This window comes from Mustela nivalis (genome assembly GCF_964662115.1).
Source record: "Mustela nivalis genome assembly, chromosome: 17".
Taxonomy (NCBI): Eukaryota; Metazoa; Chordata; class Mammalia; order Carnivora; family Mustelidae; genus Mustela; species Mustela nivalis.
The window spans coordinates 40,849,804-40,985,504 of record NC_139036.1 but is presented as its reverse complement, the minus strand read 5'-3'; the positions used below and the strand labels follow the sequence as shown (position 1 = coordinate 40,985,504).

At 52.4% G+C, this 135,701-nt stretch overlaps 8 protein-coding genes and 1 long non-coding RNA gene across 32 annotated transcripts in view; 3 read left to right on the top strand and 6 right to left on the bottom strand.

Moving 5' to 3' along the window:
• The window catches only part of THRA (thyroid hormone receptor alpha), a 24,569-nt gene extending 1,641 nt beyond the window's left edge, over positions 1-22,928 (bottom strand). Inside the window, exons 1-9 of the mRNA XM_082704964.1 lie at positions 22,703-22,928; positions 11,993-12,352; positions 9,527-9,594; positions 8,822-8,922; positions 6,577-6,724; positions 5,725-5,930; positions 4,621-4,767; positions 3,761-4,019; positions 1-3,133 (exon numbers count right to left, since the gene is read on the bottom strand). The exon at positions 1-3,133 is cut by the window's left edge and continues 1,641 nt beyond it. Of these exons, the coding sequence (XP_082561090.1) occupies positions 2,883-3,133; positions 3,761-4,019; positions 4,621-4,767; positions 5,725-5,930; positions 6,577-6,724; positions 8,822-8,922; positions 9,527-9,594; positions 11,993-12,045 (1,233 nt within the window). The 5' untranslated portion in view covers positions 12,046-12,352; positions 22,703-22,928 and the 3' untranslated portion in view covers positions 1-2,882. The remainder of the gene's footprint in view (positions 3,134-3,760; positions 4,020-4,620; positions 4,768-5,724; positions 5,931-6,576; positions 6,725-8,821; positions 8,923-9,526; positions 9,595-11,992; positions 12,353-22,702) is intronic.
• Positions 22,361-56,027, top strand: MED24 (mediator complex subunit 24). 18 transcript variants are annotated; one of them, XM_082704910.1, is made up of 27 exons: positions 22,376-22,521; positions 26,793-26,881; positions 30,942-31,127; positions 31,216-31,298; positions 42,096-42,134; positions 42,486-42,559; positions 42,915-43,147; positions 44,775-44,886; positions 45,044-45,194; positions 45,506-45,619; positions 46,169-46,216; positions 46,615-46,697; positions 46,964-47,050; positions 47,501-47,612; positions 48,097-48,239; positions 48,890-48,927; positions 49,367-49,449; positions 49,778-49,956; positions 50,073-50,172; positions 50,491-50,666; positions 52,559-52,823; positions 53,069-53,250; positions 53,407-53,497; positions 53,826-53,925; positions 54,802-54,882; positions 55,219-55,367; positions 55,525-56,027. In XM_082704910.1, the coding sequence occupies exons 3-27, from the start codon at positions 30,998-31,000 to the stop codon at positions 55,639-55,641; spliced, it is 2,970 nt and encodes a 989-aa protein (XP_082561036.1). In that variant the 5' UTR covers positions 22,376-22,521; positions 26,793-26,881; positions 30,942-30,997; the 3' UTR covers positions 55,642-56,027. The 18 variants fall into 18 exon arrangements, with proteins under 18 accessions (XP_082561052.1, XP_082561036.1, XP_082561046.1 ...); XM_082704920.1 differs by lacking the exon at positions 26,793-26,881 and adding an exon at positions 43,293-43,349 and having other exon boundaries at positions 22,395-22,521; XM_082704921.1 differs by lacking the exon at positions 22,376-22,521 and adding an exon at positions 43,293-43,349 and having other exon boundaries at positions 26,860-26,881.
• LOC309850720 lies at positions 47,980-49,436 on the bottom strand. Its single transcript, XR_014304418.1, has 2 exons — positions 49,274-49,436; positions 47,980-48,280 (listed from the first exon to the last, which is right to left on the bottom strand). It is a non-coding gene; the product is annotated as an uncharacterized lncRNA (long non-coding RNA).
• A 1,400-nt stretch (positions 56,028-57,427) lies between the features above and the next one.
• CSF3 (colony stimulating factor 3) lies at positions 57,428-60,164 on the bottom strand. Its single transcript, XM_082704993.1, has 5 exons — positions 59,874-60,164; positions 59,601-59,755; positions 59,088-59,195; positions 58,815-58,961; positions 57,428-58,491 (listed from the first exon to the last, which is right to left on the bottom strand). The coding sequence occupies exons 1-5, from the start codon at positions 59,884-59,886 to the stop codon at positions 58,327-58,329; spliced, it is 588 nt and encodes a 195-aa protein (XP_082561119.1). The 5' UTR covers positions 59,887-60,164; the 3' UTR covers positions 57,428-58,326.
• Positions 60,165-65,363: 5,199 nt separating this feature from the next.
• On the bottom strand, positions 65,364-78,784 carry PSMD3 (proteasome 26S subunit, non-ATPase 3). Its single transcript, XM_082704937.1, has 12 exons — positions 78,130-78,784; positions 75,302-75,492; positions 73,811-73,948; positions 71,753-71,889; positions 70,855-71,045; positions 70,584-70,687; positions 67,978-68,092; positions 67,754-67,873; positions 67,522-67,625; positions 67,107-67,262; positions 66,030-66,080; positions 65,364-65,823 (listed from the first exon to the last, which is right to left on the bottom strand). The coding sequence occupies exons 1-12, from the start codon at positions 78,353-78,355 to the stop codon at positions 65,746-65,748; spliced, it is 1,611 nt and encodes a 536-aa protein (XP_082561063.1). The 5' UTR covers positions 78,356-78,784; the 3' UTR covers positions 65,364-65,745.
• A 2,268-nt stretch (positions 78,785-81,052) lies between these two features.
• Positions 81,053-92,750, bottom strand: GSDMA (gasdermin A; the record flags this gene model as incomplete). 2 transcript variants are annotated; one of them, XM_082704958.1, is made up of 11 exons in its annotated part: positions 81,053-82,001; positions 82,674-82,747; positions 83,899-84,013; positions 84,486-84,640; positions 85,238-85,261; positions 85,978-86,001; positions 86,407-86,454; positions 86,953-87,049; positions 87,853-88,018; positions 92,175-92,355; positions 92,537-92,750. In XM_082704958.1, the coding sequence occupies 11 exons, from the start codon at positions 92,748-92,750 to the stop codon at positions 81,759-81,761; spliced, it is 1,341 nt and encodes a 446-aa protein (XP_082561084.1). In that variant the 3' UTR covers positions 81,053-81,758. The 2 variants fall into 2 exon arrangements, with proteins under 2 accessions (XP_082561084.1, XP_082561085.1); XM_082704959.1 differs by lacking the exons at positions 85,238-85,261; positions 85,978-86,001 and having other exon boundaries at positions 84,486-84,688.
• Positions 92,751-104,439: 11,689 nt separating this feature from the next.
• Positions 104,440-105,264, bottom strand: LRRC3C (leucine rich repeat containing 3C; the record flags this gene model as incomplete). Its single annotated transcript, XM_082706787.1, has 1 exon — positions 104,440-105,264. One exon carries the CDS (start codon positions 105,262-105,264, stop codon positions 104,440-104,442), a length of 825 nt encoding a protein of 274 aa, XP_082562913.1.
• A 10,296-nt stretch (positions 105,265-115,560) lies between these two features.
• ORMDL3 (ORMDL sphingolipid biosynthesis regulator 3) lies at positions 115,561-121,981 on the top strand. Of its 5 annotated transcripts, none has more exons than XM_082705001.1 (4): positions 115,561-115,707; positions 118,914-119,108; positions 119,787-119,938; positions 120,344-120,767. In XM_082705001.1, the coding sequence occupies exons 2-4, from the start codon at positions 118,935-118,937 to the stop codon at positions 120,477-120,479; spliced, it is 462 nt and encodes a 153-aa protein (XP_082561127.1). In that variant the 5' UTR covers positions 115,561-115,707; positions 118,914-118,934; the 3' UTR covers positions 120,480-120,767. The 5 variants fall into 5 exon arrangements, 4 of the variants coding, with proteins under 4 accessions (XP_082561127.1, XP_082561124.1, XP_082561126.1 ...); XM_082704998.1 differs by having other exon boundaries at positions 115,569-115,707; positions 118,909-119,108; XM_082705000.1 differs by lacking the exon at positions 115,561-115,707 and adding an exon at positions 116,110-116,127 and having other exon boundaries at positions 118,909-119,108.
• Positions 121,982-122,788: 807 nt separating this feature from the next.
• Positions 122,789-134,800, top strand: GSDMB (gasdermin B). Of its 2 annotated transcripts, none has more exons than XM_082705007.1 (5): positions 122,789-123,225; positions 123,397-123,587; positions 125,058-125,270; positions 130,325-130,470; positions 134,349-134,800. In XM_082705007.1, the coding sequence occupies exons 2-5, from the start codon at positions 123,581-123,583 to the stop codon at positions 134,373-134,375; spliced, it is 393 nt and encodes a 130-aa protein (XP_082561133.1). In that variant the 5' UTR covers positions 122,789-123,225; positions 123,397-123,580; the 3' UTR covers positions 134,376-134,800. The 2 variants fall into 2 exon arrangements, with proteins under 2 accessions (XP_082561133.1, XP_082561132.1); XM_082705006.1 differs by lacking the exon at positions 134,349-134,800 and adding an exon at positions 133,830-133,942.
• Positions 134,801-135,701: the final 901 nt, after the last annotated feature.

Here is a 135,701-nt window from a genome sequence, read left to right as displayed (position 1 = left end):
CCACCCAGGAGTTCCTGGGGCAGGAATTACTGTCCCCCTTATGGACGGTGTCTGTGTCACACGCCCTGCCCTCTCCCAGCCCTGTAGACCCGCCACCAGGGGAAGGGGTAGGGGCTCCTCCACCCCCACCCTCCCCAAGGCTGAGCAGGGAGGAGGCTGGATGAGGTATGTGTGTTCTGAGTGATGGGGGGGATACTGAGATGGAGAGGTGGGTGGTGGGCACGGGGGAGTGGTCATGGCTCTGGCACCCCCTTGTCCTGGCCTGGCCCATTCCCAGCAGTCCCTCCTCCCACCAATACTGCACCTGCTGCCCCGCCCCGCCTGCCCTAGTGCCCTGGGCCAATACTGGGGGAGGCATGCTGAGCACCCACATCAAGGCCATCCCCCTCATTAGCACCAATGGCCCCCAGGAGAGGGCCCTGTCCCCCACTTCCAAAGCAGGGACTGGGACAGCTGCCTCTCTAGAGCAGGTGCGTGGCGCTCCTGAGTCCCCTGGCTCCTGCCCCACCACGTGTACTTGCTCACACATTCACGCAGAGAAACGCACACATACGCCCCACATCACCTAGAGTGAGGGGGGAGGGGTCAGAGATGGGGGAGGAGTAGGGGATCACAGCTCATATGATTGGGGGTGGGAAGGGATTCCCAAGTGCCGGGAAGAGGCCAAGCCCCTTCAAGGCCTTTTCTCCACCATGTCCATGGCTGAGAATGGGGATGGGGGTGCAGGGTGGAGGTGGGGATGGAAGGATGGGGGAGACAGCAGACAGGTCAGGAATTCCACTGGGCCCCTAGGGGTGGTGTACCCCCAGAGGAGGGTACGAGAGGGCTAACCCATGGGACTGGAGTAATACAGGAATCAGTACCCCAGGAGAGAGAGAGGATAGAGACAGACAAAGACAGCAGGGGCAGCCCACGAGCCCAAGGGCAGGGCAGGCACATGCACAGGTGACAGCAGATACCCTTCCAGGCCCTCCACCCCCGTCAGAACACCTGGACAGCAGGGGCAGGACACGCCCTGATGGGCAGCATAGCATTGCCTTCCCGTGTGTGTGTATGTGTGTGTGTCTCTGTGTGTGTGTGTCGGGGGCTGTGGCAGGCTGAGGGTCAGGGTGGGGTGGCAGGTTCCCCACTGCTTAAGACATTTTTGCCCCAATAGTGCAAAGCGCAGGAAGCCCTGGCACCCTCCCCCCTGCCCCTGCCCCATTCCCCATGGCTTCCGGGGGCATCTGTGTCCACCCATCCATCCCTGCCGACATGCAGCCCTGAGCCCAGGGCTCTCTGGTCTGCTCTGTCCCTCCCCGCCCTCCTCCCCCAACCCATGGGAGGGCTACCTCCTCCCTCCCTCTCTCCCCTGTGGAGTGGGCAGTGGGCAATCGCCAAAAGGAAGAGGAGGAGAGCAGCTCACCCAAGTGCAGACCAACAGAGCACTCCTCCCCAGGAGGGTGGGAGGTGGCTCAAGCCAAAGTCCCTGAATTAGAGAAAAGAAGAGGGGAAAGGGGTCCTAGGGGCAGAGGGGCGGCTGGCCTAAAGAGCTTCAAAGAAAAAAGGAGGAGCACCAACCGCCCCCTCCCCTGGGGCCCCAACTAAGTGCCATTTGTCTAGGCACCCCCCATTCTGGTGCCTGCCTGCCCAGAGTCTGGGTTAGTGCATTGAGTGGGAGTGGGGAAGAAAGAGGGCAGAGGTTAGAGAGAGCCCAGAAGACAGATGGGGACAGGGTCCTAAGGGGGTGGAGGCTCTGGGAGAAGCTCACGCACACGGCCCCCCACCGCCCCCCCAGGGCAGCAGCATCTGGATTGTAGCTAATACTGCAGGTATGAGGAGGGCAGGAGGGGGAGCCACAGTTTTTCCTGTGTGGGTGCCAAGGTGTGGAAGGGGTTGGGGGACAGGAAGAGGTCCCTGGGACTGGGCACTTGAAAGGGGGGCTGTGTGGGCAGCAGGGCAGGCTGGTGAGGGGCCGGCTGGCATCCAGCGTGAGAGGTAGATGGAACTCAGCGGGCACGAGTGGTAGAGAGCAGAGGGGGCACTGGGCAGGGGGTGCCAAAGGGGCACAGAGGGAGGGGCAAGGCAAGGAGGGATGGCCAGGACCCTGTTGTGTTAACTCACAGCTCTGATCGGCAGCCCTACCCTCGGGGACCTGGTATGGGGGGCAGTTCTCTCTGATTTGGGGGGAGGAGGGGCAGCTCTCAAAGTGCTTAGGGGTGGGAGGGGGCCAGCCTCGGTTAATAACTTAATATCATCTCTCTCTCTCTCTCTATCAGTCGCTCACTCTTTTTTTTTCTTTTTCTCTCTGTCTAGTTTTTCTTCATTTATCTTCTCCCCTTGCCTGGTTTCCAAAGTGCAGTTAGAATGACTAATTTTTAACCTCCAGTGGGGGAGGAGCCAAGCCAAGCCTTTCTTTGCACCCAGGCATCTGGGGAAGCAGAGAGGCCCTTAGCCTGGAGGGGGAACCTCGGTCAAGGAACTGGGCAGGGGGGTGGGGGGGCTCTCTCTTGTATGTGTGTGTAGGGGCTGAGTAGAGGGCATCTTCCCCCACCCCACATTCCTCCATCCCCTACGGTCAAGATGGCTTGTCCCCTCTTAGTTCTCCCTCCCTTCCCCTACCTTCTTAGAGGACGGGGTCCTGGGAACTGTAGGACACGGTCCCCCAGCCTCCCACACTGTCCTTTTCATAGCAAGTTCGTGTGTTTGCCCTGTCCCAGGGCTGGAGGTTCTGAGGAGGGACGGGCAGTGCGGGGGTGGGGGGGGTGTGTGGGAGCTGAATCTATCCGAGGATGAGAGGAAGGAGAGAAGAGGGGTGGGGGGCCTCCCTCAGCCCCCAGCTCTGCCCCTTCTCTCCAGGCTCCTCCCCACCAGCTCCGCACACCCTCTGGCCGCCTGAGGCTTTAGACTTCCTGATCCTCAAAGACCTCCAGGAAGAGTGGGGGGAACAGTTCGGTGGGGCACTCGACTTTCATGTGGAGGAAGCGGCTGGCGTGGCAGGCCCCGATCATGCGGAGGTCAGTCACCTTCATCAGCAGCTTGGGCCAGAAGTGCGGAATGTTGTGTTTGCGGTGGTTGACGTAGTGCTCGAACGCCAGCAGGTACGCCTCCTGACTCTTCTCGATCTTGTCCACACACAGCAGGCCCGAGCGGTCTGCAGGGGAGAGGAGGCAGAGCGTGAGGGTAAGTGAAGGAAGGGAGGCAGAGGCAGCGGGGCGCCGGCGGGGGGAGAAAGCGAGGGGAACACAGCGCAGTGCAGGCGCAGGAGCAAGGGCAGGGCTGAGGAGGAGACTGGGGTGCTGGGGGTTTGGAGAGGTAAAGGGACTGAGAGGGTGAAGAGCTGGGGAAACCTGGAGACAGGGCACGACTAGGGGGGGCGCAAAGAGAAGGTTTGGTGGGAAGAGGGGCAGGGGGCAGAGCGCGGGGACGGAGGACAGAGGAGGGATGGGGGTCAGAAGCTACCGGGCAGGTAGGGGAACAAAGGCAAATGCAGGCAACAGAGAGCAGATGGGGGGTGGTGAGAGAAAGAATGGGGTGAAGATGGGACAAGGAGCAGAGGGGGCATGGGGATGCAACAGATGGGCCTGGACATCAGAACCAAGGAGCGGATGGGTGACAGAGCAGGGGTTAGGGGGCAGAGAATGGGCCTGGTGACAGAGGTAAGCATGGGAGACAGAGAAAGACTGTAGGATTCAAGGAAGAGGACAGTGATAGGCCCAGGGCCCAGCCGAGCTCTGGGCCCCTGGAAGCTTCCGAGCCCTCCCAGCCAGAAGGCAGGTACCTGTTGACATTAGCAGCACAGCCTGCAGCAGAGCCACTTCCGTATCATCCAGGTTAAAGGCAGAGAGTGACTTGCCCAGTTCAAAGATGGCGTCAGAGACCACGCCCAGGCCGCCATTCTTGAGCTGCTCCCGCTTGACGGCCATCTCCCCGCTCAGCGTCAGGGTGTCGCTCTCGGGGTCATAGCGGACAGCCGCCCGCAGGGACATGATCTCCATGCAGCACCCCTTCAGGAGGATGATCTGGTCTTCGCAAGGCAGCTGTAGAGCGGCAGGGCCACAGGAACACTCAGCATGCCCCCCACCTCCAGCATCTCTTGTGGAGTGTCCTCTGCGAGCTGTGAGGTCACCACTGGCCTCAGCCAGGACGGTGTACTCTGAACAGCTAACCCTGCTCTGGGCCACGGGCATGACCCATGTCATTAAACCTCACAATTATGCCTCTGAGTTAGCTCCCGTCATTATCTCCCGCCCTACTGCAGAAGGGGAACGTGAGGTGTGCAGTTAGGTAGGACGGCCAAGGTCACACAGCCAGTAGGAGAGCTGGGGTCCAGAGTTAGCGCTCTTTGAAATGAGAACATTCAAGCTGCTAGAGCCAGAGTGGCTAGGTAGGGGTGGGGTGGGGAGAAGGGCAGGGAGGGTTTGGGGAGACTGGGCACTTGCAACCTCTTAGTTCCTTAGGCATTGTTCAGCCGTGTGCGTGTGTGTGTACGTGCTGGATGTGTGTTCACTGTGTGTTGACCAGGAATTGTTCCCTGTCCAGGGAACCTCAGATGAGCACGTGCTGACACCGGGGGAGCCAGGGAGCAGCCCCTGGTTCCCCTCCAGTGTGGCACCACGCCTCTTCCCATTTGCCACTCACCTCGGAGAACATGGGCAGTTTTTTGGCAAAGTCCACCACACGGGTGATGGCCGGGGTGATGATCTTCGTAAACTCGCTGAAGGCCTCTAGGTCCACCTTGTCTCCATCCGGCATGGAGACGATGGGTGACTGGCCGATGTCATCCGGCTGAAGGATGAGACAGGGGTCAGCTGGGGCTGCAGCCCCCTTTCAACCTCTCACTGAGGCTCCCTGCCCACCAGGGGGAGCTCCAAGGCAGGTTGGGGAAGTGGGGCTACCAGTACCCGGGACAGCTGTGTCCTGGGCCTAAGGCTTCTCCTTCACCTTGGGGCAGACAAAAGATCAGAGCCAGAGCTCCAAGTTGGCTAATAATAACAATGACCATAACAGTAGTAGAAGTAATATCATAATAATAGAAGCTATAGTTATTGAATATTTAATAGCTAGGCACAAGGCAACTTGTTTTATATATCTCATTTAACCTTACAAGGAGGATGTTCTACTTACCACCGTTTGGCAGATGAGGAAACTGAGGCATAGGGCAGCTAAGTAATAAGCCCAATGTCACACGACTAGTAAGTGATAGAACCAGGATCAGAACCCAGGCAGTCTGACTCCTGATCATTATATACACACATGTGCTTGGTTGGAGCCTGTGCTCTTGCCAGTCTACTGGCACACTCCCCCAGGAAGCAGACACCAGTTCTCTGCCTTCACTTGCCACATACAACCAACCATCCATCTCTACCCCAGCTGACCATTCACTTAGCACTCAGTTTTGCCTAACACAATGCCTGGCACCCATCAGGTGCCCCCAAGTGCTGTTACATAACTGTCCTCACCCTCTCCTCTCAGTCACTATGGGCAGGAAAAAGAAGAGAGATGGCCCCTGCTCTCTGGAAATTCAATGAGGAAGGCCCGGCCCTGTATTCCTGGAGCCCCCAGTCAGATGGAACAGGCAGCAACCCACACACAGGAGCATGATTCAGGATCGCCAAGTTGCAGAGAGCATTATCTTCAGATCGGATTAAACTGAGAAGGCTTCCTGAAGGAGGCAAGGCTCTAAGCTCCCTCTGCCTCCCGGGCACTTGACCACCGCCCTCCCTGAGGCCCCTCTCTCCTTACCAGGAATTTCCGCCTCTGCTTCCAGTGGCTGCCCTGGGCATTCGTGCTGCGATGGGCCTCTGTGGCAACATGGATCAGGTCCCACTCTTCGGGAGTGGGCTCTGGTCGCTGCTGCAGGGAGCGGATCATCTCCTCCTTCCGTCGCCGCTCCCGGTTCTGCTCGATCAGCTTGCGCTTGGCCACCCGCTTAGAGTCATCTAGAACCACTGTCAACGGCAAAGAGACACGATGCCCTTTGCATGGCATCCTCCACGGCCTGCTCTGAAACTACTCTTCCCAATATACAAGTTGGGAGACTGAAGGCCAGAAAGCTTAAGTGACCTCCCAAATCACCTAGATGTTGGGGGGCACAACTTGTGCCCCTCAACTTCTGGATCAGGATAATTGACTGGGATTGTCAACTCCAATTTGAGCGGATCTGGATGACTATCACGTCCTGGGCTAAAGGGTGACGACAGCAGTGGTTACTAGAAGAACCTGCTACCCCCGATCCCTAGCAGATCCAAGTTGCCTTCTCTCACCCAAAAGTGGGGTGGCTTCTCTTACAGTCAACAACACTGTGCTAGGCTGGGGTACTCAGGACTTCTTTCTGCCCAACAACTCTAAGGCCCTGGTGTGCAGAAGGGCAGGTGGGCACTGGGACCCACGTGTAGGGCTCATAGAGGGATCTTCTGTTTCCTCTTTCCCAGGGGGGTTAGGGGCAGCAGGGACTAAATTCCACCATCAGCCTGACCCGGATTGTCACTCTGCCATTCTAGGTGTGGGCCCTGAAGATCCCCTGGCAGGAAACAGTCAGATCCGAACTCTCCCACCCGCAGCCACCTGGCTCAACCTGCCCCCCAATCCCCTTACAGTCCATGGCCATGCCCACGGCGATGCACTTCTTGAAGCGACACAGCTGGCACTGGTTGCGGGTGATCTTGTCGATGACACAGCAGCTGTCATATTTGCAGGAGTAGGTGGGATGGAGGTTCTTCTGGATTGTGCGGCGAAAGAAGCCCTGGGGTGGAGGGAGAGGGAGCATGGAGTGATCGGGACCTCCCCTTCTCTGACCGACCATGCAGTTCACTGGGGCGTGGGGGATGAGTGAGGGAAGCTGGCCTCCTCCTGACACCAGCAAGTCCAGGATCCCTTGGCTGGGCCAAAGGACCTTAGAAATATGTCCCCTCAGCTCTTAGGCTGCGGAGGGGCAGGGGTGCATGGGTGGTGGTGGTGGCAGGGGTAAGATGAGGACCACAGTACAGAGTCATGAGCCTGGGATGGTGTCATGTGCTAGGACGCCTGAAGGAAGAGCAGCTCTGGAAGTCCAACGGATACCTCATTTTCCATCTTGCTAAACAATTCAGAAAATAAAACTCCTCCTCCCTGAAACCGTCCTTATACATGCTGTCTGCTGCTCACACAGGTGGAATTCTTGAAATCTGGGGTGTAAAAAAAATTTCAGGAAAAGGCATTGTGTATGGATGCTAGGAGCTTTAAGAGAAACTGTTTAAGTCTAGACATTGGGTTTCATCTTTGCTTTAAAGGAAAAACCTCAAGAATCAAGATGGCAGGAGCGCCTGCGTGGCTCAGTGGGTTAAAGCCTCTGCCTTCAGCTCAGGTCATGATCCCAGGGTCCTGGGATCAAGCCCCGAATTGGGCTCTCTGCTCAGCAGGGAGCCTGCTTCTCCCTCTCTCTCTGCCTGCCTCTCTGCCTCCTTGTGATCTCTGTTTGTCAAATAAATAAATAAAATCTTAAAAAAAAAAAAAAAGCAAGAGGGCAGGAACAATACCAAGAGCTAATATGTGCAGACCACTCACTGTGGGGCACACATAAGCCTCTTTTTTTCTCTCTCTCTCTTTTTTTTTTTTTTTTTTTGGTGCATCATCACATTTGATGCTGTGTCAGCCCCTTGAGGTAGGAACCCATTTTGACACTAGGAATCTGAAGTTTGGAGAGATTAAGCGATCCGCCCAAAGGGGCAAGAGAGCCAGAATGACCCGAGTGAGGTACGGGCCAAAGGGCTGAGCTCACTGATTCTGCAGGGCATTGAAATCATCTAATGCATTTACGAAAAATACCAACTCCTGGGTCTCACTCTAGACCTGCAGCATCAGACTCTGGGGGGTGGGGCATTTCTGTCTTTCTGGGCTGCTCTTCTGGAACTCAGCTGTTGTGGAGAGTGAGGGTCCTTGCTCTATGTTACACCTGCTTGAATTGCTTCCAGGAATCCTGCTGTGGGAACCTAAATCCCTGGGGCTCTTGTTGAGGTTGATACTGAGAGAGAGAGGAACTTGAAGCCTTAACATATTTTTAAATACTTTTGTTTCTTGGAATGTCTTACATTTTCACGAGGTGATGATCCTGGAAAACCCTCACAGGTTAAGATGAACAAAGTGAGACCTAATTAAGGCTCCCCAAGCCCGTGACCTTGTCCCGTCTGCCCAGGGGCAGCTGGGCATCCTCTCCTGCTCTGGGCCCCACCATGCCCCCCTCAAACACTGGTTCTCCCTCTTCTAGGTGCAGGGGAAGCAACTGGGAACCTGTTTCAAGGCAGAGTCCACAAAGGCTTCACCACGAAAAGTTCTGAATGAGTACGATGGGAACAGAGCCCAAGACTCAGCACTGAACTAGCACTACCAGTGGCCCCTGAACCACATTTTGAAAAACAATGCTTGTTTCTAGCGTGCCTTTCTCTGGTAGGCTGTGAGCAGCTGGAGGGTCAAGTGCGTACTACATCTCTCATACCTGATACACCAAATGAATGGACGATAGCTGGGGTCTCCTGAGAGCTTCTGACGTGCCTGGCACTGTTCTAAATACTCTATATGAATTAGCTCATTTAATTCTCCCGACAGCTCTCTGAAGTAGGTAGCAGGATTATCCCCATTGTATAGATGAAGAAACTGAAGCCCAGAGAAATTAGGTATCGTATGTATGAGTGGCAGAGCAGAGACTGTGAATGAACAAATGGATGAAAGAGAGCAATGGGGGTGCAACAGGTGGGCTTCAGGTGACATGTTTAGAGGGCTGTCCTTGCTGGGTGGGGAGGGCCTTAAGGCGGGTGAGATGGGGGCTTAGGTGGTGGGGGAGGGGCAGGAGCTGGCTGGTCCATACCTTGCAGCCCTCACAAGTGATGCAGCGGTAGTGATAACCGGTTGCCTTGTCCCCACACACGACACACTGCTCGTCTTTGTCCAGGTAACTAGGGATATACCCTGGGAGGGAGGAAGGGAGGCAGGCAGGCAGGCATGGCTTGGGCCCCCAGCAGAGAGGCTTCTACACTTTCTTCATCCCCCAGCTTTTCCTTCCTGGCCCATCCCCTAGCCCAGCCTCCTGGACGGGTTTTTGTGTCCAGGTAGAATCCTGGAGACAAATCAGAGGTCACCTTGTCCATCCCCTTCCCTAAGAACATAGAGAATCCCAGTTCTTCCGACTGCCCATTCAAGGATTTTCTCTTGCTGCATCTGAGGGGCGGGGAATGTAGGAGAAGGAGAAGCGCAGGTCAGCAGCTCATCTCAGGGGAATACAGTTCCTTGGCCCTTTAGCCCAGACCCTGATCTGGGGGCATGGGGCGGGGCTACCTCAGGCAAGGGGGTTAGCGGAGGAGGGAAGAGACCCTTCTTGACCTGATCCATCTTCAAAGGTTGGGGCATGCCCTTATCACCCCTCTCACCTCCAGAAAAGTCCATCCCAAACCCTCTAGGAGGTTCTCCCCAAGGGACACAGAAGCTGTTGGTCCACGCCCAGGCCCCAAAAGATCCCAGAGCTGGTTTGATGGGATTGAGGGCGGGGAAAGAGGGAACACACAGCCAGGCTCACCTGACATGCTGGTTTTCAGGGAACATTGGCCGTTCTTTCTTTTTCGCTTTCCATCTGGTGACCTGGCACTGGATGGGGGCAAAGTGGGCAGAATCACAGAGCAGTCTTGGGGCAGCCCCCTTCTCAGCCAATAGGTTTACATAATCCCCAAGCCCGACTCCCTTCATCTTGTGTCCTCATCCTACCTCTACCCCTAGGTCAGCTGACAACACTGACGAGGGTCCAGCTATCTACAAGCTTTGGGGAGAGAGATAAAGGGCTTGGCTGGGACACAGGCACGTTCTAGGGCCCAAATGCGCACACACACATGCATGCATTTGAGAACCTTAAACACCCACAGTCTACAAGAAATCCACATGGTTAAGCCTTCAATACATGACACAATGCAAAAAGAATCTTCAGGACATGCTTAGAGCTATAGAACCTTTAGAGCACACACAAATTCCTAACATAAGACCAGTGCACGTGAATGACCACACAGCCTTCAAAATAAACCTAAGAAGAATAAATAAACACCAGAATCTATGTATCCATGAAACTCTCAGGGCATTCTCAAGTGCATTATATGACCTCTAGATAGGCCATGTGTTATACAACCCCCTGGACAGACTCCTACCAATACCACCCCTCCCCCCAGGAAACATGTTGCCTGATTTCCTGGTCATGAATAACCACAGTGATTGAAAACATATAGTGCTGAGCCACTAGAGCCTGGAACCTGGAATATGAGAATAAGAAGACACTTCCAGCGTCACCCTGTTCGTGGCCTCCATTTAGCAGAGCAAGAAACCAGAGGTCCACCTGCACCTGGTGAGGCTGCACCTTGGCGTCAGAGCCAGGACAAGCCCTCTGAGCTCCTCCATGCAAGGTGTTAGCACCCCTCAGCCACTGCACATGTATGTCACCAGCTTCTGCCCATACGTGTTACATAACCTCAGCACACACAGGTTACATAAGCCTCTACATGCGTGCATGGATTGTATAACCTCCCACACCCACCCTGCGTTTGCCATGTTGCAGGGCTCCGCCCCCTGGAGCCTGATGCAGCTCCCAACACACTGACACAGTGACCTTGGCCAGGGTCACAGTCCCGGACAAGTCTGCGCTGTGGGACCCTTGGGGATTACCCCTGTCTGATTTCTACAACCACTGGAGACTCAGATCTCCCTCCTCCCACCAGCAGGAGTGGGTATGGGAGAACTCCAAGCCAGCTAGGCGCCCCCCAACACCTCCCGTTGAGCAGGCGGTTTTCAGCAGTGACGACTCACAGCCTCTGGGTGCAGTTCCAGGGAGAGCCACAAGGTGGTGCAGGGACTTGGGGGAGGGGAGGATGATGGGGGAGGGCAAGAAGCTCTGGGGGACCAGGAACCTGCATTCCTGCTTCTCTCGGAATTAGGAGCAGACTCGCCCAGACTCACAGAAGTCTGGGCAGGAAGGATACAGAAGGCTGCAAGTGAGAGCCATGCAGTGACAGGCCAGATCTTTTTCAGAGCCCCCCTGGGTTTGGGGAGGGTTTTGAGGAGGGATACCTAGGGTGCCCTACCCAAGTGCCAGCTTCATCCACTTCCTCCATCCCTCTGGGGACCTAGACTCGAGCCCCAAGGCTTTGCCTGGCCAAGCCTCTGACCTCTTGGCTCAAGATCTGGTCTCCAAGGCAACAGCCACACTCCTCCCCAGAGCACCCCCACCCCCACCCTCTCCCTGGCCATAGGCACAGGCTGTACCCAGCTCTTGGGACTTCATGCCAACTGGGACAGAGCTCTGTGCCACTTGGGGCCGATGGGGGAAGCAGAGACCCTCCGGGCTCCTCAAGAGCCACGCAGCTCCCAGGTAACGCATCCCTAGTTGTGTGAGCAGGGCTGAGTCCTCCTCCACGTGTGAGTAAACCTTCAGAGCTGGCATTCACTTCCACTTCCTGGGAGGAGCGCCACGGCAGTGCCCGCTCTTGCTCATGAACAAGGAAGAGCTTGTGGGGCTCCCAAAAGGTTCCGAATATAAGCATGGGCTGGGACCAACAGTCACGGGTGCGTGTGCCCTAAATGTCATGTCCCAGGCACCACAGCTTCTGGGCCACACACTAGTCTGGTAGGCAGAGGGGGAAAACGGCAAGACTGCCTGCCTTCCACATGCTCAGGTGAGGGGGGTTGAGGGACGCTGGGAGGGCATGCCAGGTTTCCCAGCACTGTCAAGAGACGAGCCACGTGCCTGCCCCTGTAATTGGTCTTTGTCACCTCCCCCCCTCCAAAACGGACATCTCTCAATCCAAGTGCCTAATTCTCTGTCACATGTGGCCATGACCTCATCTCCTGGGCAAAGGTAGGTGGCAGGCTTGCTGGTTTCATGCCCATCCCTCCAGAGGTGCTCAAAAGGCCCGAGCTCAGCTCTCATTTCCCAGCCAAGTGATGAGCCAAGTGATGAGCACGTCATGCCCAGGAATTGGCACAACCCGGCTGCGGGACCCATTACCTGTTCTCCTCTGGGTCTGACCCACACTCCACCTTGCTTGGCTTCTGTTCCATTCACTTCAATTCCATCCAGGATGCCCTCCAGCACGCCAAGAGACTGGGGTGGGCACAACGGCCCCCCCGGCACACCCACAGGCCACCCACCCCCTGCCACCCAGGTCCTAGGGCACAGCACCCATGGTGCCCGCCTCAGCACTTGGCCTTTCACACCATGCCCTGTGCCCCAAGGGGGGCGGGCGGTGAGAGTGGCCAGGGAGTGGCAGGTGGTAGGACTGAGGGCAAGCTGGGTCCGAGGCGGGACTGGGGGTGTGTGTCTTGGACTGGGAGAGTAGCTTTAGAGTCTTGTCCTGTCCAGAAGTCCCTGCAAAGACAGGAGAGAGGTGGGGATAAGGCAGCGCTGTGGTGGGAGTGCATAGACAGGATTCCTTTGGTGGCAATAGTCTGGGTTCTTGGGGGCTTCTAACAAGATGGTGGCGGGCATGGAGGGCAAGCATGGAGAGGGGGTTAGCACAACCCGTCAGATCAACAGGTGCAGCAGGCAAGACTGGAGCCCCCGACCTGGGAAGGTCTGGAGGAAAAGAATGAGGAAATCATGTACCAGGTCATGAATGTCAAGCCTGACATTCAGTCAAGGGTCTGGCCCTTGATAAGTATCCATTAATCGTTGGCTGTTGTTACTAGCCCTCTAGCAGAGTTTTTGTAAGATGTATTGGTAATATAGGGAAAGAGCGGACCCAAGATGAGCAGTTTCCAGCACACACGTGAGGGGTACCTGAGAAGGAAGGGTGGGGCGTGGGGGCGGCACGCAGGGCTCCAGAATGCCCACCTGAGTGCCTTCATGGAGACAGGTGCTAGAAACAGTGGGGAGCCAGGCTACCCCCTGCTGCTGACCAGATTATGACTCCCTCCCCCCGCCGGGGTGGAGGGGATACTCCAGAACTTCCTATATAAGGTCCCCAAGCACAGTTCCCAGTTTGAGGGCCAGACTTCCCAGTTGGTTTGGCTGGGTTGCCACCCACCGGGACAGCAGGGAAAGGGAAAAGGAAACTACCATGCCACCAGAAGCGGGCATCAGAACCCCAGAGATGAAGATCCAGGCTCCGACAGCTGGATCGCTCATTTCCATTCACACAGCTAGCAAGCTGGTGGCTCAGGGAGTAGACCCTCATGGCCTGTTTCGGAGGCCAGCCTTGGCCCCCTCGCTGCGGTCCAGGATAGTGTCAGCCCGGGTCTCCCCTCCTCCCCGCTGCCCCTCTGACCACAGACTATAGACCGGAGGCAGACGGTTGGCACACACTGGCAGGTGTGGGCCTGGGAGAGGGGGACAAAGGGTGATGTTCCCCACACACAGCCTCCATCACGTGGCTGCTGTACCAGAGACCTCGCCCCTGGGCCCCCTGCCCCACCCCCAGGAACTGATAAGGAGCCAGGGTGGGAACTGAGACAGAGATAAGTCAGGTCATTGGGCAGGGCAGGGCGACAGGATAGGGCTTCTGCACCCAGGCGAGCCCCCACCACGAGGAACCTGGCGGGAGTGCAGGAAGGTGGCCCGTGGTGCCCCTGCTACCCCCTTAGACCAGGACTGGGCACCGGGGGCTGGACAAGAGACTGGGGTTGGTGGGGGGGCAATGAGCGGGGAGCCTTAGCCCAGGGAGCCGTCAAGAAAGTAGGTCAAGTTTTTCTTGGCTTGTGAAGAAATTCCTGTTATAAATTTATAATGGCGTAGCCAGCCCTAAGGGGTGGAGGTAGGGGGAGGAGAGGGAGTGGGTGGGGATGCCCAGGGCCTGGGCACTAGGGCCTCCACTCTTAGCCAGGGCACTGAGGGGTAGGGGCCAGGGAAGTCGTGGGGGTTGGGCTGGACAACCGAGGGCTATTTTCTGTTGCCTCTGTTTCCATGTCTATGTGCACCCAGAGAGGCTTCCTTTGGTCCGTCTGTCTGTATCTGAATGTCTCTGTCTCTCTGGGTCTGGGTGTCTCCTTGTCTCCCCCCGGAGGCTGTGCCTCGGTGCTTGGCACACCCTGGCCGCGGTGCTGCCCCCGCCTGTCTCCTGCCCACCTGGCACACTGCCACCACTTGTTTACAGAAGCTGGAAAAATCCACTCGCCAGCCGGAGGCCCAAGTGCCCCCAGGGATGGGAGGAGGCGAGCACAGGAGTGGGCATGCTGAAAGAGGGGCAGCCCTGGGGAGTGGGCCCTGGGGGCAGGCAAAGAGGGCCAGGGTACATGGGCACCGGTATGAGCCACTGGGGGCCGGGCCAGGCAGGGCACACCAGCAGCACCCACATGGCAGGGCAGCTCCCGCCCCAGGGCCATCGCCCTAGAGGACCCCCTCCTCCTGCACCCTGCCGCTGCCAGTTGCTACAGGGCACACCTGGGGGAGCGCCAACCTAAGCCACCATGTTTATTTTCCCCTCCCCCTCCCCGGCCCGGCCTTAACTCCAAATGTGTCTGGGCACTGCCAAGGGCTTGCACATGCCTGCTGGGGGGAGGGGCGCGCTCCCTCTCTGCCCCACCTCTGTGCCCAGCTGAATGGCGCCCCGGTGCCCGTGGGTGCAACCAGGCTCCCCCGACCCCTGGCAATGGGCAGAGGAGCCAGGTGCTGCCCTCATGCTCAGGGCACCCTTATGTGGCACCAAGCAAGAGCTTGGAGACCCCTAGGGACCCTTGGTCTCTAGGGCCATACCTGAGCCTCTGAGGCCACACAGAGCAAGTGGAAGGCCCAGCACCCAGGAAGGTGTAGATCCTGTGAGCCTATGTTAGGGGTGGGCGGGAGAAGGGCAGTGGGGGACGGGGGAAGGTGAGGTAGGAATGCCCACCCCAAAGAGCAGCCTTTCTGCCCACTTTCTGGAGTCCAGCTTACTTCCCCAAGCTCCCTCCTGGTGCATGCCGGCAGGGGTGCAGGCTCAGCCTGAAGGAGGAGAGGTGGAGCTACGGGGTTCTGAGACTAGACTGGACAGCGGGATGGCAAGACCCACCTGTCGGGTGGGCTGGCCACCTACTCCCTCTTTGTCAGATAAGAGCTGTTGGGTGACAGTATGGGCAAGGTGCCCACAGAGGGAGAAGCATTTCATTAAGCTTAAGTGCTTCTGCGACTGGGCGGGGGGGGGGGGGGGGGGGGGGGGACAGAGACAAGAAGCCAATGCGGCATCCGTGGGCATTATGCCAGGTTCCCACTGCTGGACTGCCCCACTCCGCTGTCCTGCAGGCCCAAGGGGACTTTCGGCCCCCAGAATCTAGCTCCCAATTCTACACACACTCCTCTGAGTGTCTGCTCTTGGCTTTTGGCCCCATCTGTCTGGGGCCCCTGGACTTTGTCCTTAAGGCTCTGAAGAAAGCCCAGCCCTCCTCCTTGCCAACCACAGAGGAAAAGACATACACTTATAGAGGGGGCCCGAAAAAGTGGAGGAAGAGGAGGAGGAGGAGAGGGGCAAAAGGGATGGTGGAGGAAGAGGGGGAGAAAGATGAGGAGGGGCAAGAACAAAGAGATGGGCAGGGATGGGGGGCTAGAGCTGGGATGACAATGAAGTAGAGGAAAAGGCAGCCAGGAGATGGGGGATGGGGGACAGAAGGGGTGAGGTAGGGAGGAGAGACAAATGAAGGAGAGGGGAGACAAAGAGAGAAAGGTAACAAAGAAAGATGGGTGGGGGGTGCTTCACGCCCCGCCTAAGTCCACCCCATGGAGGCTGGGGGAGGGGGAGCAGAAATGGTTTCCACGGTGACAGCTGGTTCTTGGTGGCCTGGCATGTGGGCTATTAATAGTGCTGTGGGTAGGTTCACGCCTCCCTTTCCCCTTCCCCTTTGCTTGATGCTAGGGTGTGTGTGGGGGAATATCCCCCCCCCATAACCTGGCTATAACGCCCTGGCTCCACACCACCGGCAACAACAGGGTGATGATGAGGGGCCCGGGTGTACACTGTAGCCCAAATATACACAGGGGCACACACATGCAAACAGGCATCTGTGTGCACACTGGCACCGGGGCCCACGTGTACTCCCACGGGTGGCCGCAAACACCAACAGCCCCTGGGAGCCTGGTGAGAGTGAAGGCTACAGCACAACACCGGCCTCAAGGGGTAGGTCCCCTGCTCTGGGCCCAGGTCACCCCATTCTATTCTCAGGTAGGGACTGAGTAGGCCGGCCCCACCCAACTCACTGTTACCCTGGTGCCAGGAAAGAAGGGAGTGAAGGCGGGAAGGAAGGTACTATTTGGCAGGTATGAGATGGCAGAGGAATACACAGACGCAGCACCAGCTTGGCAAGCAGGAGGGAGAAGAGGGAGGCAGCACTGCTTGGTGGGCTCTCATAGGGCTCCCAGTGAGATGGGATTCTGGAGCTTAAGGGCAGTGACCCTTAGGTCTGATCTCCTGGCTCACCAAGGGGCCTTGGAGGCTAGAGAATGGGAGATGGGGGTGGGGGATATGACATGGGGGCGAATGGTTCCTTAAACAAAAGATCCTCTCCCCCCAAAGAATATAACAGGAAACTCTCCCCTGCAGATCAGAGACAGAAAGACATAAACAGCAGCCTTGACTTGGGCCAGATGCCCAGTATTAACATCAAAGACTGGAAAGACTGTGCATCCCACCCCCCCCAACCCCATAACCTTAACCACCTGCTGCTCTCCTCTCCCTCTTCCCATCCCAAGACAGCTCCAATCACCATCAAGGTGGGTGTCCAGGTCCAAAGGTCAGCTCTATCCCCACAAGCCCACACCCACGATCAAGAGTTCAGCCCCTTCCCTGCCAACCCACAGAACTTCTTGCCTCTGCCCCAGTTCCCCTCAGGAACGGAAGGAGGAGATCCAAGTAGCCAAGAAGGCAGCTAGGAGCACCCCCAAGCTGGGCATGGCCCATTTCCCCCACCCTCCCCCCAGCAGCCAGCCAGGGGCAGGGTAATCGGAGCTGGGAGCTAGGGCAGCTGAACGCTGGAGGCATGAATGTCACGGGGCCAAGGCACTCGTTGCAGATGGCACCATGGGCACAGGGCTTGGGGTCCTCCCTTCCCTGCTCCCTTCTTCCCAGGAGATCAGAGAAAGGAGCTGTCTGCAAGCCCTGGGGAGCATCGCCGAGGAGGGAAGGGAATGGTAGAGGCAAAAAGAAAGGCAGGGATGTTTCTCCCAGGCACCCCAGGGACGCGGGAGTTAGCCCCAACCCAAGCAGAACTGGCAGAGGCAGAGAGAGGGGGCGGGGAGAGGGAGAGAGAGGGAGGGAAAGAGAGAGGGAGAAGAGGGAGAGAGGGAGAGAGGGAGGGAGGGAGGGAGTGGGAGGGAGGAAGGGAGAGGGGGAGAGAGACAGAGCGCGAGTGCTAGAGAAGAGGGAGAGGGGGAGGGAGGGAATGGGGAGAGAGAAATTGAAAATTCTGTGTGTGTATGTGTGTGTGTGTGTGTGTGTGTGTGAGAGAGAGAGAGAGAGAGAGAGAGAGTACGTGTGCGCGCGAAAGAGACAGCAGGCGAGGGCGAGAGAGAGAGCGCGCGCGAGGAATCGCGCGCGTGTGTGTGCGCGCGCGCGCGCTCGAACAAGTAAATGCAGCTGAGTCTCCGGCACACACACGGACACGTGCAGACACACACACTCACCCCGCATGCGCAGAGCCGCTGGCTCCCGGTGCCAGGTTCCAGCAGATATTCAGAGCCCTCCCCAGCCCACACATGCATAAAACACGCACACATGGATGCGCGCACAACACACCCACTCGCTGATGTGTACAAAAATGCCGATAGCCACCAATAGCCGATAGCCTCGCTCCGCGTTCCCTATCCCCCGCCCACGCGCCTGGGTAAAAGAGAAAATGAAACAGCTCAGAGACAGACTGGGAGTCAAGATCTTGTCTCTTCCTTAGAAGAGGAAGACAGGAGGAAGAAGGGGAGGTGGGCTGGGGCTGTTCTTTGCCACTGCTGAGGGTGAGGCTGTGCCTTTGCCCCTAACCTTTAACCCCAGCCCCTAGTCCCCAGACTAAAGGCTCATCCTCAAAGCAGGGGGGCAACCATAGCATTTCCTGGGCACCAGAAAGTTCCACCTTGCTTTCCTTGTCTACCCAGAGGACTTCTGACCCCTCCCTCTGGACCACCTCTTACAAGGAAGTCCCCTTTGTTACCCCAACCTTGGCCTGCCAGGGAGAAGAGTAGACAACTCTGAATGCCTGAAAATCATATTGCAAACCCCCGCCTCCCTGCCCCAGACATCAGCACACACCAGCCCCAGACGCCTCTGAGAGAGATGGGGAACGGTCTCTGGTTCCAGGGGGACATGTGAATCCCCACCCTGGAGCATGCTAGGCCCTGGAAGAACAGGAGGATCCACAGGCATTGCTTATCAAGCCTGGCTGCAACCCGGATTGAACACACGTGTCAGGCCACATCATGTTATTTACTTTCAACTCAGAGTGAGGTGGGCATCACTGTCTCCAGATGAGGAAAACCCAGGCCAAAATCAGCAACCAATGAATGGCAAAAACCCAGTCTCTAGCTTCACTACAGGCATGCTTGCCTCCCACCCCAAGAGGCACAATTCCCCTTTGCAACCGTGAGAACTCAAGTTAAGACTAGCTTCCCACTCCCGAGGCTCCCCAGTGGCCCACCACAGGCCATCCCTCCACTGTCCTTGCTGCACCTTGAAGAGGAGGGGTCGAAGAAAAGGGATTTGGAGGAGAGAGGAGTCTTACCACCAGACTCACAGGGTTAGAGAGGCAACCCAGGAGAGACCCTGGCCCTCAAGGTGCCACACCCACCCATTGGTCCTTACTCAGTGCCTTTCACACCACCACTCCCCCTCAGTGCAGGGATGGGGAATTTGTTATCTATCGGCCACGACTAGGTCCTGGGTGACCGGCTGATGATGGGCGTCTGGGATGCTGGGTCACTGGCAGACAGGTAGTGTGCTGTACTCTACAGGGCAAGAGGCAGGAGGGTTTCAGGTTGCAAAAACTTGTAGGGAGAGGGATGTGACAGGAAGGGTGAGGGGGCTGGAGATTAGGAACCCACTGTCTTCCCCAACCCCCATCCCATTCCTGGGACATCTGGCGATCCAATTCTCTGCCCAGCTTCTCCAAAAAATCCAGAGGACCCCAGACCCACAGGCTTCCTCTGTGTAACAGCTAACACATTCGGTGCTTCTTATGCAGGAAGCACTGGTAAAAGCAGTTTATATATTCTAACTCCTCTAATCCTCAAAAAACTGAATGAGATATTCTCATCCTCAATTTCTTGAAAAGGCAAGGGAAAGGTTAAATCGATTGCCCAGTGTTATACAAGCAGCAAGTGGCAGAGCTGGGATTCAAACCCAGGCACTACAGCTCAAAAAACAAAACAAAACAAAAAAAAAAAACTTCTCTTAACCATGAGAGTGTATTATTTGCTAAAAGAATCATACCTTGTTCTTTGACCCAGCTATGTCTCCCCTGTGACTGAGCCCCAACTTCCCCTCTATAGCAGCCTATATATTATCTAGGGTAGAATCAGTACCAAATGCCTCCTCATCCAAACAAGTCATGGCTAGTGGGGAGCATGAGAAATGCTGGATGCCCCCCTGGGCTCTGGGCCCCCTACCCCCACTACCCCCTGCTCAAATTCCCACTCTGGGCTGGAGCCTACACTCAGAGGAGACAGGGCCTCACTCAGCCTTCCACATAATCTGGGCAGCTGTACCTCTAGAACCCAGCTCTGGAGGCTTGGGCAGAGGGCACAGCTGTTGGGCATCTCTGAGGTGGACCTCAGCTGCCAGGGGTGTGGAGAAAGGCCATTGTGAGTCCTGCCGCTGACCCTGCTCAGTGGCGCCCTGCCAGCTCCCGCTACTGCCCATGGGGGCGACTATTTTCCAGTGGGTCAGCGTGGTGGGGTGGCTCCTTGCGGGCTTGCTTAGGAGCTAGCTGGCTGTAGCCCGCAGACCCAGGGCTTCTACCCAGCAGGTTTGCCACCCCAAGAGGTCAGCATGAGTGGTCGCCTGACCGTGCCCCACCCCCACCCCCGCCCATCCCTTCCCCCCCACCGTTCTCGGCCCCCAAAACTTGCTGCTGCAGCTGAGCGGATGTCCTGAGCAGCCAGCTGAGCCCCCCACCCCTCCCACCTCAACCTTTTGTTGACCCCAGAGGCAGGGCAGGCAGACCAAGGGGCGGGGTGTGAGTATTAACAACTGGAAAAGTATGAAGCTCATTACTGCCAGTTCCCAGCTCTGAGAAAGGAGGCTGTGGCAGAGACTGGAGACAAGAGCAGGGGTAGACAGGGGCAGCGGCCCCGGGGGAGAGTTCCAGACTGTCAGAGAAACGAGGAGAGAGACAATCAGACACAGCAAGACAGAGCAAAAGGGAGACAGCGTTAGAGAGAAATTCCAAGTCAAAAATACACATCACTCACCCAGACACTCACCAGCATACGGCCTCCTAAGGAAGGCTTCCAAGTTTAGACAGGAGGGCAGAGGTGGGAAAAGGGGCCAGACTCATGGTGGGAGGCAGGAACTCCTCTGGCAGGGGGCAAGTCAATGGCCCCCAGGGAAAGGCTCAGACAAACGACCCTGGCAGGAGCACCTAGATCCCGCATTTGCCTTCAAGGTGGCTAGAGGGGCCCCTCCCCAACTCCCCACCCCCACCCCCCAGCAGCTAGGATAATCTCAGCTGCTGGAAGCACTGGACATTGCTTCAGCCCCATGACTCGGCCCTCTGGAACCCCCCTGCCCCTGCTCTCTTTGCTCTTGTTTCTCTGTCCCTCCAAAAAAAAAAAAAAAAAAAAAGAAGAAGAAGAAGAAAGAAAAAGAAGGCTGAGCCTAGAGGAAGACAGGAGGAAGCTTGAGAGAAAAAAATCTACAACTGTGTGTGCATCTAGGGGTGCGCCTGACTGTACAGCCACAGTGTGCACATCTGGGGATGTCTGGACACAGCTGTTGGCGTGCCCCTGTGACTGCATGGACCTGAGCCTTGTGAATGCCTTCTGTACCTGAGTCCCTGGGACCATGTGCAAATGAGTACACCTGTGTCTGGAGTTCACCGTCAATCAATTAACATTTACAGGGCACTTCCTGTGCTAGGCTCTGGGTGGGATCCAGAGCTCTTGGAGTGATTCTCCCAGGTCTCAAGGAGCTCACCATCAAGGAGGGGGGCGGGGGATGACAAGCCGATAGAGCCTGAGAGACGGAGAATATTATCATGAATGCATGTTTTGCACCACTATGCAGGAAAGTCTTTTCACGGAGATGAATTTGATTTTCCTCAGAGTAGAGATTTTGTTGTACACAGAACCTTGGAGATCCACAGTATGAGTCCAGGAAAATACTTGTTGCTAAGTTGTGTATACATGTGTTGATGTTTAACTGCATTTGCATTTGACTGACAGTCACTGTCAAGGCAGGCGATGATGCCTGTGTGACTGGGCTCATGCTAGCACGTGTGTGCCTGTGAGTGACAGGGTCTTTTGTAATGTGCGACTGTGTGCAATTGCTCTGTGTTCATGCATGCGTTCGATAGTGACTTTTTCTGTGTGGGTGACAGCGACTCCTCCTTGCCCGTGTGTGACAGCATCTCCGTGTGACCCTGTGCGTGGGTATGTGCATGGATTGGTCTCTTCGCTCTTGGTCTCCCGTGGGTGTGTCCCACCCCTTTGAGCTCCCCGGTGCAGCGGCAGCCTGCTTCTTCCCTTGTCCCCATGTGGGTGTGTCCAGCAGCTCCTGTCCTTGAGTCTGCCTGGGTGTCCCTGGGTGTGCATGGATGTGGCTGTATGTGTTGGAATATCTCTATCTGCATGTCACATTTGCTTCCCCTCCCTCATCGGGGACAACAGCCCCCTTCATCTCTTCCCCTTCCTGGGGCCAGAGCCAGCATTGAGGGGCAGGCTCCTATCCCACCAGCTTTCCTTCTGCGACCTCCACCCCTGTAAATGGTGGCCCTCTCCGTTGGCCTTATCATCCCTGCCCCCCCGCCGCAGGCCTTTCTTTCACACCGGACAAGGGAGGGCCCCAGGCACTGAAGGGGCACCAGAGACACGTTGCAAAGGGAGGGAAACAAGGGGGGGCACTCCACACAGGTCCCTTCCTCCCTCTCTTCCCCAACCGCACCAGCTTGCAACTCTCTGGATTATCTAGGGACCCTCATATACACTCCCTGCTACACACACACACACTCCCTCCCCTCCAAACCGCGTTTTTTGCAATTAGGAGTGTTGCAACCAAAGAGCCATGCTCAATTGGGGAGGCGGGTGGAATGGTGGGGGGAGACGTCCCTCTCCCGCGGCCAGTGCAAGCCCACCCCCCACCCCACTCATACAACCCTCCGCAGCTGGAGGCGGCTTTGCAAAGGCCACTCGGCCTCGGCCTCAGCCTCGGAGGCTAGGGGTGGGGGGTGGGGGGGGGCAGGCCTCCGGCGCACCGTAAACAAACCGCGGCGGGCGGGGGAGCTCCGGCGGCCGGCAGCGGGGCCGGGCCCGGGAGTGCGCAGCAGACGGGCCGGACAGAGGCCGGGCGGGCCCTCGAGGGGGAGGCCTGGACGCCATCTCTGCCGGCGAACCCCGGGGCCCACCGACCTCCTAGCAACACCTCCCTTTCCCAGGGCGTAAGTTGCGAGCTCCCGGACTGTGACAGGGTGACCGGGGAGCCGGGGAAAGCCGAGGCTGGCAGCGGGTACCCCCGGCGCCCCCCAGTCCGCCAGGGAGCTGGACCTAGAGCCCCACGGCTTTGCATAATCAATCGCGAGGCATTTGCATATTAATGCCCCCTCGCTCCCTCCCCCTTACCTCGGCGTGGCGCGCTGGACAGGGCTGGGCAGCGACGCGGGGTCTCAGCGCCCCGTGCCGGGGGCGTCCATGGGGGGCCGGTGGGGCCCGGGCCGCCCGCCTCCAGCGCCCGGGTGTGAGTGCGAGTGAGCGCGGGGGGGGCGGGGGGCGAGTGTGGCGGCCCCGCGGCTCCTCCGGCAGAGGCGGCGGCCGCTCTTGGCTCCTCCCTCCCCCGCCCCGCTCCGGCTGGGGCTCGGGCTCGGCGCGCCCGGCCGGCTCGCGGCTGCTCCCTGCAGGCCGCCTCGCCGCCGCCGCCGGCGGCCCCCGCCCCCCGCCCCCCGCCCCCCGCCGCGCCCCGGGACCCCTGCCAGCCGCCCGGCCGCCCCTCGGCCGCCGCTGCCCCCGCCCCGCTTGCGCTCGCCCGCCCCACTCCAGGCGCCGGCGGCAGGAGGGGTGCTCGGTGACATATTTTAAAAAGATAGCTTTGGCTTGCTGGAAGAATTGGAGGTTTTTGGTTTGCACCATGGGGATGGAGAAGGGAGTATCAACGGGCCGTCTGCGCCTTATAAGTCGGCGAGAAAGTCTAAATTCCAAACCCTAAGGAGCTTTAGCATTTGTTTCTGAGTTCGGGGCCCTTCTTCGCCAGTAACTCACTGTGTGACCTTGAGCAAATCACCACCGCTCTCGGGGACAGAGCTTCCTCAACCTTAAAACGTGAGGGTTGGGCAAGTGAGCTCTGGGGTCCTTTTTACCTCAATCATCCCACGTTCTTAATCCCGTTGGAAGGTTTACTCCCCTTACCTCCCTTCCCCTCTCATTTCTAACATTATTACCTGATCCACTGCCTCCTCTTTCAAATGTCACCCTCTTCCAATGTAGGCTTTCTAGTCACTCTCATCAGTTATTTCCTCAACAATCTGGTCCCTTTGGAGAGCTGAGGAGGGGTCAAATCTTGCTCCTACCTCCTCACCTCTCACTTTGCAGTGGTGATATTTCCTCCTGTGTTTGCCCCCACCAAAATCCAAATGGTACTGGGGCCAGTCTCTGGAGGAGGGCAGGCTGCATAAAAATGGATCTCCTTCCCCAAAGGAGAGGCCCTGCCAGCCCCATCCCCCACGTACACACACACACACACACACACACACCTGCATTCATGGACATTAAAACCATCTCAGTGACGCCAGAGCCCCTTTCATCTCGGGATCTCCCAGCGCCAGGCAGAACCCTAATTACCCCAGCACCCCCCTGGCCCCGCCGGTTCCCCCACTGTCATTAGCCCAGTTTTACCAGCGGGGGCCACAGCCTTTCCTTGGCTCCCAGGGCGGGGCCCTGTCTCCAAAGTCTGCTCTTGGGGTGGTGTGTGTGTGTGTGTGTGTGTGTGTCTGTGTTAAGGGGAACTGCTCTACCAATTGCCTGGTTTATACTGGGCAGAATCCCTTGCTATGTGTGGAGTTCTAAGTCTGTCTGAGTAGGGCTGCCCTTGCTCATGTCCCTCTCCAGCTCTTGGAGCCTCATCTCTGTTGGAGACATTTCTCTTGGGATGGGGGTGGGGTGGGTGGAGCACCATTGGGGTCTGCAAGGCACAGGGGAGGGGAAGGCCTCTCTTGGGACCCCCTGGGAATCATGGGGATAACAAGGGTGGCTGGGATGAAATCTGCAGGCTGCAGAGTGGGTGGTGATGAGGGAGAAGGGAGCCTGCAGTGCTCAATGGCAGCTGCACTGGGGATTTGAGTCTACTGTGTGCAGAGTCAGCATGCAGTCCGTGAACCTGTGGGTTCAGCCTGGGCTTGCAGTGGACATGCAACAGCGGCAGTGTGGGGCAGAAGGCTGCATTGTGGAGAGTCAGGGCAGTGTGCAGTGCGAGGTGCACTGAGGCTGGCTGTCTGCCAGTTAATGCTATGTCTCGGTGATCACGTTTGTTTGATACCCCCGGGGGAGCAAGGCTGTGATGTGCACTGCTTAGGGTGCGTGCTCTACCCTGGATAGGAATAGTCTCTTGAGATTGTACTGCCCAGGGAATTGAGCTAGAAGCCCCATGCATGGGATACCTTTATGAGATGAGCTACATTTATACTCTGCATCCATCAGGCAGAACCAGGAGGCCATGGGATCTAGCACTAATCTGGATCAGGACAGGGTGATGCAGTCCAGAGGGGGAACACAAAAGTGCTATGGGTTTGTCTCCCTTCTACTTCAGCTTCCTCCACATTTGTTTCTCTGACAAAAGGCCCTAAAGATATCTGGTGAGGGAGACTTTTTGAAATCTAGACCCAAAGCCACAGAAAATGAAGTGCCTCCTGATCTACCCCCCCACCCCCAGGGGCAGAGTGGGGCACCTGGAACTCAAAAATAAGAGTTTACCACTCCCATCTTCTCCTTACCTCTCTGCCTTGGCTCCCAATATGGGCTAGTAACAGACCTGGGCAAGGGCAAAGTGAAGGGCACACAGCCTCTAAAGCAGGCATACAGCCAGATGCTGGGATCCAGCCCAGGTCTGGGCTTATAGCCCCTGCCTGGTGTTGCATCAGCCCCCTTTCTGCCCCACTCATCCTGCCTACCCCCATTTCTTGACGCTTCTAGCTCCTCTCAGAGTCATTTCAGCCCCAGCTTCTGTTGTGTCCTTGCCAGGAAACCCCCACTCAGGCTGTCTCCTCCCATCCCCCCCACCTCTGCTTCAGGGCTAAATCCCTGGGGAGGGGGGGAGGGCACAAGTGAGGATGGTTAGATACCCTCCAAGGGGATCTGCCTGATGGTCCCCTCCCTCTCAGATTTTGGTTGCCAAGGAGGCAGCAGGAACAGCCTGTTCTCTGGGCTCCCATCGGAGCAGCTATGCTTGGGCCCCGCCCTCTCTCCCTTCCTCCTTCCTTCCTTCCTTCCCAGACTGTTGCTAGGAAGCACCCCAAGATTTCTCAGGGTCCCACCCCTAGAAACCAGGGGATCCAGATATCTTTCTGAAGAGCTTACCCCCAAACCTGGAAGCCAAGACCCCACACAGCATCCTCCACCCCTGCCAAGAAGCCACAAACAGTTGCGGGGGGGGGGGGGTGGAAACAGGGGACAGACCCTCTCCCAGCCTGCCCTGGAATTACCTGGAGACCTGGGCCTCAGTAATCCCACCTCTCCCCCATCTGGAGCTCCTAGGCTCTGGGTGATGTCAGCAAGTGGTGAAGTACCCAGCAGATACCCCCTGACTCTGCAGACACAGCCCCATTTATTGAGGAGTTCTGGAAAGACAGCAGGGGAAACCAGCTAAGAAAAGCTAAACCTCAGGTGTTTCTCCCTCTCAGTGATCTATCAATCAAGAAAGATAGTGAAAATGGAGAAAAGAAAGGGGGGACAGCTTATGGGAGTTGGGGATCAGTTGGCTGGCAGACAAGAGACTGGGAAATTCACCAATGAAAGACCTGCTGAAGGCAAATGGGCCACTTAATGTCCCCCTCCCAATCATCTTTGTCCCATCAGGTGCCCTGGGTATGGGTCATAAAGCCAGGGAAGGGACTCAGGCCTGGCTGAACCTTGCTCTTGGTAACTGAGGGATGAAGTGGAAAAAGAAGCTGACACCTTCTCCAGGTTGCCTTTCAGGGGTTCTTCTACTTTTATTCATTCTTTTGATACTTTTTTTTTTTTTTTAAGCATTTAATATGTGCCAGATATTGGACCCCCTAAATTTTCCAGCTTTTGGTTTCACACTTTTTTTCTTCAAAGATTTTATTTATTTATTTCACAGACAGAGATCACAAGTAGGCAGAGAGGCAGGCAGAGAGAGAGAGAGCGGGAAGCAGGCTCCCAGCGGAGCAGAGAGCCAGATGTGGGGCTTGAGCTGAAGGCAGAGGCTCAACTCACTGAGCCACCCAGGTGTCCCTGGTTTCACACTCTTGCATAGAGCCTCCTCATCCTGCCTTTACCAGGAGAGAGGGGAGGAGGGTAGGGGCAGAGTGTCCTTTACCATAGAGTTTGAGCCTTCCCAGAATGCAGCCCTCCCCCCCTCCAATGAAAGGAGATGGGACAAGCTGGTATGGAGGCCAAGAGTGTAGAGTGGTTCTCAGGGCCTGGAAGGAGGAGTGGTGCAAAGGAAATGACAGGCTGGCTTCCTTTCCCTGCCACTGTCCAGGCCTGGGGATCACAGGACGTCTCTTCTCTGAGCTGAGTGTGAAGACGGAAGACATCCTTCAGGGAGTTGGAGAGGAAACTACTCCAATGGTTAGTTCAAATCTGCCTTTCATTGTCCTGGCTGGCTTCTCTCTGGACCTCTGTGGGGCAGTGGGAAGACAGACATGGGGAACTGTGGGGGATCCAGGAACTGTCCTGAGGTGGGTCCACATCGTAGGCTTCTCCCCTCCCCTCCCCCTCTCCCCCAGAGAGATAGAAAGTGGGGATTTTGATGTGGGACTGCTCGGGGAAGGGGACTGGTTTGGAACCAGCTGGATATGAGTGTGTGAGAACAAGTCTTTCTCCATGCATCTGCTGCCAATTAACTCCCCAGAGTGGGGGGACCCAGGCAAGCATCCAAAGAAAATTTTCCAGCTAGGAGAGGGGAATGACTCAGTTTCCCTGTGTAGCGAAGGGATGCTGAAACCCTTTGTGCCTTGTACGCTTACCAAGCATTTCAGTGTTTCTGGGTCTAGACTCGTGCCACTTTACCTTACACTTTTTTCTAGCCCTGATAAGGAATGTACCCATCCCTTTGGGTACCAAAAAGCCCTATTCTCCACAGCCCCTTACCCAGCCCCAAGCCCCCCCGGTGACCTACCAGCTCCTTTCCTGCCACTGCTCCAATGTTGCCATGTCATTCCTCCTGGGTGTCTTCCATCTGCCCCACTTTTCCAGGCAGACCCTTTCCCCTGCCAGACCAGCCAACAAGATGAAGAGGTTGGGGCTTGGAACTAAGGGAGCAGAGGTGGAAGCTTAGCCTTTATCAGTGCTGAGGGGGAAGAAATGGACAGCAGAAGAAAGTGGGGTAAGAAGGGCATTTGAGAGGGGCTGTGTGGAGGGATGGTTTCCTTTCTATCCAGAGGGGATGCTGGTACCTCTTCTCTTACCCACAGGAGGATTTTCAGAGATCCCCATCCTTGGGGACAGAGGATCCAGCCAAGGAGCCAGTGGGTCCTGGGAAGCTAACATGGTGTGGAGGGAAGAGGTCGTGTATGGAAGGGCTGTCTCTGATATTGATAGACCAGAAAGGCAGGACAGTCAAAGTAGAGAAATTGAAGATGGCCCATGTCCAGAGCTAAGGGAGTCCTCATAGTCCCTTAGGAGTCCAGTCCTTGGGGGAACCCTGCCAAGCCTAGAAAGGGAGCTGCTGGTAAGAGGTGGGGGGACAGGGAAGGCAGATGGCCTGACTACAAACGCCGCCTCCCTGCCACTGTGAAGTGGGAAGGAGGTACCCCTCCATCCCCCAGAGATCTGCCAGGCTTTCTGCCAGAGAGGGATGGTTTAAGCTCAGAATATCACTATCCTCAGGGCCCAGATATTCCCACAAATGTACCAACACCCACTAACTCAGTCAGGAGCAGTCCCAAAGTTGACAACTTCTCTCTAAGAGGGACAGTTTAGGCTATGAGGGATGGGAAAGGAGCTATAGGACCCAAGGATGGCTCAAAGGAGGGGATGCTGGGGTGCTGTCACCAGAAAGGAATGGGTGGAGGGAGCGGGCAAAGGCCGAGTTGGGGCCTGGGAGAAGGGAGGCCAGGTACATGTGAGGCTGCAGAAGAACAGGGTTTGTGGTTGTGTCAAGGGCGAGTGAGTGTGGGATTTGTGGTTGTCTCAAGTATAGCTGGGGGCAGGTTGGAAGTTAAGTGTGAGGAGTCTGGGTTCTCCCTCCTTCCTGTTTGGAAGTTTGGCTCCACATATTTGGTAGCTGTTTTGCAGAAATACTATTTCCCAGTGGTGTCACTTAGGTAGGCACAAAGGGGAGCAGAATGGAGGCAGTGTGGATGGGTGCATGCGGAAGGAGAAGCCATAGGCAGTAATGACTTCAGCGGGCTGTGATCTGGTCCTCCTTCAGCTGCACTCTACCCCTGAGAATAGGGGTCCTTGTCTCCCTGTTGTGATTTTGCTCCCATACCCAGAATCCTGTTATTCTCTGCCCCAGGGCCAACAAGTTTGCTTCTAGAGTCTGAGTGCGCTGTGCTTCCAGATTCGTCCCCCTGACGACTGATTTTGCAAAAGTGTGGCCAAAGAATGGTTGCTGGAGAATAGGGATGGGACTCGGCCTCAAGGACTGGGATATCAGCCTTAGGGTATGGGATGGGGGAGCTGAAAGTAGAGGGTGACAGAATGCTGGTTGTGGCCTCCATGTTTACTCTTGTCCTTGGTTATAAATGTTAAGGACGATCTGTCCCCAGGACAGGGCAGGGATAAGGGCCATATATAGAGAAGGCTCAGACACTGGAGCCAGAGGTGAATAGCATGCGTTTCTGAGCTTCTCACTGAAGGGGGAAAAGAAGGCTAATGTCTAAAGCCCTGAATATAATTATGCATGATTTTGTTCCCTAGGATAAGCAAGACATTGTATTGTTTTTAATAAACTTAAAAAAAAGGGGTAGTTTTAGACTTATAGGAAAAGATTTGAACATAGTAGGGGCTCCATACATGCCATAGCCAATTTCTCCTTTTATTAGCCTCTTACATTAGTATGGTATTTTTTTTTTTAAAGATTTTTATTTATTTATTTGACAGACAGAGATCCCAAGTAGGCAGAGAGGCAGGCAGAGAGAGGAGGAAGCAGGCTTCCCGCTGAGCAGAGAGCCCGATGTGGGGCTCGATCCCAGGACCCTGGGACCATGACCCGAGCCGAAGGCAGAGGCTTTAACCCACTGAGCCACCCAGGTGCCCCTAGTATGGTATTTTTAAAAAACATTTGTTTATTTATTTACTTATTTATTTGACAGACAGAGATCACAAGTAGGCAGAGAGGCAGGCAGGGTGGGGGCGAAGCAGGTTCCCCACCGAGCAGAGAGCCCGATGTGGGGCTCAATCCCAGGACCCCGAGATCACAACCTGAGCCAAAGGCAGAGGCCTCAACCCACTGAGCCACCCAGGCGCCCCTTGATATGTCACTATTAACTAATGTCTATGCTTTACTCACAGTCCTTAAGTTTTCACCCAGTGTTGTTCTGTTCCAGGATGACATCCAGGATGCCAGCTTATATTTAATAATTATGTCTCCTTAAGCCCTCTTGGCTATGACAGTTTCTTAGATTCCCCTTATTTTTGATAACCTTAACCTCAGTTTCCTCTTTACTTCTCCCCATATTCAAGCAGTATGCAGGGCCAGGAGATTCTGGGAGGACTGCCTAATTTGGGGGTTAAATGGTGATGTGTGTACAACTGATCAAGCCCCAGTGTCATCTCTGCAATACAGGTGTGGAAATAAGGATTCTGGTACACCCAGGGGTGTAAGAGCACCCCCCCCCCCCAAAAAAAAACAGTCTAGAAAGAGTAAGAAGTATTGCTGAACGAACGCCACACCCCTGCTGTGCATAGTAAGTAGATTGTAAAGGAAGGGGGTCAGAATATCATTTAAATGCCTGGTCAATAGTGACGTCTTTGGGCGACGCTTGCTTGAGAACGGTCTTTCAAGAGCTCTCCGCTCCCTCCGCCCCCTGAGTCTCTGATGCTTCAGTTTATACATGTCCTTCTCTAAAGCAGAAAAACAATGTGGGCTGGATACCTTAGTCCCTTAGCGCCCTCGCTAGCCCCGTCCAAGGAACTACAATTCCCAGAAGACATCGCGGAGCGACCTATCTCTTGCTGCATTATTATTGGCTCGTGATTTTTACTCCCATCCAATAGAAGTTAAGCTCTTTGAAAAGTGCCAAGATGGCGATACCTAGGCTCTAGGAACCTATCTTGTACGGTAGGCTTTGAAATTGGGGAGGTGGTGGATGAAAAGGAAATAGGGGATTATACTTTCAAGGTTGGGGTAGGTGGAAGAACTAGAGAAAAAAACTCTCGATTTGGGGTGGTATGGTCTGAGGACGCAGCCAGAGCTAAGGGCGTAATTAGACAATCGGAATGGGCTTAACCCCTTGCCATCCTCTGTCTTCACTCTTTAAGCCCCATGGACACCCTTTTCTTAGTGCTCCAGGTGAAGGAAGGATGATTCAGGAGGAAGGAACCTGACAGAATTTCTTCCTTATCCTCTTTCCCATTTTTTCTTTCTAATTACTCTACCTCCCTTAAATCCTCCTATATCCGTTTGATTCAGCTCGGCCCTCCCCAGTTCTTTAATTCAGAATCCCCTCTCTCCTTCTCTTAGCTCAGTTTCTTCCAACGCAGAGCTGACTGCCACCGGCCCCTTCTCAGCGTGAAATCATGAAGGTAGTGAACTTGAAGCAAGCCATTTTGCAAGCCTGGAAGGAGCGATGGAGTGACTACCAGTGGGCAATCAACATGAAGAAATTCTTTCCTAAAGGAGCCACCTGGGACATTCTCAACCTAGCAGGTCTCAACTGAAGTAGGAAGGAAGGATGGGAGGGCTAAACCCAGAAAAGCTGTAACCACTCAGTCTTGCTTTGTTATTCCCTTTGCAGAAGCACTACTGGAGCAGGCCATGATTGGACCTTCCCCCAATCCTCTCATCCTGTCCTACCTGAAGTATGCCATTAGTTCCCAGGTAAACTGCCCCATCTATTCCAGAGAGTGAGGATTTCAAGGTAAAAGACTTGGAGTACACTTGTCAGCTTACACTTTCTAGGTGAATTTGTTTGAACACATCACTTCTCTGAGCTTCAGTTGTCTTGTGAAAATAATAATATTTCATTGGTTGTGATGAATGTTACATTAACTTAAATATTCATGAACGTGTCAGTGGTGTAGGCCCTTGGGGAACAAGACCTGATCCCAGTCCACAAGGAATTTAGTGGGGAAAAACAGACATGAAAATAAGCAATCAGTCACAGGATGGGTTTATGATGTAGGGTAGGACAGTATTAGGAGAGTATGTGAGAGAGGCATGGAATTCAGTGAGCAATCAGGGAAGGCTTTCTGGAGAAAGTGTTGTTTAAACTAAGAACTTATGGTTAATAGGAATTAGCCAAGCAGATTGGTGAAAAGCAGAAAGAAAAGCTTATGTAAAGTCTGGGAGGCAAAAATCGCATGTTGTTTAGGAACCGAAAATTTATATGGCTAGAGCAGTAGTTTTGGTCTCAGCATCCTTTTATGCTCTTAAAAACTATTGAGACTCCCACAAAGCTTTTGTTTATATGTATTTCATGTATCCATATTTACTATTTTAGAAATGAAAACTGAGAAATTTAAAAAATATTTATGAACTTACTTAAAAGTAACAAAAAGCAAAGTCTATTAAATAAAGCCTGTTATATTACATGTTAATATAAATAGCCTTTTAGTGAAAACCATATTTTCCAAAACAAAAAAGCTAGTGAGGAAAGTAGCATCGTTTTACGTTTTTGCTAATCTCTTTAATGGTTTAATAGAAGACAGCTGAATTCTCCTATCACTTCTGCATTCAATTGTTGCAGTAGGTTATTTTGGCTAAATTGTATGAAGAAAAATCTGTCCTCAGATATCAGATATTTAGTTTGAAAAGGGCAGTTTTTGTTTTTTTTTTTAAGATTTTATTTATTTATTTGACTGACAGAGATCACAAGCAGGCAGAGAGGTAGGCAGAGAGAGAGGAAGGGAAGCAGGCTCCCTGTTGAGCAGAGAGCCGGATGCGGGGCTCAATCCCAGGACCTTGAGATCATGACCTGAGCTGAAGGCAGAGGCTTTAACCCAGTGAGCCACCCAGGTGCCCCAGGGGCAGAGAATGTTAATAAGCTTTTCAAAATAAATGGATATTCGTTGACACACTAAATTCAACAGGTGATGTGAAACCATATCAATGAACTTAAAAAAATTAATTAATTGATTTTTAAGTAAGCTCTACATCCAACATGGGGCTTGAACTCACGACCCTGAGATCAGGAGTCACATGCTCTAACAACTGAGCCAGCCAGGCTCCACTCAATGAACTTCTTATACTCTGTTACATTAAAATCCATTGGTCTCTTTCTTGCACCTTGAACAGATCTTTTACTTATGTGTAATTTTATAATGTCATGAATTGGTCATGTGGAACATATCTGTTACTGAGTAACACAGATATTCCAATTGTTGACGCATTTAATTATATGATTCACATGTCATGGAGCCTCTGGGACATTCCACATACTGTTGTGGGAGAATGAGAGTAGAAAAGGCAAACGAGGGATGCCTGGGTGGCCTAATCGGTTAAGCCACTGTCTTTGGCTCAGGTCATGATCCCAGGGTCCTGGGATCGAGTCCCACATTGGGCTTCTTGCTCGGCAGGGAGCCTGCTTCTCTCTCCACCTCTGCCTGATGCTCTGCCTGCTTGTGGGCTCACTTGCCCTCTCTCTCTATGACAAATAAATTAAAAAAATAATAATAATTTATTTATTTAAGATTTTATTTATTTATTTGACAGAGAAAGAGAGATCACAAGTAGACAGAGAGGCAGGCAGAGAGAGGGGGAAGCAGGCTCCCTGCTGAGCAGAGAGCCTGATGCAGGGCTCGATCCCAGGACCCTCAGACCATGACCTGAGCCAAAGGCAGAGGCTTAACCCACTGAGCCACCCAGGCACCCCACATCTTAGCAGTATTTAAAAAATAGTTTTAACTTCATAGATTCCAGGGGTTCCTGGACCATATTTTAAGAACTGCTGGGCTAGCACTTCAAGAAGGAGATGGTTTATAGAGAGATAGGGAGGCTTGTGGGTGATAAAGGACCTATGGGTGATGCTATAGAGTTTGGACTTTATCCTAGGGTGACGAGTAATCATTTAAAGAGTTGTAAGTGGAGGAATGGTGTGGTAGCATTTGTGTGTGTGTATGTGTGTGTGTGTGTGTGTGTATAGCTGTTTAACATGTAACAAAAATGCAGAGGCGCCTGGGTGGCTCAGTGGGCTAAAGCCTCTGCCTTCAGCTCAGGTCATGATCCCGGGGTCCTGGGATTGAGCCTTGCATCGGGCTCTCTGCTCAGCGGGGAGCCTGCTTCCTCCTCTCTCTCTCTGCCTGCCTCTCTGCCTACTTGTGATCTCTGTCTGTCAAATAAATAAATAAAATCTTTTAAAAAAAAATGCAGATCTTAAGACGAATTCACTGAGTTTTAGCAATTGTATATACCCATGTCACTAACATTCAAAATAAGATACAGAACATTTCTGTTTTCCCAGAAAGTTCTCATGTGCCCTTTTCTATCCCATCCTCCTACAACCACTAAATGTTTTCTGTCACTGTAGATTAGTCTTGTTTATATTTGGAATTCACTGAAATGGAACTGTATAGCAAACACTCTATACTCTGTCTTCTTTTGTTTTCCATAAATGTCTTTGAGGGGCACCTGGGTGGCGCAGTCGGTTGGGCATCTGACTCTTGGTTTTGGCCCAGGTCATGGTCTCAGGGTTGTGAGATGGAGCCCCGCGTCAGGCTCTCTGTTCAGTGCAGAGTCTGCTTGGGACCATCTCTCCTTCAGCCCCTCCCCTCTGTGCTTTCATTCTCTCTCGCTCAAATAAATAAATAAATAAATACGTCTTAAAAAAAAATTTTTTTTTAATATTTCGTTTATGTATTTGACAGAGAGATCACGAGTAGGCAGAGAGGTGGGCAGAGAGGGAGGGGGAAGCAGGTTCCCTGCTGAACAGAGAGCCCGATGTGGGGCCCGATCCCAGGATCCTGAGATCATGACCTGAGCCGAAGGCAGTGACTTAAACGCCTGAGCCACCCAGGCGTCCCAAAAAATAAACGTTTTATCTGTGTGGCTGTGCATGTCATCAGTTCATTCTTTTTAGATTGCTGAGTAGTAACCCTCAGGCAGCATGTAGTTCTTGTACTTCCTTTTTCCTCTTAGCTTATGTATGCTTTCCATGTGAGCACATACTCATCTACATTATTCTTTTACTGCTGCATAATGTTTTGTGTGTACTGTAATACAGGTTTTTAATATTTTACTGTTATACTCATTGTTTCATTGAACTTTCTTTTTTTAAAAAATATTTTATTTATTTATTTGAGAGAGGGGGAGAGAGAGAGCATGAGTGAGGGTGGGGAGGGGCAGAGAGACAGACTTCCTGCTTGAGCGGGGATTCCTGATTTGGAATTCAGTCCCAGGACCCTGAGAACATGACCTGAGCCCAAATCAGACATTTAACTGACCTAACCACCCAGGCACCCCTCATTGAACATTCTTATACTTACTTGTCTACACTTCTGGGACTGTTTCCCTAGGATAGAAATGGAATTGCTAGTTTAAAGAATTCCCACATATTCAGGGTGCCTGGGTGGCTTAGTCAGTTAAGCATCTGATTCAGTTTTGGCCCACGTCATGATCTCAGGTTTGTGAGATTGTGCCCTGAGCCAGGCTCCATGCTGGGTGTGGAGCCTGCTTAAGATTCTCTCTCCTTCTCCCTCTGCCCTTCCCTCCTCCCTTCTTCCTTCTCTAAAAAGAAAGGAAGGAAGGAAGGAAAAGAAAAAAAATCCCCCATATTCAATTATAGTACATCCTGCAATTTGTCCTCTAGGAAGGATGGTATTAGTTTATACCCCATCCATAGTGGGTTTTTTTTGTTTTTTTAAAGATTTTATTTATTTATTTGACACACCGAGAGAGAGCACAAGTAGGCAGAGAGGCAGGCAGAGGGAGAGAGAGAAACAGGCTCACCATCGAGCAGGGAGCCCGATGCAGAACTCGATCCCAGGACTCTGGGATCATGACCTGAGCCAAAGGCAGACACTTAACCGACTGAGCCACCCAGGCATCCCCCGTCCATGGTGTTTGACAGTGTTTCTCAACACCTTTCTAATGTTGGATAGAATTTTTTAAAATTCCTTTCCAGAAAGCAAAAAATTACATCACATTATAATTTGTATTTCCATAACTGTGATGTTGAGCATTTTTTTAATATGTTTATTGGCTCTCTGTATATCTCTGGGAATTGCTTACACGTATCAGTTGCCCATTTTTCTTTCTTTTTTTTTTATTGTAAAAGCTTTATTGAGATATAAATCACATACTATACAATTTACCCATTTAAAGTATACAATTTACTGATTTGTAGTATTTTCAGAGTTATGCAACTACTACCATAGGCAATTGAGAACATTTTTATCACCCCAAGAAGAATTCTTACTGACTTTTAAGTGTCTTAATATAATTGATCTTGTAATCCTTATCTGTGAAATTTTCTCACTTTTTTTTTAACTTTTTGGTTTTCTTTTTTTTTCTTTTGTTTTTAAAAAGATTTAATTCATTTGACAGAGAGAGAGAGAGCGAGAGTGCACACACACAAGCAGGGGAAGTGGCAGGCAGAGGGAGAGGGAGAAGCAGACTCCCTGCTGAGCCTGACACTCAGGGTTGGATCCCAGGACCCTGTGATCATGACCTGAGCCAAACGCAGACGCTTAACCTACTGAGCCACCCAGGCACACCTGCTTTTACTTTCTTAGCAGGCAGAAATTTTAAATATTTTTGTTGTCAGTTTTAACCATTTTGCCTATATGGCTTTCTCTTGCTTAAAGGCTTCCCTGTTCCAAGGATCAAAATATGTTCTTCTCCTATTTCTGCCAACACTTCACTTTTATTTTGTGTATTTATTTTGTTTGATCCACTTAGAATTTATTGTGGTGTGAGGAAGAGATCCAAATTTATTTATTTCTCCAAACAGATGGACAGTTGGCTCAACTGCCTTTATTGAATAGGCCATTCATCCATATCCTAAATTCTCTTACAGACAAAGGTCTATTTCTTGATATTTTAGTTTAGTTCATTGATATATTTGTCTCTGCTTGCACTAGTACTTTATTGTTTTATTACTAAACCTTTACAGTATGTTTGATGTCTGGTTAGGTAAGTCTTCGCTTAGTTGTTTTATTTTTCAAAAATGTCTTGACTGTTTTCACACATTTTCTTTTCCAAATTTTAAAATCAACTTGTTAAATTATTTTTAAAAAATCCAATTGTATTTTTTTTTAAACATTTTATTTATTTATTTATTTGACAGACAGAGATCACAAGTAGGCAGAGAGGCAGGCAGAGAGAGAAGAGGAAGCAGGCTCCCTACAGAGCAGAGAGCCCGACATGGGACTCCATCCCAGGACGCTGGGATCATGACCTGAGCTGAAGACAGATTTAACCACTGAGCCACCCAGGCGCCCCAATTGTATTTTTTTTAAGATCACTTATTTATTTACTTATTTGACAGAGATTACAAGTAGGCAGAGAAGCAGGCAGAGAGAGAGGAAGGGAAGCAGGCTCCCTGCTGAGCAGAGAGCCTGATTCGGGGCTCGATCCCAGGACTCTGGGACCCTGACCTGAGCTGAAGGCAGAGGCTTTAACCCACTGAGCCACCCAGGCGCCCCTCCAATTGTATTTTGATAGAGATTTCCTTGACTCTATGGATTTGGGAAATTTGGGATTAATTTTAGAAAGATCACTTTGGTGATCACTCTGGTGGTAGTTTTAAGAACGAGTTGGAGAGGGGCTCGTGGGATCCTGGGATCAAGCCCTGCATCAGGCTCTTTGCTCTGTGGGGAGCCTGCTTCCTCCTCTTTCTCTCTGCCTGCCTCTTCACCTACTTGTGATCTCTGTCTGTCAAATAAATAAAATCTTAAAAAAAAAAAGATTCTTTATAAAGAAATAAAAAAAGTAATGAGTTGGAGGTGAGACAGAAGGTAGGGAGACCATTTCACCAGGCATATGTATATTTTTTATTTTTTGCTGCACTTACTATTTTTTTTTTAAAGATTTTATTTATTATTTATTTGACAGACAGAGATCACAAGTAGGCAGAGAGGCAGGCAGAGAGAGGGGGGAAGCAGGCTCCCTGCTGAGCAGAGACACCCCCCCCCCATGCGGGGCTCCATCCCAGGACCCTGAGATCATGACCTGAGCCGAACGCAGAGGCTTAACCCACTGAGCCACCCAGACGCCCCAGCATATGTATATTTTTTAAGTTTATTTATTTGTTTAAGTCATCTCTACACCATCCTGGGGCTCAGACTCATGACTCTGAGATGAAGAGTCACATGCTCTTCTACTGAGCCAGCCTCGAACCCCAGGCTTTTTTTTTCCCTTCTTTTTTTTGCCAAGGATTAGATAGTAAATACTTTCCACTTTGCAGGCCATGTGGTTTCTGTCACTATTATTCTGTCATTATAGTTTGAAAGCAGTTATAGATAGTATATAAGTAAATGGACATGCCTGTGTTCTGATGAAACTTTATTATTTTTTTTAAAGATTTTTATTTATTTGAGAGATTGAAAGTAAGTGAGAGAAAGAGAGAGAGAGAGAGAAGCAGGGGGAGGGGAAGAAGGAGGGGAGAAGCAGACTGCTCACTAAGCAAGGAGTCCAACATGGGCCTCAGTCCTAGGACCTGAGTGGAAGGCAGATGCTTAACGGACTGAGCCACCCAGGCATCCCCCGATGAAACTTTATTTACAAAAAAGATAATGGGTCCAGTTTGGCTTGTGAGCCATGGTTTTCCAATCCCTGATTTAGGCTGTTGCAGTAATTCAGGTAAAAGATGATATTAGCACAAGCACAGGAAGTGGCAGCAAAGAAGAAGATGAATTCAAGAACCATCCAGGAGGTGGCAAACGAGAGGGTTTGGTGATGAGGGGCATGAGAGAGAGGATGAGATCATGGCTGATGGGATCATAAGGACACAGTAGAAGAGTAGGGCCATTGTTAGAGTTGGGGTACAGCTGACGGGTGGAGAGGACATTGATTTTGGCTGTTTGGTTTTTTTTTTTTTTAAGATTTATTTATGTATTTGAGAGAGTGAGCAAGCATGGTGGGGAGGAGCAGAGAGAGAGAGGGAGAGAAAGTTCCAAACTGACTCCACACTCAGTGTGGAGCCTGACACAGGGCTGAGATCATGATCTGAGCTGAAACCAAGAGTCAGACACTCAACCAGCTGCACCACCCAGGTGCCCCTGGCCTTTTTTTTTTCTTTTAAATAGTGTTCTTTTTTTTTTAAACATGTATTTTTAAAGATTTATTTATTTTAGAGAGAGAGCTAGAACACGAGCAGGGGGAGGGGCAGAGGGAGAAGTAGAGAGAATCTCAAGCAGACTCGCAGCTGAGCATGGAGCCCAGTGAGGGCCAGGTCCCATGGCCGTGAGATCATGATCTGAACTGAAATCAAGAGTCGGACACACAACCAACTGAGCCACCCAGGTGCCCCTGATTTTGGCCTTATTAAATAAGGTGCCTGTGTGAGCTACCAAAGAGAAGACACGTGGTAGGTAGTTGAACATACATATCCGGAACTTAGAAGAAGAGGCCTAGACTGGCATTGTTAATTTCAGAGTTGTCAACTGCAGATGGTGATTGAAGCTGTGGGCGTGGACGAGAGTCCCCAGAGAGGGTGGGGAGTGAGCAAAAAATAAAAGACCCAAACCAAATCCCCGAGGAACCAGTCACATGCAGGGAAAGGATTCCTCATACATGTCTGCAAAGAAGAGGGCATTGAGGTGGGAAGAAGAGTAAGAGAGAGTAGTATCGAGGGTAGCCAAGGGAGGAGAGGACTGAAGAAGGCGGAAGTGTTCCCTGGTGTTGGGTGCTGCGGAGAGGTCGATGAGATCGGAACTGAGAAGTACCAGTGGGGCTTAACAAGCAGTTTGTTGATGAGCTTCCTGAGGAGATGCCTGCAGGGGTAGGGACACAAGTGACTGGAGTGGGCAGAGTTGTGAACAGAAGGCAGGAAGATAGAGACCAGTGCTCAGAATGCATGTCTCTGAGAGCAGCAGAGAGAGCGTGGTGGTTAATTGGAAGTGGGGGGGTGTCTTGTGGGAAGTTCTTTAAAAGGTGGAAGACTCTTGAGATGTGTAAACACCCATGGGAAGGCAAGAGGGAGAGAGCAAGGCGGAAGAACGGAAATAAATGCCCATGCAGGAGCTTCCATACTTGTAAAATGCTATGCAGAATTAGGCACTGCTTCTTCCTTCAGAGTTAAGAGGCTCTTTGGTCCATTGCTGTGCACATGGAGGGCACTTAGGAGTAGTTGGGGGTGTAGAATATCGAGCAGAGGAGAGGAGGGAGCCCCAGGTCCGTCTGGGCTAGCCAGGTGCACAGTGGGCCACACAGGGGCTCTAACCTCAGGGGCTGATGGTAGCTGAGAACTCCTATGTTGATAGATATATTAAGCGTGAAATAGGTTCAGTCCTGCTGTGGGAAACAGTTTAGAGTTCACCGTGTGGAAAGGATTTTTAGGTCTCAAGAGTAGCTGTGCTTTATTGATACTGTTAGCACAAACTTACGGGACGAAATTCTGAATTTGGAGACCATAAATACATTAGAAAATACAGCGTCCCTCAGAACATACAGAATTGGGATAGGGGGTGGTTCTCTTGTAGTTTGGGGTCAGTTTCAGAGGGAACATCCAGCTCCCCCTTCAGGTTGGTATCCAACAAGGTTCAGTTCCCTGCCAAGCTCTTGCTATGGGGACATCAGTTATAAATAAACAAACACTCTGCCTGGAACGTTATGGTCATCCTGCCCAGGCAGGCTCCCAACTTTCTTGATCACCATCAGACACCAGCTATGGCTTCACAGAACATCTTACTAAGAGCGGCGCTGAACACTAATTGTGTATTTAAGTCCTGTGTGTGTTTTGTTCTTGTTTGTTCGAGAATAGTAGTTAAAGGTGTCTGAACAGAGAGCACTCTGTTCATATGATGGAGAAATTGTACACAGAAGGCATTGCCATGCATGCGAAATTCACCATACTAAGGCCATTGAGGCTGACTTCACTTTCTCCTTAAATTTTTGGAAATCTCTATTCCTCTAGGGAAGACAACCCACGAGGCTGGTGATTTTCCTGACAGTTTCTATCATTGTATTCTGCTTTTTTATTTTGGTGTATTTTGCCACTGATGTTGAGTATATAAATGTAACTACTTTCTAAAGTATTATTCCTATTTTATCAGCATGCTGTAGCTATTTTTTAAAAAGTGGCACAAGACTTTCTGTAGGTTTTATTTCATTCAGGACACATTAGTTATTTCTTTTGAACTACATCTCCATTCTTATGATGGTGATGAAGAGGTTTTAATAAAAGAGATTTATTTTTAAAGTACAATTTTTTTCAGAATGCTAGTTCTGAGAATTCATCAATCTAATTCATCAATCCATCAAAGCAATAAAGACTTGCTGAAGACCTACTATGTGCTAGGCCCAGGCTAGGTTCTAGAGAAACAGATACAAATTCACCTCTATTTCTGTTCCCAGGGAGCTCGCAGTTCAGGTAGGATTTCGTTGGTCAAATAAGCTTGGGAAGTATTGCTTACTTTGCCTCCGTTTATCTTAGAGATTCTCACTGTATACATTCGTATTATGATTTAGAGATACCCTATAGTAAAGAAAACTTTATTTATTTTACGGTTTCTCAGAATTCATATCACACAGAAGCTGTGTGTGTGTGTGTGTGTGTGTTAAGATTTTGTAATATCTTGGGGAATCTTCAGAATACCATCACGCAGTAGAAGTTGATACAATCACAGAAACAGTCCATATCTTGCCGGCCAGTCCAGTCACCACGAGCCACATGTACCTGTTGAGCACTGGTGATGTGGCTAATCTGACTAAGGAACTGCATTTTCAGTTTTATTTAATTTAAATTTAAACAGCCACATGTGGCTAATGGCTTCCCTATCGAACAGTGCAACCTTGGAAGCTACTTCGAGAAATGCTGATCCGGGATGTGTCTTTCCTTACTCATTCTACAGACATTTTCAGCAAGTCCATCGTGGTCACTGAGTAAAAGCATCCTTGTCCTCAAGGAGCTCCTAGTTTGGTGGGTGCCATAGGTACCTACTGTGGCATAATGGGTATAAGGGGGTTACTTGGAGCACACGGGAGAGAATTTCAGCTTTGGGTGGGGGGTTGGGATTGATCAGAGAAGGTGTCCTGGAGGAGTCCTGGACAATAAGTCCTAGAGAACCAGTTAAGAGTGTGTAGAATGAAATTCCCTTTTTCAGGGTCTAGGTGCTACCTGTTCATTGCAGGGGATGTTTGTTCGTCTCCATTTCTTGTCCAAATAAAAGTATCATTTATAGAACTTGTAGGAGTAAAATAACATAACAGCATTCTTGTCCGTTCTTCTGCTTACTAGCAGTCACTTGAACCTTCTATATAGTGGACAGTTAGTGGCCTGGGAACATGGAACTTGGCACCTTTGAGTGCCCACCCTCATTTTCTCAGTGGGCGTAGGCTGATGATGTGAATCTGATAGAAGCAGGAATAGGGACAGTGCCTCTTTTTCGGTGGGTTGAGGAAGGCCTCTTGAAGGAGTTGAGGTTTTTGAGAGCTGCAGAAACTTTAATAAGTGTCAGTATTCGATCCTGTCAGCTGTGTGACCGTAGTCTGAACTTTATCTTTCTTCTTTCCCTCTAGATGGTGTCCTACTCCTCTGTCCTCACAGCTATCAGTAAGGTATGACCGCAGCCACTCACGAGCTAGGTGGAGGGCAGGAGGCGGAGAGATGGTAGTCCCAGAAGGGACCCCGCCTCCTTGACTGGACTGGCAGCACATGGTGCGAGCTCAGACTGGACTGGCAGCACATGGTGCCTCTAGCTGGCATTGCCGCGTTCCATTGGAGGGAGGGGGATCCCGGGAAGTGGGGGCTGGCAATTAGGAGTCGCTTTCTGATGTTGAAAGAATGCTGAGTCTGAAACCTGAGGTTGGAGGATAGAGGAGCAGGCATTCTGAATATGCCATCTGCCTCATGTGTGAGACCAGGGTTGACTGAGATGTTCTGTAGCATTGTTGCTGTTCTTTCCACAGTTTGATGACTTTTCCCGGGACTTGTGTGTCCAGGCTTTGCTGGATATCATGGACATGTTTTGTGACCGACTGAGGTAACGGCCGGGCTCAGAATCTTCCAGCATTATCTTAGTGTCAGGGAGAAGTTCCTAGCCCACAGACTGACACCAGCTTGATGGGGTCTCGCACTTCTTCCCACTTGCCCGTCCGCACCCACCCATCCTGCTCCTTTTCTACTTAATGCCCTAGGACAAAAGGCCTTTTCTTTCTTTGGAGCGGCTCATTTGAAATCTTGTCCAGTGGATGCCTACAGGGCTGTCTTCCCTAGAACTTTGCTAGCTTCCCAGCTCTCTTCCCTAGTAGGGGTGTGCCAGGCACTCTGGGGAACATTGGTGTGGGTCATATTTCAGCCTTTGGAGCCAAGACAGATTTTGCATCCTTTCCCGGTAGCTGTCATGGCAAAGCCGAGGAGTGCATCGGGCTGTGCCGGGCCCTTCTCAGCGCCCTCCACTGGCTGCTGCGCTGCACTGCAGCCTCTGCGGAGCGGCTCCGAGAGGGGCTGGAGGCTGGCACTCCAGCAGCGGGGGAGAAGCAGCTTGCCATGTGCCTGCTGCGCCTGGAGAAGACCCTCAGCAGCACCAAGAATCGGGCCCTGCTCCACATCGCCAAACTAGAGGAGGCCTGTATGTCCCCTTGGTTCCCCTGAGCCCCACCTGCCACTGTTCCCATAGCTGGTTCTTTAATTGAGAGGGGAGAGGCAGGATGCCATCCCACTTCTTTCCAGGAGGATCTGAAATCATCCCACTTCCTTTTTTTTCTCCCCATAAGCATTGCATACATCCCAGGGACTTGGGCAGGGTGGCACCCGAGCCAATCAACCAACAGGTATTTACTGAGCATTATTGTATGCCCAGCACTGTGCCAGGTGCTGGGGACGGGGGGTGGGGGGCTACCAAAGGAGCATGTGGCAGGGTCCCTGCCCTCAACAAGCATACATGCTAGTGGGGAGCAAGGCCAGTATGTAATATACGGAAGAAATTAGAGGACGAGAGAAGCACACCATCCATCCTTGTGTTTGTCTCCACACTACTCATCTGAAAGCACATGACTCTTGTGTTCGAGTGTTGCCTAACATGGCCCTTTAAACACGGTACCTGTCTGCTCTCAGGCCTGTTGGGTCATGCACCTCTTGACTCAAGCGCAGATGTGAAATAATGGAACCCTCCAGAGCCTGAGAGGAGACAGATCACCTGGTGGGAGGGGAGACTTTGGTGTTTCTGGATGTGGGGCCCAAGGCCACAGTTTTGTAGTGGCTTGAGACCACCTAAGGATCTCTTATTCTCCAGTAACAAGAATGCTAGAGTGGGTCACACCCAGATCTTCAGGACCCGTTTAGAGAATTTATTATTAGGATTCATATATTTGTTGGTTCTCAAAGTGTGTTTTGTTGCCTGTCAGAAAGTTCAGGGAGATGACCCCTCCATGAAAACGGGCTGTGTTGACAGTGTCTTACCTATCTTGAGCCCTTGATAAATGTTTAGTGGCTTGAAAAGTGAATGAATATTTAACTTAATTTTAATGGATCTCAGGTCTTATCTTTTTGTTTCCCCATGCCACATGGAGGCTAACGGGCTAGTTGGTGCCAGTATCCATCATTTGACCCTCTGGAGTTGTAACTAGGACAAGTGACACATAATTAAGTGTGAATTAATGTGGTATAGACCATGAGCTCAAGCATTTGGGAGGAGAGGTCAGTGGGTTTGACCAGCTGGGTGAGTTGTCAGAAGGATCTGGGCTTGACCAAAGGCTTGAGGAGAGTGTGTTTGAGAGGTGGTGCTGGCCCAGGCGGGGGCACCTGCAGAGGGGCTGGGCAGTGAGAGCAGAGGCCTCGGCAGAACGAGGCAGGGGGTAGCCCAGGAGGGCTGGTGAGGGATCTAGCTCAACGGCAGTAGAAAGTGGGGCCCACTTGCGAGGGTGGCCACCCCTGATGCGATTTGGGGCCACCTCCTTTTCCAGCCACTGGAACCCCACTGTGCCTCTCTCTGCCACTGCCTATGTTAGGCCGTACCTAGGCTCTCAGTTCGGCTGCTTGCATCCGCCTGGGGATGGTTTCTAGGGTATTCACTGTTGGTGCTCACCCCCCTTCTAGAAACAGTGCATGCTGCCCTCAGGCCCCTGGCCTCCATGTCATCCTCAGGGGACGCCTCCGTATGTGGTTTTGAGGGCCCAGTGGGGCCAAAGTGGAAGAGCTCAGGGTCAGTGTCTTCCTCTCCTCTGTTTCCCATCGTGGGTCTGCCTTTCCTCCACCAGCCTCCTGGACTGCCATTGAGCATTCTCTCTTGAAGCTTGGGGAGATCCTGGCCAGTCTCAGCAACCCCCAGCTCCGGAGCCAGGCTGAGCAGTGTGGCACGCTTATTAGGAGGTACCGGGCTTCCAGGCTCTTCAGCGTGGAGGGAGAGAGGAAAGGCCCAGGGTGTGGGTGGAGAGTTGTGGCCCCTGGCCTCCACCCCTCTGCTCTCACCTACCCTCTGTCTCTTCCTGGCTCCTTACACGGTGCCCTGTGTATCTGTTCCCTTCAGCATCCCCACGATGCTGGCTGTACACTCGGAGCAGCTGCACAAGACGGGCTACCCCACAGTCCATGCGGTGGTCCTGCTCGAGGGCACCATGAACCTGACAGGCGAGACACAGCCCCTGGTGGAACAGCTGATGATGGTGAAGCGCATGCAGGTGGGCGGCCCAGAGCTGCTGCTCTGTCCACATGGTGGGCTGGCTACATGGGGCTGTGGAGAGGAGTCTTCTGGTACTTCCTAGGAGAAAGGGGGTTTCTCCTGACTCACGGTGGAAGGCACATCCCTGTTGTGCATGTTGCTGGCATTTCACATGACATCCTTACTCCTCACCCTGGAGTGGGGCAGCACCTGTCCTGCATGGCCTCTGAGCTCGCCTGACCAGCCCCCACCTTGCCCCCACTCTGGGGCCTTCAGAAGATGAAGGGGGATGGGCGCCCTCTTAGGCTTCACTCTCGCATCATCCCACAGCATATTCCCACCCCACTTTTTGTCCTGGAAATCTGGAAGGCTTGCTTCGTGGGGCTCATCGAGTCTCCCGAGGGTACAGAGGAGCTCAAGTGGACAGCTTTCACCTTCCTCAAGGTACCTGGGACGTGGGAGCAACAGAGCGCCCAGTCTAGAAATGGTTCTCAGGAAAAGCAGCGACACCCAGGATCTTTGTCCTGCATTTCTCCCCACTGGCATTGTCTGCCACCTGCCAGGTCCCCAGCGCAAGTTCCCATCGAGTCTTTTCTCTGAAAGTCCCAGAGCTATATTTAGCCGACTTGGCAGGCGCCTGCCATCTCTGAGCACACAGGTGCCGTTTAGCTCTGTCATCAGCCAGAGTGGCACAGGGCAGTTATGGGCCAAGAGAAGTGGCCCCGGTCCTTGAATCAGGGTTCCCAGGGCTTATGGCGATTGCTTGTGGAACCAGCAGAAGTGAGGGGTCCCTGTTGCCTGTAGGCATCAGGCACCGGACACTTGGAGGCCTGCCAGCTTTCTGATTTGGCCCCCAGAGTGCTGTCCTTTCTGGGGTGGAAGGGTTCCTTCCTGTCTTTGCTCAGAGCAGGGAGATGGAGGGGATGCCTTCAGTTCTGGGGGAAAGAGAAGAAATCGATCTTCCTGTGTTTCTTCTCTTGCCTCACTCTCTAGATCCCACAGGTGTTGGTGAAGTTAAAGAAATACTGTCACGGGGACAAGGTAAGTTGGAGAAATGAGATGAGGGGGGCGTGGGAGTTGGTGAATCCTTCTTTCCACGAGGGCACGGGAGAAACGGGGTCAAGGGAAGGGTCTGATTGGTGTCTTGCACCCAGGGGCAGGCTGGAGGCATGAGCGTGCCTGAGCATCTGCGTGCGTCCATACGCGCCCCCGCTCTCCACATGGAGGCCACACGGGGTGTGAGGTGCCCTGGGTGCCCAGGGCCAGCGTAGAGCACTGGTCCTCTACACTCCTCCCCGTCCTGTCACTGCAAGCTGGTGGTGGCTGTGACCGGCTTGTCGCACTTTATATCCAGCGGGGTGTCCCCGTGAGCCTGCATCACAAGCTGTGGGTGGAGCGGAGGGCCTAGAAGCCAGATGGTCGCTCCTGGCTCTTTGCAGGACTTTACCGAGGACGTCAGCTGTGCTTTTGAATTCCTACTGAAGCTCACACCCTTGCTGGACAAAGCTGACCAGCGCTGCAAGTATGACTCCCCTGCTCACCCGCTCCTACTGGAAGGTGCTCTGGGCTCTCCCCCTGCTCCTCTGTGCTAGACGGCCCTCAGCGGACGGGCCCCTGGTTCATTCCCCTTGGCAGGGGCAGGAGGCAGCAGCCCGTCTCCCATCCCTCAGGCACTCAAAGCATTCTTCTGTCCTGAAGGAGGGAGGACACCATGTAGGGGCCTATTGTCCCACTCCTCAGGAATCCCTGCCGTGTGCCCTGACCCCTCATTATCTTTTTCCCTCACAGCTGTGACTGTACAAAATTCCTACTCCAAGAATGTAGCAAGCAGGGGCTTCTGTCTGAAGCCAGTGTGACCAACCTCATGGCCAAGCGGTAAGCGTGAGCTCCCTTGGGCTGGCCGAGGCACCGCTTGCCCTCCTTTTCTCGCGTCCGGTGTGGACCACTGGGTGCCTTCCCCCCTGTCCAGGTGCCTGGGGCCAGGCCTAGGGTTACCAGGAGCAGCAGACACTGGTTTCTGCCCACCAGGGTTCTACACCCTTGGGTGCTACCCTTGAATTCCCACCCTCTTTTGTGAGCAAAGTAAAAATCCTAAATCTTCTTTTAATCTCAAGTGGACTTTCAAAATTGAGGTAATGATCAGTGACAGACTGAAGCAGTTGGAAGAGTGGGTGTGCTTTCATAAACATCACCCCAACCCTGAGGTTCTGCCGTGTGCCCCACCCTTCCTCCCTGGCCTCTGCTTCTGGAGCTGGACCAGGGAGCACGTCAGGAACTAATCTCTGTGTCTTTTCTCTTCTCTTGGCCAATGGCTCGTGGCCACAGCGCAGCAGACCGGGAGCATGCACCCCAACTGAAATCAGGAGAAAATGCCAACATCCAGCCCAATCCTGGGCTCATCCTCCGGGCAGAGCCCACTGTCACAAATATCCTCAAGGTGCGTGTGCCCTTCCCTTGCCTCCAGGCTTATCTCTTCCTTTTTTCCTCTTTTGGCTCTACTTCCAGAGAAATAAATTGAGGCCATAGAGCTCTTTGTCTTCTGGCTTTTATATGAAGTTACTTTGGAAGTAGAGAAACAGGCAAGGCAAGGAAGCCGCCATTGAAAACTCATATTTGTTGAGCATTACTTGGAAGGCAGGTCCTGTGGTAGGGCCTTTCACGTGCTCCCGCAGAAGCAGTGGAGACTCTCACCCTCCCCACTCTCACTGCCGCGATCACAGTTTAATTAAGAAGGATGGATCAGAGAGCGAGGATAGATTGATGGAATTGTTTTCCAGATTGGAGTCAGAAAGATGTAGAATGAATTGCAGGTTGTGGTATGCCATTTAATGGAGACGTGCAGAGAGGGAAGCTGCGGTTAGGCTGTATCTGGGGAGGTCTTCAGTTGCTCTTCAGGACTTGATTTCCTGTCGTGTCCCCAGACGATGGATGCAGACCACTCCAAGTCCCCAGAGGGCCTGCTAGGAGTCCTGGGCCACATGCTGTCCGGGAAGAGTCTGGATCTGCTGCTGGCCGCTGCCGCCGCCACTGGGAAGCTTAAATCCTTCGCCCGGAAATTCATCAAGTAAGGAAGTCTGAGCCCTGGCCAGCGTCAGGGAGGCAGGCCTGAAGGAGGAGGTAGCAGAATGGGGCAAAGCATTGAGGTCTGGGTCTCCCTGGAGATGCCCAGACCAAACCAGAGGATCCCACTTGGAGACGCTGGGGGAAGGGCCAGGTTCCTGGATGTCAAGCCCTTTTTTCTTTGCAGCTGAGCATGAAGTGGAGGTGTTTGATGAGATGAGAGGCATTGAATGGTGGATATGGAGGGATTTGGGTGCGCCCAGTTGTTAATAAGGGGCTCTTAAACACTGTTGACTTTTTTGTTTGACCTGGAATTTGATATAAAGAACTTTGTTCCATCCAGTGAGCCTTTCTCTGGGTCTTGGAATATGTGTGTGTGTATATATATATGTTTTTTAAAGATTTTAAAGTAATATCTACAACCATCATGGGGCTCAAACTCATAGCCCTGAGACCAAGAGTAATATACTTTACTGACCGAGCCAGCCAGGCGCCCTGCCTTGGAAATCTTTTAAAAACAGTGTTTTTTTCTGTGTAGCGGTGGTGTGCTTTTTAAGTTTAACCTTTAATTCAGACTCTAGTGACTGCCTTTCTGGACAGGTATAGCCCCCTGACCTCTTGCCCTGCTAGCTGTGACCTCTTTTCTTTCCCCAGTTTGAATGAATTCACAACACATGGCAATGAAGAACTCGGTAAGTCAGCTCTGTGCACCCCTAGACTCAGCACTGTGGGAGGGGTGGTGGGGAGAGAGAACAGGGGAGGGCAGAAGGGCCATTGCTTCTCCTGGGAGGCTGTTTTCTCTCCCAGGTAATGACTGACTGAAGCTTTTGGGGAGCCTTGAAAGAGGGGAATGCTAGGAAAAGGATTCTTCCCAAACCACCTCTGTCTCTTGCCCTCCCCCTTTATGATTTGGTTGGCTACCGGGAAGAAGTTGTGTATCAGGAGTCTTTGATTCCAAGGAAGGGATGATGTTCTAATTGCAACTCAAGAAAAGGATTCTGAGCTTCAGAGCTTTGAAGGAGCCACTTGGTCACTGACCTTCCTTGAGGCAAATCCTGATCCCCTCCCGATTCAGACCAGGGCTCTGGGCCCTGTTCGGGGCTGTGGGGTCAGCCTTCTTGTTCTCCATAGCCAAAGCAGCCTCTGTTCGCGCCTTGCTCTTCGACATCTCCTTCCTCATGTTGTGCCACGTGGCTCAGACCTATGGTTCAGAGGTGAGTGAGAGGAGACCACTCAGGTTTAGGGGTACCAGGATTAGGGGTGGGAAGAAGGGGAAGGAAATGACCAATAACTTGATGCACACACCCCCACCGCGGTCTCCCAAGCTACTTAGTCTGGCTGTAGAACGCAGGTGCCCCCACCGCCGGCAGGTCCATGGGTGCCCCATGGGTCACATCCACACTCACCACTAGGTGGCAGCATAGCCCCTGTCTTTCTCCCTTTGACCAGTTTGTCTTTAGTTCTTCAAGCTGGAAAGTAAAGGCAATGGGACAGGAAACTGAGGCACAGGGCATTGGCTGCTGACGCTCCTTCCTTTCCTAGGTGATTCTGTCCGAGTCAAGCACAGGAGCACAGGTGCCCTTCTTTGAGACGTGGATGCAGACTTGCATGCCCGAGGAGGGCAAAATCCTGAACCCTGATCACCCCTGCTTCTGGCCTGACTCCACCAAAGTGGAGTCCTTGGTGGCCTTGCTCAACAACTCCTCGGAGATGAAGTTGGTGTCAGTGGCCCGGTGCCCGCTCCAAGGGTGGTGGTGGGGGCAGGCTAAGACCTTCTCCCTCAGCCCATCCCACACTCCCCCATGGTGAACTTTCTCCCACTCCCACCCCCTCATAGGCAGATGAAGTGGCACGAAGCCTGTCTCAGCATTTCAGCAGCTATCTTGGAGATCCTCAATGCCTGGGAGAATGGGGTGCTGGCCTTCGAATCCATCCAGGTAGCCCCACCTTTCCAGCAGCCTTCTCTCTTCCCTGAAACACAGAGCCAGTGTTCGGTAGCTTGGTACACTTTATAAGAACAAGAAGACCCTTTAATCTAGGAGCTCATGCTTGGATGTTGATCTTCCTTGTAATCATAGGCTTAGCTACTCCCTCCCACCCAGGTAACTTGGGGAAGAGCATATTTGTGGTGAGAATGGGTGGGGGATGTGGTCCAGGACTCCACCTGCTAAACTTAGCTGCCCACGGAGGCCAGGGAAAGTGATGGGTCAGGGAGGGGGCGATAGTGGCCTCAGTCACCCCTTCCCCTCCCCCAGAAAATCACAGATAACATCAAGGGGAAGGTGTGCAGTCTGGCAGTGTGTGCTGTGGCTTGGCTTGTGGCCCACGTGCGGATGCTGGGGCTGGATGAGCGCGAGAAGTCGCTGCAGATGATCCGCCAGCTGGCAGGGCCGCTGTACAGTGAGAACACGCTGCAGTTCTACAATGAGAGGTCAGTAGCCCCTCGTGCCCTCCCTCCTGGACCATTGTCGATCTGCCATGAGAAGGCAGCACCTCCAGTAGCCAGTATCTCCCTCTGTTCTTAATGTCCCCAAACGGGCCTCTTGCTCACTCACTCGCAGTCTCATTTCCATGTTTGTGCACTGACTCGGCGACACTGAGTGTGTGTCTCTGTGCCAGGAATGTTTATGACCCAACACCTGCTATGTCCCAGAAGCACAGACCCCGAATTGCTATGATTCCGGTCTTCAGAGAGCCCAAGTTCCAAAGAATTAGCTTACCAGGAGAACAAAGTGGTTGTCTCCGCTGTGGCTTGGTCTAGGCACTAGGAGCCCATCCGTAGAGCTATGACCCAGGGGCCTAATCACCACCCCCGCCCCCGGTCATCCTCCCACCTGCCTCTCCTTTGTGACATTTTGCTGCCTTGGCTTTTCAGAGGCTTGGCAGACCTCCCTGGCAGCTTCATCTATGTTGAGTTCAATGGTATTGGTTCGTTCCCCCATCCATTAATTTTCTTTTTTAAATTCTGGGAAAAAAAAAAAAATACATAGCATTTACTATCTTAGTTCAGTATATAGTTCAGCGGCATGAGGTGTTCACTTCATTGTGAAACAGATCTCCAGAACCTTTTCATCTTGTAAATCTGAGACTTTGTACCTATTAAGTAACAACTCACCCGTTTTTTCCCCCTCCCTTAGCTTCTGGTAACCACCATTCTGCTTTCTGCTTCTGTGAATTTGATTGCTTTAGGTAGCCCACACAAGTGGAATCCTATAGTGTTTGTCTTGCTGTGCCTGGTGTGTTTCACTTCTAGTGATGTTCCCAGGATTCATCCATGTCGTAACCTGGGTCAGAATCCCCTTCAGAATAATACTCCATTGTACATATGCGCCACATTATCCATTCCTCGGTGGATGGACACTTGGGTGGTTTCTCCCTCTCGGCTGCTGTGAATAGCGCTGCCATGCAGTGGGCATGCGCGTGACCAGTGAGCTAGGCCAGAGGACGCACTGGGTAGCCATCGAGGTGCCTTAGAGGGGAGAAGGGGGCCCATTGTGCTGAGATATGGTTGGAGAGGGTCTGTGAGGCTGTGACCTTTTTCCTCACCTCCTTCTCCCTTCTTCCCTCAAATCCTTCTTCCCACAAGTAATGGAGGGTTGGCTATGACAGAACCCGTGCTAAGCTCCCTGACTCCTCCCGGGATGAGGAATAGTGGGGAATCTGGGGGTACTCGTGCAGGTGGAAAAACTGGCACTGAAAGTCACAGCAGCTTTCCCAGAGCCACCCAGCGTTCCAGGAACAGTGAGCACTCACACCCGGATCTGAGTGCTAACTCCGTCAAAGACTGCTCATGAGAAAATTCCTGGATATACGCTTTATATTTGCCCAGCTATCAAAGGCCGGGAAGAGTCTTGTGGGGCAGCCCTTGGGCCCCTGTCCTGGAAGTAACAGTTTACTTTGGGAAGAGGCCAGGGCTGGGCGGGGACCCCCCCTAGCACTCAGCCCAGAGGGAAGTGATTATATTTATTTACGTCCAGGGATTGGCAGGGCTCAGGTCTGGGGAATGGGGGGAAGTTGGAGACAGTGAGAGAGAAAATATGAACATATCGTTGAAGTAACCTAGGGGAGGAGAGCAAATTGCTACCTCGGCTTAGGCTTTGTGCCCAGCAGGTGAGAGGCCTACCAGAAGCAGGACTGGTAGGGTCACGTCTGCTAGGGTCTTGTGACTTCCTTTTGTTTCCTCCCTCTGTGAAGAATGGGGTTAATTCCCCAGGAAAATTTCCGTAACTCGAGTCCTGGGAAAGGTCTGACCTGGGTGTTTGCTGCACTCTTGAACCTGATGGGGCCTGAACCCGAACAGCAGGTCCTGTCCCCATCCCCTAGGGTGGTGATCATGAGCTCGATTCTGGAGCACATGTGTGCCGACGTGCTACAGCAGACGGCCACCCAGATCAAGTTCCCGTCCACGGGTGTGGACACAATGCCCTACTGGAACCTGCTGCCCCCCAAGCGACCCATCAAGGAGGTGCTGACGGACATATTCGCCAAGGTGCTGGAGAAGGGGTGGGTGGACAGCCGCTCCATCCACATCTTTGACACCCTGCTGCACATGGGAGGCGTCTACTGGTTCTGCAACAACCTCATTAAGGTACCTGGGGGCCAGACCCCCGCCCGGACCCAGGCTGGGGGAGTGGATCTCCTCAGACTCAGGGAGACAACTGAGAAAATACCTCTAGCCTGGTCCGCGGGGCTCGGTCTCGGAGCTCCTGGACTCTGAGGGGAGCCGCCTGCTCTGGGAGCGCTGGCCAGAGGCTGTTCAGAGTGAGGGATGGAGCCCCGGGAAGCCCGTGGCAGGAGCCCTCAGCTCCTGAATCGCCCCGCCCTGCCGTCCAGGAGCTGCTGAAGGAGACGCGGAAGGAGCACACGCTGCGGGCGGTGGAGCTGCTCTACTCTATCTTCTGTCTGGACATGCAGCAGGTGACCCTGGTCCTGCTGGGCCACATCCTGCCGGGGCTGCTCACCGATTCCTCCAAGTGGCACAGCCTCATGGACCCCCCCGGCACTGCGCTGGCCAAGTAGGGTTCTCTCGGAGCCTTGGGTCCCCACGGCGCACGGCTGGCTGCCCCTCACCTTGGGCCGCCCAGGGAGGCTGGGCTGTGGGGACGCCCTGTCTGCCAGGGCCTCTCTGGGGCCCTCTGACTTGACCCTCTTTCCCTGGAACCCTTTGCCAGGCTAGCCGTCTGGTGTGCCCTGAGTTCCTATTCCTCCCATAAGGGACAGGCGTCCTCCCGCCAAAAGAAGAGACACCGTGAAGACATCGAGGTAGGAGACCCCTTCGTTCACTTGTTCATGTGCTCAACAGACATTTCCTGAGGCTTCTGGGGTCAGAGACTCCTTCCCAGGCAGCGGCCCCGCCCCTGGATGGCTGTGTTGGGGCTCCCCTGGCTGAGCATCTCCAGGGGTGACTGTGTGAGGGGGTCTCTCACTGGGGTTGTGGGTGGGTGGGGGAAGCTGGGCTTACTGGAGATGCCCACTGAGGCCTGTGGGGAGCTGACTCTTCCCCACTTCCGTCTGAGCTCCAGCTCTCTTCCCTGATAATGGGAGATTTGGGGGCGCAGGCGTCAATAATAGTGCCTCTCTTGCTCTCCAGGATTATATCAGTCTCTTCCCCTTGGATGACATGCAGCCCTCAAAGCTGATGCGACTGCTGAGCTCCAATGAGGAAGATGCCAACATCCTCTCGAGTCCCAGTGAGCATGCAGACTGGGCTGGGTGGGCTCCTCCTTTCCTGAGAACTCACTCCCGCCTGGGAGAGCTGCTTGGTATAGAACCTGGCTGCCGGCATCTTTGCTGGTTGGAGAGAGTGCGCTGGGAGTTTGTCCCGTCCCCCCCCCCACCACCACTGCTGCTCTGTTTTCTGCCTGCGGAGAGGCTAGAGAGGTTGCTGAGGACCTCCCCCCAAAGACCGAAGCTCCGTCCAGACCACAGCCCAACCCTGGACACACCATTGTCCCTTCCCTCCCCTTTACTCACCACAAGTGAGTTCACTACCTCGGGCACAGTCTGTGCTTTTGACTCACCAGCTCTGGCCTTCCTTCCACTGAAACAGGCCCTGAGGCTGGGGGCTGGAACTGCTTCCCACTCTTCCTGCTTGAAGAGCACCTCTGGCCTCCTCTTGCTGTCATTACCTCTCCCTGCCAAGGGCTTCTTCTGTGGCATTTAATTTTTCCTGTTTCCAGAAATTTCTCTTGATTCTAGAAGTTTCTCTGAGGCCTTTTAGGCATTAAAGTGCCAGCTGTGCAGTTGAATAGAGGAGAGATGCTATGTCTGGCACCCACAGACCTTATGACCTTTGGCTGATTACTCAGCAAATCCGAGTCTCGGTTTCTTTGTCCATGAAGTTGGGGTGTAAGGGTTGCACGGCCTGATCTGTGTGTAGCCCACAGATTGGCGCCTGGCAGTGCTCACCAAGTGTTCTCTCTCATCTCCCACTGAGATCTGTGACTCTGGATCCGGGACCTTCCCTGGGCTGACCCTCCACACCTGACGGGTGAGGGCGTCCCCTGGGAAGTGGGTTTTGAAGGTAGGGGACCTTTGCCTCAGGCTCCCTCCATTTGACCCCACAGCCGACCGCTCCATGAGCAGCTCCCTGTCAGCCTCCCAGCTGCATACGGTTAACATGAGAGACCCGCTGAACCGAGTCCTGGGTGAGTCCCCTACTGCCCACCGGCCCCCGGGGGCTGAGGCCTTGCCAGCCAGAGGAGGACCTCCTGGTGCCCCTTCACCCGTTAGTGTCCCTGTCTCTTCCTCCATCTCTCCAGCCACTGGCCTTCCTGTCGCCCCCAGGCTCCAGTTGGTTCCCTCTCCCCACCCCTGCTTGCTTTCCTTTCACACTTCCTCTTTTTGACCCCCCACCCCCAATTTGAGGGGCACTCTAAGGGCTTCTTTCTTTTCACTTTTTGGTGCCACCACCTCCCAGCCTAACGTCTTCTCAGACTCTTCTCACGGAGTGCTCCCTCTCCCCCCATTCTGCTTCTGCGCAGCCAACCTCTTCCTGCTCATCTCGTCCATCCTGGGCTCACGGACTGCGGGCCCGCACACTCAGTTTGTGCAGTGGTTCATGGAGGAGTGTGTGGATTGCCTGGAGCAGGGCAGCCGAGGCAGCATCCTGCAGTTCATGCCCTTCACCACCGTGAGTGCTTCGCCCCCAGGCTTAGGTGGGGGCGGCAGGACTTAGCGGGGCCTGGGTGCGGGGGCAGCCCTCAGAGTAGGAGGGCCTCCTTCCTCGCGGGACCTGGTGGCCCCCAGCAGGCAGCCCCTGCAAGCGGCCATTTGTCTGTCTGCGGCAGGTATCGGAACTGGTGAAGGTGTCAGCCATGTCCAGCCCCAAGGTGGTTCTGGCCATCACGGACCTCAGTCTGTCTCTGGGCCGCCAGGTGGCTGCCAAGGCCATTGCTGCACTCTGACAGGCTGGGGGGTGGCCACAAGGGCCTTGTGGGGGACCACAGCCCCAGGCACCTCACGAGGGAGGAAAGATGAGACAGCATTGCTCATATCCACGTGATGTAAGAGCCCTATGTCATTTCCAGATTATTCCCCTATCCTGACATCTGACCTCTAAGACGTCTCCCAGTTTCTTTCATAATTTCCTCTGCCCGCTGCCAGCACTAAGGACTGTGTGCAGCCTGGCTGTTAGCCCAGGGCCCTCAGCACTCCACACCCCTCCCCCTTCCGACAGTAGATGTACCTCTGGGAACTTTGCAGGTGCAGAGTGTGTATATTTATATTTTTGTAACACATGAGGGAAGTTTCTCTCAGCTCATTTGTAAATAAAGATCTTTGTGGGTCCCTGTGTGAGTCCCAAGTGGTGTGAGTGCCTGAGTCCCATGGAGGCAGGGAACATCTTCTCTTTGGAAGGCCGTGTGCTTGGCCGAGGAAGAGGCTCGGTCCTGTGGCTGAGGAGGGCTGGGCTCAGGTTCCTGTGTCTGTCCACTCAGCAGGGAAAGCACTTCCCCTCCTCAGACCCGCACCAGACAGTAAGGGCTCAACACTGCACGTGCCGCCAACCCCCACCCCCCAAAGTCAGACTTGACTCCCAAGAAGGGAGGGAGAGGTTTTGGCAAAAGGCCCTGCTGGTGCTGGGGTAGGGTAGGCTGTCCTGACACTGTCCCACTAGACCCAACCCCACTCAGAGCCTGACTGGCCCAGTCTGACCTGTCTCCAGAAGAGGACTGGGCGATGAGGGGCAGGATCGGTTTAACCCTTGCTTGTCTTCACACATCTTCAAGCCCCAGCTTCTTCAGAACCATGGGGCGGGGGGCGGGGGGTAGGGGGGGTGGGCAGCTCTGAGCCACGCAGCTGGGGATTCTGGTCCTCTCAGCCAGACCTTCCTCTCTAAGGAACCAGATGGAGGGGGAAAGTGGGAGGGCCTGAGGAGCTCAGGGGAAGCCTTGAGAGCTGGACTGGGGACCGGCAGGCCATCTGGACTTTCCTGGGTCTGGTGGAGGCACCCTGGAGCTACTGGTGCATCTTAGGCTGAGGACAAGGAGAGGAATACTTCTGGCCTGTGGTGTGAAGCAGCTCTCCGCGCTCTGCTTCTCTCTCGCCCACACCTGTCTGCCGGCCCTGGGAGCTCAGGCTCGGCCCCTGAGGCCAGACCAGCGGGAGAGCGGCGGGCCTGAGCTTGCTGTTGCTCCCCGCCCCATCAGAGGCAGAGCTTGAGGGAGACAAGTGCAGGGCTGGGAATTTGAGTGCTGACCTAAGTTGGCATCTTGAACTCAGCTCCTGATCTGTAAAGGGCACTTCTCATTCTATCTCCATGGGCAAGTGTGAGTGCAGATGGGCTGGAGTTTATGGGAGGTGGAAGATACTAAATCCCCCTCGCTTCAGTGTCTGTCTGCGTCTGGACTCCTAAGACACCCCCACCCCCACCCCCAACCCTACGTTCTCCTCTCCCAGTATGGTGGCCCATCCGCCTCCGTCTTCCCACTAGGCTGTGTCTCGGGGAGGGCAGGGACCTCGCCTGCCTTGTCCACTTCAGTGTCCCTAGCACTTAGCCCAGTGCCTGCAGAGTAGATACAAGAGAGACCCGTGCTAAGGGCATGAGTGTTGACGAGCTAGAGGACTGCCCCCTTCCTCCCCCTTCCTCCCTGCACCTCCTCTTTCTGTCCCTCTGGCCTCATTCACCACTTGACTTCCCACTCCCCCCACCCCGGGCTGGGCACCAGCTGGACTCAAGAAGGAGGAAAGGCATTTATTGGAGACAAATAAGATATTTTATTATCAGAGTTTGGCTACAGTGAGAAAGTAGGGGCAGAGGTGGAGGGTGAGGAGCTGAGCATTCCTCTCACATACCCCGTCACATAACCTTCCACGTCTTCCCCTCCAACACTCCCAGTCCCACCACCCCCTCCAGCAAGGCCAATACAGGAGCCTCTGCCCAGCCCTTGAAGGGTCAGAATCCTGACCCTGGTGAGGGTGGGGCAGGTGTCAGGAGCGTGTCATTGTCGCTCTAGGGCATCCAGAAAGCTGAGGAACGGTAACAATGCCCAGGTTCCCCATACAGGAAGTCAAAATATGACCAAAAACATCTTAAAAACTAGATTCCCCAGCAAATTCGTGGGACCCCAGGGTCAAACCTCCCCGCTCTGGCCACCTCCTGGGAGGCCTAATGCCCGTGGGGAAGGGGACAGACAGGAGGAGAAGCAAGACCTAGCCCACCGGGCATGTGCAAGCCGAGCTGGTGAGGCCAGAGCGAGGGGGAACCCAGGAGGGGAACACTGCTGTTTAAATATTAAACAGGGTTTTCTTGTCTCCCACATGGGAGACTTCCTGATGCTCCCGGGGGTCTTAAGGTGGGTACCCTTGGGGTAAGGAGTTCACTGGGGTTCTTCCCAGTGCCCACCGCAGAGCCAGGCCGGGGAGCAGTCACAGGAGTCAATACGTGGTATTTACCTAGCTACCTCCCTGTCCAGGGGACAGGAAGACAGGGGCTTTTCTCCCTGCTACAAGCAGGAGAATGGAACTCAGAGATGGCAGGAAGGACCCAAGGGTCCGGGGCTCTTTCCTGCTTTTTCTTGTCTTTAAATATTAGATTTAAATAAGCATAAATATTAAATAAAGATAAATACACTGGTTGGGGAGGGTTTTGCTCAGGGTTTGGCAAAGGAGCGCAGAGCACGGTAGGCCAGCTCCAGGAAGCTCTGCAGGTTGGAGGCCACCAGGACCCCTCCGGCCCGGCGCTGGAAGGCCGAGGTGAAGGCTGGCATGGCGCCCTGGGTGGGTGGCACTGCCGGGGCCACCCCGAGCTCTTCCATCTGTTGGGGGAGAAGAGGAGATCAGCTAAGTGGGCATGATTAGCTAAGGAAATGCGAAGGGCTGGGGGGTGTGCAGGATCAGACCACACGGTTGATGGGTGAATGGTGGAGGCTGGCCTTGAACCGAGGTCTACATCAGGGTCTGGCTCCCGCCCTCATCTAGGGCGAGTGGAAGGGCTGGCATTAAGAGGGGCCTGGAGTGGGAGCTCTCTCACCCTGAGAAGCCTCCCACACTGACCCTAAGGAACTGGGATCCTCAGGCTTGCAGCATGATCTCTGGGGACCAGCTCAGTCCAACCCTTGTGGCTCCCAGTGAGGCTCACCTCCCGCCAGAGGTTGATGGCGAAGTCGCCGATGTCCAGCTGCAGCGTTTCCAAGGCAGGGGTGAGCTCAGGGGGTAGCCCTGTCAGAGCCTGCAGGAGGCCCTGGTAGAGGACAAGGCTGTTGTGGAGTTGACGCAGGCAGCCCGTCTGGGGGACAGAGTGGCGGAGTTAGGGGGTGCTGTCCGGGCGCTCCTTTCAAGGCCTGGAGGTCCAGAGAGACTTCCAGACCATTCTTCCCTCTCTTCCACTCCCTCTACCCCTCCAGAAACTCACCAGCTGCAGGGCGTGGCTGGAGCAGCCACTCAGGGAAGGCTGGGGGATGCCCAAAGCGTGTCCGAGAAGCACCAGCTCCTCGGGGTGGCACAGCTTGTGGGTGGCGCACTGGGGACAGGAAGGATGCTGCGTGAGGGGGAGCTGAGGGGCCCGGCGACTCCTGTTTCCGAAGTCCTCCCTGTTTCTCCAAGGTCTTCCCCTCCCTCCCAGTCCTGCCAGGCCGCTCAGGCCCACTCTGCCCTCCATGGTGATCCAGAATCTGGGCCATCCAGGCACTGTCCTTGAGACACTTCCCAGCCAGCCTTCCAGGGCTCCACTCTCTTAATTCTCTTCCCCTTCCCCTGGGGTCTTCCCTTGGCCATGCCCCTCCCTGATGATGTCTTCTCACCACTCCCTTCCCCTCCCTTCAGCCCTTTCCCCTTCCTCCCTCCCTGCAGCTCGGCCCTCTTCTTTCCTCCACTGGCCCTCTCCCAGCATCCAGGTCCCCTCGTCCCCTCAGCGCCTCTCACTCACCAGCCTCTCTTGCAGCACGGTGCTGTCAGCCTGCACCTTCCTCATTTGCTCTAAGCACTTGAGCAGGAAGCTCTGGGGCAGGGAGCTGGTAGGGCCCAGGGGGGCGGCTGCTCCAACCAGCCAGAGTGCCTCATACCACAGTATCAGCTGCAGGGCTGAGAGCAGACAGGGGGTGCTCAGGAGACAGGGGGTCCACTTCCACCTGGGGCCCCCCCAGCCCCTCTGCCACTCCAGCCTCTCCCCTCCCCCACCCCCAGTGGCCGGGACACTCACCGATCAGCTTCATGGAGCTCTGGGGAGCAGGCTCAGCCAAAGGTCTGGGTGGATCTGTGGGCGCCAGGCTCTGGCGGGGACCGGCTGCACAGGGCCTTTATACGGGAGCCCATGAGGCCTGGGAGGAAATTACCTGGTGCCACGACTGAGGCTTAGTAATAACTTCCCAGGATTTATGCAAATTTGGTGTCCAGGACAATGCGGGGGGGCTGGGACAAGAAGCTGTTTGCGAAAGTTTTGTGAAATTGTGGAATCCCTGCTCTTTCTTTGACATCTGGTCCCCCTCAAATGCTCTTCCTCCCCCTCAACCCCACCCAGGCCCGAAATTGCCCCAGGGTGTTTGATCAGAGCCGCTGAGGGAGGTTGTGCCTGCTGATACAGAGGCAGGCAGGCGAGGCTAGAGGCTGGTCAGCCTGACCCAGTGGGAGGCAGGCCTCCAAGCGGCCCCTCCCTCCTTCCCTCCTGGCCAGAGGAGGGGGAGCAGCCGCTTGCGCTTTCCCTTGGGACTCCCAAACTACCTGCTCCCTAGACCCCGAATTCTGAGAGGGAAGAAGCTAGTTGCCCCCATTTCTACCTCCCAAACTCCCAGAAGGCTGCCTTCCTGAGACCCCTCCTGAGGGGCCCGGGGCCTGAGGTAGGGACACTAGGGTTTTGCCTCCTGTCTCCACCCCATACATTGATGGGCATCATCCCAGTTTCCTGTCTTGAACTGGTTAGCTGGGAACTCCCCAATCCCCCCCGTGACTCATTCCTTTAAGCCCCCAGAATCCTGGCAGAAACCAGAGGAAACCGGATGTCTGTCCCAAATGAAGCAAGACCCTTGAGGCTCTGGGTCTCTTGGTTCACCTGACCTTGCCCTTCCTCCTCCTCCCGGGGTTCTCCTCCCTCCAATGGTGGCCCAGTGCTTTGGAGCTGGGGGAGGGTCTGTAACACGTGGCTTCCCTGGCCAAGTTGACCGCCTGCCAGAGTGTGTGCAGCCCTGAGGTGGAGAAGGGCTGGGGGTGAGAAAGAAGAAACTGCAAACAGCCTCAAATCCTAGAGCCACGCGAGTCTTGGAGTCTGGTCTACACCCCCTGAACCCAGCCAGAGAGGGATGTGCCTTGCCCAAGGTCAAGGAGAGCAGGCTCAATCTTCTGAGTTACAGCCTGGAAATTCGCCTCAGGCTTGAGGGTTTCCTACAGGCCAGTGGGCCTGCCTAGCAATCCTTCGACCACACCCAAGGCTGTCACTTTCCGTCCCAATTTACCTCAGCAGGAGCCAAGGAATGGACACCTCTTGATAAGGAGTGGGTGTGTCTGCCTGGGTGAGGCCATCTCTGGGGTGCGGGTGCCCCCTGGTGGCCACAGTGGGCAGGGACTTCACCTGCTGATTTGTTCTCTTGCCTCAGGTCCCCTGTCCCACTGGGTGGGCTGGGCGGGGAGCGGGTGGGGGGTGGGCTGTCGGCCACTCTATCTCACGTAGGCTGGCCACCGTGCCCCGACTGAGGCCAGCTCTGCGTCCAGCTCTCCGGGAGCACAGGGGTGGGTTTAGAACTGCAGCGGGGCAGGAGATTCACTTTCACAAACATGTCCCTTCATCCTCCCTCAAAGAACCTCCAGAGGACTCCGCTGGCCCCAGACATTGTGCTGAGCACTCTCCACACATTATCGAGTGTATGACTTCCAGTGAGTCTATGAGGAAGGTACTGGAACCACTTCCCATTTTACAGAAGATGAATCAAAAGTTGGATGCTCAACCGATGTATCTATCCAGGTGCCTCTTCACCATTAAATCCCTTAATCAGTGTTTGGCCTCACAGACCTAGACCCAGACTATCAATTCACCTACAGTCCAAGTGTGTAGGACGTTTGATTGAGAAAATACGTTAATTCCGACAAAGGTAGCCAGGATGGTGAGAGGACTCAGGATCAGAATTTGAAGAAAACAGGCTGTTCTGACTGGGGGAGTGAAGGAAGAGCTTGTTGCCTGACCTCAAGGGCTGGAAGTGGGACAGGGAGCGCAAGCCACAGCCAGCGAGTTTTCCTATGAACAGAAAGAAAGAGCTTTCCAGCGGTCAGAAGTGTGAGAAATGGAGTGGGCTGCTTCCAGGGGGAGTGAGCTGCCCGTCCTGGGAAGCATTCTGGCCTCCATTCCATAGGGAAAGAATCCAAAAGTCAGCTGGTAATTATTGGACACCTCTTATATGTCAGGCACCTTCCATCACACTTGCGTCCTTCATCCTCCAAACCGAGCGGAAGGATGTGGATCGCTCCCATTAGAGACAAAGGGCAGGTCAGTGAGGTGAAGGGTCTTGCCTCAGATCTCAGAAGGAGGCGATGGCCAGGCCAGGCGGGAGGGAGAGTCAGGCTTCCCCAGCCTGCACCATCCCCATTATGTTACCTTCCTATTCGGAGAGTCGTTCCTCCCAGAGCAGGGCTTGATCCCCACTTCAGCCCTATGCATGGGACGATAAAGACCAGGTAGAGAGCCAGGGCTTGCCACTAGTCAGGTCGCACAGGCTGAGCTGGACCAGAACCATCTTCTGGCAAAGGGCCTGGCTCTGGAGACCCCTGGCAGTCATTCCGCCTTCCAGCTTCCTGAAGGCTTTCCCAGGTGTTTCTCAATGGCCAGAACTGGCCCGAGACTTCCCCTCATGCTTCCTGTTTTCATCTGGTACAGGACCTGGAGCATCTCTCAAAGGGTTCTGGGGTGACTCATTTGTTGCAGACTCAGCCTGGGAGCCAAGATATGGACACCTCGTGTCAAGAATGGGTTTTACATTTTTAAGTTGTTGGGGGGAAAATCAAAAGGATATTTCCTAACATGTAAACGTCATACGCAATTCAAACCCTGGTGTTCTTAATTTGTTTACATATTGTTTATAGCCGCTTTCAAGAAGGTCAGAACTGAAATGAATAGTTGTGACAGATCATATGGCTCACAAGCCTTAAAAATGTGCCATCTGGCCCTTTGAGAAAAGTTTGCACATCACAGGGCGCCTGGGTGGCTCAGTGGGTTAAGCCGCTGCCTTCGCTCAGGTCATGATCTCAGGGTCCTGGGATCGAGTCCCGCATCGGGCGCTCTGCTCAGCAGGGAGCCTGCTTCCTCCTCTCTCTCTCTCTGCCTGCCTCTCTGCCTACTTGTGATTTCTCTCTGTCAAATAAATAAATATAATCTTTAAAAAAAAAAAAAAAGTTTGCACATCACATCCACTGTCCCTGCATACCAGGAGACACAGAGCTGTCCTCTGTCAGAGCAAATTGATGCGCACCAGTCAGGAAAGGGCTAAATAAATCAATGTCCACAGATGCCTCCACCTCAGCCCCTCATGGAATGAAAACTCCATGAGGAAAGGAATTAACCGGCTTTATCTGTGCAGTTTCAAAGTGCTTAGGACAGTGCTAGGAATGGTATCAACACGACTAGATCTCAAAAGCAAGAGTGAGTGGAGAGCAAGTTACATTTACGTGATAGATACGTCATTTAAAAGATTTAAAAATGCAACCATATTTTGCTTAACACAAGGTATAAAGACAACCTGGAGGGCTACCCCTGAATTCATGGGAGCGGCTGCCTCCAGGGAAGGTAGGGAAGGGCCTGGGAAAGGAACAAGATGGGCTTCCAACTGAGCTGTGATGGTTTTCCTCCGCTGAGAAAACTTGAACTGATAACTAAATGTCACCATTTATTAAACTGGGGTGGAAATACGTGGGGATTTGTTATGTTATTCTTCGTGCTTCTCTGTAGTTCTCTAATTAAAAAGAAAAAAACCAGAAGGTGGAGTGCACAGTGAACTCTGCGAGCACAAAAAGGACACTAAGCTTCTCCAGGAAGAGAAAACCAAGCCAATGGGAATGAATTACAAGAAACTTCCAGTGAGCAGACAGAAAAATAGTCCATAGATTCCAGGTGGGCAAGAACCAGGAAATCATGGCAAATGACCCCCAGTTCTCTAGACCAGGGTGACACTCTCCATTCTATTACCAACCAGGAGAGGGTCTAAAGCACTTTGAGCTGGGTGCTGACTGTTAAGATTCATAACCTTGGGGCACCTGGCTGGCTCAGTTGGTAGAGCGCGTGACACTTGATCTTGGGGTTGTAGGTTTATGCCCTACATCAGGATCAGGTGTAGAGATTATTTAAAAATAAAGTCTTTTTTTTTTTTTTCCTTTTTTTTTAGAGACTGCATGTGCTCCAGCAAGAACCTGGGGTCGGGGGTGGGGGCAGAGAGAGAGCGAATCTTCAGCAGGGTCCATGCCCAGTGCAGAGCCCAACACAAGGCTCAGTCTCACAACCCTGAGATCATGACCCCCCCCGAAATCAAGAATCAGATGCTTAACCGAGTCACCCAAGCACCCCCAGATAATCTTTTTTTTTTCTTTTTAAGAGTTTCATTACACTGAGAGGTGGCAGTAAAAGCTTTTTAAAGCAAATGGGCAATGACTAGTCACTGTGACCACGGCTGGGATGGATCAGGAACCAAAGCCAGGCCAGTCTAAAACATGCCTTTAGCGGAAATTAGGGATATTGGGGGATGAAAATCTTCAGTTGGTATGAACAGAGTGTACCTTTCCTAACAAACAAAACTTCATTGGACCCAGGGTATGAGGCAATGGGCAAAGGCCCAGGAGGACACAAACACCTCATGCGCTCTAAGAATCTCCAAGCTAGTTAGGACTTTCACACCACCTCCTAGTATTTGATCTCAAGGGAGTGTTTCAGAAGCCAGGGGGATATATCATTGTGAGGCAGGAAGCCTGGAGGTGGTGTAGAAATCCAGGGGCTGGAGAGCCAGAGCACAGCAGGAGAGGGAACACAGTTAGCAGGAGAGGGAACACAGTTACCAGGAGGCAAAAAACCCCAGGCCCCACTCAGATAACAGAGCTCTTGGCAGGAACAGAGCACACGTACAGCAAGGTACCAGGGGCTGGGGGATAGGGGACACACACACAGCCACAATTCAATGAGCCAAGATGGGGAGCAGTACCCAAGACTTCCAGACCTACCCAGACCCATTCCCACCTCCACTCCAATCCACAGCTGGAGTAAGTGGGCGGGGCCACAGGGAGGGGGAGGGGGTCCTGCCTGACCCAGTTCTGTTCTCCCATCCATTAAGGGCCAACTGGGCAAGGCCCTGCTCTCCACTTCTGGAGCCCCTTCTCTCCTCTGCAGACCTCACCCAAAGGCCAGTCCCTTGCCTTTCCCTTGATCCTCTAGAGGTCTAGATTTCTAACTTCAGATCCAGCTCAAGAGTCTAATCCTTTATTGGACAAATGTGGGGAAGGAGACTGAGGTTTAGTGACTTGCCCAATATTGGCCATCCAGTTAGAGAGGAGAGAGGCCCTTCTGGTGTCAGATCAGCATCTGCTCCTCTGCTCCCCCTGCCCTTGGCTCCCCCTGCCTTTGACCCTGTCCTCATCCACAGTCACACTGGGCTAGATAGAAAAATCTGGCTGTCAACACTGCAGAGTGTGAGAGCAAAGTACTGTCACTAAATGATGCACAAAGAACTTTGGAGAACTTTTTATTGTTTAAAAATCATAATTGAAGCTTCAAAAAACATACATCCCAGCACATGTCCCAATTCCAGTCCCCGACTCCCGGGAGAGCACAGGGCTATTCCCTCCCATTCTGCTGCCCACACCACTGGCCAGGACCCTGCCCTGGGGAGGCTGCCCGCCTACCTTCCTGCCCACCGTGTGCTATGTCACTGGCTGGGGAGGGGTCCTGGGGTGAGGTGGGGGTGGCCGGCTCCCTGCACCCCTCACCCCCCGCACATATGAGTCTGTGAGACATGTACGGAAAGGGGCCAGTTCCCCAGGCAGGGTACCCCAAGGGGGGGGTAGATAAAGAGCCAGTCCCCACTCACCCCAACCCTCCCCAGCCCCCCAGCTCAAGGGAAGCTGTCATCATCATCTTCTGCCATCTCCTTGGCGAACTCCAAGTCCTGCTGTTCCCGCTCACGCCGTTCCTGGAGCAAGAGGTAAGGTGAGGGCTGGGCTGCTGGGGACCAGTGGGGCTCTCTCACACAGTGCTTCATCCAGCCCATTCCCCCCCAAGGTCAGGGACTGCCAAAGCTTTGGAGCTGCTCCAAGCCTTTCCAGACACTGCCTCCCTCTTCCCTCTCTGGAGAAAGTCTGAATGTTTCAGTTCTATCTAAAGCAGAATGCACCTTACCTCTGCAGACTCCAAGTCCTTGTTGTATGATTTGGGAGGAAACCTCATGGCCTGAAGCACAGGAGAGAGAGAAGCAATCAGATGAAGAAAAGGCATGCACTTAACTTACATTTATTGTGCTCCTTCTGTGTACCAGACACCACGACAGGAGGAAGGTTATTCAATCTCCAGTTGAGCCTACTGGGGAGCTAGGCATGTAAGTGAATTACTACATCACGTGGTAACTGCTAAAGGAGAGAATCAGAAGACCCGGAGGTTTAAGTGACTAATGTCCCTGAAGGCGCAGGGAGGGGGACTGGCAGTGAGGAGGGAAAGGAGGAAAGGAACAGACTGCTGTGGGAATGGAGGAAAGCATTCCAGGCAGAGGTTTCCATGTGTGAAAAGGCCTGGCCTGAGCAGAGTGGGACCAGCTGGGGTTGGGGGGGGGGGGTAGGCGGGGCAAGGGAGGGGGAGGAAGGAAAATCAGGGAGAGAGTTGGGGGAGAGGGGAGGGAACACCAGTGGGAGGGGACCAGGTTGCAAAGGGCCTCTCATGTCTCCCTGAGCACGGCATTTACCTGATTTTAAGCAAGGTAACAACAACCCCAGTTCCTTGAGGCAAGAAGAGACCAGGAAAAATCTGACACACAGTACCAGTACCTAGGTCAGAGCCTGCCACAGGATAAGGGCTTAACAGCCTTTTGTGGAACGAGGTACCTGCCTCGCCTTCTCCACAGTTCAGGCTTCACTAAGTGCCCTGAGACAGCGACTGCATCTCATGACCTCAGCGCCAAGGCAGGCTGGGCAGGTCTTTCACTCTCAGCCTTACAGATGGAGAAACAGGATCAGAGAAGGTGAAGGACTCCAGTCTGGAAGTAAATCTGGAAGCCTTCACTCTGAATCCACCTGCTCCTCCCTGGCAACCAGACCCTTAGAGGCAGTCAAGGGTCTTACAGGCCCACAGGCCGAGTCCTTTGTTCCCACCAGGCCCCTGCCCTGCCGTTCAGCGACTCTACAGAGATGGGCTGAAACTCGGCTCTTCTCCTCTGAGGACTCCTTGGGTACTGCCAACTCCACCCCTGCAGCCCCGGCTTCTCACCTTGACAGACATGTTGTGGATATCGAGGCAGAAGGAGATCCGCTGGTGGAAGGCCAGCTGGGGCTCACGGGTAGAGTAGATGTCAATCATCTCCTTGGACTGGACGTAGCCCTTCTCGTGGTTGATGCTGGCCTCAATGACACCATCCCGGATGGCCTGCAGGCCCCCCAAGGGATGCAAGGTCACCAGAAAGCCCATCTTCTAAACCTGAGAACATCCCGTCCTGTCCCTTTCCTCCTTATACTCTCACCTGCTCCTTTGTGTACAATTTCTCTCTGAAAACCGTCAGGCTTCACTCTAAGACCAGCACTCCCTGAAAAGACCACGCCACCCCCTCCTTAACCAATCCTCTCCCATTCCTGTGGCCTGAAATGCAGCAGGAACATGGCGGCTTCAGTCCCCGAGTCAGCCCCACCTTGGCAACAATGAACTCCGCGTCCTCTGGGCTATCCAGCTGCAGCTTCTGGGCGATGTCGGCCAGGGAGATTCGGGAATAGGAGAGGCTGATCATGCGCACACCTGGGAGAGGGAGGAGCAATGGCATGGGCAGGGTGGGCACAGCCCCTTCACCCACCCATGGACACCCATCGCAGAAGCCTCATCTGTGCCCTGCTCTCCCAGTGGCCCTCCCAGACTCTGACCCACACCTGTCTTAATGACGTTGTGCCGCAGTCGGATGATTAGGGTATAGGTCCCATCTGCTTGAAATTTCTCCCCAAACTGGTCAAGGACCTGGTTGAACTTGGCTAGGTTTCCGGTCCTGACAGCTGGAGGGGGAGAGGAGTGAATCAGATGATGCAAACAGGCAAACCCACAGAGGAGGTTATGGCGTCAGGGGTCCGGCCAGCTCTGGGAGGGGGACCAGCCTTACCTTGAGTCAGAAGGAAGTAGGGCATGAGTGAGCGCTTGAGGGACGGCTGGCGGAACTGTAGTCGGTCCGGGATTTCCCCGAGCAGCAGCTCCACCACAATCAGAAGCTTGTGCACCTGGTGGTATGTGACACGGGAACATAGTGGGCAGGGAGCCCCAGCAGGAGGGAGGAGGGAAAGAAAGAGGGCATCAGTGCACTCGGACACACTGTGAAACGGGGAAAGCGGCTCCGTGATGAGGCCCGTGCAGAGCTGTGCCTGCACCCAGAGCCAGGGACCGGGAAGAGCTGCCCCCGTGACCACACGGAGCTCTAAGTTCCACGTGCACACCACGCTGCCACAGCAATGCTCTGGAAGTTCAGGCCAGATGGGCAGGTCCTGTGGCTCTGAAACAAGGAGGAGACAGGGCCCAGAGGCCTAAGGAATCTGCCAAAGATGCTGATTAGGGATGTGGACTATTATTGGAGGAAAGGAGGTGAGTGTAGAGAACTTGGCCCCTGGGCAGAACCTTTGACAATAGGCCATGTGGACTCGAACTACCGGGGAGAACCGGCCCTTTCTTCTCCATAAAACCATGAGGGATTTGTGAATAGTGCCTCCTGTGGACTTAGCACCAAGCGAGGAAAATTACAATGGAGGCGATGATGCCAGTGATGTAGGAGCTGCCTACGAAGCAAGACGAACAGGACCACAGGGGGCTAAACCATGTGACAGCCAGAGTCAAGAGAGAAGTAAGCCATTATGATGGGTGGTGGGTTGGGGCACCTGAGTGACTCAGTTGGTTAAGTGTCTGCCTTCGGTTTGGGTCATGATCCCAGGGTCCTGGGATTGAGCCCCAAATCGGACTCCTTGCTCAGCAGGGAGTCTGCTTCTCCCTCTCCCCCTGCTTGTGCTCTCTAATCAATCAATCAATCAATCTTAAAAAAGAAAGAAAGATGGGTGGTGGGTGACCATGTCGACACTCACCCCCACACACCTCCGATGCTGCCCCGTTCCCTGGAGTGCGGGGAGACCCAGGAAAGAGGCACAAGTTAACACGCACACGCCGTCAGGATTTAGGTGAAGCAGAAAGAGAAGGATGTTTTGGTCGAGGGGACAGACTCACCAGCGTGAGCACATGTCTCAAGAAGTTTGGAAGGCTATCATGAGGGACGTGGGGCCTGTCTGCGGACGTGCTGTTTTGAATGCCAGACCAAGTTTGGAGTTTAGAGACAGAATGCTAGCCCTCACTCACTAGCTCGGAAAGGCTGAGTGACTGAGTCCTGGGCTTCCTTGTCCGTACAGTGGGCGGCATCGGTGGCAGCGGCTGTGTCATCATAAGCCTTGCCTGCCTCCCTCCCAGGACCTGTGATACTCTCTTGGGCTGGTTGTGGGAAGCAATGCAAGCTTCCTGGGCAAGGCAGAGACAGGCCCGGAGCTCTGTTCAGCTGGGCGGGCGTGTGGAAATTGGAAATTGGGTTCATAAAGCGGGGAAGATGACCAGAAGTGCCAGTGGCTCAAACAAAGGCACTGGTAATGCCAGAGAGGAGACAAATCCAAAAGACATGGAGGCAACTTAGGGAGGTGGGGTGGGGGGTGGCTCCCTCACAGTCTGCTGGCCAAAAAGACCTCACTCCAGCTCCCTCTGCTCCTCGCTGCCACCTGCCTCCACCACGGGGCCCACAGCCACTGGCAGTACAGTCTGCGCTCTCCCAGAATGCCTCTCCCCAGGGCACGGCACAGTTTATATACGGATTACCTGTATCTTTATGACTTTAGGGTACACTCACTGCATGTTGTAAGCAATCTAATATTCTGAATATTCTGCACACGTACTGTGAATGTCTGAAAAGCCATTCCTTTCTGTGAAAGTCTACCCATCATCAAAAACCAGATTAAACTATTTTTAAGATGTCTTTAATTATTTCACCAAAACCAAACCTGTCTTTCTCCGAACCTCTGAACAGAAGAAACAAACCACATCTTGACTAGATGGACCTAATCACTGTACATCTCCATCTGGTTCTCTTTCAAGGGGATGAGGGGGTGGCAATCATGTTAAGGTGGGAACGGAGGTCTGTAGTTTGGAAAGGTGGGTCCAAATTCCGGCTACCAGACTGTGACTTTACACAGGCCCTCCAGCCTTGCTGAGTCAATGCTGTTTACCGAGCTCACAGTGCCTAGTACCAAGGTCAGCACTCAAAAAGTACTTGGTGACTGAGAGCTCTCAGGTGGCCGAGATCTGTCTGTACCCAAATCTGTCAGTCTGATGGAGATTTCCCAGGCTCCCTGGCCACAGAAAACACCGCTCCCAAATAGGCATGCGAGGGACCAGGAAAGAGTCTAGGGTTTCTCAACACAACCCAGGCCCAGGCCTGGCATGGCTATAAGGACTGCCGGGGAAAGGGGAACATTCTGAACCATCTACCAAGGAGAATTTTCAGAGTATAAACCACGGGAGGTGCAGGCAGAGTCTGCTTTGTGCGCTCTGACCAGTGCTATGCACAAAGGGACATGCAATGCAACTCCTGGATAATGAAGGTTCAGGAGGCCTTCCCGGGGTCCCCGCGCAAGGGAGAACGAAGGCATTATCAGCTGAGTAAGCGGCAGAGGGAGAACTGCTGCTCACCGTCTGTTTGAAGCCGACAGCTGTGTGCTGAGGGGCCTTGCGAAGGGCATTGGTCATTGTTCTCCGGGCCTCTGAGTACTCCAGCTGAATGGCTTTGATCCGGCCTGCGTGCGGAGGAGAGAGTGGCTCAGGAGAACTGCATCACCCAAAGCCCCTCACAAGCCAGAGCGCCAAACGGGCCCCTTGGGCACCGAGCGCGCCCTATCTTCCAGCACTCTGTGCCAGGGAGCCAGACACCCCCTCTGGCCTGGGAGCCGCGCCCCTCGCTCACCTGTGTAGTAGAGGTACCTGGCCCACTCATTGTTGTTGGCCTGCTCGGGGAACACGGACTTGGACACCAGTTTCTCGGCCTGGTCGTACAAGCTGTAGTGCAGGTAGTTCCGCAGCAGCAGGTTGAGCAGGGTGGCCTGGCCGTCCGCATCGTGCCGGAGCGTGGCTGTCCGGAGCCGAGCGTGCAAGAAGCTGCGCGAAGGTGAGAAAAGCATGTCAAACGTCTCGACGAACGACTTTGAACGGCTGTGACCCCTCTACTCTCTCAATTCCAAAACAAGTGACACAAACTGCTTTTCCGGTTATTCACTGACTCTTCAACTCTCGAGTGCCCACGGTGTGACGCACTGTCCCAGGTGCACAAACAGGATGCAACTGTGCATTCCAATGGACGAGACAGACAATGATCCTGACAAGCAGGCATCGTAGGTAGCACGACAGAAGGAGATCTGGACTATGGAGAAACCAGGGTAAGTGCAGTGGGGAACGCAGGAGGTGAGGAGGATGGGGCTGCAATTTTAAACAGCTTGATCAGGGTAGGACCTTTCTGAAAAGGTAATGATTAAACACAGACTGAAGGAAGGAGGGAGAAGAGCACTAAAGGCGGAAGGAAGAACACTTCCTGCCTGGCCAGCATGGCCAGGCAGCCAATCACGGGAGCAGGGAAAAGCAGAGACTTGAAGGTAGTGAGCAGGCGCCAAGCCTCACATGCTGTCATGACTTCAGCTCTTCCCTGAGGAACATGGGGAGCCACCAACAGTTTTAAGCTGAGGAGTGAAATGTTTTCCGGCCTGTCCTTCTACCCTTGACCTACCCATCAGTCCTCCCTTGAGGTGGAGTGTAGGGAAGGCCCTGAGGGACAGTTCTAAACCTTGGGGTCAGACTCTGGCTCCCTGTACCTGCGCACCACATCCAGCTTGTCCAGAAACTCATAGACCCGGGCGTGATAGTAGTAACACTTCGCGGCCACAAGGTCCAGGGCCCGGCGGTTCTGAGTGCTGATCTTCTGCATCAGGTCGTCTGAGATCTTCTGTGCCTGTGGAGGCAGCCAAATGAGAATCAGGTGGGAGCTCCTCAAAAAGTTAAATGGGGAGCTACCCTATGAGCCAGCAACTTCCCTCTCAGGCATCAATCCAGGAGAACTGGAAATGTATGTTCACATAAAAGCTTGTACACAGGGACGCCTGGATGGCTCAGTGGGTTAAGCCTCTGCCTTCAGCTCATGTCATGATCTCAGGGTCCTGGGATCGAGCTCTGCATTGGGCTCTCTGCTCAGCAGGGAGCCTGCTTCCCCCTCTCTCTGCCTGCCTCTCTGCCTACTTGTGATCTGTCAAATAAATAAAGTCTTTAAAAAAAAAAAGCTTGTACACACATGTTCACAGCAGCGCTATTCATAACTATCCCTACAATGGAGTATTATTCATACATAAAAAGAACTGGAATATAGATATACACTACAACGTGGACAAATCTAGAAAACATCATGCTAAGTCAAAGAAGTCAGACACAAAAGGCCATGTGTTATGTAATTCCATTTATAGGAAATGTCCAGAATAGGAAAATCCATGAATCAGATAATGCAGATGAACAGTCGTTGCCAGAGGCTGGGGTGAGGGGAGGATGGGGAGTGATTACTAACTGTGACAGGGTTTCTTTCTGGGGTGATGAATTATTATGGAATTAGACAGTGATGATGATTGCGCAACCTTGTGAACACATCAAAACCCACTTAACTGTACCCTTAATTTTTTTTTTTAAGATTTTATTTATTTGACAGAGAGACATCACAATTAGGCAGAGATAAAGGGGGAAGCAGGCTCCCCGCTGAGCAGAGAGCCCGATGCGGGGATCGATCCCAGGACCCTGAGATCATGACCCGAGCTGAAGGCAGAGGCCCAACCCACTGAGCCACCCAGGCACCCCTGTACCCTTAATTTTTAAAGAATGTATTTAATTAATTAATTTTAAGTAATCTCTGTACCCAGTGTTGGGCTCAAACTCATGATCCAGAGATCAGGAGTGGATGCTCTACTGACTAAGCCAGCCAGGCGCTCCCTAACTGTATACCTTAAAGGGGGTGAATTATATCTCAAAACAAACAAAAACCAACTCGTGGCAAGGCAAGGAAAAAATAAAACAGGAAATGGAGCAGAGGAAACTGTCATTTCTTTCATTTTTAAGACTGACTTACTGGAGAGAACGAGCACATGGGTGGGCACATGTACACACTGAAGCGGGGGGTGGGGGTGGAAGGGCAGGGGAGGGAAAGAATCTCAGGCACACCCCCGCTGAGTGTGGAGCCCAACTCAGGGCTCGATCCCACAACTCTGAGATCATGACCTGAGCCCAAATCAAAAGTCGGATGCTTCAATGACCAAGGCGCCCAGGCGCCCTGGACCTGTCATTTCTTGAGCATATTCTTTGGACAGTGGCTGTGACTGACAAAGAACTTGGCCCCAGCTGGGGAGCCAGTGGCAGTGCAGTACCCACAGAGCTGTTCAGTCCTGTCATCAGAGCTGCCACTTACTGAAATACCATGGAAGCTTACTCTATGTGGATCACTGTGCTAGTATTTTACTTAACATCAACAGTGATGTCGTGAGTTGGGCACTGTTTTCCCCATTTGACACAAATCCAGGAGAAACTGATTTGCCTAAGGTACAGCTAGGATTTGAACTCAGGATTCTATCTCCAAATCTCCTTTTCCTAACAGAATCCACCGCACTGGTACCATGCCACAGAGAAGCGCGGTGCCAGCCCCTTCTCACGGTGTCTCAATAGGGTCTAAGGGGGATTCCCTGGATGTGGGGTTCAGCACATTCCCACATGGGGGAAAGAGTCGAGGGGGATGATGAAGAACCCAGGGACTCTCTCCAATTCTTCACCAGAGACGGTTTTTCCCACAAACCCCATGGACCGCTGGGGGCCCGTTCTTCTGGCTCACTGGTCCTGGATACCTCTTTGTAGCGCTTGCTGTTCATCAGGAAGATGACCACGAGGAGCTGCAGGTAGGCTTCCACTTCCGGCAGGAGGGGGGTTGACGCGGCTTTTCCTGTTCGGGGACGGAACTGTAAATCAGCTTCGGTATCCATGGGCTAGGAGGAGATAGGAATTACTGTGGAAAAGCTCAGTCAGATCAACCAGTTAAGAATTTATTTAATACTCAGGATGTATTTCAATAAATATTCACTAAGTACCTATTATATGCAAAATTCTTCTAGGTACTGGGGATATAAAAATAAAGATGGCACAGTCTCCTTCCAAAGGAAATCAAGGAGGCTGGCAAGAGAAATGAAAAGTGAAAAAAATGGAAACAAAACAAAACAAAACAAAAACCATAATGGTGACAGAAAGGATGATGTAGGACCCCTCAAAGAGCCTACAATCTAAGAGATTAAACCATTACACCTGGAACCTCTGCAAATTTTATCAGAGAGGGTTTAATAAGGTAATATAATTCTAGAGAGGAGGTCAAGAATAATGAGATACAATTTTTTTTGGTGGAAACAAAGGAAATTTGGGAGAAATTGACATATACATTGTACTTATCAGAGCTAGTCACCAAAACTGGCATAATGTACAAAAGCTCAAAAAGCAAAACATGTTGGGGGTAAATGTAGAGATATATGGGTTAAAAATTTTTTTCAAGGTGAAGACGGAAGAGGGTGTCTGTTCCCAAACAACAAATTCATCATCATTCCACCTCAAGGGATTTTTTGAGTATGTTCTACGGAACAGTCTATGAGCATACAGGGAGATGGCCGAAGGACAATGAGGTGTGAGAAGGGGTAGGACCTGGACATAAGGGGGATTTTACAGCCAGAAAGGAAAAGGAGAGGCCTCTCCTGACACAGAGTCCACTGCCAGCACCAAACGAACTTCAGTATTCACTATGTGTTAGGTACAGTTCTAAGAGTTTTACACATACTCCTTTCTTCCCCTGCATCCCCCAAATCCGTTTGCCACATTTAACAAAGGAGAAATGAAGCATCAGGAGGTTAGATCACTTGTCCAAGTCCCACAGGTACCAAATGACAGAGCTGGGATGAAAATGCAACTCTACCTCCAGAATCTGTGCTCTTAACCACCATCTTATACGTCCACAGTGAGGCTTTGGAGGCAGAGATGGGGTGGTACCTTCTCCTAGGACAATGGAAACATCACCCAACGGGAGGAAAGTGTTGGTGTTGGGGAGCAGCAGGAACAGAGTTTGGCTGGAAGGGTCCTGATTCCCAGCTCTTTTCCCTGACTCAGAAGAATGATACTACAGGGCAGGATGGTTCCCTTATTAGTGGACAAATGGGTATTAAAATGGGCTGCATTGTTTCGCTAGTCAGCTACAGCAGATTATATGACAGGGTTTAGGATGGGAAACAATTACATTGAGAGATGGGGGTCAGGTGTGGTCTGAGGCTAAGCTTGTACCTTAAAGCACCTGATTCACTTACTTCTTCCAGGAAGGGTAGTAAAAAGTCTCGAGTGGCATTATTTGAGGTGAAGAAACCATGCACAGCCTTATACAGAACATAGTGGTTGAGGCGGCGCGATGTGGAAGGTAGCATCCGCAGGGCCCTCAGCACGAATCGAGGCTCCTTGCCCGAAACTGCCTTCTCCAGCTGTTTCACATGCTCCTTGATGTCTGAGGAGGACCACAGAAGAGAAAAATGTTACTTCTAATTATTCCTATTCTCCCACCACTCTAGACAAGTAGTTCTAGGGAGCCTCTTATAGAAGGGCAAGATGTTGCTGGTCATTTCTTTTGCCTGATATGGTTAAGCAATACTTACAGATGCCATTCAGTGATTTTAAGACATAACCAAGAGACAAAGAAAAATAAAGCTGGGGCGGGGGAAAGGGTAGAGGGTGACAGAAGGAGTAAGAAAGGAGAAGCAACCATGAGAAACACATACAAGACAAACACATGGAGACTTATCAGTTCTCTAAATAGGAAAAGACTTTCTAAATATAAACAGTGGGAGAAATCCCCCACCCCCCTACCCCCATGAATGATCAATTCCACTCTGCAAAAAATCCTTCTGTGTAACTGTGTGAACAAAAGAAAAATATTTGTGACAAATGTGACTACAGTCATAATCTTATTTTACAAAGAGCTTTGCGTAAATTAGGATAAGTAAAAATGAACATAAACAGACAAAACAAAACGCAGACAGCTAACCGATATGAAAATATATTTCACTAGCATTTGAATAATTGCAAATAGAAATGTTTTCAACTACCAAATTGGTAATACTTAAAAAATCGTAACACAGAGGAGCTTCTGGGTGATGCAGCTGGTTGAGCATCTGACTCCTGGTTCTGGCTCAGGTTGTGATCTCAGGGTCCTGGGATGGAGCCCTGTGCTGGGCTCTGTGCTCAGTGTGGAGTCTGCCTGAGATTCTTTCTGCCTTTCCCTCTGCCCTTCCACCTTGTACACTTGTGCTCTCTCTAAAATAAATAATCCTTTAAAAAAATCATAACAGAGTCAAGGATGAACAGGATATTTCTGTTGGTATAATGTAAATCGGTATAGTTTCTCTGGACAATACCCATCCAAAGCTTTAAAAACATATGCCCTCTCAACTCAGGCATATTGAGAATCTAAAGAAATAATCATAAAGGTAGATTAAAAACTTGGGTCACAAAGATGACTGCTGCAAAGCTATTTACAATGCTAAAAAACTGGAAACAAGAGTCCAAGAATAAGGGAACGCACTGAATTGGTAGTTTCTTAGTTACCTTTGTACGTTTAGCACAGACTGCCTGGGTCTGCTTCATGGCATAATAATGGTAACTGATAACACTACAGAGAGTTTACTATAGGTTCACCTTGTGCTGGACACAGGTTCTAAGCATATTAACCTTTACATCAACCCAATGAAGTAGGTAATATTACTCTCATATACAGAGATGAGGCAACTAATATCAGAGCTTGTATGCTTAGCCACTATATCGGGTATTCAATAAACATTTCTGGAATAAGTTGAATGCTATGTTTATGGATATGTTAAATGAAAGCACACAAAATCAGCTGTATTTAGTTATGTCTTGCTCCAAACTGTCTATATAACTTGATCTCAATTACAGAACAGCTCAAAAATTCGTAGAAAAAAAATGTCAACCATGGCTGATGTTATTCCCTGCTACTTGAGACTTCCTGCAATGAAACACGAACTACTTTGCAACAACAACATGAAGTGCTTTATAAGAAACATATGTATGAATCCAGTAGCACCTTTGCCACCGGCTATCATTATTTTGGGTAAAAGTGTCTTGATTAGATACTGAGCCTGTGGCCCAACTTTAGAGTAGGGACTGATGCAGTCAACATTACATCCTCAAAAACACCACCCAGGAGCATAACTTTGCTTATCTCCATGTTTTTGAGAAAGGTTCTCCTGCAGTTAAGAGAGAAAACCCAATAAAGAGTCTCGTTCCACTCGATCCAGAGGAGGAAAACAGCACCAGATTCACAGTGGGAAGCTCTCACTCTGCCCACTCCAAATGTGGACAGGATGGTCTGAGGAAAGTGAAATGTGAACTTGGAGGAACAAGAGGGCTGTAAGAAGCTGGGAACATGCACCTAGGAGAAAAGAAATGGGGGGATTGGTACACAGCTTAGGTCGAACGTGAGTGTTAGGAATTCAAACAAAGATGACACCTAAAAACTTAAAAGTCTGTAATGTGCTTAAACTCTTTAAGAACAAAAATAAGGGCCTGGAGGGAGAGAAAGAGCAATGGGATCCTTAGGGTACCTTAATTACAAAAACAAGGAAGCAAGATACGGAGTACGGGGGCTTCTCTTAGAGGAGTTCGCCAGAGGTAGCTAAGATAACAGAAAACTTTTGTACAATCTTAAAAATTCAGGGTCAGTATTCTGCGTCACACTGACCCCCTTTGCACACATAAATACAAACACTGGTTTCTAGAAGGACCAATCCCATACTGGGGGCGTTAGAATCAGTTCGGTGGATGTAAACAGAGTAGACTGGAGAGGACTTAGAAGAGAGAGAGAGTCCACAGGCCCAGTGAGACTTACTTCTAAATGCAACCAGGGTAAGGCGGGAGGAGGTGTGTTAAGAAAGGAGTCCAGAGCCTGGAGAGAAGGATCATTATTGGGCCTGGGGTCAGGAATGTCAGGGTGGTTGGGGACGGGCACTGAGAGTGATCCTAAGGAATTGGGGGCGGTGGAAGCTGCCCTGGGGTCCCGAGGATAGGCTACATCACCGGGGCGCTATCATGCGTGACCACGGCACGTCCCCGGCCCTGGCTCTCGTACCCTCCAAGGTGACGGTGTCCAACTCTCGCTGGGAGTGCTCAGCCGCTGCCGCCGTCCCCGCCGCTTTGCTGTCAGGCTCCCCCGATGACCCACCACCCGCCGCCACCTCCTCTTTCATCTCCACATCCTGGGGGGTCGGGGGCGGCGGTGGTTCTTGTTCCCCTCCGCCCGGCGGCGGCTTCGCTTTGTCTGCGCCGCGGCGCCGCGCCGAGCCCTCCTGTTTCATGGCGCCTGGGGTCGCGGCCTACTCCGGGGACCGAGACCAGGGCCTCGCGTGAATCCTCGTACCAGAGACCAAGAACCGAGCTGGGCCTGCACACGAGCGCGGGCTCGCGACGGGCCGCACGATGACGGAGCAGCTGCAAACCCCTTCCCGACGCTGGGCCTTCTGGGAGACGCCAGGCCTGGCAGGCCGAAGACCGAGTCCACAAAAGGAAAAGAAATCAACAGCCGAGGTGGAGGATGGAGGCGGATCTTCGAGGAAGGAACAGGGAGGAGCTTGTATGGGTCCGCCCGGCTTTTGGAGCGGTTCAGGATTATTGTTTGTTTCTCTAGAGTGCATTTCCGGGCGCGTCCACGAGATGTCCCCTCAGGCTCCAACGTGGGTTACATCGGAGTCCTAAGAGCACCCTCACCAGCGTGGAGTGGGTAGGGCCTATCGCAGCGCGGGGCGTGATGACGTCATGAGTCGCCGGGCGGTTTCTGGCCGCCTCTAGCTCCATCTGCGCCTGCTTTGCCCCCTACCCGCCACCCCGCGTTTGGGGTCTTGGTCGAGATTCTCGAGGCTCGTACTCAACGGCCGCCCAGTGCATCCGGCGCGAGGGAAGAAGCTGCGAAAGAGGGATTGTGAGCACTGAACGGGGGAGTAGGAGAAATCATTGGGATTCAGAGTTCCTTGTCAAGAGTTTAGCAAGTGCTGAAAATAAGACCTAAATCCCCCGCAGCCTGGGAGTGCGCGTGGGGGGAGAGTGCGTTTGTGTACAGTCACCGCAGTATGAAGTATACGGGTCCACTCTGTGTACGGCCCAGAGCTAGCACGCTCGGGCGCGGGGTTCTTAAAAACAGCTCCAGAATGTAGTCAGCTGGAGGCTCCGCTCTGCCGTTTATTGTGAGGCGGGAGGTCAGCGGCTGGAAGCCTCTATTTGCAGAGGCTTCAGGGAGTGCGTCGGGGCGCCTGTTTGCACCCAAACCGACACTGTAGTGAAACGGGGAGCACAGTCACAGTGTACCTGAAGAGAATCTAAGAATCCCCAGGGGACGGAAATGGAACCGGAAATCCTGTCCACTTATTTTTCAAAGGAATCTTCCAATGATTCTGCAGGAGGAAGATCCCGGTTCCAAACCCTCCCTATCTTTGAACTCTTCTCCCTTCTGTAGATGGAAGTCCAAAGTTTTAAACTAGGTCAGACCCTACAAGACGATCTAGCTCTGCTGTAATGTCAGAGAGGGCAGAGAATACGCTTTGACCGTATTCTTTTTTTTTTTTTTTAAGTTATTTATTTATTCGACATAGAGAGAGAGATCACAAGTAGGCGGGGAGGGTGGGGAGCAGGCTTACTGCTGAGCAGAGAGGCCTATGCGGGGCTTGATCCTAGGACCCTGAGATCATGACCTGAGTCAAAGGCAGAGGCTTAACCACTGAACCACCCAGGCACCCCCTTTGACCATATTCTTTATGTTCATATAGAAAGAGGTATTCTGGGGTGCCTGGGTTAAGCCTCTGCCTCTAGCTCAGGTCATGGTCTCAGGGTCCTGGATGGAGCCCTGCATCAGGCTCTCTGCTCTTCCCGGAGCCTGCTTCTCCCTTTCTCTCTGCCTGCCTCTCTGCCTACTTGTGATCTCTCTCTCTGTCAAATAAATAATAAATCTATTTTTAAAATAAATCTTTAAAAAAAAGAGAGAGAGAGAGGGTATTCTTCGTCTCCTCCTTGTCATATTATTACAGCAAATAGATCCTTGCACTGAGCAACTGCTTCCTGAAGGAAAAGCATTTTTCTGGCTTTAGGGAACATGCCTTGACCAATTCCTCCCTAACTGTCTCTCTGTCCCCTTGGGCTATGGGATGGATAATAGGACTTTTGAATCATCACTGGAATAAACTCATTAAAGCCTCTTCTTCATAACACCCTATCGTACTGAAGGTGGGCGAGAAGGGTCAAGGAGAAAAACAGAAAACAGATGAGCTTTGTTGTTCATCCTTACGAAGTTACCCTTCTGGATAGTTAGGGTGTTAGCTCACCTCTTTATTAAGTATACATCACAAGAGAAAAACAACCAGCTCAGCAGACAATTACTCAGGATGTCTTTGAGCAATGTAGTAAGGCATTGGAAGATGCCCCAGAATGGGGGAGGATGGCTTAACACAGCTTTTGGCAGTTGATCATGAATTTTTGTTGAGTGAGGGAACTGGAGGGAGGGAGAGGGTGGCTAAGAAAGGGGCGAGTCTGACTCCTGGGGCCAACAACCTTGGAGAAATTACTCTACCCATAAAACTACTTTAAAAGAAATTGGTGAAAGATGTTAAAACTCAGCTTTAGACAGAGGAGGATGGTATGAACCCACTAGTTTTATAAGATTGCGATAACCATATTTGCAGGTCCATATGGCAAGCCCATATTACTTCCTCCTACAACCACCCTGAATTGAGGGCAGCAGAAGGAAAGGTGAAATAAGATAATATCACCATTTCTTTTTAAAAGTTGGGGGCCAGTCTTATTCTTAGGTACTTTTTTTTTTTTAAGATTTTATTTATTTATTTGACAGAGAGAGATCACAAGTAGGCAGAGAGAGAGAGGGAGAGAGGGAAGCAAGCTCCCCGCTGAGCAGAGAGCCCGATGTGGGACTCGATCCCAGGACCCTGAGATCATGACCTGAGCGGAAGGCAGCAGCTTAACCCATTGAGCCACCCAGGCGTTCCCCCCCCCCTTTTTTTTTAAAGACTTATCTGCATTCTCTTTGATATACTTGCAAATTGCCTTACTCTTGGGTTTGTATCACAAATAAGCCTGTCCCAGTCCTTCACCCTGAGTCCGAGGACCCTAAACCCTCCTCTTTGAAGACAAGCTGCTTTGATGATTTTCGAACTTTAGAATCTAGATTCTACATTCTATACCTTCATAGTTCTCTGGGCTTTCCAACTGGCCCATGGACAGTATAATAGTACTCATATGCACATGATCTATATGTAGTAGGACAGTGTTTATTTTTTTCCTGGCAGAAGTTAAGAAAAACACCAAAAGACATTTCATCCAAAGTGAAATAATATTTTCCATTAATTCCAGTAAATCTTGATTTTTGGAAGCATAAGCAGGAGGATTGGGATAAGAAGTGAATTATTTTTGGTTTTGCTGAAATGGTTCATAGTTTTAAAAATTTGAATTTTTCCAAAAAACAAAAAAAATTGAGCTTTTCCACTTTTGGAGGATCTAAGCATCAACAGATGGGTTGTGGAGCTGAATGGGTAGGGGGAGAGGTAGAGCTGGAGAAGCAGGTATCACTTTTCTTGGGTAATCACCCGGGGTTTCCATCACCTTCAGCTTGACGGCTCTAAAATACCCCTGGGTGTGAAGAACACAGCACAGGGAGGTCGTGAAGGCATGAGGAGGCAGGAAGCAGGTGGAAAAGGCAAGTTAGGAGGCCTTGGTCAGCAGCTGCAGGAGGGAGAGGCCAGCGTATAGGGCACAGAGGCGGGGGAGGGTGTCTGGGTCCCATGTGTACTGGGGACCCGATCTCTGCACTTCGAGGCCACTCAGCCCCACTAGGGCCTCTGTGAGGGTCAGTTCCTCTTCCCCAAGGGAGGAGAGCAGGTCAGGCTGCAGGGGGAAAACACCCTCTTTATCCTGTAGGAAACTCTGTTCCATTGTGTTCTCCACCTGCAAGGAACCAAAATAGCATAAAAAGAAAGAACTGGAAACCTGTCCTCTTTTCTCCTAACTTATAAGCACCATGAAGAAGGGGGCGCCTGGGTGGCTTGGAGGGTTAAGCCTCTGGTTTCAGCTCAGGTCATGATCCCAGGGTCCTGGGATCATCTGCTCAGCAGGGAGCCTGCTTCCTCTCTCTGCCTGCTTCTCTGCTTACTTGTGATCTCTGCCAAACAAGTAAATAAAATCTTAAAAAAAAAAAAAAAAAGCCACGAAGAGGGCTACCTTTCTCTTACTATAACTCCTTTCATTACATTACAACTCCACGTGGGCCTTCTAACCACCCTGTTATGGCGGGCAGCCTTTTTTTTTTTTTTTTTTTTTTGTTAGCCCTATTTTCCAGAAGGGAATTGAGACAGTCTTGGCTGTGAATAAGCAAAGCCAAGGTGTTCTGTCTTTTCAAGCTGAAAAACCCAGATAACTGCCCAGAAATTCACTCTGCAACTTCCAGTTGCAAAATAACAAACAAGGGAGAACATGGAGACAAATGAGCCGTGAGCGTGGGCCGCTGCCCTACAACAGAGGCTCGCCAGGACAGTCTATTGTTAGGCTGAGTCTATATCTTTCCATGGGTTCCAGCTGACTCCCTCCCAAACCCTCTTGGCACCTGCAGTTTTCTCTCACCAGCTTAAGCTGCATGGGTAGGATCTTTTTCTCCATCGATTTTATCAGCAGCTTCTGTTGGGCTTCACTTAGCTCTGGAGGTAAATAAATAAATAAATAAATAAATAAATAAATGCAGTGCTGGTACCAAGGGGGCTCCAGGCCCGAAAGAGGTATACTTCCGGAATTTCAGTGTTCATGAATCCACACATTTAACCCAGGTTGAATGCTGCTTTATGCTAGGCACCTTTGTTGGGGTGTCGGGTAAAAATCATACGCCTTTCACTCAGGGAACTTGCAGGCTAGCAGAGAAGACAAAGCCAGGTGCAGGGACAGCAAAGGGTGTTAAGGGACCCATAGCCAAGGGGTCTGCTTTGGACTTAGCACTTGAAGGCAGGCTTTTAAAGGGGACAGACATCTCAGCTTACTCCTGAAGGACCAGGGAGTTTTTCTAAGTGGGGTAATGTTTCATGCAGAGGGAAGAAGAGAATTCGGAGCAAGATGCGAAGATGTCACTCTCTGAAATTAAAGCTAACAAGTTTCTATATAAAAGTGATGAGCTTAGGGATGGCTGGGTGGCTCAGTCAGTTAAGCCTCTGCCTTCGGCTCAGGTCATGATCCCAGGGTCCTAGGATCGAGCCCAGCCCCACTTCAAGCTCTCTGCTCAGTGGGGAGCCTGCTTCTCCCTCTTCCTCTGCACCATGTCCCCTACTCCTGTTCCCTCTCACCCCGCTTTCTCTCTCTCAAATAAATAAATTTAAAAAAATAATCTTTTTTTTTTTTTTTTTTTTTTTTTTAACCAGTGATGAGCTTAGCTATATATAGAAATTTTAACTATGTGACTGGTAAAACTAGGGTTACTTCCCAATCTCTATTAGCAAGGCTAGACTACCTTCTCAGACGATCCAAGGTGCCCAGGTGAATCCTTAGGAAGGTAAACAATTTTTTATTTTTATTATTTTGTTTTATTTTATTAAGGCAATCTCTGTTCCCAACGTGGGGCTCAAATTCACAACCTCAAGATCAAGAGTTGCATGCTCTACCAACTGAGCCACCCAGGCGGCCCTCTAACCCATTTCTTTAAATGTAGATATAAACTATTTTAACGGTGGTATAATTTGCCTGTCATGCATGCATGGAGTTGTTCGTTCATTCATTCATTCATTCATTCATTCATTCATATATCCGGGTGATTCATTCCTATCACTGAAGAGGTACATAAATGAAGACCTTATTCTCTACTCACCTGTTAGGGCTCCGAGGAAATAGAGGATGCCACCCATAGCCTCCTTCGATACCAAGACATCTTTTGGGAGTGCCTCCAGGGTCACTTCATGTCCTTTGTCTAGAGCCCCTTCGAGCTGCGGGGAAAGGTAGGCAGCAATTTAAGATAACATAGGTAAAGGGCCCAGCACAGTGCCTGGCCCATCAGAGTCCCTTGAGATATGTTAACTATCTCTCGTTTCCTTGTTTCTTTTTCAAGGTGTCAAGTTCTGAAAAGTATGGGGCTCCTGGATTTCATGGTCCCCGAGCCTTGAACTCTGGGAGGGAAATGTTCCAGTCCCCTTTCCAAGGAAGGGCCCTGCTAGCCCACAGCCTACCCTCTGTCTGTCAGCAGGTGCTTTGAGAGAAGCTGTCCTGTGTACCCTTTTCCAGAGGCATGATGAGGGCAGTGGCAGCCGGGTGGGGGTGGGGAGGACACCTGCCCAGCCTCAAGGAAGACACCCACAATTGATTCTCCCGGCCACTGACCACCTCTGTCCTGTCCTGTCCTCTGCCAGTTGTGACACCCACACACACCCACCCACCAGCAACCTTCCTCTGGGGCCTCACCGTGAGTTCCAGGTCCTGTAGCTCCTTTTTCTTCCCGAGAAGTTTGCTGAGGCAGGTGAGCAGGGAGTTTTGCCCTGCCTGGTTTAGCTTCTTTACTTCTTGGATCTCTCTTTGAACTTCTTCTTTGAGTGTCTTGAAGTCCTCATGTTCCTCCCCTGTTGAGACAGTGAACATGGTAAGCCAAGCGCCCTCGGTCCGGCAGCCTTCCCATCCAGCCCCCTCAGGTCCCCGTGCTCTGCTCCCAGCCTGAGCCTGACCTCTCTTCTTGACCAGGGAACATGATTATGAAGTTTCCATGAGCCGTGACTTGAGGTGTTATGGGGGATGGTCTAGGGCAAGGAGGTGGACCAGGACATACATTATCATCTAAGCGGACGGTTGATTCTCCCCACGTTCCCAAGCCCCATCCCGTGACAGTAGACAATCGACTTTCCTTTCTCTTAGACTCCAGCTTAAAGTTGAGGAGGAAAGTCTATTTCCCCTTCTGGAGTTATTCGACAAAGAAGAATGACTTCGGTGACTGAGTGAAGGCGAGGATGGGTGGGTCTTTATCCAAGGATATGGGTGGATTGAGGTTAGCTTGAATCTTGGCCTGACCCTCTAGGGGCCTGGCATCCTAAGCCTATGTCCAGGGGAATAGCTTCTGGAAGCGGCTCCAGTTGCCCAGACCTGGGACTCAGCACCTGTCTTTCCCTCTCTGCAGCCCACTGCCTCATTCCAAAGTCTTGGGAGAAACTCAGAAAATTCCTTACCAGCATCAGATGCCAGGATAACATCTGGGGGTGAAGAGGAAAGAAAAGACAAGAATGTACTCCTCCAAAACAGTAGCCATGCCCAGGGAATGAAACATTAATGGGGGTTAGGAAACACATCCTATTTCCTGGGATGTCCCAGCTATCTTGAAGCTACACTTGCTCCATTCATGGGAGGCAGGAATGGGGCAGGAAAGAAGCTAATCCAACATGAAAAGGGGCCCCTGGATTGACTGAGTTGGCATCACTGTGACTCTGACTCATCTATCCCAGATGCTGGGCAACAGAGCAGAAGATGTGCGTGGGACAGGTTACAGCTAAGGAGGCCCTCGAGGACAGAGGTCTGTGGCGTCAGACCACCTGAGTAGCCTGTCTAAAGTCTTCCCCTGCCACCACTTTTTCCTAAGTCATTGGAATTTCTGCCATGTTTTGGGGACAGTTATTTGCTGAGACCTGCAAACAGTCAGTCTTTCAGGGAAGAGGAGAAGAAGATTGGAGTTTTAAAATTCTGTGTCAAGGGACAGCTAGGTGGCTCAGTCAGTTAAGCATCCAACTCTTGATTTTGGCTCGGGTCCTGATCCCAGGGTGGAGGGAGAAAGCCCTGTATAGGGCTCTGTGCTCAGTTGGGAGTCTGCTTGAGAGTCTCTCTCCCGCTTGTGCTCTCTGTCTGTCTGTCTGTCTCTCTCAAATAAATAAGTAAATCTTAAAAAAAAAAAAAAGAAATGAGAGAAAAAACTTACGGGTGAACTTCTCCTCTGGCTTTTCTGAAGACAGAAACAACATACATATGTCAGCATAAAACCTATTTGTGCCTTTTTATCTAGAGCGGATGTCAAGGCAGCTTTATCAGTGATCATTATAAAAACACACGGAGATTATGTTAGCTCATTCCCTTCCCCCGAACACACAAACAGTCTGGGAACACACAGTATCTCTGAGTCTCATTTCTGCTTCTGACTTCCGGTCTCTTTTAGTTTCTCTGTCTCTCTAGGACAGTATTTATGTGCTTCTGTCTCCCTTTCCTGAAGTTGAGGGCAGATATTTTCATATAGGGACTTGGGAAACAAAATGAGGGGCTCCTTGAAGGATTATGGCACATGCTAGTGGAAGGTGCAGGATTTTAGCAGATGATGTCAGGGTAGGGTGAAAGGGGAAGCAATTTCACTTACCTCCGGGAGGGAAGGTTTGCATGTTATCATTGCAGATATGTGGAATATCTGTAAGAGAGGTGAGAGCAGGAGGACCCTTAAATGGCTGCCCACCTTCCCTTCTCTATTGTCAAGTCCATGGGCTTCACTAAGGGCTAGGTCCCTGTCCCTAAAGGCCCCACCAAATCCCCTGCTCCACCTCTGTTGCTCAAGGAACTCTTCTCTTCCTCCATAAATTCTAGGACGACTCTATTTTCTGCTTTGCATCCTAGTGCTGGTATCTGGGTCTGTTTCCTCCATGGGGTGCAGACTTCTTGAGAGCAGAAGGCGGAGCTTCTTCATCTCCGTGCCCCGCCCCCCAGCTAACCCAGGGCCTAGCATGCTGGAGGTGTTCAGGACCCAGGGGCTCCTTTACTCCCTCTCCAGAGCAGCCCCCCTGCAGTTCTGTCCCTGGCAGCTGGGACCACAATACAGTAACTCCAGCACTCCTTCCCTGGCTTGCCACCAGAGGGGACCGGGGCGCCTTAGTGCTAATGCGGGTAATTCTTGTCTGGAGTGTCTGCTCACCCCACTCATCGTTGCCTTTGACCATCAGTTGTCTCACTCGAAAGGCCAGGATGCAGCCCTTGGGGATGGTCACGGCCTCCTTGTGGTTTATGGATCCCTAGGATCAGACAGTAAAGACTTTTGAACCCTCCGAGAGTCTGAGACATGGGGTGTGGGTGGGGCACGTGGAGGGGCAGGCCCGAGCACCTCTGGGGAGATAAGAAGTTGAAAACCTTTCATTTGTGTCCCTGATTGCCTTTCCACCTAGTCTGGACTCCATGGGATACACTTTGAAGCCCTTTGGCATCATCCCGCTGACGAGGTGTATCTCCCTTCCTGGTGCAGACACAGAAAGGAACTGGACAGACCAGCTCCATCACCTGCCCGGCCATCTCCATCCCACCTGAGAGTTTCCACAGGCCCTGTTCCTTCTTCCTCTTTGCCATCTGGCCTGTGCTCACCTCCTTCAGGAAGCCTTCCATGACTAACCCTACTCCCAGTTCCAACTCACCCCTTGAATATTTATACAAACTAGGCTTAGGTATGTGGAGCATTTCTCATCTACATCGAATTTTCCAGGCCTGTGTTCTCGGGGCTTTAACCCGTGTGTCTCCTTCGTGAGACTGAGAATGTCTCTCTCCAGTACACCAGGAACTGATGGCTCCCTGTGGCATCTGGAACAGGCCTCTGGCCACACTGGGCACCCTTGACCAGAGAGAGGGCTTGGGTCTGGCTGACAGGGGCCTGAGTCTTGAATAGCAGGAAGACGGAGTGGGTCATTTTCAGTATCCCGGGTAGGCACCGATGGGGAAAATGAATGTGTTTAATGCAGGCTCCAAGGAGAGGCTAAATACAGAGGTGTGTGTGTGTGTGTGTGTGTGTGTGTGTGTGAGAGAGAGAGAGAGAGAGAGAGAACCAAACCTGAAGTCCCAAGGGGGCGAAGAACGGGAGGGAGAAGCAGCCCTCCGCCTTGCCGGCTCTCTCCAGAGTGACCTCCTGCACTGTCTCCACCACCTCCATGACCACATACAGGTTCTCCCCTCGCTCTTGCATCTCCTTCAGGAACGGGTGCTCGGCTGCCAGCTTCCTGGGGCAGGAGACGCACGAAGGGATGGGTCAGTACCTCTCCCCGCCTGGGCCATCATGCGCTTTTCTGTTCCTCGGCCACTCGCAGGAGCGAGGCATGGTGATGTCAGGGAGGCGGGTGAGGACTCTGGAGTAGGAGACTGAGGCCAAAGCCCAGGTGGCAGGGCAGCCACTCTGCGTCCGGGGAGCCTCATCCATAAAATGAGGGTAATGACACCTCCCTCCGGGGATGCTGAGAGGAAAACTAGGAAACCATCTGGCATGGCTCTTGGCTCGGAAGAGGGCCCCCTGCCTGCTCCTTTCTCTTTTCCCCTCTGCCTCAGGGTGCCTTCCCCTCTCTTCCCTCCTCCCTGTTCTCAGTCCTGTTCATCTCTCCTGGGGCCCGTCTCTTCACCTCTCTCTTGCTATTAACACCAGTTCCTCCTCCCCGATTGCTGGCTTCCAGAAACATGTCCTTTGATCTTGCCACTCCCTCAAATTACCCTTCTGGTTTTTTTTTCCTTTGCTTCACTGGCAAGTATCTCAAAGATGGGCCCATACACACCGCCTTTACTTCCCCACTGTCCACTCCTAAGTTAATCATTTGGCTTCTATTTCCACTCCTCAACTGAAATCCCAATGACCTCGCACCCGCCGCGTTCACAGACCTTCCCTCACTCTGCACAACACCGACCCTGCTGCCCAAAGCCTCCCCGTGACTCCGTCTTCTCCTGGCTTCGGTCTCACCCTGCCACCCTGTTTCTGCTCCCAGCTTTCAGCCTTCTAATTCCTACCTGTTCTGTCTGTGTCTCCTGTGCTAGTTTCTTCGGTTGCTTAAAATATTACATTCTTTAAGATTCTGTTCTCGGGTCTCTGCCGTCTGGACTTCCTTGAACATCCGCTCCCCGCACCTCATTCCTGTAGTTTCCATCTTTATATGGCCGACTGCCCCACAGGGATCTTGACCTTGACTTCTCTCCTGAGCTCTGGGCCCTCGTTTCCAACTGCCTTAAAATTTTTCTTCTAAAATGAGATATAATTGGGGCACCGGGGTGGCTCAGTCGGTTGAGAGTCTGGTTCTTGATTTCAACTTGGGTTATGATCTTGGGGTTGTGGGATCGGCCCCCCCATCGGGCTCCAGGCTCAGCATGGGTGGGGCATGTCTGCTTGGGCTTCTCTCTCTCTTCCTCACCCTTTGCCCCTCCCCCCACTAGGTCCCTTTCTCTCTGTCTCTAAATCAATGAATAAAATCTTTAAAAAATAAAATAAAATGAGATATAATTGACATATGTCATCATGTTAGTTTTAGATGTACAACGTATACAATATAGTGTTGTTGACTGTGGTCACTCAGCTAATGCCTCACTGGACCCACAAACTCAAAATGTCCAGAAGGGGCTCACAGTCTTTCTCTCCAAATACTTCTAAAGTCTGTCTCCTTGTTTCTGTTCATGTCATCACTTGGGTCAAGTCTCAGAGTTAATTTTTTAACGTTCTCATATATGTAATTATTTTAATAAAAGTTGTATTTATTTAAGGTATACAACATTTTTTAAAGGGTTTTTTTTTTTTGGTTCGTTTGTTTAGGTGTTTTTGTTTGTTTGTTTTGTTTGTTTTGTTTTGTTTTTAGTAATCTCTATACTCAGTGCAAGGCTTGAACTCACAACCCCAAGGTCAAGAGTTGCATGCTCTTTCAACTGAGCCAGCCAGGCGCCCCACAGAATGTTTTGACATACCTCTACATAGAGAAATGGTTGGTACAGTTAAGCTAATGAACATAGCTAGCTCCTCACACAGGTACCATTTTGTGCATATGTGGTGATCGACTCTCTTAGCAAATTTCCCGTGGACAGCATACAATTATTAACATAGTTATCGTGTTGGACATTGGCTCTCCATCAGCATCGTCTCTGACCAAACCTTCTCCCTCACCCTGCAATCAGCCATCAAGTCCAATCCATTCTGGTGCCCCAAAGGTGCCCCAGCCCCAACGGGTTCCTCCCTCTTTATGCTGACTGCTCTTCCCAGTTCTTGTCTTCATTTTGCATCTCTGATGGACAGTGGAATGGTGTCTTGCCTGTCTGCCCGTCCTCTAGTTGTCACACTTCCTCTGTCTGGCCAGATTAATCACCATGCACATCAAAGCATCCTCGGGGGGGGGGGGTGCCTGGGTGGCTCAGTCATTAAGTGTCTGCCTTTGGCTCAGGTCATGATCCTAGGGTCCTGGGATCGAGCCCCACATGGGGCTCCCTGCTCAGTGGGAAGCCTGCTTCTCTCTCTCCCACTGCCCCTGCTTGTGTTCAATCTCTCACTGAGTCTCTCTCTGTCAAATAAATAAAATCTTAAAAAAACAAAAACAGGGGTGCCTGGGTAGCTCGGGGGGTTAAGCCTCTGCCTTTGGCTCAGGTCATGATCCCAGGGTCCTGGGATGGAGCCCTGCATTGGGCTCTCTGCTCAGTGGGGAGCCTGCTTCCTCCTCTCTCTCTCTGCCTGCCTCTCTGCCTACTTGTGATCTCTGTCAAATGAATAAATAAAATCTTAAAAAAAAACCCAAAAACAACAAACAAACAAACACCCCAAAGCATCCTTGGGGTCCCCCGAAGCCTTCAGAATCGTTCCACATCCTTGACCAGGCACCTGGGTCCTCCATGATCTGGGCCTTAGCCTCTGCCTCCCACTTGCTCCTACTTTTTCTGCTCCTGCCAAACCAGCTCTTCATGCTCCCTAGTGGTTTTGAGATTTCTCACCCACGTGTCTTTCTAATGTCTTTCTCCCAGACCTTCACGTTCAATTTCTACTCCTCTTTCAAGGCCTGGATCATGGGCTGCCTCCTCCGTGAAGTCCCCCTTCATTTCCCCAGCCAGAAGTCCCTCCAGCCTGCCACAAAACTCAGGCAAAGTCCTCCTAGACACTATCTCTCACCCTGGATTATAGTTACGTTTTACAGATTTTTTTTTTTTTTACAAGCCCTAGATTGTGAGGTTCTTTTTTTTTTTTTAAAGATTTTATTTATTTATTTGGCAGAGAGAGATCACAAGTAAGCAGAGAGGCAGGCAGAGAGAGAGAGAAAGAGAGAGAGAGGAGGAAGCAGTCCCCCTGCAGAGCAGAGAGCCCGATGCGGGGCTCGATCCCAGGACCCCGAGATCATGACCTGAGCCAAAGGCAGAGACTCAACGCCCCGAGCCACCTAGGTGCCCCGATTGTGAGATTCTTATACAAAGATATTCCAATGCACCCCGGCTCCTAGTGGTGTGTTTTGCACTCCTTTGAGGCTGTATGAATATTTAAGCACCCCATCACTTCCCTCCTGCCTCCCTTCTTTCAACCACCACTTAACTACTTAAAAGTCAGTTCCCCTGGCAAGCACCCCCATTTGAGGTGCCCAGCATTGACATGGCATCAGCCACACCCCTTGTGCCGTGGGAGCAGTGTTCCCAAGGGCTGCCTCGTATAGGTATAGGACCGGGCAGACGGCTTGATTTATGGGAGCAGAACGCTGTGCCCAAGCTTCAGTAGGGAGCAGATAAGACCTTTTCCCTTTTATAGAGTCAAGTTTAGGAAGGAACCCTAGAGGTTTTCATGGAACCACATCATTTTTCAGGAAAGAAAACTGAGGTCCTGAGAGGAAAAGTTATTTTTTCCAAGGTCACATAGCAAGTTAATGTGAACATGCTCATACTCGTGTGTGTGTGTGTGTGTGTGTGAGAGAGAGAGAGAGAGAGAGAGAAAGAGAGAATGAGAGAGGGGAGTGGTACTGGGAGTCGTGGAAAGAGATGGCTAGGAGTGGTTAGGAGATGCACCCATGGACCACATGGTCGTCTTTTTCTTTCTTTCTTTTTTTTCTTTGGAGATTTATTTATTTATTTGACAGAGAGAGAGCGAGCGAGCGAGCGCACAAGCAGGGGAGCAGCAGGCAGAGGGAGAAGCAGACTCTCCACTGAGCAGGGAGCCTGAGGCAGGACTCGATCCCAGGACCCTGGGATCATGACCTGAGCCAGAGGCAGACACCTAATGACTGAGCCTCCCAGACGCCCCCAGAATGGTCACCTTTAAGAGCTCTGCTGTGATGACCCATAGGTGAAGGTCAGTGTGAGGGCCCTGCCCATTAACTCAGGGCCCAAAACAGCCTTTCCAACCACCCACCCATCATAGTAGCCCCCCAGCCCTGCCACTCTTACCTCTCCTGGTGCAAGGTCTCCAGAGCCTTAGGGGCCACGCTGAGTGTCTGGACCTCCAGGGTACTGCTCCGGGACAGCCCCGCAGTCCCCGTGACCTTGACTGTCTTTGGCACATCCACCTCTCCCTCCACTCGGGCATCCAGCATATTCTTAAAGCTAAAGTTCCCAGAGTCTGTCAGATCTGCAGGAGAGAGAAGATGAAAGGAGCCAGGCTGAGGGGCATCCCTCTTCCCCTGCCTCCTGGGAGAGCTCAGGGCTACGTGACACCAAAGCACAATTAGGCAGAGGGAGCTTTGGGTTCCCCCTCGTAAACCAGGGCCTGGCGCCCACCCATTGGGGCCCAGCCTCGCACCCGCACTGACCTGCAGGTGAGCTGCCAGCTTCTAGAACGTCCAGGAGGGTGTAGTCTGTGCGGACATACCGGGCACCCCAGAAGAGTGTGCTCTTCCTCTTCCTTAGCACCAGGCAGAACGGATGGAAGCGCTTGAAGTCTATGAGGCTGTCAAGGGGCGTCAGGTCCCCTCTAGGGTTTAGCTGTCTGGCCAGGGCTCGGGTGACATTTTCAAAGATGGTCATTTTCTCTGTTGGGATCGGGTTTTGGGGAGAGACAGGAGAGTGATAAGCTGGGAGACCGGGACATGGTAAGGGCTGCGGCCGAGAGAGATCACCTGGGTTTGGGGGAGGGGGTGCCTTTAAAGATGCTGGGACACTAGGAATGTCAGAGCTGAGAGCAATGCAAGGCACCTCCGCTTTGTGAGGAAGAAAAGCAGCTGAGAAAGCTGAGGCAACTTGCCCGAAGTCACACAGCTGCATAGAGAAGCCAGCCTTGCCTGTCAAGGGTTTTTGCGCACAGCTCATTCATGTCCCTCATGAACTTGAACTTGGAGCCGGGCTGGGACGTTTCATGTGTGAAGGAAGTCAAGCTTCTCCCATGCAGCTCTGCCCAGCTTCCCTTCCCCCAGAGAACTCTGATGGCTGGCACCGGGGAGTCCAGGGAGGCAGGCAGCCCCCACTGGTGCCGAGGGCCTGAGGAGGCAGACGAGGTTCGCCTGCTCTGTTGCCCCTTCTTTGGGTGGAGGTCACTTCCCTTGTGCCCACCCCCTGGCTCCTGCCTCAGCAGACCCGCTTCCCGCCAGGGGCCACCCAGTACACCCAGGCATTTCAGTCGTTGCCTTGGTTCCCTCTGCTTCCCTCCCAATCTAAAGAATCCCTATTCATCCCTCTAAGATTCAATCTGGGTCACCTCTTTTGTGGCTCCCTTCTTCCTCCCCTTCAGGCAGCTAGTGACTCTATCCTGTGTCCCCAGAGCACTTTGTACGCGCCCTTCCTGAACACCTGCAACCTGACGTTGTTCGTGTTATTATGATCTGTTCTCTTGGCTCTCGCCTACTCGACTGTGGCCTCCCAGAGGGCAGGAAACGAGTCTTAGTCATCTAGGCACCGAGCACAGCACCTGGTGCAGGCCTAGAGCCTGGCAGATGTATGTGGAAAGAATGAATGAGGAAATGGATGAATGAACGTGGCCCTGGGAGACATACACTGAGGTGCAAGAATGTGGGGTCTGCAAAAGCCTGAACTTCAGAGCCTCAGGTCCCGGCCTTAGAGGTTCAAGTCCAGGTTCTTTGGCTGGGAGGATCGCTGGCCCAGCCGTGGGTGGGAGAGGATGCACCAGCTGGCCTGGAACTGCCCTCACTGCCCCCATGGGCCCCTCACAGAGTCAGAGAAGCGGGAGGCACACAAGCAGGTGCATGGGCCACCTGCCAATCACATGGGCTCCAAGGTGCCTTTTTCACCCCTCATTCCCCGGGTGGGCCGGGATGAGACAGGACAACCTCCAGAGGCCAGTCCGATGCCTGGGGAAGGGATCGGGAAACTTCTGTCTCCTTCTTACCAGAGAGGGGCTCCCAGGACCACTTCTCACTTCCCCCTGCAAGGCTTATGAAGATATGTTCTCCCCGGGCTCTAGGGCATTCCTAGGCCCTTCCCTACCCACCCACGTTCTCATTCATCCCTAGAACACCCCCAGCTCCCCTGTTGTCATCAAGCTCTTACCAGACAGCCGTTTCGGGTCCTGTCCAGCAGCCGGATCAGGGATAAGGGCCCAGGACTCGCTCAGTCTGCAGGTTGAGGGAGCTACTGTCCCTCTCCAGCATGGGCGACAGCTTTATGCCTCTCTGGAGGCAAGGATGTAGGCTTCCAGGGACCCCGCCTGCCCCGTGACCCCACCCCTCTCCTGCTCTACTTCCGGGAGAACAGCATCAACCTGTTCCACGCGTGCCCTGCCCCAGGCCCTGGGCCCTGGCCTCCTGAGGGCTGCGGGGGCGGGGAGCTGCCTGGCAGGTGCCAGCGTGGGTGGAAGGAGCCAGACCAGAGACAGGTGGCCACTGAGTCTTGGCTCGCTGGGTTGAGAGGAGAGGAAGGAAGGCACCTTTGGGAGAGAGGCCACGGAGAGGCAGCGGGAGGTGTGTGCGTCTGTACGTGGACATGTTGCTGAGGGAAGGCATCTCTGTTCTGACACCATCATGGTCATTGGGAAGCATCTTGGAGTCATGATGAGGCCTTGTGCGCGTGATCAGGGGCAAGAAATCCTGTATGTCCACGATTCCAATCGAAAGCAGAGTGGCTGAAAAGTTGTCCTCTATCTTTCTGCCGGTCTGTCTGCACATCACTCCCTCCTGCCTTTTGTTTTAGCTACAAAGATGTGTCAATGGCACCGCTAGCCACCTATGTCTGTGTAGGCAGAGATGGAGATAGACCAAGCGGTTTTCTGGTGTGTTGTGTTCAGCATGTCGGCTCCTCTGGGAGTGTTGTACCCACACAGACACGCAGTGGCAGAGCGGAGTGAGTGGCAAGGCTAGAGGGTACATCTGTCTTGGGAGCTGTTCTGAAGACTGTGTCAGATAGGAATTTTTTTTTTTCTTTCAAAGATTTTATTTATTTATTTGACAGAGAGAGGGATCACAAGTAGGCAGAGAGGTAGGCAGAGAGAGAGGGGGAAGCAGGCTCCCCGCTGAGCAGAGAGCCGGATGCAGGCTGATCCCAGGACCCCAAGATCATGACCTGAGCCAAAGGCAGAAGCCCAACCCACTGAGCCACCCAGGTGCCCCCTGATAGAAATTTTAAAGGAGACTTTATGCACCTGGTCAGGTTTCTAGATGACAAATCAAGACAGTTCCAAGCAAGACTCCTATAGTGTTGGGGTATGTATCAACAATATCCCAACATATCAGACAACTGAGTCTGTTTTCATACTCTAACTTGGAGGCTCTTCTCATATACCACTCATCCTAAAAGAAATGCAGACTGAAAACTGTGAAGAGGGGCACCTGGGTGGCTCAGCTGGTTAAGCGTCCGACTCTTGATTTTGACTCAGGTCATGATCTCGGGGTGGTAAGATCCAGCTGGGCATGGAGCCTGCTTAGGATTTCCCCTCCCCCCCCTCCCCACTTCTTTGTCTCTCTTTTTCCATCTTTTTAGACAAGATCGGGCACATTCAGAGTGGTATGGCCATAGACTCCACCTTTTTAAAAGATTTTATTTACTTATTTGAGACAGCGTGAGCAAGAGAGAGCACAAACTGGGGGAGAGGCAGGGGGAGAGGGAAAAGCAGACTCCCCGCTGGGTAGGGAGCCTAATACGGGATCTGATCCCAGGACCCTGGGATCATGACCTGAGCTAAAGGCAAAAGGTCAACTGATTGAGCCACCCAGGCGCCCCTCTTTCTCTGTTTCTGAAAATGAAAACCGTGAGATGAAGAGAAGTTAGATCTTTACTGGAGGTTTTCTTGAGGGTCTGATGGTGAATGCCAAGATCACACCACATTACGCTTGGCAAAACTCCTTAAAAACCGAATTATACCACTGTCTCCAAAGTATCATTCAATATGACAGGTGCTCTCCAATCTCTCTTCTCTGTGTCATAAAACAAAACCTCCTGGGTCTCTGGTTCCTGCCCCCCATCTTTTGGCTCAGCTTCCTTCCTATCCCCCAGGCCCTTCTTGAGTGACTATCTAGTAGTTCCTCCTTCAATAGCTCCAACCAAGGGCTTGGATGTGTGGGAAGGCTGTCATTAGTCACTCGGTCCCTGTCACATGGGCGCATGTACGCAGAAATCGGTGTATGTGCTATATTCGTTCCATCTCTACTTGTGTCTTCCTTTCTGTATCTCTTAATCAGTGCTTTGATGTGACGCCACTGTCATCGAGCCTGTCATCCTGGGCTGTGCGGTCTCTCATCCTTTAATCAGCTCCAGAGAAGGGCCCCACTTCCCACCCTCCCACTGGCCCACCATGGCCTCAGTGAGACTTTGGAGAGTTTCCCGCTGGTGTCTACCCTCTTTCCACTGGCTGCAGGCCAAAGTTTCCAGCCTGGGGCCCCCTCCAAAGACCTGGAGACTGGTGATTTGGAGAAGCCCCATCTGTATGTATTCTTTTTGAGGACCTCTAAAGTCCATTTAGCCAGCTTTCTCGCTTCTGACCCGGAAGTTTTGCTCCTTTCGTTTCTCTCACCGTCCTTCATTCCCTCTGGACTCTACCAGGCCTGTACTTGTTCTCTTTGTGCCACCCTATCCCACTTCTGTCCCATGGCACCATCCCCCAAATGGCCTAAAGACGTTCCAAGAAGGCAGCTTGGAGGGTTCAAGGCAAAGAAGAAATAAGGGTTTGCGGGATCAGCCAAGTTGAAGATCTTGTGCTTTTGGAATAAAAGTATCCATGTCAGCCTTGTCCCTGCGCTGCTCCTCCCACCCATCCAGGATACCCCATCTTTTTGTTACTTCTCCTGTCCCTGTTCCTCATAGTCTTAGGGACAGGCCAGAGAATCCCTTTAGAGTTCAGAGGCTCCTTCTTCTAGGAGTGTTGGTTTACCAGCAGGGGAATCTGGGATATAATTTAAATTGTGCTGGAAGAGATTTAATTTAGACTCATTCGTAAGAACTCTTTGGGTGGATTAAAAGTGCCTTATTGAGGGGCGCCTGGGTGGCTCAGTGGGTTAAAGCCTCTGCCTTCGGCTCAGGTCATGGTCTCAGGGTTCTGGGATGGAGCCCCACATCTGGCTCTCTGCTCAGCAGGGAGCCTGCTTCCTCCTCTCTCCCTGCCTGCCTCTCTGCCTACATGTAATCTCTATCAAATAAATAAAATCTTTTTTTTTTTTTTTTTTTTTTTTTTTTAAGATTTATTTATTTATTTGACAGAGAGAAATCACAAGTAGACAGAGAGGCAGTCAGAGAGAGAGATAGAGGGAAGCAGGCTCCCCGCTGAGCAGAGAGCCCGATGCGGGACTCGATCCCAGGACCCTGAGATCATGACCTGAGCCAAAGGCAACGGCCCAATCCACTGAGCCACCCAGGCACCCCTCAAATAAATAAAATCTTAAAAAAAAAAAAAAAAGAAAGTGCCTTATTGAAAACAGGAGGCGGGGTGGTGCGTGGTGCTGTTGAAGGCAGCAAGCTCTGCTCTCTATCTCCCTCTGGTGGTCACTCCGGGGAGGTAATGCGATAATCATTTCTAATGTGGGCACTAAGCTTGTGATTTGTGTGTAGTTGCTAGAAAATGGGGTTCAGGGAAGGGAGCTGATCTAGGGGAGGAAGCCATCTGTTCTCTAGAAACCTGACTGTCTCTCTGACCCATCGAATGCACTGCAAATGCAGACATTGGGACAGGCTGTTATTTCCTTATCCATTTTCCTTTTACTGTTGTTCATTTTCTCCGTAGGAAGGGGCCAAAGAGGATAGAAAGGGAATAGGCTAATGGAGTTCAGAAGGGTGTAAGATACTGATCCTGGCAAGAATGGGAAACAGCTGGCACAGACATACTGCCAGACCTTCTCTGAGTAAAATCTGACTAGGGAGGAAGATGGACTGGAGTGGAAGCTTGACTGTCGGATGGAGGGGCAGGAAGAACACGTCCCCGCGGCATTGCAGTTTATATTGCCTACTGGAGGTTGGAAGTTTTGAGGTTCAGATTGAAGATTGTGAGCTATACTTCTATAAATTCTCCTTTCTGAACAAAATAAAACCCCCAGAATCCTCTCGTTTCTTTTCTTTTAAGATTTATTTATTTATTTATTTGAGAGAGAGAGCACACGTGCAGAGGGAAGAGGCAGAGGGAAAGGGAGAAGCAGGCTCCCTGCTGAGCAGGGACTTGATCCCAGGACTTCAAGATCATGACCTGAGCCGAAGGCAGATGCTTAACTCATTGAGACACCCAGGTGACCCCCCACAGAATCCTTTCTTATTCCCTAAAATACTTTCAGATTTCTTCCCAAATTCCCAAGTCAGCTTTGGAGCCCAGAGACCTCCAAACTCCTGGCTGAGTAGACAAGTCTTGTGACATTTGTTCAACTCAAAGTCATGCTGAAGAACTAAAGAAGCGTGTCAAACTTTAAGGTGTCAGCCCTCGCTGTCCCCAGCCCTCCACTGCCAATGCCTCTACCCACGAGGCTGGTATCGGCAAGGAGCCAGTTCCAGCCCAAATCCAGATGCCTCCTCTGTCAGCTGATGCCCCCCCCCCCAAGAACCCCAGCTCTTTCTGAGCCCCTGGAGATGCAGCTGGAGCAGGCGTTGGAGTTCCTGTCCACTTATTTTTTTGTGAAAGAGAAGCTTTCCTCCTCAGCTATGATTGTTAGGCCCCTCCTGATGGGATCCCTAGATCCTTGTAAAAGATACTGGGTCCCAGATGGAGCCTTTGTAGGTCTGCCTCCAAGAGAACTTGGAGCCGAAGTGCCTCTCATTTCACCAGCAATCTTGGGTCTATGCAAGACCCACTCTGCTTTCCCTTGTCCTGGTCAGGGAAAGCCGGGTGTTCTTGGCATGCACCTGAAGGTTGGAAGGGGTGGCAGAGGGGACACAGAGTGATGACAAGATGTTGTGCTCCTTGGTATAGAGGGGTCCATCCCTTGGTATGCAAGGCTGCAGAATCCTACCAGGGCCTGGGTCAACTTCAGCTCTGATCTGAAAGTCCCTGAGCAGCTTGAAGTGAAGACAGAAGAGCCCTACTTCCCTCTAGATGAAATTCTAGTCCAGGGAGGTCTCCATCTGCACAATAGAGAATAAATACCATGGGATGATTTGAATTTGGAGAAGCCCCAGTCTCAGAGGTGGTCTGCAGTAAAATTTTAAATTTCTGCTCCTGCCCCCACCCTTGACCCCCTCTGCCCATTAGTGCCAGAGTTGAGAGGAAATGGACACAGATTAAGAGTCTGGAGACCTGAATTCCATACAGAGCTCCGCTAGGAGCCTGCTGTGTGGTCCTGGAGAAGTACCTTTCTTTCTCTTGGCTGGAGACATCATTTGTGACTGATGGGCTGGAACTGCATGAGCTCTTGCATCCCTTCTAGTTGTCAGCCTTCACACCTGTCCTGCAACCCCCAGGCCTCTCACCTGCTCTGTCAGGAAGGAACTCTTTCTGCACAGACACAGCTGGCAGAATAAAATTCTTAATAATGTTAAGCAAGAACTCCTGTAGTTTTCATTTTGCACTGAGACCTGTAAATTACGTTGCAGGTCTGGCTTGGTATCATTTGGTCTAAGCCAGGAGACCTGTCAGTCACATCAGGGAGGGACCCCAACCCTGCTCCAGACCCTCACCAGGCAGAGCCCTTAGTAGGTAAACCATGTACCCAGCCAGTATGGGGTTCGGTTTACTAGAAGTCTCCTGCAGTCATTCAGAGGACTGAGTCCCCAGTCCTGCCCCTCGGATCCTTAGAATCTCTGGTTCACTAAGATCCAGGGGCCCATCCACCTGGCAGAGTATGGGAAGTGATCAGCTAGGCACTCCAGCTAGGGAGACAGGAAAATCCCTGAGGGCAAGTGTTCTCCCGGTTCAGAGAGAAGACGCGTTCAGAGCAGGAACCCAGGGTATCGCTTAGCTTAAAAGAAGCCTCCCTCCAGTGCGCTGAGATCTTCCTGGAGCCGCAGGCTTGTCACCCCCATCCAGCCCGCCCGCGCCCCAGCCGCCTTTAGCCCCGCCCAGGCCAGCGAGCCCCGCCCCTGCCCTACAAGCCTCGCCCCTCCCCCCGTCATCTCCGCCTGGATCCCACCCCCGGATCTCACGGTCTGGCCCCACCACTCCAGCCGCGAGCAGATCTCCCTTACCATCCCGCCCCACCGCCTGAGAAGGTCCCCTCGCTTCGCCCCGCCCCGGACCCGCCCCGGACCCGCCCCCCACGCCTCCGCCCCGCCCCTGCCGGATCCCCTCTCCCGCAGCACCAGGCTGGGCGGCCGTTGTCCCCGGGTCAGGCCTTTCAGCGCCAGCCGTTACTCCTCCACGCTCTTCCAACCCCGCGACCTGCAGCGCCTGAAACTCCGTGTGCTCTCGGCTCAGGCCCAGACTGGGTGCAGGACAGTGGTGACCAGGACCCCGCTCCACCAGCTTGGGCATGACCTCACTCAGCGGGTCCCCCACCCCCAGGCACAGAGGCCCCCTTCTGGGTCTTGGCGTCCTGTGCCCTCCCTCAGGTACCCTTCTCCAGGGGAAGATGATCAGGGCAGGTCTGGTGTGGGGTGCCCACGGGGGCTCAGCTCCTTAGTTTCCAGTGGGCACTGAGGATGCTGAGGTGGGGGGGGGGCAAAGGGACACCTCCTGTCACCATAAGTGGCTGTGATAGAGGAGCAGGAGAGCCCCACGGGTGGCTGGGGAACAGCTGAAGATATGGGAACTGGGCAGAGGATGGAGCTGGGAGGGAAAGCCTCATCTTTATATTTGGCACATAGTAGTAACTCAATAAATGTCGAATGAATGAATGGGCTTGTGGTGGCATCTCTTTTGGCAGCTTGGGGCCTCACTCTGCTTGGTTTTCTGCCTTCCTGGTTTGGGACACGGTGCCTCACAGGCAGTGAGGATGCTGGTGACAAAGTCCCCGCAAGATGAGGTGAAACCCCTTGTAGTCGGAGCTCCTCTTGTCTGATGGGGGAACTGCAGCCCTCCTGTTGGAACAAGCTGTTGGGCTGCTTCTGGTTTTGAGGCCGGTATGCCCTCCCTCTGTAGGAGAGCTCAGTGTTGCACTTGAAATGTCCATGTGTGAGCCCAGGACAGGAAGGGTGAGGGCTGGGCCCCACCTGGTGCTCCTTAACTCCTGGGTACCCACCGTTGGCTCCCTGTTCACTTCCTCTTGTAGATAATGAGGCTTTGTAGATGCTCAAGTCTCTGTGTTTGGGGTAGGCCTTGGTGTCCCCAGGTTCAGAGCTCCCCAAAGAGAAAAGATCCTCTTTCTTCCATTAGTCTGGGGGTTCCCTGAGAGTTAGGTTAATGTCTCTCCCCCTCAGATTGGGAGCTCCCTCAGGGCCGCTCCAGGCTCCTGCTCCACAGGGCCAGAAAAAGTTGGTGGTGTGAGGGCTGAGTGAGGGACTTCTCTTCTCCCACCCCTACCTACAACCCGCTGGCTCCAGAAGCCTGCACTTGGATGCCAAGCTTCGTCCTGCCCCAGACCTCCCGGGTTCTTCTGCACCAAATATGTGGCCGGGCTCTCTTGGCTTCTGGCAGCTTTGTTCCTGGTTCCCCCACATCCCGGTGGGAGTATTGGTTTTGACAGAGTGCATCTGTACCAGCCAGAAGGGCGAGAAGCAGCCAGCAAAAATGAAACTGTCCAGCTGCCTGCTTGGCATCTCAGAACACAGGTCCTATGATCTTTGGTTCCCGGTAGAGAGAAGGATGGGGGAGAAACCGGTTATGCCACCCCTTCCTGCTGGCCCAGTGGACAAGTACAACCCAGAGGCCAGCGTTCAGAGGGAAGGGCTTAGGGGTTCAGCCCCTGTTGCTCCAGACGGGAGCATTTCCGAGTGTGTGGAGCCCCTGTTCTATCCGGTGTCCTGTAATGCACTGAGCTGAAGCTATAGCCTCTCATGTCCCCTCCCACCAATTTCCAACAGAGGGACCCCAACTGAGGAGGGTGAAGGGGTCTCTCCCTGGCACCTCCCTCTTTGCCTCTCTTGTCCTCCCTCTCCTGCCCCTAGGTCCCAAGAGGGAAAGGAATTTGAGCCAGTGCGGGCCATGGGGAGAACTAGTAGATCGCTTTTGCTATCCAGGGATCGAGGACCCCTCCCGACCTGGGTTCCAGGCAAACTTTCCTCCCTGGATCCATTCCTATCCTGAGTTTAGCTCAGGGAATTGGTGTTAGGTGTCCAGCTGAGGGAACCAATTCTCTGCAGATCTTACAGATGCTGTTTCTGCTCTTAGGATGACAGAAAGTCAAATGAGGCTCCAGAGATGGGCATAGATGATAAAGTCTCAGGGCTTCATCTGTCCCCCAGCCTCTCACTCCCGAGGGTCTACATGGTCTGTTTCCCAGCATCCAGTGAGACGTGACCCAGCCTGATTTCAGGAATGGGTAAGTGAGCAGAGAGAGACAGACAGTGGCAGGGGAGAAACTGATGGAGGGTTTGATGGGGTTGGGGCCAAGATTCCAAGGCCCAGGCCAGGGTGTGGCTGGGGTGCAGGTTGAACTGCAGCCTGAAACTTCCCACACCCTTGTTCTTTCCCCACTGCAGTGCATCCCTGGAACTGGGGAGGCCCATGTCTCCTGAGAAAAGAGGATGGGGTGGGGGGTCCCAGGTGTTTCTGAGATGAGTCAGGTTGAAGCTCTCTGGATGATACGAGGGAGCTCAGCCTTGGAGGGGTGGAGGGAGCCTTGCAGATGGCAAGAGGAGGGGTGGGGTTGTTGGAGAGGAGACAGGGAAGTCAGGGTGGGTCAGAGGAATGGGGAGGTGATGGGTTCCTCTGTGCTTCTCCTTGAGTGGCCGCCCCATCGACTCTAGGCTCTGCCCCAAACTGGGTGGAACCCTGGTTCAGTGATTTTTATCTTCAGCCTCTATTGGGGTGTCCATGAGCTTCCCCATGGGAAGATAATCCTCCATGGAGGCAAGGGATGGGGTGTGTTGACCTCTTTGGTCCCTTGAGAAGCCCATTTGGTGATAGGGATATCTCCTAGGGTCCCCCCCCCCTTTAGCCAACTTGGTCTCTGCCACCCCAGGAATTCTTTCATTAACTTTGAGCACATCTAGTTTCTCTGGACCCCCTGCTCAGACTCCCACTGAGAGAAAAGACAGATTGCGAAGAGGGGAATAGCTCTCTCTCCCTTTGCTTCCTATGCCCCGTCTAACAGGTTGGAGGCTGCCAGCTGATGACTGATGCCTGGACATTGCCCTCTTCCCCCTCCCTCTTCGTCCCCCCTTCAGCCTCCTCCCATCCTCCATTCTGGTTCCATCATCATTAATTCATAGGCGCTGGCATCCCCAGCAGATAGACTCTGGTGTCAGGGGCTCGGAGGTAGGAGGGGAGAGAGGAGATGGCATCCAGCCCAGTGGGAGTGTCCACCACCAGGTAAAGCGCTCAACACCCTCCCACTCCGCATTGTCGGGCCACACGCATTCAATGAGATGGACAATATAAAGAAGAGATCGGGGCCTTCATAAAAGTGACTTTATTGAGTTGTCCAGGGATATTTTTGGGGTGGGAGACCTCCTAGTCCCCATCCCCCTCTAGTTCCCAGTGACCCATCTTTAGCTCAGAGATAGAAGAGTATAAAGTGTATACTGTATACCAGTGTATAAAGGAGGGAGCAGTGAGATGGAGCATCTCTGGAAAAGGAAGCAGGGCCCCCTAAGCCAGGAGGGTCCCCAAGAGAGCACAGAGGGAGACGAGCCTGGGGCTGAGAGAGAGGCAGAAAGTGAAAGGGGAGCTTCTCAGGAGAGGTGGAGAGAGCTGAGCAGGAGCCCACAGGGCCCGGCGTCTCCTTGCGTCTCTCTGCACCCTCTACTCCAGCCCCCCCCCCACCCCAGAGTTGTCTGATTGCCGCCCATGCTTTCCAAGTTGTTTGCACCCGTTTCGCCTTTGTCCACCACCTGGGACCCGGCGTCCTCTGTCTTCTGCCCAAAGCCCTTCTCATTCTTGAAGAGTCAGTTCAAACATCCACACAGTGAAGCTTGGCGATCACTTCCTCCTCGGTGTTCCTACAGCTGCCTGCCCCTGGCTGTCATTCTCTGTTCTGCTGCCCCCCACCCCCCCGCAATGAAGACTTGGGAGCTTTGGGTCTCCGAATCTAGCACAATTCAGACACAGGGTAGGCACCAAAGACTCTAGGCACCACAGAGGGTGTGGGTTGAGAGAGTGAGAGATTGGGTTTTTAGGGGAGAGGGAAGAGGAAGGGGGGTGGGATTTGGGGGATGGGGTGGGACTCTGGAGGAGGCAGAGAGGGTCAGAGGAAAAGAGAGGGCAGAGGGGGTGGAGGGTAGGCCAGGTCGTGAGAAGAGGCTGAAGGGGTGGCCCTGGTCCTCAGACCATCGTGCTGAGCGTGGAGGAGTCCTCTGAGCGCACAGGCGGCCCCGGGGCCTGCTTGAGGGGACGTCGGGTCTCCTCCCGGTTCTGCCACAGGTAGTGGGCCAGATAAGCCCCAACCAGCGCCAACCAGCCCCCCATGGTGACCAGCAGGGCCACGTCCGTGCTCCGCTGGGCCCCGCCCCGCCCCGGCCCACACAGCTCTTCCTGCCCCGCCAGCGGCAGGAACTCCTGCCCCACGAGGTCCGGGCGGGCTCCGGGGCCACACACGATGCCTGTTCCAGTGCCCGGGGCCAGCCTCACCTGCCTGAGCACCTCCTGGAGGGCACAGTCACAGTGCCAGGGGTTGGCGGACAGATTCACTTGGATCTGCAGGCCCACGAAGGCCTCTACGGGCACTGAGGCCAGCCGGTTGGCAGAGAGGTCAAGGTGGCGCAGTGTGCCCGCCAGGCCCCGGAACGCGGCCCCCGAGAGGTGGGCAAGGACATTATGGGACAGATCTAGCTCCTCCAGGACAGGCAGGTGCTGGAAGGCTCCAGCTGGCACCGAGGCCAGCCGGTTGGCATCCAGGTAGAGCTTGCGCGTGTCGTTGGGGATGCCGGCGGGCACCGCGCTCAGGCCTGCCTGGCTGCAACGGAACGTCCGCTCACCGGCTTCTTCGGCGGCATAACAGCCCTGCGGAGGTGCCTGGGGACTGGACTCCATGCCACCTGGGCCTATCACCAGCAGGAGAGACAGCAGGTGACCAGCTGGCAGGAGCATGGCTAAAGATTGGCATAGTCCTGGAGTGGAGTAGGAGGAGCTGCGGAAGAGAAGCCCCATAAAGGAAGAATGAGTCAAGAGAATTCCATTCCCCACTGTCCGCTCTCTCTTCTGGAGGTCTCCCATGGGGGCTCCGTGGGCTGGGGCCTCCCTTTGGGGGTTCACTCAGGTCTCGATTACTTTTGCTTCTCCTTTGGGGTTTAAGTCTCCTTTTTCAGGCCCTTTGGATAAGAGGCCCCCTGGGCCCGAGATTCTCCTAGCATCTCTGTTTCTGGAAGGTTAATCTCTAAGTCTCTTGGTCCAAGACCCTGTTGGTCACTTTGGGTCTGGGGGCTTCTATGTCTCTGCTTCTACCCATGTACTAGTTTCTCTTGTTGGAATAAAGTCTTTCTCTGCCATCCCAGCTGGGTGGTCCCTGTAGGCACCAGAGGGCCAGGACGGCACTCATATGAAGGGGACAAGGAAGACACACCAGCGGTGGGACTTCAGGGTGTTCAGCTAGGCTAGGTGCCTAAGACCTGCTTTCTCTGCCCATCTTCTCCTTTTTCTGGAGCACCCACCCCTCCGCCTGCCCTAGCTTTGTCCTCTCCACCCCACTCTTCTCCACCCCCCCACCCCACCTGCTTCCTCCTCCTCTTAACCTCTCACCCCTGCTGGTGGGAGAGTCTTCTCCTGAGTATCCTCTCCCCGGAAGTAGTCTGTCTCCCTGCTGCCCGACTCCGCAGACCTGCTTCCTCCTCCAGAAACCCTGTGTTCTTGTAGCTGCTGGAAATCGGGGGCTGGGGCCCAAGAGTGTTCGGTTTCCTGGCATGTGACTCCGGGCCCCAGGTGTCAGATACCTGAGCCATGGCCTGGCCAGGAGATGCCAAGACAGGGCAGATCTTGGACCCTGATGAACAGTGCCATGGGGAGGCCAGGCCCAATTCCTTTCTCTGTTTCGGGCTCCCCTCCCAAGGCCTTGACATCATCATCTTCTGTCCCTCTACTCTGAGCCAGGGCTGAGACTCTGCCTTCTAGAACCTCTGCTGCTTACAAAGAGTCTGGTCTAGCAGATCCCGGCTTGGCAGACCTGGGGTAGGGGTGAGGGGACAGAATTGGAGTGGGCCCCATCTCACATCCACTGCCTCCAGCAGCCGTCTCCCCCAATTCCGTCCCGCCCCCACTCTTCTCTTCTGTCCTTCTACTGTGCCCTGGGCCACCTTCTTCCGTGGTAGATGAACTTCCTCAGCCTTTTCCTCGGAAAACTTGTCTTTCTCTGGAGGACCTCATCTCCAGGCTCCTCCCAACGCTCTGGCCTAGTAGAGGGCGCTGTGGCTCAGTTTTCATTTATCTGCACAGCCGGTGGCTGGCCCCTCCAGGGCTTGGAAGGGCTTCTTCCAGGTGTCTGAAGTCTGATATGGTCCCCTCAAGTTTTCCTGCTGATTTTCTGTTTTGAGCTGGAGCTGACTCTGGTCGTCTTTGTTTGCTGGAGCCCTGGGCTCCCAAGCTGGTCCTTTTAAGTCTCGCTCACGTCTGGGAGCTGGGGAGGGCTCCTTCCCCTGGGCCTCTTGATCTCAACCATCATTTGCAGCCCAAGCAACCCTGTTTCAGTGCCCTCTCCTAAAGGAGGGAAAAAGAATGGGGGAGTGGGGTGTCCCCTCCTTTCTTTTCTTTTTTTAAAAATATTTTATTTATTTATTTATCAGAGAGAGAGAGCGAGCAAGCGAGCACACACATGAGTGTGAGTAGGGGGAGGGGCAGAGAGAGAGGCAGACTCTCACTGAGCAAGGAGCCTGTTGCAGGACTTGATCCCAGGACCTCGGGATCACCACCTGAGCCAAAGGCAGATGCCCAATTCATTGAACCACCCAGGCGTGGTCATATGCTGTGGTCATATGCTGTGGTCATATGCTGAGGCTGAGGTCATATGCTGTGGAGACCCTTCTAAGAAGGAAAACCTCCCTGGATTTTGTAAGAGACAAAGGTGAGTGACCAGAAGCTGACACATAATTTGAAGGCCCAGTGCAAGATGAAAACATAGGGCCCCTTGTTCAAAAACTGTTCAGAATTTCGAGATGGCAAAAGCAGATTGTTAAACCAAGCATAGGACCCTCCTCAACACAGGGCCCGGGGCTCTGTGGGACTGTAAAGGCCGCGCACCCATGAAGCTGGCCCTGGAGGTGACCTTTGATCAAGCAGTTTCAGAAGTGCCATGGGGCCCGAATCTGCTATCGGATGATATCATCTCTGGAGACAGTCACCACTGACTCATGCTGTGACATCAGCAGAGGCATTTCTCAGACTCAACACTTGTCCAAGAAATCAGATAAGATGCATGTTCTATGCATGGGCAGAAGCAGCAAAATTTTGTCTGTGGGTTCCTTGTTAAGTTGCTCGCTAGGCCCGCTGCCACTGAAAACTAGGGCGTCCATTTTGGGATTGTGGCTGAACGTGGAAGAGCAAATATTTGGAAGCTTACCCCTCACGCTGTTCTTCTCTCACGCTAGGCAGGAGTTTAGCTAAATAAGACACAAGAAGTGAGCCTGGCTGTTGACAGAGTGATGTCCTTCTCAGAGGAGGGCAGCTACAGAGAGCGAGCGGGCCTGGGGTGCCCAGCATGGCGGCGGGAGAAGCAGGCAGTGTGCGTAGACAGGAGAGTCCCCCTGGAGCATACATGTGGCTAATAGAGGGTGGCCAAGGGCCGTGCTCAGCAGAGAAGGAATGGAGAGGAAGGGGGAGCCACGGGGGAGGTGCTCAGTGCAGGCTGGGGGTCGACGAGGTTGGGGCAGCATTTCTTCTCTGTCATTCCCTCCTCCGTTCAGCGAGGATTTCCTGTGGGCCTCGCGTTCCAAGAACTGTGCTCATTGAAGGGGACACAGACCCTGTTTTTCACCTGGATCCATTAAATTCAACTCTCTGTGGCTGGGGGGTGGGGGTGGGTGGGTGGATCTAAGCACCGGTATTTTTCAAAAGCTCCCGAGGTGGTTCTCCTGTTCAGCTGGGAACAACCAGTCTGGAAGGAAGATGCGGACATGTTGATACGTGTTTCCACAGGCGTTCCTGTGATGTCTGCTGTGTGTCCAAGGAGCTTTCAGACCCAGAGAGAGCAGGATCTGCTGGCTGTCAACTCCGTGTTGCCATTTTCTCTCGTCCCCCTTAGGGCCTTTCAGTGGGGCCTGAGAACTGAACTCGTAACACAGATCGAGGGGAGAAGAGCACACACATATTTATGTAAGCTTCTTGCAGCCCAGGAGCCCTGTAAGGAAATGAAGACCCCCCAAAAGGGGCAAGTTGCGAATACTTTTATGCCAGGTTGAATAAAGAGAGGCAATATACGGAGAGGCTCAAGAAGGATAAAAATTATTTTTAACAAAGTCTGTTGGTACAGAAGTCTCTCAGCTTTGACTCCCCATCGAATGTTCCTTTTCTCCTGGTACTGAGAGGACATTTTTCACATGGGAGTTTTGTCTCCTGTTTTCAGGGGAAGGGAAAGGGCGGGGTGGGGAAGACTAGAATACCCTTCCTGTATCTGTTGTTTTTTTATGTGAACCGAGCTCAAAATAATCTTAACGCCAAAGTGGCATATTTTGGGGTGGCATATTCTGCCCCCTTCAATATCTGTTCCTGCTTTCCTTCCTTTATACCACCCGCCGATTTGGGAGGTACAATGTACTCGATCCCTCCTGACAGAGCCAATCAGTCCTCCCCTTCTATCGGGAATCCTGTTGCCCATTTTCCCAGCCTCCTTTGTGGCCAGGGGTGGCCCAGTTCAAGGACATCTAAGGTGGAAGTCTGCTGAAGGGGTTTCTGGGACCGTCTTTGGTTTGTTTACAAACGAGGATGGACCAAGCCCTCCCCTTCTCCCTGCTGCTTTTTCCCTGCTTTGAACATGGAGGGTCAACCATAGCTATCCTGTGACCATGAGGCAACACAGCAGGAGGGAAAGGTCAAGAGTATCACTGAGAAATTGGCCTGAATATCACTGAGCCACTCAACCAACACGAGCAACCCTCTGCTTCTTTCCTTCTGCGAGAAAAATAAACCCCTGCTTCAGTGATTTTCAACTTGGCTTCACGTTAGAAGAGGGGAAGTTTTGAAAACTATTGGCGCCCACGCCCACCACAGAGATTCTGATTAACCTTGGCCTGGCCTGTGTCCAGTGGGTGGGGACTTTTAGAAGCTCCTTGGGTGACGCTCCTGGCAGAAATCTCTTCTCAGGATCACTCCTTTGCTTGGGTTTTCTGTTGCTTTCAGCTGGGAGCATTCTTACCTGATAGACTCACTTCCCCAGGATATCAGGAAAGCTCTCCTAAGGGGCGACACCTGTGCTGGGTCTTCAAGGCTGAGTGCATCAGGTGGAGGAGCAGAGTATGAGCAAGAGGAGGGGAGCATGAGAGGGTTTGGTTCTCCAAGACTGAAGAATGGAGGGGTGGAGAAAGGCTCTGGTTGAAGTGGAAGGAGACCAGATCCTTGTGGATTGTCAAATTGGTACTTGATTTAGCAGTTAGTAGGTAAAGGGTTTTAAGATGAGCTTTGCTGTTTCAATCACTTTCTGGTTGTATGGAGGGTACATTGGTAGAAAAAAAACCAGTTCCTGGGACAGTCCAGGTGGGACGTGGTCAAGACCTGAGCAGAAGCTATGGTGCAGAACCAAAGGAGCTATGACTGGAGTGTTCCATTCCTTGCCATGGCTTACGGGGTGCATGGGAAAATCCTTGGGCTGGGCCCAGGACCACTTTTGCCATTGGGTGCTTCCCTCTCCAATCCCCTTGGACCTTTGATTCTCTGGACCTCATGTTCTCTGAAATCTCTTCCAGCCTGATGTTCAGTGTGTCTGTGATGGTGGGGCAGGGAAGAGGTTGAGGCATGGCAGGGCCTGGATCCCAAGTGCAGGACTTAGGAGAGACGCCCACCCTGGCTGGGCCAAGTCCCAGCTCCTCCCTCCAAGGGCAGTAACTCCATGCCTCCAAGATGTGACGCTGAAGGAGAGAAAGTAGGCCTCCAGGTCCCCACCTCCCTGATGTGGGAAGCACCCACATAGAGAGGGATAATTGAAAGGAAAGGAGGAGGGTTAGCTACTTTACCCATTATGTCAACCAGGGACTCATCTAATGCCAGTTTACTGGGCAGTTTAGGCGGTGGGAAGGGGGCGGTGGGCAACAAACGCCTTTGCTGGAAAGTTCCTCGTGGGAAATGGCAAAGGGGGCATATACCCATCCATCTCTCATTTGTTCAAAACACACCTCCTGGGCCTCTTAGACATTGGGGATGCAGAGAGAGGTAAAATGTCCCCCAGACAATAGAGGAAGCCAGACTTGTGCACCTGATAGCTGAAGTGTGGGCTCTAGCTGTGGTGTTTGCAGAGGGCAGAGGAACCTGGAGGTCCGAGCAGTAGACTGCCTGGCGGTTGGGGAAGGCTTCACAGAGCAGGTCACAGGTGGGGGATGGGCTTGCGGGATGAATAGGAGTCAACCAAATGGAAAAGGCTAGGGGGAAAAAGCACTGTAGACTAAGCTAAGGGCCAGAAAGAGCAAGGTGTGTTCTGAGAATGGTTAGGAGCTCAGAGAGGGTGTATCTGGGATGTAGGATGTGGGAACTAGGGTCAGTTCTATCCTTCCGCTAACATTCACTGGGAATCCACTGTGCGGAGGAAATGCATGAGTGAGACACAGAGCAAGCAGCCTAGCAGGGGAAGAGGGTGTGTAACAGATAAATTTAGTACCCTCGGTGCAGACAGAAGTCTTTACAAGGCACCTATGGGAACATGAGGTCCACACTGGACAGGGGGTGTGGCCTGGAAAGGATCTGGAGAGAAATGCCACTACTTTAGCTGTGTGACCTTGGGCAGAATATTTAAACTCTCTGTGCTGCAATTTTCCCATTTTAAAGTCAGGATAATAAAAATACCTACCGCACAGGGCCGTTTTAAAGATTAAAAGAGCTTATACATGTGAAGCCCTTACTCCAGTACCTGGAACACAGCAGACACTGCGTGAGTTAGCGGCTGTTATTAGCAGTGGAGGAGGGGGCATTAGGTCGGGGAGGAAGGTGATCTGGGGCAGTGGGACCCTCAGGATTTCTAGAGAGGTGGGACCTGCTAGGGGTAGTAATGCCATTGAACGGGCACCAGAGGAGTTTTTCTTAAAGCCACCGTTTTCATAGTTGGTGCCCTTTTGATCTGTAATATTTGAAGTTTTCTAGCCTGCTTTTTTCCCACGGGAGAAAATGCCAACAGTCTCTGTCAAATAATATGCAGATTGAGGGGTGGCTACAGAACAGCGCTGCTCTTGGTTCCCAGAAGGAGGTTCTGGTTCCCAGGCCTTGGCACTGGGCCCCTGGCCGGCTCAGCCCCTTCCCTCTGCAGCCCCAAATAGCCAGCCACAGTGCCGGGTGAGAGGCGGAGAGCGAGGGCCCCCTGGCAGTGCCTTCTGTTTCTTACCAGCTCAGTAGCCCTCACTCAGCGCCTCTTTGTCTGCTCAACGTCACCGCCCCCTTCCCACCGCTGCCACCGCAGGCCTGGGGGTGCCTGACACCCAAACCCAAACCCCACTGCCAACGAAGTCAACAACTCTTTTCTTCTTTGCACTTGGCCTGGGTGCGCCCTTCCTTCAGGAAGGAGGGAGGTGAGGTAGGGGCAGCAGGGGGGTAAAAGAATGAATTGGAGGGGAGTAGGGACCCTGCTCCCCCCCCCCCCACCGCCCCCCACCCATGGTCAGGGAAAGGGGCTCCGTTTCTGGACGCCCCACCTCCTCGCTTCCCACCACTGCCATCATCTCGGGAATGTGTTTCCCAGTTTATGACCCCGCCCATGTTTGCTATCTCTGCCCACACGGTTTGTATCTGCGGCAAACAGAGGCCTCGCCACCCTGCCAGATGGAAACGCCAAGGCTGGGGAATGTGTCTATCTCAGCTGACTAAGGAGCTCCCAGAGGGCAGGAGAGCCTGTGAGAGCGGCTCCCTCTGTATTCAAAACACAGTTCATAAAAAACTGAAAACGCATAATCTCACATTACACAAAGTTTGAAACTAAGCATGAAGTTCGCCCCCAACCCCTCCATCCTAACACAAGATCTATTTTTATTTTGTTGAATTTCCACAGCCTGGTGAAATAGATGCTCAAAAACACCATTCAGAGGTAGACTGGCTGAGTAACAGGTAACACAGAGGACTTACTAGGTGCTAGGAATTGCTCTAAGTGCTTCACATTTAATCTTTAATGAGGTGGGTGTGATCATGATCGTCCCCATCTCCACTTAGAAACGTAGTAACTAAAAAAAAAAGAAAAGAAAGGTGGTAATTCAAACACAGGGAGGTTCAGTGACTTACCTAAGGTCACACAGCGGCTGAGGGCAGCTGGTGCCAGGATTTTTCTTATCATCACTGTCACTGCATATGCAGGCTTATAAAAGCTTTTATTACGGAGAGTTTCAAACATAAAAAGGTAGAAAAAATAACGTAAGGAATCTCATGTCCCCATCTCTCAGTGCCAGTAATTACCACCTCACGGCCCACTTTATTCCCTGAAGTCCCTCAGCCCAGGTTATTTTGAAGCAAATCCAGTCAGCACATCATGTCCATCACATGTATTATAATATATATCTCCAAAAGAAAAGGAAGACTTTTTATTAAAAAAAATCACCACAAGACCATATCATGCCTTAAAAATTTTTATTCCTTAATATCATCAATTTGAATAGTCAGCATTCAGATTTCCCCAATAACGTAATACTTTTTTTTTTTTTTAATTTAGTGTGCTTGAATCAGGATCCAAATATGGCCTTTGGTAGATACGTTGCTTAATTTGTTTTAATCTGTAAGTCTTTCCCTCTCCTTTTTCCCTTCTTGTTAAGGAACTGGATGTTTGTTCTAGTTTCCCTTTTCCTAGATTTTGCTGACTGTATCCCCAGGGAATACTCATGCTATTTTTTTCCCCCTAATCTTTTCATATAACCTAGCAAACATTTTCCCAAACTGCTGTGCCATAACCATGCTGTCATCCAATGGATATACTATCATATTTTTCTTTTTTAAGAAAAGATTTTATTGATTTATTTATTTGACAGAGAAAGGGAGAGAGACAGCACAAGCAGGGGGAGCAGCAGAGGGAAAAGGAGAAGCAGGCTCCCCACTGAACAAGGAGCCAGATGCAGGGCTTGATCCCAGGACCCTGGGATCATGACCTGAGCCAAAGGCAGAGGTTTAACCGACTGAGCCACCCAGGTGCCCCTCCATAATATTTTTCTTAGGCATTTAGGTTGCTTTCTGTTTTCCACTATTACAAAAAACAACAAAGCAGGAATGAACATTTTCTTACAGAGTACATAGGGTGTATGCTACGAGAAATGTGGTCATGGCTCTAAAGCCGGAGTGATTTCTCAGCCTCTTGGCACATATCACCAATTGTTTGTCCACAGGGTTGTGCATTCCCCAGCACCACATAAGAGTGCTGTCACTAATTCTGAACAGTACTTAGGCCTATTCATGGCTGAAGGATGTTTGGTAAAGACAGGGTAATTATGAGGGCAGAGAGCTAGAGAAGGAGTAAGATGATGACAGGGACTCAGGCTAAATTAAGCTGAAAGTGATCTACAGTTTACCACAGACCTAGAGTGAGTCAGAACTCTGTTCATTCCCATTGTGGAAAAAAAACAACAACTCGATAACAGGAGTTATTAATAGGGCATGGCATGTCGGGTAATCTTTCCGTTAGACTATGCATTAGTCAGGCCCTTATTCGAGACGTGGATCCAGAGGCAAAGATCCAGAGAGTTCGATCAACTTGAGGGCTGATAGAAGAATTCCAGAGAAGAGTCAAAGGAATTAAGCAGGCTCAATTAGGAAAAAATAAGATCTTTTTTGCCTCAATGCTGGGAGGTTTCTGTAGAAAGACCAATACTCAGTTGTTTGCTTATGGCTTTAGAAGGCTGACTACAAAAAGGGGCTCCCATGAAGCAGGAGAAACCTTCATATAAGGTAGAAGTTTTTCAGACTCTGGGGTGGTTATGTAAGTCTTGGGATGAGCGCTCTTCAGCCACTGGCCCTGGAAATATTTGAGAAGCTTCCTGTTCTCCTGCTCTGAGTGGTTCAGGTTTCCACTTGCTTCCTACTAGGTGCCTCTGGGAGCCCACTTCAGGTTTGTGATGACTGTTTCCTGGCTGTCGCCTGGAGAAGGGCAGGTGAAGTCTCAGGGAAGTGCTCCACAGTTTTCCTGGGCCAGCATTCTCCCTTCTGGCCCCTCTCATTCATTCAGGGTGTGTTTACGGCCAGTCAGTTGGCATGTCATGACGTCATCTGACCCTTCTCTTCGAGCCCTGCCAGTTGGCATGTCATGACGTCATCTGACCCTTCTCTTCGAGCCCTGCCGTTCAGAGTGGACTTAGAAGCGGGTGGAGGCAGTGTAAATGACTCAAACAAGGCCTTTTTGGTGACATGGAGAGTGGGACTGACCCAGGAGACCTCAAGGCCATTTAGTTCCACCTCCTACGGTATAGCTTCCTACAATGCAACAGGTGCTTTACTTACATTCTTTTGAATGTAGGTAACCTTGGAGGTGGGGTTTCACAGCGGTAGCACTGGAGGTCAAGATAAATTATTTGCAGGGGTCATGCTGCTGGTGAAAGAGAGCTTATGTTAGGCTATGTTAGGCTAGCCTGGCAATAAAATCCGTGCCTTTGCGGCGTGTGGCCAAGAAAACTGTGGCCCAGAGAGATGGAGCCTTCCACCCAAAGCCACACAAGCTGACCAGAGACTAGAACTCGGGCTCCTATTTATCATGGAGTCTTCACAAGACATGTGGCTTCTTCTGATGCCTAATGTGGGGGAGGCCAAGGATGTGGGCGGGGGGGTTGGCTCAAGTTAACTGAAAGGCGTTCAGGCTTGGGACAAATGCTGTCCATAGGCTGCATTCTTGGCCCTCCAAGCTCTGCTCCTAACTAATGTCATGAGAAGCCAGCTTCCATGAGGGTCTGGAAGGGCAATGAACCCGGCTAGTCTGTTTCTCGTGAGGCCAATACATGGCCAGGGCAAAGCCAGCGAGGCGTAGTGAAAAAAATCTGACATGAGGTCAGAATCTCTGGGACCCAGCAAGAATCTATACCAAGTTACTTAAAACTCTGAATTTCCTGATCTCAAAACCAGGCAAGAGTAAACCGCGCTTAAATGTAAAAGCAGGAATTGCTACCCGCCAAAGGAATACCATCTGATACTAGTTTCGCGTGCTACTGAAACGTCTAGCCCTGTCGCCCCAGCAAGGCCGAAACTGCAGCGAAGTAAGGGGAGACTACAACTCCCAGGAGGCACCGGGCGGACCCGTAAGCGGGCAGAGGGAGAAACTACAACTCCCAGGAGGCACCCGGCGGGCCGGCTCTGGGCGGTGACGTTGCGGGGCCGGCGCGGGGCGCTGATTCGGCCGAAGCTGCCAGCGGGGTGGCTGCTGCCGCGGGTTGTTACAGCTGCTGGAGCAGCACCGGCCCCGGCCCCGGCCCCGGGCACCCCTCCTGGGCCCTAGACGCCCGGCCCTGTACGGTGAGTCCGGGCGAGCGGCTTCGGGGTGGCCGAACTGGGAACCTCCTCTTGGGGCTAGAGGCGGGGCGGTAAAGAAGGTGGGGGCTGCTGGGGAAGCGCCCGGGCTAGAGGGGACCCGGGCAGGGTGAGCGGAGGTGGGAGGGGGTGCATCAGCCGAGGGGCTGCATCAGCCGAAGGGATGTCCACAAGGGAGAGTGGGTGTGGAAGACCGAGTCTGGGGTATCGGGAGGAGTGCTTGGGCTGCGGGAGGGGGCGGGGAGAGGCAGGGCTTCGGGGATAAAGGTTTGGCTGCCTCCGGGGCTGGGTGAACGCGTGGAGGTGGGGGTGGGGCTACGGGCCGGGCCGGGCCGGGCTGGGCCGGGCCCCGAGTGCGAGGTCCCAGGCAGGGGAGCATAGCGGGAGGCCTCTCTTTGGCTTGAGGTACCGCTCCGAAATCCCAACAATAGCATAGACCACCTCCTCGTTTCACCCCCTTCCTAGCTAGTGGGGGTTTGCCCCGGTACTCGCCGTCTTTCCATTCCCAGGGCCCTCGCCATTCTGGGAGGCTGGACCAGAGCTGAGAGGTGTGCGACTGTGGCCCTGCGGGTTGGGCGGTGGGCAGACTGAGAATGGCATTGTGGAGTGCTGCCAGGGTCTCCCCGTTGGACTTGGATGTTTTGTGCTCTTCATCTAGAAGGCGAAAGGCTTGCTGCTTAAAGGACTGCCTTTACTTGGGGGAAAGAATAGGAAGCGCTCACCTGGCAGCTGTCCTGGGGAGCAATGTGGCCCGGGCTTAGGTGCCAGACTGACAGGCTGGGCCAGGATATTTGTGTGCGGAGCCGGGCGGGGGCGGGGTGGGGGGAAGGAGTAGAAAAGAGCTACCAGCGAGAAAGTAGTTAACAGAACAGAGTTGCTGCAGGCTTTGGTTCGAGACAGGTTATGAAACCACATCAGGCACTGCCACGGCAGCCACCTGCCAGCGAGGGCAACAGAACTTTTCGGCCTCAGCTGCTGTAGACTTACTCTGCCTCTGTCAGGTTCTTCTCCCTGTTTCTTCCCTCTGGGTGAGGGGCAATTGTTTGTTTGTTTGTTTGTTTTTTATGAATGGAAGTGGTATGTACACTTAGTCACACAAACCTCTTAGGAGTGCTTTCTGGCTGCCAGTCGTTTCCTTAGATTCTTGATTTCTTCTGTCTTTTGTGGGCGGTCTTCTGGGATTTCTGCTGCCGGGGCAGCTGCTGTTCGGTCTTCAGGAATACACTTCTGAGGGTACCAGTTAGATCCTAAGTCTAGGCCCCTCCTAGACTCTTTGATCTTCACTGAATGTTCAGCAAGAAAGTGTGGGGTGATCTGGGATTCAACAAAGCCATTGGTACTGCTGCACAAAATATGAGGGACAGCTACCGGAGAGGGACAGCAGTTTCTGATCAGACTTTGGGAGCTCTATGTTTCTCCTTAGTCAAAGTGTTTCAGAGGCCTTATTTATTAGCCAGCTCCCCACTGCCCCAGGCTTTTGCATAGTAAGCGTCCCAGGAGCCGTATTAGGGCAACTAAAGCTCCAAGGCTCTGTGAAGGTAAACAACCAAGCTAGTCCAGGTTTTCTAGTTCCTTGGGTTTCTCTTAGGCCCAATTATCCAGCCTAATGGGCTGAGCCGATGGACCCTGGGAGCATTACTTCTAGGATGCACCCTGGGCCATCTCACGCATGTTTGCATGTCGGGAAGGTGTGTTGTGGGTCCTGCTTCCCCTGAGGTCTCTTAGCTTGGAGCTCTCTGAGAAGAGGAAACTTGTTCTCATTATTCCGGAACTGATCCTTGAGAATCCTGGCTCCCACACAGGCTTGGCTGTGATCCTAGCCAGAGATAGATAGCAGCTGAATCTGAGGGGGGTTGTTGCAGCAGGGTGAGGGATATGGCCTTCTGGGTACTTTCTGGATACCCTCTTCCAGGACCCCTTTCTGCACCCCCAGGAAAGGTGGGGTTGTTACCATGGTGATGACCTAAGGTCTTTATCAGGCAGGATGCTCCCTCACCTAGGGAGGTGAGTCTTTTCCCACCTCCTGCTGGTTCCTGGGCCCTTGGGGATCTGGGGACAGCCGAGCTCTAGACAAGGGGCTGCTCGTTCCCCTCCTTATGTGCATCCAGGAATGCAACTGGGTTGTATTGTTTCTGGAGCATCACGAGCAGCCCTCCTGGTTCCTTGTGCTGCAGGGCTTCTGCCACTGGAGCTGGGCAAGGGAAGGCAGATGCTGGGAAAAGAGGCTGAGGTGAGGCTGGGCTGGGCAGGGAGGAAGGGGGGCAGGAGGCAGGCGGCAGGTGTAGTGTTTGTGTCCTAGGGAGGGGAGTGTTGATATGGGTTTCAGGGACTTGAGAGCTGTAGATGTTGGCCACGTTCTCCATCCTCACCCCTCCTATGGTGGGAAAAGGGCCCTGGTGGTTTGGCAGCAGAGCGGGTGGCATCACAAGGGTTAGCCTGAGTGGCTGCCAAATGGATAAAACATCTTACATGGGTTGTTTTGTGTCACCAAGAAAGAGGCCTCCAAGTCTGGGCAGAGGTTGTCCCTAGTCTGTTGTCTTCACTTTTCTTCTCTCCCTCTTTCCACTCTGTCAGTTCTCCTGGGTCAGGTTTGGGAGAACCCCAGGATGGGAGAATTAGGGGAGAGGATAGAAGCAATGATCCCTATAAATTGAACCTGCTTCTGCCTGTTCTCTCGGGCTCCACCCCCTTTTGATCATTCTCACGCTGCGGGGAGCTCAGAGGTTGGAGATGCCCCATATCAGGCCCTCAGCAAGACTATCCAGAGCGCTTATGTTGCGTGATTCTGAGGGGCCAGGCCTCTTCTCCTCTCCCCCAGACCTTGTGGGAAGAGGGCCCTCATGGGAATGCTCTGGAAGATGAGATTGGGGAATAAGCAGTGGTTTCTTTGCCCTGGGCTGGATGCCTCCTGATGACCTATCCACCCAGGCAGTCCCAGTGCCTGGAGGGGCGCCGTCCAGATCTGCCGACGTGTGGGGCGGCCTGGTGCTTATCCCAGCCGAGCAGTGGGAAATGAACGGAGTTAAGTCCCCATGGCCCTTCTTGGGCCTCTTCACTGGAGAGTCAAAGCAGCAGAACACCTGGAGTTCTTGGGGAGAGCAGAGCCTCCGTCCCTGCAGGATGTGGACGGTGTGAGGGGGCAGGGAAAGCGGTGTGACCTGTCTCACCTGTGCTGCTTGTTTGCAGAGCAGCGGCAGGAGAGGGGCGGCAGGATGAACGTGGGCACGGCGCACAGTGAGGTGAACCCCAACACGCGGGTGATGAACAGCCGCGGCATCTGGCTGTCCTACGTGCTGGCCATCGGGCTTCTGCATGTCGTGCTGCTCAGCATCCCCTTCGTCAGCGTCCCTGTGGTCTGGACCCTCACCAACCTCATCCACAACATGGTGAGGGCCTGCCTACTGCCTGCCCAGGCTCTGGGGGCTGAGGAGGGGGAGGAGCCCCCTCAGCTGCGGGCCAGATGTCAGGGTGACGTGCTGACCACATCTGTCCCCGGACCCCAGACCCAGCTGTCCTCTCAGTCTCCCCGCAACTTCTGGGTTCCAGCCGTGTGCACTCTGAGGACGAAAATCTGCGGATCTATGCACATCCCCAGGATGGAGTGGCTTGTGGACCACGAGGGAGGGCCACTGGGAACTGAACTAAGGGCTCCAGAGGTGCCCAGCCTGGCACAGAAATGCCCTTCTCCCAAGCCCAGATCTCCAGCCATCTTCCACTCCGGCCCCTCCGCTCCCGCAGCCCCTGCTTGCTAGCTTGTACTCTGGCAACCAAGCAGGGGCCATCAGCTCGTCCCCGCCTCTCTCACACTGGGCCAGACGGGCATTTCTGCAGCTAAGTTCTCCCCATGCCTTATCCTCATGCCAGGCCTGCCCTCTCACCCAGTGGGTCCCCTTTGTCTCCTGCCAGGCTCCCAGCTGCTCCATCCTGACCTCCAGCCCACAGCCCTCTGCCCCGCAGAGGACAGCTCCACGTAGTCCAGAGCGCACTTCTTTGACTCGGGTAGAGGAGCTGAGCTGGAGGGCCTTTTGCTGTTTGTGTCCTCTAACAAAGGCCCCTCCCCCCAGGGCATGTACATCTTCTTGCACACGGTGAAGGGGACACCCTTCGAGACTCCGGACCAGGGCAAGGCGAGGTTGCTAACCCACTGGGAGCAGATGGACTATGGGGTCCAGTTCACAGCGTCTCGGAAGTTCTTAACCATCACCCCCATCGTGCTGTGAGTGCCTTGAGTAGAGAAGGACGCCAGCAGGCGGGCCAACGCCTGGGGAACCCTGGGCCCCGCCAGGCTTAAACATGCCCCCAGATCTGGCTTTGGCTTGGGAGTGAGCAGAGGAGGGGAAGTTGGAGTATCCCTGAGTCCTCTGCTGGGCTCGGGTCTTGCACCTCCCTGGCCCTGTCTTTCACCAGATGGGCCTTCCTGGCTGCAGTGATGTCAGCCCGCAGAGCTGGGGTCACGCAAGGGGATTGGGTTGGGAGCAACCTCTCTAACGGCGGCAATCTTGCCATCCTGCTTCTGTTCTGGGGGTCTTTCCCATAACTCCTTAGCTATCAGGGATCTGCCCCTCCCCACCCAGGCTCCTCCAAACAGAGTCTTATGCCTCTTCCCAACCTTCCCACCCAGGTACTTCCTCACCAGCTTCTATACCAAGTATGACCAGATCCATTTCATCCTCAACACCGTGTCCCTGATGAGTGTGCTCATCCCCAAGCTGCCCCAGCTCCATGGCGTCCGGATTTTTGGAATCAATAAGTACTGAAGGCACAGCCCCGTCCCCTGCCTGGCTGGCGGGGGAGGGTAGAAGCCTGTGCTGTGATGCTGAAGACAGACGGAGCCTCTGGATCCTGCTAGAGATGGGGGTCGAGCCTCTGGGCCCTAGTTCGCCCCTCACTTCCCCTGGTAGCCGACTTGAAGTAGCTTGTAGTGGGGTTCGGGTGGGCCCCCCCCAGGTCTCTGACCCTTTCTGATATTTTTGATCTTTTCTTTTTGCCTTTTGGATAGAGACTTCGTGGGGGCAGTCATGGAATGGGCTGGGCTCCTGGCTGAAGGCAGACCTGTGAGGTTGGGACAAGAGAAACCCCTGCTCACTTGTTCATCCTCAGACTGCTAAAGCACTTTAACCCCTGCAAGGGGAGCAGGGGGGACGGTACAGCTTCTCGATGGTTTTACTTTAATTCTTAAGTCTTTAGGATGACACTCAGTGCGTGCTCGTACATGTAAAAGCAAGCGCGTGATGGTGCCCCATCCTCCTGGGTGGCGAACTGTCTATTGAGTCTTGTGCTTTTGGCAGCTCCTCTACAACCCACCCTGGGTACTGGATTGAAGTGGGGAGGGTCAGGAGAAGGTGGGGGGGGCTGGGTGGGGCTGGCCTGGACCCAGAGGTGAGGGGGCCGTGGCTGCTCTCATCTTGGCCCTGGTGGAGGTGGGGAGGGTGGTTGGGGCAGGGGTGGGGATGGTGAATTGAGACTTGGAAGAAGGGGCCACATAGCAGCAGAGACAGGAAGTGTCAGGGAGGAGGATGGGGATAGAAGCCAGACCTAACCTTGGTCTTGTCTTTGGGAAGTGGTCAGGTTGGGGGCAGGCTCAGAGAGTTCCTTTCCCCTTGGCCTGGTGGTGATAATAGGCCGGGAGGCTGTGGGGGGTCTAGAGCTCCTGAGTTAGCATGAGGGGTGGGGAGGGGTGGAATAGGCCTGTGAGTCCTGGTCAGCACAGTTTGACACTGCCTTGTGCAGTGGTGTGAGGGGCATGGGGGAACTGGGACATGTGAGTGGTCGGGCCCTTTTGCAGATTCCACCTCGTGGGGCTCTGGGGCCGCCCCTAAATGGGGTGGGCGGGCCACAGAATAGCAGAATAGCAGAAGGAGTCCGGAGTGACCCACGGGCGCTGTCTCTTTAGCCTGGGGGCGGGAGCAGAAGGAGTCCGGAGTGACCCACGGGCGCTGTCTCTTCAGCCTGGGGGCCGGTGATGTGGGGCAGGAGCCTGAGTGTGGGCTGGAGAGGAGCTGCCTTTCATCCTTTCCAATCTGGCCAGGCTCTGTGTTACTTTTGAAAAGGAGTGGGTGCCCACGCCCCCTCCCAGGCCTCTGAGGGAGGAGGGAAGCTCATTGGTCCCGTTTCCTGCCTCCTGGTTCCCCTGCTCCCCACCCCATGTATCATAGGGAACTTTCACCTCAAAATCTTTCTAAGCAATGTGTGAATAGGATTTTTACTCCCTTTGTACAGTATTCTGAGAAATGCAAATAAAGGACAATGTGTTCCTGTTTCCCCTGAGTCTGGCCTCTGCTTCCTGGAGGGCCCCGGGGGAAGGGGCAGGGATTTGGGCTGAGGCTCCCCCTGAGGGCAGTGTGGGAGTGAAGGGGACCCTCTGCCGAGGCTCTGGGACTGCCCCTCTTCCTGGTGCCCTCCCCTGACAGCACCAGCCTGAGGGGCTGGGAGGGAACTGGCAGAGGGAACAGCAGGCCAGAGGGCAGAGTTCTCTGTGACCTGGCCTGGCCGTTCCTCTGTCTGAACTTACACCTCTAGTCTACTGGGGCTGGCTGAGATGGGCCGTGCTGGCAGAGGGATGGCTTGTGCTTGGCCAAGAAGGGGGTCAGTGATTCGTGAACGAAGATGGAGTCCCAAGGGGTGCCCAGTCCTTTTTTCAGGATGCCCTCCCCTGTTCTCACTTCTCTTCCCTGGGAGGTCTGCATTTCCTCCTGGCCTTTCCATCTTCAGGGGAATCAGTGCTTCCTTTCCTCTTCTGGAAGCATCCTTGGGGTAGGGAAGATGTAAGCCTCCAGGTCTTGTTAAGGCTCACGGGTCCAGGAAAGGAGGGAGTCCTTTAGTGAAGGAGTTCTGGTCTTTGAGGTTCTGGACCTTTCATTGTATGCTCTGCAGTGACTTGTGCTAGTCCTGAGACAGGTGTGAAGGCCCAGGTAGAAGGGAAGAGCTGCCCCGGGCGGTTGGGGCTGCTGCCTGGCACTGCCAGTGGCAGCGTGCTTGGAGTGGGTGTTGGGAAGAGTGCAGTGTTTTTGCCCAAGTCCACCGAGTGAGGCCTACACAGCGCTGGGGGTAGCCAGTCGGCCACCTGGGCCCATTCGTGAGGGTGGCGGAGCCCTGAGAGCTTCCGTGCACTCGCAGGAGCGCAGTCAGGGTGAGGGGCTGGTGCTCAAATCCTTCCCAGCCTCAAGGCCCTGCTTCTCTGAGCTTTAGTTTCTTCCTCTGTGGTGGGAGGATAATCCTGGTCAGGGCTGTTGTGAGGATTAGCACAATACCTGGCACTGTGTAAGTACTTAGTACAGGGCGGTTACATTAGTACTATTCCTGTTGTCACTGCCACGATCCTCTCCTTAGGTGTTGCTTTGAGGGGGCCCAGAAGACAGGCAGCCTCACTCAGGTGGTTATCTCTGAGGACTGAGGGGTGGGGGCCCAAGGCTTCTTCCTGGAGAAGAAGGTAGGCGAGAGGACAGGCGGCGGCATCTCCTGTGCACCATCCTCTGGCCCAAATGCACCTCGAGTACGTACCAGGTGAATATATAGATATCTCTCCCTCCGGCTCCCTGAGTCCAAGAGGGGGAAAGACTTTCTTCCCTCTGGCTTGACCTGCCTCTGGCCAGGTCATGGCTTATCTGAAGGCCTGAGAGGTGGGGCACCCAGCCCTACCCCCCAGCTTTCCAGTTCTTTCTGTTCCCTTCCTAGGGGTTCCTGAGACACACCGGGCCAGCCCCTGTGCAGAGATCTTACAGGGGATTTCCACAGTCGTCATTCCTGGTGAGCAGCTGAGGTGAGTGGAACCCTGGGATGGGCCTGTGGGTCCCGGACACTGCCTTTCTGGGCCCCCAGAAGAACTCCCAGGCTGGGAGTGAGCTGAGAGCTGGCCGCCATGATGGGTGAGTAGGTGCCTGGGCGAGCCAGAAGGGACTTAGAGGAAAGTGGCCAGAGGAAAGGGACTTAGAGGGAGGATGGGGAGGTGAAGCCCAGAAAGCTTGGGAGGTGAGTCCTGGCCCCAGGAGGAAGGCAGAGGAGTCTGAAGAAAGGGAAATAGATCTCAAGGGGAAGAGGTGGCAGAGGGGCAGAAGGGGAGAGAAAGAGAAGGATTTGGCAGGGGTCCCTGGGTGGCTCAGTTGATTAAGCATCTGACTCTTGATTTTGGCTCAGGTCATGATCTCAGGGTTGGGAGATTGTTCCTTGCGTTGGGCTCTGCACTCAGCAGGGAGTCTGCTTGAGATTCTCTCTCCCGCTCTCCCTCTGTCTCTCTCTCAAATAAATAAATACATCTTAAAAAAAGGATTTCTAGATACCATGGTGAAAACATCTTCAGATGAGTGAGGACAAGCAGTGGTAATCTGACAGTATCCTTTCTTACAGTTCAGATGTCTCTAGTAATTTTTCTGAGGGGTGCATATAGTGATGGGAATAAAACCTGTTTATACATGAAAAAAAAAAAAAAAGAGGATTTGGAGGTAAGAGCACCTGAAGGGTCCAGTGTGCTGGGGACAAAGAGCCGCCACTGAGTAGAAACAGGGAAGGACCAGCCGTATGTATCAGGTTGCACTGGTAATGGGCCTATGGAGGGTCCCGCAGGGGAGCTAGAGAGGAACAGGGGCCAATTGTAGACCAGGAGTGGGTGAAGGGGAGAGTGGGTGGGGGAGATCCCCCAGATGCGGTTTTGGGATTCATTTTATTTTACCCAGAGTAAGGGGACCCTTCAGAGGCCGACCGTTAACTGAGGAGATCGGGCCTAAGGATGGGGGGCTATCCAGGGCACCCACCCCCACGCCACTCTTACACTCCATCCTTTCTCTCTTATTTCTTTCTGAGGCTGACTTACCACTGTCTCATTGGGAAATGGTTGGTAGGAGCACCCATCCCTCTGCCTTCCAGAATATGGAGGCCCAGAAGGGAGAGCCAAGGGAAGAAGTAATCATTGGGGTTGGCAGGGTGAGGTCTGGCAGCCATGCCCCTTATCCCTTCCTGGGTCCTCTGTTCATCAACACTGGTGGGGCTCTGGCTGGAAGATGGTGGGCCTGCCTTCCTACCCCTCAGGCCTCTCTGAGCAAAGGAGCAACTCGGCTGTGGGAAATGCAGAAAATAGGTCTCGCTCTCCTGTCCATTAGGGGTAATCAGTGCTCCATCTTTCCTCCAGAAGCGTTCTATAAAGGACAGGGGAGAATCTGGCATTTGTGATGGTCACCCTCCTTAGTGTGTAGTGACCACCTCGCCTTCTAGGAACAGGGAAGTTAAATAATTCAAGTCCTGATCATTCTAGAACTTTCGGACCCTAGGATGCCAAAGGTAGATTTAAAAATCTGAACCAATATACCCCTCTCCCAAACTGATATTAGCTTCTTTTTCTTCAGTTGGTCCAGGCACAATGTCCAGCAGATTTGAGGAAGTCACAAGAGTTGGGGTCCAAGAGGTGGATCCTGGAGGGAATGTGATTGCTGTCGGAAGCATCCTTGACGCTGACAGATTTCACTGCTATTCTCTGGTGAGAGGGAGGAGAAATTTCTGGGGACACCAGTACCACAGGATAGACCTCACCCAAGAGGACATACTGGAGAGAGGGGAGGGTAAAGGACTGTTTGATAAACTGGGTTCTGGGCCCCAAGGTTAGCATGAGGGGGTAAGAAATGGCCAGCCAGGAGACTGCCCACTCCTGCTCTGCCATGCTGTCACTGCTCCATTGCCAGCAAGCATGGCAGCCAGTCAACAGAGAACTTGTATGTACTAGAACCTCTCTGCATGTGTCCATACCCCTCAGTTTAAGAAATGCACAAAAGATGTTAACTAACTGGAATTTAAATTAACTGGAAAAAATGCAAAAAAGCATGGGGAGAAAGGAATGGTGGGGGGGTGGAAATTTATTTTTATTGGAAATTATTCCTAACGTCTTCCTTTCCCACGTTTCTGCTTTGTAAATAATTCACTCTTAAATTAGCTGAGGTCTTCTGGTGTGTTTATATGTTTATCATTTCAATGGATAAATAAAAGGAGGCAGTTTGCTTAGTGGTTGAGGAAGGACACAGGCCTTAGAGCGGAGGGCACCTGGTTTCTAAGCCTGGCTCTGCCTCCTGCCGGCTGGGTGACCCCAGGACAACTTGCTTTCTCCCTCCAGGTCTGTTTCCTCCTGTGTCAACTTGATAAGACTGTTGCAAAAATCCAATGAAGTAGATTAGGAGAATCATTTGTCACAGTGGCCACGCAGAAGGAGTGTTCAGTCAAAGTTCAGCCCCATCCTTCCGCTGTGGGCTGTTACCCTTCCTGTTCCCCGGAGATCATGACTGAGTGGGTGACCAGAAGTCCCTAAGGGCTTGCAGGATTTATAGAGGAGTCTGTTCCATTCCCTTGCCTCAAAACTCAGTTTTTTTGGATTTCGGAAACCCCAGGGTAAGTGCTGTTGAACCCTCACTGGGAGACTTCAGTGTCTCACACCCGAGGGTGAGGACTTTCCCGGCTCAGACATCTCTGCGGCAGCCCTTTTAGATCTCACCAAGAGATGGAAAAGAACCTAAGGATTCCACTGTACCTTTGAGAGCTGGAGTCCCATCCGGTGTCCCGTCCGTAACTGCCGCTATGTGACCAAGAACAGGGCCCAGATTACTTGGGAGGTGGTGGGCCTTTCCACAAGGGGAGTTTTGTTAAGCAAGTGAGGGGCTTCAGGCAAATTTCACAGTTATGGTTATCGGGTATCCATGTTCAAAGACTTGAGTTAATTGTCTGAGAAGCAAATTGCCAAGGCAATTTTCTAAAAGCTGGTTCTCAACAAAACAAAACAAAACAAACCCAAAACAGTTTGCTAAATGACCAGTTCAAGGAAAACAGAAAACAAACAAAAAACCTTTAAACTAGGATTCATATGTTTTGCCATGATCGTGTTATTCTCCAGGGAGAGGGAAAGTGTTTAGTACAAAAAAAATCCGACTAAGTCAGTTAACTTCCTATAAGGGAAATGCTGTCTGTTTGCATAAAAAATTCAGAGGCAAGGTTTCTTTTTTTTCTTTTTTTTTTTTTTTTCAAAAAAACCCCACAAAACCATGAAATAAAGATTTCTTAAAAAAAAAAATTCAGAAAAAGAAAATTCAGAGGCAGAGGTGAAACCAAACTTTAAAAAAAAGTCCTTACAAATGAAAGATTATTTATTTTTTAACTACATGGTGCTGATGTATGGTTAAAGTGTGCATAGGTTTTTGGTTTGTTTTGCTTTCCTGTTAACTACACATACTTTACTCTGATTATCTTTGTGCTTACCTAAGATCCCTTTTCTGTTCCAAGATCTCATCCACATTACCTTTAGTTATCTTATCTCCTGAGACTTCTGTTGGCTCTGACAACTTCTCAGGCTTTCCTTCTTTTTGATGACCTTGACAGTTTTGAGGAGCATTGTCAGGCATATTGTAGGATGCGTGTCTACCTGAATTTGCTTGATGTTTCTTTCTCATGGCTAGACTGAGTCAATGGGTTTTGGAGAGGGAGACCGTAGGGGTAAAGCGCCATTCTCACTGCGTCATAGCAAGGGGATGTGCCATCCACATGACTTATCGCTGTTGGTGTTGACCTTGGTCACCTGGCTGATGGGGTGTTTATCACGTTTCTCTTCTGTAAAGTTAGCCTTTTTCCCCCTTCCCCATACTATACTGTTTTTGTGCACAAGGTTTCATTTTTCTTTCCTCTTGGACAAAGTACGTGCAGTCTTGTACATTGCTCAAGAAACAAATGGGCCCCAGACGTTAATGTCACACATAAAGGATGGATTTGAGGCATTATTTCCAGTTCTGTCACGTTTCCACTAGTTCCAAAATGCATTTTTCTTTGGAGATTCAGACCTGCCCACCCTCATCCCCCCAACCTAGCAGTGGAAGGTCTTTCTCCTCTGTAGTTTCACATCTAGAAGTTCTGAGAGAAAGGCACTTGGCCTGGCAGGACCTCCACACAGGCTCCCCTAACCCCAGTGCAGCAGCTGACCTGGTAGCCAGGCCCTTATGGAGGCGCCTTGTCAGTCTGGGCAGAGTCCACACAGATGGGCGACTTTCCAGAATTGCTTGACTTTATACCTACACGGGTTCGCACAAATGCCAGAGACTAGACTCTGCTTAGTTCTTATTTCCCAACTCCTAATTCTTTAGCTTTAGTTTTCCTTGTCTCATTTCAGCCTCATAAATAGTTAAATAGGACTAGCTCACACTTACTGAGCTTTTAGTACGTGTGCAAGGCATTTCGCTAATAAGCACTTGATTGCTTTGTTTTAATTTCCTCAAGTTCATGGGGAATGAACTTCTGTTTTGTGTTTTATTTTTTATTTAATTTCCCTTGTTGTTTTATTTAATTTCCTCAAGTTCATGGGGGAAACTGAGCCCCCTGGGTGGCTCAGTGGGTTAAGCCTCTGCCTTTGACTCAGGTTGTGATCTCAGTGTCATGGAATGGAACCCTGCATCAGGCTCTCTGCTCAGCAGGGAGCCTGCTTCCCTCTCTCTCTCTGCCTGCCTCTCTGCCTACTTGTGATCTCTGTCAAATAAATAAATAAATAAAATCTTTAAAAAAAATAGTTTTCTCAAGTTCAGGAAGTAGATACTATTAGCATTCTCCTTCTATGGATGAAGAAAGAGATTCAAAGAGTGAGAGTGACTTATCTGAGGTCATTTGGTAAGAAGGTAGCAGAATGGGTTCAAACCCGGGATTGTGTAACCCCTTGATGACTCCTGGTGACCTCAGTGTTTCCTGGGAGCCTCAACTGGAGGGCCTCCTCAGAAGGGAAGGGGATTGTGGAGGGGAGCCCAGAGTGGGGCTGCTCTAGGGAGGCTTTTCTGGAGAGATCTTTTGTGTCAGCCTCAGCATGACCTTTACCCTTCTCTTTCCAGAGAACTCCAAAGGCTGAGTTCCAAGTTCTGGACATGGTAGACTCAAAGGGAATGTTGACAGTGAAATTACCCAAAGAAATAACAATTGTAGGGGTCTTCCTGAGTCAAGATACTGGAGATCCAGATACCCCAACAATATCTGGATTCCCTTGAGCACAGGAAGGCTGGAGTTGGGCAGCATGGGGAGGGAGAGGGGGAATTCCTGTTTTTGGGCACCAGGAGTGTTTGAGGTAGAGGTGTCCTGGCTGGTACAGCCCCTCACGCCATACCCCCAGCACCTCCCAGAGCCCGCTCCTCACTCAAGCCTGCCCTCTTCTTCCCCCTTCAGAAAACCTCCTCATTCTATCTGGATCAGCCTCCAGGAATACTTCTGACACCTCCAACTCACTCACATCCTGCTACCCTCCAGGGTAACTGATGCCTCGGAGTTGGACCAAAACATGCTGGTTTCATGAGGCCACTCTCCTTTGTTCTCCTACTGAGTTGTCCAGATCCATGTTTTGTACAGCTTCACTCTGCCTTGTGGCCCGCCAAGCCCCCTCCCTCAGTGGCATAGGAACAGCTCGTGACCTTGACCAGCTGGGACTGGCTTTATCAACCTCTCTGTGTTTATCCCCAGCACACAGTAGGTGCTCAGTAAGACAGCAGAAGTGAAGTACAGTGAAATTAAAGCCCCCTGTGCAGAACGTTTCCTGCACAGAAAGTGCCAGCACCCCACCCCAGGCGCTGACCAAGTGCCACAGAGGTTCTGATGGTTGAGGACGCAGTGCTTCTGAGGGACTTCTAGGGACATGGCCAGCCTTCCCCTGCAGCAGCGATTTTGTTGGTGTGGGTGTTTTCTTTCCTAGCTGAAGATGTCGGAAAGTGTGGAGCAGCTCAGTGGAGGAGACTCAACCTTCTCCAGGGCTAGCCCTCCCCAGTATGGTGAGGCCTTTGGTTTTCCCTTTTTAGTTCAGAAGTGAAAAGCTTACACTGAAATTTCACTGGTCCTTTGAACTTCCCCCTGCTATCAAAGTGTTGCTGGGGAGCAGCATTTGGAGTTTTTCTAAGGGAGCTCAGTTTCTTTCTAGAGTGCTTATTGTTTCTAGAATGAGGCTCTGTGGGGTGTGTATATAGAATTGGGGGAGGCTATTAGGTAGAGGGTGTTTAGCAGAGGCAAGGATGTAGGTCTTCCTGGAGGGTCTTTTGGTTGCAAATTTGGATGAAGTTCCATCAAGCTATTTTTACAGGCTTCTGGAGCCCAAAGCTGTGGACAATGTGGCCAGGTCCAGGGACCAATGTGAGGAATTGGAGCCCCATCTCAGAGAGGTGGGTGTTATGGCCTGGGAAAATGCCTGTCTCAGAGCCATGGGAAGGGCCATGCTTTGGACTCATACAGACTCATATAGACTTCGCACTTATTAGCTGTGTGGCCCTGGGCTGTTCACAACCTGTCTCTAGACCTGTCTCAATTTCCTTATGAGAAATGGGTGCAGTTCTGCCTGCATCATAGGGCTGCGGTGAGGGGGCAATGAAATGACGTGGGAAGTCTGTCCTGGTGCTGGCACTCTGTAACTTCCAGAGATGCTTGTGAGTTCCCTTCCCACTTCCCACCTCCTTGCCCCCACCGTGGGGAGAGTGAACTATAATGGGGTGCCACGTGGCTTGGTTTTCCAGCTTCAGAGGCCCTCAGTCTCAAATAGGAACTAGCTGATGGAGAAAGAGCAATGGCACTGGCAGGTGGGGCTTCTGGGATCCTGAGCTCTAACCCCCGCCTCCTCTCCCTCCAGGAAGCAGAAGACTACCTACTTTGTTGCAATCAGTCCTGAAAAGGAGAGCAGACCTGTATCTGGTGACAGGAGACTCTGGAGATGGCAAGGAAGGAAACCCTGAAAAGGGAACGGCAGTGTACACAGCAGAGCTGGAGGAACACAAGGTGAGGATCCTGGGAGGCAGGGCCTATGAGAGAACCAAGCCTTGGCCCACCTGCAGTAGGCCGGGGGTGCCAGCCCATGCCCCCGGCTCTTCAGATCTTCTTCCAGACTTCCCTGAGCAATCTCAACTGCTCCTTGGCCGCCTTAGGCTTTCTCTTCTTGCCCCAAGAGAGCGTGTGTGGCATTGCTAAGTCCCTCCACTGTTATTCTCCTGTGATGCCCTGTTTTCATTTGCTTCTCAGAGTTTCTCACGGTTCATAATTACATGGGGATTTTTGCTTATTGTCTGCCTCCCTTTCTGAGAGACAGGAAGGCAGGAGCCACAGCGCCTGGAATAAAAAGGTCCTTAATAACCATTTATTGAATCAACAGTGGAAACAACATGAGTTTTGGGGTCAGGTGCGGGTTCATATTTCAGCTCTGCTCCTGTTTTAGCTGTGAAACTGGCTTGGTAAAGGCACAACATACAGGATCCATTCTGAATATCTTGGATGCTTTGATTAGTGAGGAGGGATGTGGTTGTATGCTGATGGAGGAATTGCCGAGCAGAGGGGTCTGTGAAACTGGTCCTTTTTTTTTTTTTTTTTTTTAAGATTTTATTTATTTATTTAACAAATAGAGATCACAAGTAGGCAGAGAGGCAGGTAGAGAGAGAGAGACTCTGGAGGAAGCATGCTCCCCGCTGAGCAGAGAGCCCGATGTGGGGCTCGATCCCAGGACCCTGAGATCATGACCTGAGCCGAAGGCAGAGACTTAACCCCCTGAGCCACTCAGGTCCCCCCCCCTTTTTTTTAAAGATTTTATTTATTTGACAGAGAGTGCGAGTGCCCGCCCTGTGCACTTGAACGGGGCAAGGGACAGAGGGAAAGGGAGGAGTAGACTCCCAGCTGAGTAGGGGGCCCAACTGTGGGTGATCCCAAGACTCTGGGATCATGACCTGAGCCCAAGTCAGATCTCATCCCACTGAGCCACCCAGGCGCCCCCACTGATCTGTTTTGATTTTCAGTTTTCGCATCTGTAAAAGTGGAATTGTTTGGGAGATCTAGCAAGATAACCTGCAAAGCACCCAAGGATTAATCAGTATGAGCTTTTTTTTCTAACACCAAAGGTCAGTGACCAACTCCCTAAAGGGGGTCCTGGGCTGTCAGTCCTCCTCAACATGGGGAGAATGAATAAGCAAGACGTGGTGGGGGCAGGGTAGGTGAGGATAGGTTCAGCTAGGCTCTGCCTCAGTCTGGAGGGGCCCTGGTGAGCTTGAAGGTGGGGGGGAAGTTCCAGGGAAGGGGGAGGGTTCAGGGCTGGGTAGGAAGTCTCAGGCTTCTTGCTCAGATACCCAGGATTTGCCCCACTTTAACCCTAATCCTTCCCTAGCTAGAGGTGTTAACACCTGTCTCTTTCTGAGTTTGTTTTCATTTTTTGTTTTGGTGAGGGGCAGAGTGTGAGGACTGGGGAGAGACGTGAAAGAGGAACTTACAGAGAAAGAACTTGTCTTTCTGAGAACTGGTTCTCTCTCTCTTTCTGGCACTAGTTTAGATATTTGTTTCTTGGGCAACACAAAATCCTTTCCAGAAGGTGAGTGGCTTCTAGGCCTTCTGTTCATCATTCCAGAATGGGCAAGGATACTGTTTTAAAAAAGAGGATAACAAATGGCCCGGAATTATACAGTTCTTAGGGTTGAGTATGGAATAGGGTGCACCCAGGGGTGGGAACCATAGTATGGGCAGGAAAAAACCCCTGCGTGTTGGAGAAGCAGGTTGGATTGCATGTTGGCCTGGGGTTTCCAGGCTCTGACAACCTTGACTTGCTTTGTGTAGGTCAGTATGCTGGGTCCTGGGGTCCCAGCCCTTACTGAAGGCTGAGAGGCCTGGGAAGCACAACTAAAGTCCAGTTCTCACATAGCACTGGCCGTGAAGAAACCATTGGAACTGGGAGTCAGAGAGATTCAGGGTTTTGTTGTGGCTTTGCCACTCACACTCTGTAACCTCCTAAGCTTTGGTTATCCTGACTTTCACACAAGTGGGTTAGACTAGATGATTCCTGTGATTCTGAATGTGGCTTCCTCCGGAATTTCAAAGTCTTCGCCTGGATCCCAAAAGAGCTGTACTGCCTAAGAGGCCCTCAGTAGGGGTTGAGGGAGGTCTAGATAAGGTAGAAAATTCAAGAAACTTCCAGAAGCTGGAACATGCACTTTGAATGGCAAGGACTAAATAAGTTTTGATTTCCTGGAGATGGAGAAGAATTTGGGGTTGGTACTAGACTGGGGGTGAGCTGGGAAGATGGAGATGGGGTTAGCAGGAGGCAGTGATGGTGGGTGTCTAGGAAGAAGGATGCTTTTATTTTAACAGGAAAATATTAGAAGAAGGAAAGAGACAGAAAAGTGGTCTCATGAAGAATGAGGTCTTAGTGATAACGGAACTTGTTGGCTGGGTAGGTCGAGTTTTTTGTGTTTTTTTTTTAAAGATTTTTTTTTATCTATTTGAGAGAGAGGGAGACAGAACACAAACAGGGGGAGCAGAGGCAGAGGGAGAAGCAGACTCTGTACCTAGCAGGGAGCCTGATGCAGGGCTGGAGATCATAACCTGAGCCAAAGGCAGCTGCTTAACCGCCTGAGCCACCCGGGCACCCCAGGAGTAAGTAGAGCTCTTAATTGCTGTCTCTACAGGGAAGTCCTTGAGTTTAGAGGATTTCAGAAACGTGAAGGAGAAGGACATGGTGAGGGGCCTCTAGGATCTGACTGAGAAGGAACAAAAAGATGTGCTAAGCTGCCTCAGAGGGCAGTTGCCACTCTACTAGAGTGGGACTGGTGTCATCTCCCCCATTTCCTGCCCCTAGGCGTTGGAGGTCCTGATCCCTGGTGACCTACAGATGGAGGGTCTAGCAGGTCTTCTCATGAGTAGCTTTTTTTAATACTGCTGGGTTCTTGGTAAAGGCACAACATACAGGATCCATTCTGAATATCTTGGATGCTTTAATTATGAGGAGGGATGTGGTTGTATGCTGATGGAGGAATTGCCGAGCAGAGGGGTCTGTGGGGATTCAAATCCTAGGAGGAAGGGGGCATACATTGCCTTTTACATTTTGTGCAGGATAGACCCTCACATTTTAGAACCTTGCCATTTTCCCCAGGCCAGGGATTAGGGGGTACCTACTCTACCTGCTGGCACAGTCTGACTAAGGCTAAGAGGGGAGCAGGAGGCACAGCAAGAGCCCATTTGGAATAGCGCTCATCTGTCACTGCCAGGGGCCCTCTGGAACCTCCTTCTGATGCTTGTCCCGGGGCTGATGAGACACTGAAGCCCTGTCCCACTGTGTGCTTGTCCTCTCTGCCAGCCACCCTCTTCACCTTCTTTTTTGCCTCCAGAGCTGTCTGAGGAGCAGCATCGTGTGGCTGAGGCCCTAGAGAGGGGGACCCTGCCCCTGCTGAAGGACCAGGGAAGACAGCCTGGGCTGAGGACCAGGGCCAGTAGAAGTGAATACCTGTGCTCTCAAGGGACTCAGAAGACCCAAGGACAGTCTTTCCTACTTCATAGTTCATAGTTAATTTGCATCTATTCAGCTGGTCTGTGGCAATTTCCTGCAACACTTGGTTTCCAAGACAACTTGGATGGGCTTTTTACACTCTGTTGCTAACCTATGGGCAGGGGGCGGGGCGAGGGGGCGCACAGAAAACTACTGTCCCAGGATGGCAGTGCCAACACTGATTAGCAGTGCCTGTCACTATGTTGAGAGAATATGAGACTCTCCAGGATCTGCAGGAAAAAGTGGCATGATAATTTACTACATCTGCTAGGGCCCAGGATTAAGAAGTGTGGCCAAGTATTTGCCATTTCTAGTATGATTCCTTGTACCTAGCTTTGCAGTCTGGTGTGTTTCTTTCCAGGTAGAATCTGTCCTGAAGCAGAACTGAAATGAGCAGCCCTGTGATGTGGGCTGAGACCGTGACACATGACTTCTCTGTGCTCTCTGGTGTTGCTCTTTCCCTCCTGCTGCAGCTGGGTGAGAAGCCAACTCCGTGCCTTCCTAACTGTATGTCAGCCCTTAAACCATTCTCCTCACAAGCCTCTGGGGGTTCCCCTCCCAGGCCATCCCTGTCCCCCATCTCCGGTCACCGGAATGCTGTCTTTATAACAAACAGCCGACTTTTCTTCAATACATCACGTTCCCTACATGAGAATGTCCAAAAATCAACCCGGACTGTAGGCATGAGCTTCTGACTAAAACTGGCAGATTGGTCATATTAATTTTCTCTCCCTCTTGAAACCTCACTAAATAAAGTAAAGCAATAGAAAAGATGTAAACCCACAATGATAAAGAGAATGAGGCAGCAGATAAGAGATTCTGACACGTCTTTGGAAACTAGAAGGCAATTAAAGGCATTCAAGCCAGGAGGTGTGGGCCTGAGAGGAGCAGGAGTGTGGGAGGAGACTGCTGTTCCCTCATCATGAACCTTTTATCTTTAATTTTTTTTTTTTTTTTTTTAATTTCTTTGACAGAGATCACAAGTAGGCAGGGTCAGGCAGAGAGAGAGGAGGAAGCAGGCTCCCCGTTGAGGTGAGAGCCCGATGTGGGACTTGATCCAAGGATTCTGGGATCATGACCTGAGCCGAAGGCAGAGGCTTTAACCCACTGAGCCACCCAGGCGCCCTCTTTAATATTTTTTAAGACGAGGCAATTAAAAGTAAAATATATGCTTGTTGTAAAGTATTTCACATACTGCTCACGGTCAAAGGTGATCTCCCCTTCTTCTTCTGATATAATCACTGCTGACATTTTTGGGCTACTTTAACAGTCTTCCTGTGAAGCAGTGTCTACAATGGTAATTTAAACACGAAGCTAGGATGATATAACAAATTTGATTTCTATCTTTGGTACTTGAGTTGTTTTTTCTTTTAGATTGGTAAAAATATTAAATGCAACAGGAATTCTCATAAATGCTGTTGGGGGGGAACTGCTTTAGTGAATTGTTTGATGGTGTCTAATAGAAAGCTAAACAGGTGCCTGCGAGCCGGCCCCCCACATGCCTGCGAGCCAGCCCCTCCACTTCCTAGGCACATACCAAAGAGGAAGGAGTGTGCGTCTCCGCCTAAAGACACGCATTACAAAAACATGAGCGTTAAGACCCCCAAGCTGAACACTACTCAGATGTCCGGTGACTTTAGGATGGATACATATATTGTGGCATATTTATGCAAGAAGAGAGAGCAAGTTACTGCTACACATAACAATATAGATG

Excerpts from the sequence above, each read along its gene's own strand:
- MED24 (XM_082704920.1), top strand. The coding sequence starts at position 30,998 with ATGAAGGTAGTGAACTTGAAGCAAGCCATTTTGCAAGCCTGGAAGGAG. Across the intron at positions 50,173-50,490 it reads TGGCCTTCGAATCCATCCAG|AAAATCACAGATAACATCAA; the intron begins GTAGCCCCACCT and ends CCCCTCCCCCAG. Across the intron at positions 54,883-55,218 it reads CCCGCTGAACCGAGTCCTGG|CCAACCTCTTCCTGCTCATC; the intron begins GTGAGTCCCCTA and ends GCTTCTGCGCAG.
- CSF3 (XM_082704993.1), bottom strand. Across the intron at positions 58,962-59,087 it reads CCAGCCACGCCCTGCAGCTG|ACGGGCTGCCTGCGTCAACT; the intron begins GTGAGTTTCTGG and ends TCTGTCCCCCAG. Across the intron at positions 58,492-58,814 it reads CCATCAACCTCTGGCGGGAG|ATGGAAGAGCTCGGGGTGGC; the intron begins GTGAGCCTCACT and ends CTCCCCCAACAG.
- PSMD3 (XM_082704937.1), bottom strand. The coding sequence starts at position 78,355 with ATGAAACAGGAGGGCTCGGCGCGGCGCCGCGGCGCAGACAAAGCGAAG. Across the intron at positions 71,046-71,752 it reads AAGCTGGATGTGGTGCGCAG|CTTCTTGCACGCTCGGCTCC; the intron begins GTACAGGGAGCC and ends ACCTTCGCGCAG. Across the intron at positions 67,263-67,521 it reads CGGAGTTCATTGTTGCCAAG|GCCATCCGGGATGGTGTCAT; the intron begins GTGGGGCTGACT and ends GGGGGCCTGCAG.
- ORMDL3 (XM_082705001.1), top strand. The coding sequence starts at position 118,935 with ATGAACGTGGGCACGGCGCACAGTGAGGTGAACCCCAACACGCGGGTG. Across the intron at positions 119,109-119,786 it reads CCAACCTCATCCACAACATG|GGCATGTACATCTTCTTGCA; the intron begins GTGAGGGCCTGC and ends CCCTCCCCCCAG. Across the intron at positions 119,939-120,343 it reads ACCATCACCCCCATCGTGCT|GTACTTCCTCACCAGCTTCT; the intron begins GTGAGTGCCTTG and ends CTTCCCACCCAG.
- GSDMB (XM_082705006.1), top strand. Across the intron at positions 125,271-130,324 it reads CATACTGGAGAGAGGGGAGG|GAAGCAGAAGACTACCTACT; the intron begins GTAAAGGACTGT and ends CTCTCCCTCCAG. Across the intron at positions 130,471-133,829 it reads CAGAGCTGGAGGAACACAAG|AGCTGTCTGAGGAGCAGCAT; the intron begins GTGAGGATCCTG and ends TTTTGCCTCCAG.